The sequence below is a fragment of the Oratosquilla oratoria genome, chromosome 23, assembly GCF_046742065.1.
Source record: "Oratosquilla oratoria isolate Oo_2021 chromosome 23, ASM4674206v1, whole genome shotgun sequence".
NCBI lineage: Eukaryota > Metazoa > Arthropoda > Malacostraca > Stomatopoda > Squillidae > Oratosquilla > Oratosquilla oratoria.
In genome coordinates, this window is record NC_134799.1 from 48709523 (window position 1) to 48853701 (window position 144179).

The 144179-nt window shown below is 39.5% G+C and overlaps 3 protein-coding genes across 3 annotated transcripts; all 3 read right to left on the reverse strand.

Moving 5' to 3' along the window:
• Positions 1-407: 407 nt before the first annotated feature.
• U2af38 (U2 small nuclear riboprotein auxiliary factor 38) lies at positions 408-101112 on the reverse strand. The gene is made up of 7 exons (XM_076207107.1): positions 101000-101112; positions 81335-81422; positions 36498-36564; positions 35634-35782; positions 13758-13891; positions 5427-5522; positions 408-4753 (listed from the first exon to the last, which is right to left on the reverse strand). The coding sequence occupies exons 1-7, from the start codon at positions 101041-101043 to the stop codon at positions 4540-4542; spliced, it is 792 nt and encodes a 263-aa protein (XP_076063222.1). The 5' UTR covers positions 101044-101112; the 3' UTR covers positions 408-4539.
• LOC143038113 (uncharacterized) lies at positions 49328-70994 on the reverse strand. The gene is made up of 2 exons (XM_076207106.1): positions 69831-70994; positions 49328-49769 (listed from the first exon to the last, which is right to left on the reverse strand). Exons 1-2 carry the CDS (start codon positions 70957-70959, stop codon positions 49468-49470), a joined length of 1431 nt encoding a protein of 476 aa, XP_076063221.1. The 5' UTR covers positions 70960-70994; the 3' UTR covers positions 49328-49467.
• A 2959-nt stretch (positions 101113-104071) lies between the features above and the next one.
• On the reverse strand, positions 104072-105310 carry LOC143037803 (zinc finger MYM-type protein 1-like). Its single transcript, XM_076206358.1, has one exon. The coding sequence runs from the start codon at positions 105308-105310 to the stop codon at positions 104072-104074; it is 1239 nt and encodes a 412-aa protein (XP_076062473.1).
• Positions 105311-144179: the final 38869 nt, after the last annotated feature.

The window sequence follows — 144179 nt, forward strand, 5'->3', positions numbered from 1 at the left end:
CTTCCTATCCTCTCTGCTATGACTCCATTTGAATGTCCATCTTTGTGAAGATCAACAATCCTCTGTTTATCTTGAGAAGACACTGGACGTCGTTTATCAGCAGCCATGTTTACAAGTTTGAGGTTCCAATATTTTAAACGCTAATTTTATGTTGCGGTTCTGATTTGACAGTCTTGTAAAGCATAGAAAGTCCTTTTTTCTAAGAAACCCTTAACTTTTGACCTCAAGAAGTTACACACTCTTTTATTTATTAATCACTAACTTTCTTTGTATGAGTTGCATAAGCTTCAAATTTTCAAGTAATATAGATAAAATGTATATCTAATTGTATACAAAATATGAAGTTCTTGTGTAGGGTATTAATTTCAATATATGCATTTGAATAAATATGCTTTCACTTACCCTTATATTTTGGCCGCTACTGTATATATATATACATACATATATATATATATAAATAAATAAATAAAATAACAATATATACATACATATACTAAAGGCTTTTTCCCCCTTACAAGGGAGGTAGCCAAAAAACAAAAGCATAAAAAACCACTCCCAGCCATTCCATCCCCAACACACTCCACTCTCTTCCCTCCCTCTTATCTTGGCACCTCCTGGATAATGGGTCATCCCTGCATCTTGCCCGCTGCCCTGGGTCAGAAGCAGTGTTGCACGACACAGCACACCGACAGCAAGCCTCTTCATAAAATCGGTGAACCCCCTCTCCATCCCCTCGCGTAGAAAAGGAGAATATGGGGAGAAATCCCTTCGGGCTATGTCAATTCATTTCTCACACATACTCCCTCACCCCCCATCCCCCTTTCACAGATTGGTTACAAAATAGGATGAGGGAATTATGAGATGTACAAATAAAAGAGAAGAGAAGTAAAGTAGCATAAGATAAAAGAGACAAGGAGGAGAGCAGATGTGAAATGGGGTAAGAGTGTGACAGATTATTTTTAAATTAATAAGAAAAATGTTTTGGAAAGAATTAAGAGAGGAAGAGGAGGCAAATCAAGTGGAGAAGAAAAGGTAAAAGATACAGATGGAGAGATGATAATGGAAGAGAAGGCAGTAAGGGGAAGATGGGCAGAGTATTTTAGGGAGTTGCTAAATGTAAGGGAGGATGGGGAGGGAAAGGTGGTTGCAATGGGAAGCACTAATAAAATGACTGTGCTGAGTGAGGAAAATGGAGGAGAAATCAGGAATGATGAAGTGAAGGCAGATGTTAAGATGATGAGAGCAGGTAAGGCACCTGGGTTGAATGGATGTCATGCAGAATGTCTGAAAAAAGGTACAGTGATGGTGGACAGGCTGGTGAGGTTATTTAATGTTTGTTTAAGAGAGGGTAGAGTGCTGGAGGACAGGAGGAGTGTCTGTATATTTTTGCTTTACAAGGGAAAAGGGGACAAGTGTGAGTATAGTAGTTTCAACTTGTTAAGTGTAGTTGGGAAGGCTTATGGGAGGGTCTTGATTGACAGAATTAGGGAAGGAACAGGAGTAATTGGTGAGGAACAGTGTGGGTTTAGGACAGATAGGGGTTGCGTTGATCAGATTTTTGTGGTAAGACAGATATGTGAGAAAGCTATAGGAAAAGATAAGGATGTTTTTTGGGCTTTCATGGATCTGGAAAAGGCTTATGATAGGGTAGACAGGAAGGCACTCTAGGACGTATTGCTGATATAAGGGATAGGAGGAAAGCTGTTAAGAGCAGTCAAGAGTTTTTATGAGAATAGAAGAGCTTGTGTTAGGATTAGATATGGAGAGAGTGAGTGGTTTGAGGTAAAGGTGATACTTCATCAGGGATGCGTTATGTTACCCTGACTGTTCAATTTATACATGGATGGGGTGGTGCAAGAGGTAAATACAAGGGTAGTGGGTCAGGGACTGGAGATGGTTAAAGAAAATGGAGAAAAGTGGGAGATAAGCCAGCTGTTTTTTGCTAATGACACTGCATTTGTAGCAGGATCAGAAGAGGGATTAAGGAAGTTAGTGACAGAGTTTGGGAAGGTGTGCAAAAGAAAGAAGTTGAAGATGAATGTGGGTAAAAGTAAGGTGATGAGATGTACAAGGGGAGAAAGTGACAGCAGACTGGAAGTGAGTATTAAGGGAGAGAGACTGGAGGAAGTGGATAGTTTTAGATACTTGAGTGCAAATGTGGCGGGAAAGGGAGGAGTGGAGGTGGAGGTAGAATGTAGATTGAGAGAAGTGAGTAAATGCCTAGGGGGATTAAAAATTAAAAATGTAATGAGAAAAAAAAAATAATGATAAAAAAAAAAAATGGGAGGCATTACTTTTGGAATGCCTCTCCTACTTAGAGTAATCAGTGAGATATTGTACTAAATTTTTCTAACTTTCTATGAGACTAGCACTGGTGAATTATAAGTGACAAAATACAATTATATGAGACTAGTAACTTGTGACTAGATATACCTGTGAAGTACATAAATTTTGAGGCAATCTGTAACTTTGCTACAAAACATTAACATCACTGTTTCCATATGAGATCATATTCCTTATAGCTCTCTTTTTGAAACTTCAAAATAAAGGCATCTAAACAGCCAGGGTAGGTATCTCCCTGCAAATAACATACACACATCATTAAACCAAAAAACATTCAGACACAATTCAAGTATGATGACAGTTCTGCACCTATTTCTCTAACATTTCACACACTGGCGGTATTGGTATCTTTTTCATAACCTTGTTTATCCAACCCATAGAAGAGGGATGGAAAAGATATAAAATGAAACCTCTTCCTCACCAATTCAGTTTTGAAGTACAATGCCCAAAAATGGAATGTTGGGAAAATATACCAAGATGAACCAGGCTTGAATTAACAACAACAACCTTTTTGCCATGGTGACTCCTTTGGTTGAATAAAAAAATTCTACAACAAAACAACTGTACTAGATGTCACTGTGATAAAATAACCTGGTGTTAGTCACAATATATCTTTATATGACAGAACTACAGTACTACCTCTCATTAACAGACTAAAAGGGGGGTAACAGTGTCCATTGATGTGAATAATTCGTTGATTTGGAGTGATTTTTGGGTGGCATAATGATTGCACAGCACTAAACAACAGCACCAAAAAACACTGAAAACACAGCGAAAACACCGCAAACACAGCTAATTAACATCCGTTAATGAGAGGTAGTACTGTATAGCAAAGGAATTATACCCTTTGACCTAGGGTTACAATGTACATTGTTCTGGTTAATGCCAATGATTATATTTAGCAAAAGTTACCACTCAGGACAAAATGGGGTCTCAATCAACCATGCCCATATTCTCATCTAAGTCTGCCAGTTTCAGCAGAATAGAACCTACAAGAGGTGTCACTGAGGTAATCATGTTAAACTTGACTTTTGCAGGAAATCCATGGCTTCCAGGCAACCAGCAACATCCATCAGATTAGTCCATAAGTACTAACTTGTAAATATGTACAGATGGAGTTAATTGAAACTTGTTTTAGATCCTCTCTAACAAAGGGCATGCCACAGAATTGAATACAATAGCCTGAAAGCCACCAGAATAAAATTGAAAGTACCATATCTAGCAGTAGAGATTAAGTGAGCAAAGGTGCCCTTTCCTCCTCCTACCATGGAAAGTGAAACAAGAAAAGCTGTAGCTTTGAATAAGTCACCCCCTTACAATAGGAAAAGGGTCTTTGATATATATTCACAGTCCTAAGAACAATCATGTCCCCATTACCCATCATCAAAACCTGCCAACATCCTCACCTCTGTTTAGAGATGACAGCCCAAAATCTCTGTCAACTTCAACCTATTTCCTCCACTACAGGTCTGCGAGTCTCCAGTTAGTAAATATCAAGGAAACAAATATCATAACTCAGATTTCCCATCCTAGGGGGATTGATTGCATAGATTTATACATTCTTTACTTTAGGGGCTTTGGTGGCACCACTAAAGACCCACACAGCATGTTTGGTGACAAATCTCCTTTCAGAGGAATGCTGACCCAATTTTTATATAATTTCTTCCTGTTGTCTTTCTTAAATCTCTTCTGTACCACTCCTACAACACCATCTTTCCTTTACTATGTTCCTATGACAGAGGGATAAGAATGCTACCACTGTGCTCCCATGCACAGTGGCAGCTGAGTGAGTAGACTGGAAATCTTTCTGCATTTTACTCCTACAAAGAGTCAAGGCCTACTCTGACTTGGCTAACCCCCCCTTACAAGGAGGAAATGCCCTTTGGTATATACATGCATCCACATTATTGACAGTATAGTGTTAAGTTATGAATTCCAGTTAATTGGGTCAACAAAATATTTTGAAAGAAAGTTACAAGGCAGAGATAAATAAGATCGCACTGTAATGCAACAAAGGAAACAGTAGGAAACATTTAGACAGACAACATAAGCCTGCTACATGTCCATACTTTTGAGCTTGTTGCTCATTTTCTACTCAAATAAATATGAAAATCTTTATACCTTTTGTTTACTGCACCTTAATCTAATACACATTTCAAGTCACCCATGACCCTGCTAGTGGCTAATCACTGACTTTCAGAACCTCCCAAAGCGTCCTTCCCTTTCCTGTTTTTCTCCTGATCGTGAACGATGGTCCCTATCATTGGAAGGAGACCTTGCAAGAGAATGTGATCTTCCTCTTCCATATGAGCCTGAACGAGATCGCACCCTTCTCTCTTTGTGACGATTTCTTTCACTAGATCTGGATCTTTTTTTTCCCTTTGACCTACGAGATCTTGGTGATTTTGACCTGCAAGAAACAGAGTAATGCTACTGTAAATTGGAAAAGTCAATACATATATATATATATATATATATACATAAACCAAAAAAGCCCTTTCCTTTTTATAAAGGGTGGCTGGGTCACACTCCACCTACCCCATTCCCATTCAAAAACCCATTCATTGTCTCTCACTATCTTAGCTCCCCATGGATGTAAAATAAGAGATACATTAAGAGATCTTGTAACAAGAAATTACAAATATCATAACAAGTGGGAGAGATAAAAGAGTATGTACACTTGGGCATGTAAATTCCCCTTGGTTCCCTTTAATTTTCACAGTTGGCAAATGATCATCATAACCAGTTGGGCCCTGGGATCTCCAAGTAAAGTTCTGTTATACTGTTGTCTGAGTTAAATGTGTATTGCATTGGAGGATATCTTACATTGTCTGTGCTTCCTGACAATGGTGTATACTTTGATTCAGCCACCACCTTTAAAAAGGAGAAAAGGCCCTCTTGTGTGATGAAAGTCAAGTATTTCATGCATGTGTTGTCTGGGTTGAGCTTGCTACTGTTGATACTATTCTATTGACAGGTGGTTGAGTAGTATGTGAAAGAGAGTGGGAGACAGTAAGAGGAAAAGTGAGTGAATGAAAGAGTGAAAGAGAATAAATAAAAACAACTCTGTCGACATTTCTCACCTTGCTCTCCTCTCCCTACTGTACAGTTCTCTCCTTAATTCCCGAGAGATGGGTTTCAGGTGCATGAAGTTACAGAACCCACTACGTGTGCACTCCCTGGAAGAATATAAAGTTTTTTGATAAAAATATGCAACTAACTTGAGGTAGTGAAACTAACTCCTAACAGTAACATCTGTCCCTCATTTTGTGTAGTATTAGAAATTACTTCTTTTCTGTGTTAATGTCAGGAGATGCCAGATATAGCACTGGCATCACATCACTTGAGCACGAACCACAGGCAGGAATGGATGGCTAGAAACGAGCTCTGATGTACAGCATTTTTTCAATAAATTCGAAGGAAACACCTAGCTTGTATTTATTCAGGAAAGAGAGCTGTGTTTATTGAGTGACCAAAATGATAAAATAGAGGAAATTCAACATTATTGTTAAATATACAAAATAGAGAATGATGAAGGAGATAGACGAAATAGTGACCCAACGAAGTGAAGATTAGATATAAGCAGAGTGAAATCACTGTTGGGGGTCATACCTAAGAAGTCTTGCATGATTGAAAACCTGATATCAACTCGAAGGTTTGATAATAATGTATTTTCAGGGTTTATAAAAGAAAGTGGAATACGAGGTAGAGATTTAGAATTGGAAAGAAAGTCTAAGTATAAAAATGTCCTCAGAAATCGGGAGATTGCAGAATTGATAGAGGAACTAATGGATTTGGAAGCTGAATATAGGGCACTGTACAGAGAGGTGAACCAACTAAAAAGAGCTAATACCAAGACTAAGCGGGAGTTTAACCTCTTCACTCCGGGCCAAAATCTCGAGGGCAGCATTATCTGTCAGACGTACGATGTGCCGTAATAATACTCGCATCATAAAATATAGTCACCGCTTATATCGATCGTTCTCTCTTTCACCCGTGAATTTTGATAACCATAGAAAATGTGATGAAGACAGTTTAGAGAGTATGTCATTACGCAGGGGCAACTACAATAAATATAATCAAGACGCCGATATGGCAGCCTCGCATATCCACTTGCTCCTCATGCCACCTACGTATGCGGCACCGTATGGAAGGGGTTAGATATCTAAAAAAGGAATTAAACATGGTCAGAATGGGAAAAAAATAAAATAAAATAAATAAATAAAATAAATAAACATAAAAACAAAAATGAGGCTTTGAAAAGAGAAGTGAAAAAACAAATACAAGTGGTGACTGAGAAAGTTTGAGAAACAATTAAAGAGACAGATCTCCAAGAAATAAAAAATAAATGGAAAGTGGAAAAGATTTTTTTTTTTTTTTAAAGAAATAGTACAGCAACAAGTGGAAGAGAATGCTGAAGAAACGGTAATGAAAGTGCATAGTAGTTTATGGTATTAAGAAAAACATAATGTACCTTGTCCCTCCTCTTGTATCTCTTCCAGAATTTCTTTTGCAATTTCTTTCTTTTCTTTTTCTCTTTGATATCTAGGTACATATATGCATGTACCTAGATATCAAAGAGAAAAAGAAAAGAAATTGCAAAAGAAATTCTGAAAAAGATACAAGAGGAGGGACAAGTAATGGACAAATAGAAGTACATAGGATTGGACAATACTTTAAAGAAAAAATATATAGACCACTAAAAATCAAACTAAAGTCTCAAAGGATAGAAGTACTATTAAAAACAAAGCTGGCAATTAGCAAAAATTGCAAAAATGTATGGATAAAAAAGGAAATAAGTGACGAGGGAAAAAAAGAGGGAAGAGTCACTATGGAGAGAGAGAGAGAAAAAAAAAGAGGGAAAGAGAGAGAACAGAGACTGAAAAGATTTTTTTTTTTTTTTTTTTTTAGAATAATGGACCTGAGGCTCAAAATAGAAAAGAGAAACAGGGTGAAGGAGTCATGTTTTTAACTATGAAAGGCTTAAGTGTGACAAAGATAAGAGAAGGAAAAATAAAGTGAAACTGATTATGATAAAAGTTGAAAACAGTGACATGAAAAGTAGAAAATTTGTAGTAATATGTGTACCCCCTAAAACACAGTCTTGGACAGAGTGATCATTCCAAAATGTTGGAGGACACAAAGCATGCATTAACCACTTCCATACGGTGATGCCTACGTAGGCGGCATGAGGAGCAAGTGGGTACACGATGATGCCGACGTCGGCATCTTGATTATATTTATTGTAGTCGTACCTACGTAACTTCCATTCTCTCTAAACTGGCTTCATCATATTTTCTATGGTTATCAAAATTCATGGGTGAAAGAGAATGAACGATTGAGCACTGACTTTATTTTTTATAATGCGATTACTATGATGCAACATCGCACGTCGGGCAGCTAATGCTGCCAGATGTGTGATGTGTCCTGGAGTGAAGAGGTTAATTGAATTACTGAAAGAAGGAGGAGACATAGTAATTATGGGTGACTTTAACTCAAAAGAAATATGTTGGGAAGAAATGACAGTAAAAGGTGGAGAAGACCTTTGGGGAAATATACTACTGGATATGACCATTGAATACACAATGATTCAATAGGTAAAGGAAAATACCACACAAACAATGAAGAACCGTTGAGACCAGATTTAATATTCATGTCAGAGCCTGAAATTGTGGATAAAATGGTATACAAGACACTTATTGGGAAGTGACCACATACTAACAAGAGTTTAAACTAAAAGAACAAATTTATTTGAGAAGAAATGAGAAACACAGAAAAGACTAATGTACAATAAAATGGGTTTTGAGAAACTCAGAAAATTCTCTCAAAATGTAAATTGGGAAAACTTCTTAAATGAAGACACAAGTATGGAAGAGAAATAGAACATATTAAAAGAAATTTATGAAGAAGGAATAGACAAACATGTACCAAAGCAGAAGCAAGAAAGGGTGTACATTAAGTGCTGGTACAACAAAAAATGTAGTGAGGCTAAAGATAGAAGAGACAAAGCTTGGAGAGAAAAAAAAAAAAAAAAAAAAAAAAAAAAAAGTAAGAGGTAAATATATATCAAACTATGAAATGAATATATAAAAAATATGCAGGGAAGAACAGAGAAACTATGAAAAAGACATAATAGGCAAATGCAAAGTATGTGAATGGTAAACTAAAAGATAAACAAGAAATAATGAAACTGCATCAAAGGAATGATAAATATATAAAAGATGTTGAAATGGCTGAAATTAGGAACGAACATTTTAAATCTGTATTCACAACTGAAAGTACACAAAATTGGGATGAAGGACAGAAAGATCCCCCCACCCCAATGAAAGATATAACTGTGACACAGACATTAGAAAATCACATGGTCCAGATGGAATAGCAAATTGGATATCAAAAGGATGTGTAGATGAACTAATGGACAAAATATATAAGATAATTGATTACTCACTCAAAAAAGGAAAGGTACCACAAGATTGGAAAAATGCAAATATTGTACCAATATATAAAGGGGGGGGGGGCAAGCACAATAGCAAAAATATGTGAAAAATTTATCACAGGTAGATGGATTAAACATTTGAAAGAAAATAATACATTGAATCCAAAACAATTTGGCTTTAGACATGGAAGATCATGTGTCACTAACTTGATTTGATATTACTAATAGAAATAATGCAAGAAAGGGATGGATGGGCAGATTGCGCTTTTCTAAATTTACAAAAGAAATGGTATAGAAAATATTAGTTACACTGATAAGACCAAGATTGGAGTACACTGCGACACTGGACACCCAGTACTAAAAATAATATAAAGAAATTAGAAAGAACCCAAAGAGCAAAGACAAAGATGGCACCAACACTCTCTAAATTGACATATGAACAAAGATTGGCCGAATTGGAACTACCAACCCTGGAACAAAGAAGAGAAAGAGGAGATCTACTGGCCATTTGCAGAATTATGAAAGGGATGGAAGTCCTCAACAGAGAAGATTTATTAAAGTGGGATAAGAGAAAAACAAGAGGACATGAAAAGAAACTCAAAAAGGATAGTTATAGAAGAGATCTGAAAAAGAATAGTTTCCCACACAGTGGTAGATATCTGGAACAAATTGGATGAGGCAACAGTGTGTGCAAAAACTATACAAGAATTTAAGAACAAACTAGATGCTGAAAGATACAAAGATGGGTCACTATGAGCATAGCTCTCTTCCCATATAATACAACTAGGTAAATACACAAGCAAAACTCATGGGAGGCAACAAGAATCTGACCTTGGTAGCATACTACTTAAATACCTATAACAACCTGCTCCCCAGTACTTCACACAATATACATACAAAGGTCACAAAACAAACATTTCTAACTAGACCATTAAATTCAATACATATAAGAGTGACACTAGCATATTTGTGATCAAATCATCACCCAGCACTAAAACAATAACCAACACAGAACTGGCTTGCTAGCATCAGACACTACATGCCCCAGATGCATGCCATCACCACACACAAGACAATATCCTTTTATATACCAAAAGGCTTCTTCCCCTTACAAGGGAGGTAGCCAGCCAAGACATGCACCAACTCCCCACCCATCCAGTGTCCATTTGTTTCCTTTTTATACTACACTGCCCTACACTCACTCACTCTAGACAACTCCACAAAATCTATTCATTCTTGGTGGTTGTAGGTCTCCAGCAAATGAGATCTGAGGCAGCAGACTGATCCAATGTGGAGACTAATAACTTAGTTTTTTATTTCCTTGGAAATTCTAAAGAAATTAAATTGTTATTATTTTGGTATTTCTGAAAGTGAGCAACTAGCAATAGGTAACTGTGTTTGTAGGAGGCAAAAAGGAAGAATCTGTATATTTTTTAGAATGTATGTGAGAAAAATTTGACGCAGCCAGAACGGATTTCTCCGTCTTCTCTTTTTCTACATGAGGGGATGAAGAGGGGGGGGGGTCGCCGATTTAATGAAGCAGCCTTGCTGTGGATGTGCTGTGTCTTGCAACACTGCCTCTGACCCAGGGCAGTGGACAAGATGCAGGGATGACCCATCATCCAGGAGGTGTCACAATAAGAGGGAGGGTAGAGGGTGGAGGGGAGTGGAGTGTATTTAGGGAGGAAATGGGTGGAAATAGTTTTAATGCCTTTTTCTTTTTGGCTACCTCCCTTGTAAGGGGGAAAACACCTTTGGTATATGTTTGAGGAATATGGCATGTGTTAAAAAGATGAGAGAGCGAGAAATATGAAGCTGAAGGAGAGAACAGTTAACATCAAAGGGTGCTATGGTGCTTTGAACATGGAAAGATAGTGAATAAAGACTATGAAAAAGAGTGTGGAAAACAGTAGTGCATGGTGTGAACTTGAGAGGGAGACAAAAAAGGTAGATAGACAGGGTGAATGAGGAATGGAATTTCATACAAATAAACAATTGCCACAAACACATACATACATATACCCTTACAAGGGAGGTAGCCAAAAAACAAAGGCATAAAATCCATTCCCACCCATTCCATCCCCACATACTCCACGCCCATTCACCCCCTCCCTCCCTCTTGTCTTGGCTCCTCTTGGATGACAGGTCATCCCTGCATCTCACCCACTGCCCTGGGTCAGAAGCAGTGTAGCAAGATGCAGCACATCCATAGTAAGGCTGCTTCAGAGGAGAAGACAGGGAGACATCCCTTTGGGCTGCATCAAATTATTATTCACACATACTCCCTCACCCCCATCCCCCACCCATTACCTTCCATGCATCACAGTATCATCTATACACAACCATTCTCCATTCACCCCTATCTTTTGTCTTTTCCCATCCTTCCTCAACAGACATTCCCATCTTTCCCAATGCCCCTTTTACTCCATCCATCCATCTCATCCTTGGTCACTCCCTCATGTTTACTCCTTCTACACCTCTTTTACTAATCTTTCTTTATTCATTATTTCCATGTGTCCAAACCATATACTCTTTCATCAACCCTATCTCTCAACTCCCTTTCAACCCCCCATTCTCCTCTTCCCCTCCTCATTTCTCACTCTATCCAGCCTAGTAGCTCATATCATACTTCTCAGGCACCTCATCTCAAACACATTCAAACTCCTCTCTTATATTCCATGTTGGCACAATCACTCCTTCATACAATCTCATCTTAGCATCCATTCCCAAATGTCTATTGCTCATTACACTTTTTAATCCCCCTTCCTTCTCTCAATCTATATTCTATCTCCACCTCTACTCCTCCCTTTCCTGCTACATTCACACTAAAGTATTTGAAACTATAAACTTCCTCCAGTTTCTCTCAATTAATACTCACAGTCTACTGTCACATTCTCCCCTTGTACATCTCATCACCTTACTTTTACCCACATTTATCTTAAACTTCCTTCTTTTACACATTTTCCAAAACTGTCACAAACTTCCTTAATCTCTCCTCTGATCCTGCCACAAGAGCAGTGTCATCCACAAACAACTACAGTAAACTTCCACTTATCCGAACTCCAAGGGGGATTATAAATGTCCGATTAACCGAAATGTTCGGTTATTCCTATTTTGTATGTTTCATTCCCGTAGTTTTATGCGGTAATGTCAGCTGCAACATTCGTACCTGTAAACTTAACATACACATGGAAATGCTTATAATAGTTCATAAACATATTCTATAGAGTATAAAGAGAAAATGTTTAAGGAGAGCTTGTGATACTGTATCGTCACCGAGAGGACTCACGAATGTATGTACCGCCAAACAGCCGATCAGGTGTAAACATGGAGTGTGCTGCCACCGTGTGAGCACTTGGTGAAGCTTGCGGGTGGCGGAAGAGGCGGCGGGGTGTTTGAATGTTCGGTTGAGATCCAAATACGTTCGGTTAAAGCGATGGCTACCGTATTGAGAAAATGTTCGGTTAATGCGATTATTCGGTTAAAACGTGTTCGGATAAGCGCGAGTTTACTGTACTTATCTTCCACTTTTCTCCCCTTTCTTTAACCATCTCTAATCCCCCACCCAACCCTTGCATTTCCCTCTCACAGTCTATCTTTACCTAAAACCACTCACTCTCTCCATTTCTTATTCTAATACAGGCTCTACTACTCTCGTAAAAACTCTTGACTGCTCTCAACAACAAATACACCACAATGAATTTATATATATCACCTAAACACATCTACATTACACTTTAAGGGAGTGTCGCATTAACACATATTTGAAGAAGAAAAATTCACCTACTCTAGCAGGTGAATTTATCTTCTTCAAATATGTGTTAATTGAATATGGGTATAAATACCCCTTAAATTAGTGTGTAATTTCTTAGTGAATATCTAATGAAGATATAGTGAGCTCTAGGGAAGCTCTAATTACTTACAGGAAAATCCTTCCACATCATTCAGATTGGTATGAAATAAAAGCTTAGAGTCTAGGGAACAAATCTTATTCAATATATTTTTTCAAACTAATAACTCTGATTTTTTATTAATTTATTTCTCTAAATAATTCAAAAATGCTGCAAAATTCAGGTTTCATATATTTTTTAATTCAAATTTCTTTTATTTTTACAGTAGAAAATAAAGACCATGATGTTTTCTTTCAAATGAAACAAAAATGACAAAAATCCATAAAGAACAACCAAAGATATTACAACAGAAAGAACAAAAATATAGACTTTACAGGACGGGGGATTTAAATTTTTGCGACCGTTTGTTTGATGGTTGCAATGTATAGTAAATCTCCAATTTCCTTTTCTTTGCTGATGAGGTGTGAGGTGAGGGTGAGTGGTGTGGTGTGGGTGGTGTAAGGTGGGCGTGGCTAGTACATGCTTGCGGAGTGCTGGGTGTAGCTGTGCTGCTTTTCTCCTCTTTCTTTTTCCTTCTTGTTTCTATGTCATGCATTCATGGGCCCTCTCTATATTCTGCTGTTTCACTCTCTTGTTTCTTGTTAATTTTTCCATGATCACAGCAACAATATAGGGAGAGGAATCAAAATTGTTATGTACGGTGAGAGCGCCAGGAGCGACGTTACCTAACTTTGACTTTTTCAAGAGTACTGGTGCCCTGTCCACTGTCTTTGTGGGGTATGCTGGGGGGAGGAATTGCCAAATATCTCCATAAAGACAATTCTGTAGCAAAAAGTGATATAGCTATAGAAATGTTGATGCTATTTCAATATACAGAATGTTTTTTATGCAATGGGGTTGCCAGAAGTTGCCAGTATTTTATCTATCTTATGCTGTATAAAAAAATAGAAGTGAAATACAGCTGTATAACTTTGTATGAGTGTTGCCACCATCATATTCTTTTGAAATGTTTGCTTAAAATTCGCTCATGTACCAGAATTTTTCAAATGATCACTGGCAACACTCCCTTAATGAATGCCTTCACCTGTCTCACAACAGTAAACATTAATAACAATAAAAATACTTACCCCATCTCATACTGGCGACAACATGCTTCACGGAAATCTGTTACTGGACTAAGTTCTGCATATATGGCTCGACCGCCAAACCACCTGTTATTCAAATCTGCAACAGCTTTCTCAGCATCTTCTTCATACCGAAACTGTAATATGAAAAAGTGTTAAACAGCCTTTTCTACTTTTCACTTCAAGAAGTTTTAAATATTTGTATACTGCAAGTCTGCATATTGTGTTACATTCACAAGTACTATCCACAAATACTATATTGTCCGTAAATTGGGTTGGTTAAATCAAAGCAACAAACCCACTTCATACCTAAAGATAGAGGAGGACTAAACTCCCCAAAAATGTTGAGATACAGCTGGAGAACAATATATACACCAGGAGAAGAGACAAGATAAAAAGGGTGGAGGGTGTTTGTGGTGTGAAGTGACATAAAGATGGATGAAGCAAATCCAAGTGAAGGCAAGGCTGAAGCAATTCACTGAAAGATTAGTGCTAAAGGGCACAATAAAAGAAACTTCATTGTGGCATATGAAACTGAACATCAAGAAATGTTATTGGATACTGCTCTTTTCCTAAAGAAAAATATTGAACTAAGTATCAATTTAGTCCTTATTGGAAATTTTAATTGCTGTGAGGTGAACTGGGAAGAATGGGAAGCAAATGGCAAACCAGATTCCTGGGGAAGTACCCTGTTGAGTATAGCAATGGAGAACACAATAACCCAGTGGGTAAAGGAAGTGACCTGGTAAAAGGAGATGACAATCTCACAAGATTTATGTTGCCAACCAAAGAGTATCATCAGTGCCTTGAACTATCTTTGCTCAAATGGAAAAAGTGATCATATTACAATTGAATTTCAGCTGGAGGATGAGGAAATAGAGTCAAGGAATGAATCACACAGGCAAGGGAGACTCAATTCAAGGAAAGCAGATTACTTAGGGTTGAGAAAAATTCTTTGAAGTAACAAACTAGGAGGAATTCTTAAATTCTTGCATTGTGTTTGCACACACTATATTTTCATCTAATTTGTTCCATATATGTGGGAAGCTGTTCTTTTTTAGGTCTCTTCTGTAGTTATCCTTTTTGAGTTTCATTGCATGTCCTCTTGTTTTTCCTCTGTCCCACTTTAATAAGTCCTCTCTATCAAGGCGTTCTTTTCCTTTCATAATTCTGTAGATGGTTAGTAGATCCCCTCATTCTCTTTGTTCCAGGGTTGGCAATTCCAGTTCAGTCAGTCTTTGTTCATAGGTCAGGTTTGAGTGTTGGGGCCATCTTTGTCATTGCTCTTTGTATTCTTTCTAATTTTCTTATGTTCTTTTTTTTTGTACTGGGTGACCATATCAGCGCTGCATATTCCAGTTTTGACCTTATCAGTGTTTGTAATATTTTCTTAATTATTTCTTTATCCAGGTATTTAAAGGCCACCTTTACTGATCTCAACAAATTGTATGTTTCTCTGACTATTTTATTTATATGTTTATCTGGTCACATGTCTTTGATGATTACTCCTAGGTTCCTTTCAGAATTTACTTTCTTTACTTCTTTTCCGTCAATTTTATACTGTCCAGATATTCTCTTCTTGCTTTTTCAAAATTCAATTATACTGCACTTCTTGATGTTGAATTCTACCTCCCATCTCTTGCTCCACTCTAAGACTTTGTTCAGATCACTCTGTAATGAGTCACAGTCTATTTAGGAGTTTATTCTCTTTAATAACTTCGAGTCATCTGCAAAGAAGTTCATGAAACTTTCAATACCTTCATCCATGTCATTTAAATTTATTTACTTTATTCTATCTTTAATCTCGTCCAAATTTGTTCAGATATTAAATATTTAGCATATAAAAACAGGTGCAAGTATGTTATTCATCCCTCCTGAGGAAGTTGGTGACACAGTTTGGGAGAGTATGTGATAGAAGAAAGCTAAAGATAAATGTGGGTAAAAGTAAGGTGATGAGATGTACAAGGGGTGAAAGTGGCAGTAGACTGGAAGTGAGCATTAAGGGAGAGCAACCTGGAGGAAGTGGATAGTTTTAGATACTTGGGTGCAAATGTGGCAGGAAAAGGTAGAATGTAGATTGAGAGAAGTGAGTAAATGCCTTGGTGGATTGAAGAGTGTAATGAGGAATAGACATTTGGGAATGGATGCTAAGAGGAGACTGTATGAAGGAGTGATTGTGCCAACAGCATTGTATGGGGCAGAAACATGGAACATAAGAGAGGAAGAGAGAAGGAGTTTGAATGTGTTTGAGATGAGGTGTCTGAGAAGTATGATGGGGGTTACTAGGCTAGATAGCGTGAGAAATGAGGAGGTGAGGAGGAGAACGGGGGTGGAAAGGGAGTTGTTGTCGTTCCCTAGACTGTCTGTCTGAGCAGTCCCATCTCCCCAAGGAATGCCACAGCCGAAACTGGGTTTTCCCACAAATCCTTTATAGAGTGTATGTTGTGTTGTTTGCGTGCATGATTGTGTATAATGCAGTCTTCCATTATGTGTTGTATGGTATGGGGTGAAGTGTTACATCCTGGGCAGCTGTTCACAATGCGGTCATCCAGCCTCTTCTGATAGCTTAGAAGTGCTGGGTGGTGGCCGCACCGCAGTCTGGCCAGGTGGACTCTGTCCTTTCGTGGAAGAGAGGATTCAGAAGGGTGGATATCAGGGGGTCTGGCATGCAGCAGTGTGTTGTCTTTCTGTGTGTTAATGGAGCAGTGAGTGATATGATTATGAATATGTTTCCAGAGGCTGGTATTTGGTGGTTGTGGAGGAAGAGAAGAGAGTATTTGTGCGTAATAAAGGTCTTTGGGTGTTGTTTTAATGTTTCTTGGTGTGTGTGGGTGTTCTGCTATGTAGTGTAGCAGGTGTGATGTGTTTGTGGTGGCTGCGGCAAGTGTTTGTGCGCCTCTCATGTCGAGGTGGTCCTTGACTTTGAGGACTTTTGTTTCATGGTGTAAATGGTCTGTAGGTGTTGTATTTGTGCAGCCTGTAATTATTTTTAGGGCTTTGTTTTGTATGATTTGAAGGGTGTTGTGGTGTGTCTCACTTAGATTAGGAGCCCATGCAGGACTCGCATAATTCAACACTGAGCGTATGCATTGTTTGTATACTGTTATATTAGTTTCTTTGTTTTGTCCAAATGTTGTTCCAGTGATTGACTTAAGTGCGTTACGTCTAGGTGTGCATTTGTTTTTTATGTTTGTGATGTGTTGTTTGAAAGACATGGATGTATCATATGTTACACCAAGAATTTTCGGTGTGTTTGTGTGTGGTATTAGAGTGTTGTTGATGTAGAGATGAGGTATGTATTTGTGTTATATTGTCCAGTTGGTGAGAAGTGTTGCTGTAGATTTGGTTGGAGCTATTTTGAGTCTGTTTGTGATGAACCATGTGTTGAGCGTATCAAGGTATGGCTGGATTATTTCTGCAGCTTTGTCTGTGTTACGATGTGTGCATGTGATTCTTATGTCGTCTGCGTAGGAAGAGATTTGTATTTCTGAGTTGTTGTTGTTGTTGTTGTCGTTCCCTAGACTGTCTGTCCGAGCAGTCCCGTCTCTCCAAGGAAGGCCACAGCCGAAACTGGGTTTTCCCACAAATCCTTTATAGAGTGTATGTTGTGTTGTTTGCGTGCATGATTGTGTATAATGCAGTCTGAGTTGTCTGGTGTGGGTAAGTCATGCATGTATAGATTAAATAGTGTGGGGGATAGAACAGAGCCCTGTGGTACTCCATTCTTAATGTTTCTGATGTGCAATGATTGGCCATTATATGACACGTAAGCATTCCTACCTGCCAGATAATTGGCCAGCCATCTTTTGGTGTTATTGTGCATGTCTGTGTTATATTTATTATTTGTTAGGTTGTGGCGGGGGATAGCATCAAAAGCTTTACTAATGTCTAATGTTATGAGAAGTGTTCTGTGGTGGGGCCTATCTGAATTGATGCCATCTAAAATTCTTTGTGTGAGGTTTATCAGAAGAGTGTTTGTGGAGTGTAGTGGCCTAAAACCGTGTTGTGAGTCAGCAAGGGGAATATGTGGTGTGACAAGTTTAAGTATTAGGCATTCGATGACTTTAGAGGGGGTGCAGAGAAGTGTGATTGGGCGGTGCAATGTTGGGATTGTTGGGTCTTTGTTCGGTTTTGGAATGGTGATTATTTTACCATGCTTCCAGATGTCAGGTATAGTGTTGTGTGAATAGCTGTAGTTTGCAATGTTTGTGAGTGCGTGCATACCTTGTGGTCCAATGTGTTTTAGGTGGATGTTACTTATGTTATCAGGGCCACAGGCTGATGAGTGCTTGAGATTATGTATTATGAGTTTTGTCTGACTGTCTATGAAGGGTGTATAGTCTGAGTCTGTGGGGAAGTCTTTCTTACGTCGAATGGTGCGTCGGTCGTCAGGGTGAGAAGTGAGATGGCTTGTCTGTGCAAAATGACGTATGAGTGTGTTTGCTTGTTGTCTGTTTGAGGGTAGATTATCTGTTGTTGTGATTATTGCTGCGTGAGAGTGTGTAGTGTTACTGTTGGATAGTGTAATGCTGTTGAATGTTTTGTACAATTTGCTGGTGTTTGTTTTGTGATCAAGTGCACTGATAAAGTTTTGCCAAGTTTGTGTTTTTTGTTCGTGTATTTTATTAGCAATCACAGTGTTTAGTGTTTGTATTTGGTCTGCTATGTTTTGAGGGATAGGTGTGGGGGTATCGTGTTTAAGTGTGTCACGTTGTCTGATGAGGTCTTGGATTTCTGGTGTGAAGTTGGGGTTGTGTGATTTTCTGTTGCCTCTAGGGATGTATCTCTTGTCTGTGTTTTGTATGATTGTATTAAAAGTGTGCACAGCATTGTTCATGTTTGTAATTGGTGTACTGTTAAGTGTTTCAAAATGTTGTTCTGTCTCTTTAGTAAAAGCTTCCCAGTTAGCTCTCTTGTAATTGGTGTATGTGTGTCTGTGGCCAACTGGGGTGCATCTTGTATTGGTGGTGATGATGATTGGAAGGTCAGAACCAAGGGTTCCGGCCACTCTCCATGATGTTGTTGGAGTTAGGCAGGGGGAGCAGAAGGTGATATCAGGAGAGGAGGGAGTATAGAGGGCTTGGTGTGGGATATGTGTATGATTATGTGTGTTATTCATGATAATCAATGTGCCAAACTGAGTCTGTATATCAAGCCCTGTGTCTGTGTCAGGGTTGTCGACATACCAGGCAGACGACTTGGCGTTGAAGTCACCACCCATGATCAGGTTGGGGATTGAGGCTAGTTGGCTAAATTGAGGCCTGAAGGTGTTTGGAACTGTGGGGGATGATTTGGGGGAATGTACATGTTAACTATTGTCAGTGTTGATTTGTTGCCTGTGCGGATTCGAATGGATTGGATTTCTGTTCTGTTATCTGTGGTAGGGAGGAGAATTTTGGTTGTGGCACTTGTGTCCACAAAACAGATGGAGTGATGGATCAGGGTGATGAGTCCACCGCTATTGCCGTTGGTCCGTTCTTGTCTGATGGTGGTGTAATTATGAAATGATGGTGTTTTGTGTGAGTGTCTTAGTTTTGTTTCTTGTATAATCGCAATGTGTATGTTGTGTTGTTTAAGAAAGTGTTCAAGTTCATGTTTTTTCGTGTTAATACCGTCAATGTTGTGTTGTAATATGTTGATGTTGTGTGTTTTGTATGTGTTGTATGTTTCCGTTTGGGGTTGAGGTTGGGGTGGTAATGGGGAAGGTGTAGGATCTGGGTTAGAGGGGGGGAAAGGAGAGATTGGGGACAAAGGAAGGGGAGTACTGATCGGAAAGGGAGTTGGGAGATAGGGTTGATGAAAGAGTATTAGGATGGTTTGGACACATGGAAAGAATGAGTGAAGAAAGAGTAGTAAAAGAGGTATGGACGGCAGATGTGGAGGGAGTGAACATGAGGGGACGTCCTAGGATGAGGTGGATGGATGGGGTGAAGGGGGCTTTGGGGAAGAGGGGAATGTCTGTTGAGGAAGGACGGGAGAGGACAGAAGACGGGTGAATGGAGAATGGTTGTATATGGATGATGTTGTGATGCATGAGGTAGAATGGGTGGGGGGATGGGGGGGTGAGGTAGTATGTGTGAGCAAAATTTGACTCAGCCTGAAGGGATTTCTCCCCGTCTTCTCCTTTTATGCATGGGGGGACGGAGAGTGGAGGTCGCCGATTTAATGAAGCGGCCTTGCTGTGGATGCGCTGTGTCTTGTGACACTGCTTCTGACCCAGGGCATTGGACAAGGTGCAGGGATGACCCGTCATCCAGGAGGTGCTAAGATAAGAGGGAGGGTGGAGGGGTGTGGAGTGTATTCAGGGATGGAATGGGTGGGAATGATTTTATGCCTTTTCCTTTTTGGCTACCTCCCTTGTAAGGGGGAAAAAGCCTTGGTGTATGTATCTTATTCAAAGAGGCATTAGACAGAGTATAAAAATAAACAAGTACAGTCGAACCTCGAAAGCTCGGACCCCGAATGCCCGGACCCTCGTATGACCGGTCGAAATGAGTAAAGGGCGGACTTTTCAAGCAAAGTTCCCTATTGGTCCAGTAGGTGGCAGCGACGGCCGTACACGTGTACTCAAATCCGGCCCAGTCAAGCCGCCACCAGGGCTGCCGTTTCGTAGAATTTTGTACCAAAATGTAGTAAAATAGCGGCATGTGGCAACTGCACAAGGACATGAGGAAATTTTTTCTACATATCAGCGGGCTGTTAAAAATATTCAAAAACTCAAACTTTTTTTTAAAAATCATAGAACTAGTTATCAAATAATAAATGGTACATCAAAATATGACTTTTATTTGTAATTGTGTTACTTATAAAATATTATACCCCAAAAGATACGTTTTTACGGTGTAGAAAAAAATTCTACGCTAAAGTTTCAGCTTTATTTTACCGATAAAAAAAAAAAAAAAAAAAATTATATCTTACTGAATATGTTAGGGCATGGGGGCCTTATATACATTCAAGAATAAAAAACTAGAACCAACATTTTGTCAAAGTTTGACAAGTATATCTTGCTATGAAAGTCTGCACACGCCCGAGAAAAATGTATGCCATGGTATGGCAACACTCCCATTCTACACGGCAGTGTAGAAAATGCGGCAACCCTGGCCGCCACCACTGTCCGCGTGCATACCTTCCGATATTTACAGTGTAAGTAATAAAAAATACAGTACAGTACACTGCATATACAGTACATTTACATGCCTGTATTACAGTTATTATTACAGAATTATTAGTATTATAGCATTATTATTACAGTATTGTTATTATTACAGTGTTATGGTATTATTCTTATGTGTTTCTATGCCATATTATACATTACCTATACGTATACCGCTATGAAAAACTACAGGTGTTAGGGCGACATTTTCGATGACCGGACCTTTGGCATGACCAGACCACCCTTCCCCCCAATTAGTCTGGGCTTTCGAGGTTCGACTGTAATTGACCATTTTAGTCACTGTCAGATGCTGCAAGCCTGCAACAAGTGTACTCGTAGATGCTGTATATGGGCCAGTATGGCTGTTGGGTGGCTACCTTACAAAATTTACCTTTTATCTTAGCATACTCTTCAAAGATTAAACACTCCAATTTCCAATAATGACCCCGGACGTTGCCTAAACACAGATCTGTTGTACTCCCCCCCACCCATCAAGGCTCAGAGCTTACTTTCTACCTGACTTTTTGCTCGCTATCCATTAAATTTAACCTACAATCATACATAAGTCCTTGAGATGCAGCTCAGAAAAAAATGTGTTTTTTTTTTTTGCACAAAAAAAAAAAAAAAAAAAAAAAAAACGACAAAAAAAAATGGATATTTTCATTTTTTTTTTTAATATATTTTGTTTTCAAATAACTCAGCAATGAAAAGAACCATATTACAAAAAAAATTCTATGTTAGAATATCAAATAAATCAGTATACCCTTCACTTCAGGTTTTCTATGGTGTTAGGGCACTTCCATTTTCTGTGGTTTCATGTTTTGATGTGTTTTATTTATTTTACAATGTACAGTTGCCCCACTTAGTTTTGGCACAGTTTTAAAAATGTTTCAGACAAGAATAGCAACTCGCCCAGTATTCTTTTATATTACATTTTCGTGTCTGTTCATATACATGCTTTTTTTTTCCTCATTAGTAACTACCTTAAAAATGTGACAAACAGCGAAATACTCAAAATAGTGTGACAGACGACACATTTTTCTTGACTTACTAATGGCATCTATCACTATTATTTGACAAGTAATACAATTAATATACGTTGGAGAGGAGAGAGAGAACGCAGAAATCTGTTCACGTAGTGGTCGACGGTAGACTAACAACCAGCTTCAAGCTGTGAGTGGTGTTGAGTGCAGTGACAAACTAACCAAAACTAACTCGTATACTTATAAGTTATGTTATAACCCTATTATTAAATCAATTATTTTCATTTATGTATTCAACAGAGGGCTTGTGATCCAATTACGTTGTATGATTGTAGGTTAAAGTTAATGGATAGCGAGCAAAAAGTCAGGTAGAAAGTAAGCTCTGAGCCTTGATGGGTGGCAGGGAGTACAACAGTTTCCCCCCATTACTATGTTAACCCCTTTTCCACTGTCCAAGTGGCGGATCTATGTTTAGGCAAATTGGAGTGTTTAATCTTTGAAGAGTATGCTAAGATAAAAGGTAAATTTTGTAAGGTAGCCAGCCAATTGCCATACTGGCCCATATACAGTATCTACACTTGTTGCAGGCTTGCAGCATCTGACAGTGACTAAAATGGTCAATTACATGTTTATTTTTATACTCTGTCTAATGCCTCTTTGAATAAGATAGATGCACATATGTGGAGGGATGAATAACATACTTGCACCTGTTTTTATATACTAAATATTTAATATCTGAAAAAATTTGGACGATAAAAAAAAAAAAAAAAAAAAAAATCATAAGAAACAAGTTTATAAAAAAATAAAAAAAAATGCGATTATTTTTTTAATTTATTTTTTCTATCACAATTAACCACTTCCATACGGTGACGCCTACGTAGGCGTCATGAGGAGCAAATGGGTACGCGATGATGCCGACGTCAGCGTCTTATATTTATTGTAGTCATACCTAAGTAACCTTCATTCTCTCTAAACTGGCTTCATCATATTTTCTATGGTTATCAAAATTCACGGGTGAAAGAGAACGAATGATTGAGCACTGACTTTATTTTTTATAATGCGATTATTATGACGCAACATCGCACGTCGGGCAGCTAATGCTGCCAGACGTGCGATGTGCCACGGGGTGAAGAGGTTAACATAACATAATTGGATCACAAGTCCTCTGCTGAATAAATAAATGAAAATAATTTATTTCATAATAGGGTTATAACATAACTTATAAGTGTACGAGTTAGTTTTGGTTATTTTGTCACTGCACTCAACACCACTCACAGCTTGAAGCTGGTTGTTAGTCTACCATTGACCACTACATGAACGGATTCCTGCGTTCTCTCTCTCCTCTGCAACGTATATTAATCGTATTACTTGTCAAATAATAGTGATAGATGTCATTAGTAAGTTAAGAAAAATGTGTCGTCTGCTACACTATTTGGAGTATTTTGCTCTTTGTCACATTTTTTAAGGTAGTTACTATTTAGCAAAGAAAAGAAAAAAAAAATAGCATGTAAATGAACAGACACGAAAAGAGTTGGGGGCCAAACGGTGGCAACCAGCCCTGGCCACCAGCTCTACGCAGGTGGTACTGATCCCCAAGAGGAGCTACGACTGCCTTGGGGAGTACCACAATCCTTTTTCTCAACATGCAATGTTATGTTTTTTCTGCACCGAGGGGTGATTTTCCGGCGATCACCCCTCTTCTTCTACTTTTAGCCGGAGATGTAGAGAGCAATCCTGGGCCCACCACAAAATACACATGCCCAACATGCTCTAAACCCATTACTTCGAGCAAAGGGCTCAGTTCAGTGCAATATGTGCAAAAACTGGGCCCACCTCACTTGTACAACACTTGCTGACATAAACAAATACACAAACACTTGGACATGTTCTACCTGCCTCAATTTAGCCAACTAGCCTCTATCCCCAACCTGATCATGGGTGGTGACTTCAACGCCAAGTCGTCTGCCTGGTATGTCGACAACCCTGACACAGACACAGGGCTTGATATACAGACTCAGTTTCACACATTGACTATCATGAACAACACACATAATCATACACATATCCCACACCAAGCCCTCTACACTCCCTCCTCTCCTAATATCACCTTCTGCTCCCCCTGCCTAACCCCAACAACATCATGGAGAGTGGTCGGAACCCTTGGTTCTGACCACCTTCCAATCATCATCACCACCAATACAAGATGCACCCCAGTTGGCCACAGACACACATACAAAGGATTACAAAGGCAAAGCATGCCGACAGGAGACCTTTTGATCCATATCTAGGTCGGATGCAAAAAAAAAAAAAAAAAAAAAAAAAAAAAAAAAAAAAAAATCATATTAATAATAAATTAAAACTATAACAATGTAAATAACAATTAAAATACATAAATAAATGCATTGGTATAGTTGAATATCAAACAAACAGGTAAATAGTAAATGATAATAAATTGACATATAACTAATAATAAATGAAAATCAGACAGACAAATTATAACAAAACAAAAACAAATAATATAACATAAATTATAATAATTACAGCATCTTACTTAGGTATTTATCTAAATGATTCTTAAAGCTTCGAACTGAACTACATTGCACTACCTGTGCAGGAAGTTTATTCCATTCATTAACTACACGGTTGGCAAAGTTGTTTCTACCTACTTCCAAATTGAATCTATTTCCGGACAGTTTGAGACCATTGTTTCTTGTCTGATTCTCATTCAATGTGAAAATTTGGTCACTTTTGATGTTGTCAATTCCCTTTAAAATCTTAAAGACCTGTATCAAGTCACCTCTGAGTCTACGCTTTTTTAGGGAAAACAGATTCATGTGCTTAAGTCGATTTTCGTATGATTTATTTTTGATATTTGGAATCAGTTTTGTGGCTCGCCGTTGTACTTTTTCCAGTCTGTCAATGTCTTTAATGAGATTCGGTGACCATACGGAAACAGCATATTCCAAATGTGGACGAACTAACGATTTATATAGCTTGTTAATGAGTGATGGACTTTTGAAATCAAAAGATCGCGCAATCAATCCCAGAATCTTATTTGCTTTCTCAGAGGCTGAAATACACTGCTTGGATGATTTGAGGTCGTTACTGATAATTACGCCGAGATCTTTTTCACTATCCACTTTTGTTAACGAATTTCCAAATAACTTGTAATCGTACTTACTGTTATTTTTACCTATGTGCATTACCTTGCATTTACTTGTGTTAAATTTCATTAGCCACTTTTCAGACCATTGCTGTAATTGATCTAAATCTTCTTGAATATCTAATTGGTTTGAGTGATCATTTGCCACTCCGCACAGTTTTGTATCATCAGCAAATTTGGAAACAGTAGATTTTAGTCCATGGTCTATATCATTTATATATACTATGAATAGAAGTGGCCCAAGAACGGAACCCTGAGGAACTCCACTTGCAACACTTTTCCATCCAGAAGTTTTTCCATTTAAAACAACTCTCTGTTTTCGACCTTTCAACCAATTACTAGTCCAACCTAATAGGCTACCACTTATTCCATGCAAAGCTAATTTAGTAAGAAGTCTTTCGTGTGGGACGGTATCAAAAGCTTTTGCAAAGTCTAGATATATTAAATCTATATTGTTTCTTTTGTCATAATTCGAGATAACTGTGTTGTAGAATTCGAGTAAGTTAGTCACGCAAGAACGTTTCCGTCTGAAACCATGTTGGCTATCATTTATCAAACGGTTACTTTCTAAATGATATTCGATAGCATCTCTGATGATAGTTTCCATTATTTTTCCTACGATCGAAGTCAAACTGATAGGCCTATAGTTATTTGGTTTCTTTTTGTCACCTTTTTTGAATATGGGAGTAACGTTAGCTAGCTTCCATTCTCTTGGGACATCTCCGGATATGATGGATTTCTTGAAAATAATTTCTAATGGAACAACAATCTCATTTTTCATTTCCTTTAAGATTCTTGGATGCCAACCGTCAGGCCCTGGTGTTTTATTAACTTTGAGTTTGTCTATACACCTTTTAATTGTTTCTTTTGTTATATTTACCGTAGTGAGTAAGTTTACCCCAGACTTTTCACAGGTTTCAGTTTGGAATTCACTTTGAGGTGTTTCGTTTACGAATACCGAGCTAAAATAATTGTTTAAGAGATTACACATTCCTTCATTTGAATATTCAAGTTGACCGTCAGCAGATAATAGTGGACCAATGTGATTCCTAACAACCTTTTTATCTCTAATGTAACTATAGAATTCTTTGGGATTCTCTTTGGATTTCTCAGCGATGTTCATTTCGTATTGTCGTTTTCTTTTTCTTATTGTCTTTTTTAAATCTCTCTGTATTGATACATAACTTTCATAGTCATTAGATGCACCCGAGCACTTATATTTCTTATAAGCCTGTCTCTTTTGAGCAATACTTTTTTCAGTTTCTTTGTCGAGCCACTTTGGGCGAGCCTGATTTGGGGGACGTCTGTCCTTAAAAGGAATGTAAGTTTGAATCATCTTAGTGAGCGTATTTTGAAATATTTCCCACATCTGATCTACAGGCCTTTCGTTTAATTTTTCCTCCCAATCTGTAAGCTGAAGCTCCTGACGTAGTTCTATGAACTGAGCTTTACTGAAATCGGGTATTTTAGAAGCACAAGTATCTATTCTAAAATTGTTTAGGAGTTTGAATCTGACTAAGTTGTGATCGCTATTTGCAACAGATTCACCGACTTCTACATCAGTTGCCATGCTTTCGCGGCTAGTGATCAATAAATCGAGTAAGTTTCCATATCTTGTGGGCTCTTTTACATGCTGAATTAAGTAATTGTCACCAAGAAAATCAATTACAAGAGAGCTAACTGGGAAGCTTTTACTGAAGAGACAGAACAACATTTTGAAACACTTAACAGTACACCAATCACAAACATGAACAATGCTGTGCACACTTTTAATACAATCATACAAAATCCAGACAAGATATACATCCCTAGAGGCAACAGAAAATCACACAACCCCAACTTCACACCAGAAATACAAGGCCTCATCAGACAACGAGACACGCTTAAATACAATACCCCCACACCTATCCCTCAAAACATAGCAGACCAAATACAAACACTAAACACTGTGATTGCCAATGAAATACATGAACAAAAAACACAAACTTGGCAAAACTTTATCAACACACTTGATCACAAAACAAACACCGGCAAATTGTACAAAACACTCAACAGCATTACACTATCCAACAGTAACACAACATGCTCTCACGCAGCAATAATCACAACAACAGACAATCTACCCTCAAACAGACAACAAGCAAACACACTCATACGTCATTTTGCACAGACAAGCCATCTCACTTCTCACCCTGACGACCGACGCACTATTCGACATAAGAAAGACTTTCCCAGAGACTCAGACTATACACCCTTCATAGACAGTCAGACAAAACTCATAATACATAATCTCAAGCACTTATCTGCCTGTGGCCCTGATAACATAAGTAACATCCACCTAAAACACATTGGACCACAAGGTATACACGCACTCACAAACATTGCAAACTACAGCTATTCACACAACACTATACCTGACATCTGGAAGCATGGTAAAATAATCACCATTCCAAAACCGAACAAAGACTCAACAATCCCAACATCGCACCGCCCAATCACACTTCTCTGCACCCCCTCTAAAGTCATTGAATGCCTAATACTTAAACTTGTCACACCACATATTCCCCTTGCTGACTCACAACACGGTTTTAGGCCACTACACTCCACAAACACTCTTCTGATAAACCTCACACAAAGAATTTTAGATGGCATTAATTCAGATAGGCCCCACCACAGAACACTTCTTATAACATTAGACATTAGTAAAGCTTTTGATGCTATCCCCTGCCACAACCTAACAAATAAAATATATAACACAGACATGCACAATAACACCAAAAGATGGCTGGCCAATTATCTGGCAGGTAGGAATGCTTACGTGTCATATCATCGCACATCAGAAACATTAAGAATGGAGTACCACAGGGCTCTGTTCTATCCCCCACGCTCTTTAATCTATACATGCATGACTTACCCACACCAGACAACTCAGAAATACAAATCTCTTCCTACACAGATGACATAAGAATCACATGCACACATCGTAACACAGACAAAGCTGCAGAAATAATCCAGCCATACCTTGATACACTCAACACATGGTTCATCACAAACAGACTCAAAATAGCTCCAACCAAATCTACAGCAACACTTCTCACCAACTAGACAAAAGAACACAAATACATACCTCAATTCTACATCAACAACACTCTAATACCATACACAAACACACCGAAAATTCTTGGTGTAACATACGATACATCCATGTCTTTCAAATTACACATCACAAGCATAAAAAACAAATGCACACTTAGACTTAACACACTTAAGTCAATCGCTGGAACAACATTTGGACAAAACAAAGAAACTAATACAACAATATACAAACAATGCATATGCTCAGTGATGAATTATGCGAGTCCTGCATGGGCTCCTAATCTCAGTGAGACACACCACAACACCCTTCAAATCATACAAAACAAAGCCCTAAAAACAATTACAGGCTGCACAAATACAACACCTACAGACCATTTACACCATGAAACAAAAGTCCTCAAAGTCAAGGACCGCCTCGACATGAGAGGCACACAAACACTTGCCGCAGCCACCACAAACACATCACACCCGCTACACTACATAGCAGAACACCCACACACACCAAGAAACATTAAAACAACACCCAAAGACCTGTATCACACACAGATACTCTCTTCTCTTCCTCCACAACCACCAAATACTAGCCTCCGGAAACATATTCATAATCATATCACTCACTGCTCCATTAACACACCGAAAGACAACACACTGCTGCATGCCAGACCCCCTGATATCCACCCTTCTGAATCCTCTCTCCCACGAAAGGACAGAGTCCACCTGGCCAGACTGCGGTGCGGCCACCACCCAGCACTTCTAATCTACCAGAAGAGGCTGGATGACCGCATTGTGAACAGCTGCCCAGGATGTAATACTTCACCCCATCCGCAAACAACACAACATACACTCTATAAAGGATTTGTTGGAAAACCCAGTTTCGGCTGTAGCATTCCTTGGGGAGACGGGACTGCTCAGACAGACAGTCTAGGGAACGACAACAACAACAACAATGACAAGAACAGACATGAAAATGTAATATAACAGAATACTGAGCGACTTCTATTCTTGTCCAATTTTTTTTTTAAACTGTGCCAAAACTAAGTGGGGCAACTGTACATTGTAAAATAAATAAAACACATCAAAACATGAAACCACAGAAAATGGAAGTGCCCTAACACCATAGAAAACGTTAAGGGAGGGGTATACTGATCTATTTGATATTTTAACATAGAAAAATTATTGTAATATGGTTATTTTCCTTGCCGAGTTATTTTAAACAAAATATATATAAAAAAAGGAAAATATCCATGTTTTTTGGGTCCAGTTTTTTTTTTTTTTTTTTTTTTTCCAAAAAAAAAAAAAAAAAAAAAAAAAAAAAAAAAAAAATTAGTTGCATTTTTAGACTCATTAGTAAGTCAAGAAAAATGTGTCGTCTGCTACACCATTTTGAGTATTTCGCTGTCTGTCACATTTTTTAAGGTACATACATATACCAAGGCTTTTTCCCCCTTTCAAGGGAGGTAGCCAAAAAGGGAAAGGCATAAAAACACTCCCACCATTTCATCCCTAAATACACTCCACACCCCTCCCACCCTCCCTCTCATCTGAGCACCTCCTGGATGACGGGTCATCCCTGCACCTTGCCCACCGCCCTGGGTCAGAAGCAGTGTCGCAAGACACAGCACATCCACAGCAAGGCCGCTTCATTTAATCGGCGACCCCCCTCTCCGTCCCCCCTTGCATATAAGAAGAGGACGGGGAGAAATCCCTTCGGGCTGCATCAAAATTTACTCACACATACTACCCCACCCCCCCGCCCATTCCTCCTCATGCAATCACAACATCATCCATATACAACCATTCTCCACTCACCTCTGTCTTCCATCCTCTCCCTTCCTTCCTCAACAGACATTCCCCTCTTCCCCAAAGCCCCCTTCACCCCATCCATCCACCTCATCCTAGGACGTCCCCTCATGTTCACTCCCTCCACATCTGCCTTCCATACCTCTTTTACTAGTCTTTCTTCACTCATTCTTTCCATGTGTCCAAACCATCCTAATATTCTTTCATCAACCCTATCTCCCAGCTCCTTTTCCACCCCTGTTCTCCTCCTCACCTCCTCATTTCTCACTCTATCCAGCCTAGTAACCCCCACCATACTTCTCAGACACCTCATCTCAAACACATTCAAACTCCTTCTCTCTTATGTTCCACGTTTCTGCCCCATACAGTGCTGTTGGCACAATCACTCCTTCATACAGTCTCCTCTTCGCATCCATTCCTGTCTATTCCTCATTACACTCTTTAATCCACCAAGGCATTTACTCGCTTCTCTCAATCTACATTCTACCTCCACCTTTTCCTGCTACACTTGCACCCAAGTATCTAAAACTATCCACTTCCTCCAGTCACTCTCCCTTAATGTTCACTTCCAGTCTACTGCCACTTTCACCCCTTGTACATCTCATCACCTTACTTTTACCCACATTTATCTTTAGCATTCTTCTATCACATACTCTCCCAAACTCTGCCACCAGCTTCCTCAATCCCTCCTCCGACCCTGCCACAAGCGCAGTGTTGTCCGCAAACAACAGCTGGCTCACCTCCCACTTTTCTCCATTTTCTTTAACCATCTCCAATCCCTGACCCACTACCCTAGCATTCACCTCTCTCACCACCCCATCCATGTATAAGTTGAACAGCCAGGGCGACATAACGCATCCTTGACGAAGTCCCACCTTTACTTCAAACCACTCACTCTCTCCATTTCTAATCCTGACACAAGCTCTACTACTCTCATAAAAACTCTTGACAGCTCCCAAAAGCTTTCCTCCTATCCCATAAATCTGCATAACCTCCCACAGTGCCTTTCTGTCTACCCTATCATAAGCCTTTTCCAGATCCATAAAAGCCCAAAAAACATCCTTCCCCTTTCCTATAGCTTTCTCACATATCTGTCTTACCACAAAGATCTGATCTACACAACCTCTACCTGTCCTAAATCCACACTGTTCCTCACCAATTACTCCTTTTGTTCCTCTCCTAATCCTCTCAATCAAGATCCTCCCATAAGCCTTCCCTACTACACTTAACAGGCTAATCCCTCTGAAACTACTACATTCACACTTGTCCCCTTTTCCCTTGTAAAGAGGAACTATACAGGCACTTCTCCAGTCCTCCGGTACTCTACCCTCTCTCCAGCAAACATTAAATAACCTCACCAACCAGTCCACCATCACTGAACCTCCCTTTTTCAGACATTCTGCATGGCATCCATCCAGACCAGGTGCCTTACCTGCTTTCATCATCTTTACAACTGCCTTCACCTCATCCTTCCTTATTTCTCCTCCATTCTCCTCACTCATCACTCTCATTTCCTTCGCATTTCCCACTGCAGCTATCTTTCCTTCCCTATCCTCCTTCACATTTAGCAACTCCCTAAAATATTCTGCCCATCTTCCCCTTACTGTCTTCTCTTCCATTACCATCTCTCCATCTGCACCTCTTACCTTTTCTTCCCTACTTGATTTGCCTCCTCTTCCTCTCTTAATTTCTTTCCAAAACATCTTTTTATTACTTTCAAAATTTTCTGTCATACTCTTACCCCATTTCACATCTGCTCTCCTTTACCTTTTGCTTTACTTCTCTTTTCTTTTCTTTGTACGTCTCATATGACTCCCCCGTCCTCTTTTGTAACCAATCTGTGAATGCTCGCTTCTTCTCTTCTACAACCTTCTTTGTTTCCTCATCCCACCATTCACTACCCTTTCTTCTATTTCCCCCTGTCCTTCTTGTTCCACACACCATCCTTGCACACTTTAAGACTCCCTCCTTGAACCATCCCCATTCCTCCTCCACACCCATCTCTGCTCCATCCTTTACTCCCTCCCACTCCTTCAGTTTCTTTTTAGCCCCCCCGCCAAAAAAAAAAAAAAAAGCTTGTAGATGAACAGACACGCAAATGTAATAAAAAAGAATACTGGGCGAGTTGCTATTCTTGTCTGAAACAAAACATTTTTAAAACTGTGCCAAAACTAAGTGGGACAACTGTATATTGTAAAATAAATAAAACACATCAAAACATGACACCACAGAAAATGGAAGTGCCCTAACACCATAGAAAACATTAAGTGAGGGGTATACTGATTTATTTGATATTCTAACATAGAAAAATTATTGTAATATGGTTCTTTTCCTTGCTGAGTTATTTTAAAACAAAATATAAAAAAATGAAAATATTCATGTTTTTTTTTTGGTCAAGGTTTTTTTTTAACAGCACATTTTTTTTTAGTTGCATCTCTAGGGACACCACTACTCATTTCTTCCCATTCTGAATATTTGTCTCTAAGCACTACTCTCATTTTTCTTCCATGTAGGAAGTCCTCCATTCAATTCAATAGTTTTCCATGTATGCCTCCTATTGTTTCCAGTTTATATAGTAATTTTCTGCGTGGTACCTTATCAAATGCTTTTTGCAGGTCCAGGAAGGCAAAGTCTGCCCTGCCATCCCTTTCTTGCAATATATCTATCAATCTTGAATAGAAACAAATCAAATTGGTGATACATGATCATCCCTGTCTGAATCCAAACTGCCTCATGTTCAATATATTATTCTCCTCCAGATATTTTGTCCATCTATCTTTGATGACTCTCTCACAAATTTCAACTATTGTACTCGTTAGGGACACCGGTCTATAATATGTTGGGTCTTCCTTATTTCCCCCCTTATATATTGGCACTATATTGGCATTTTTCCAGTCTCCTGGTAGTTTTCCTTCTTTGAGTGAGCACTCAATTTTTTTGTATATTTTTCCTGTTAGTTCGTCTATACATTCCTTTAGTATCCAGTTTGCAACTCTGTCCGGGCTATGTGACTAGTTAACATCAAGCTTTAATATTTGATTCCTTATTTCCTTCTGAGTAATATTTGATTTCTTCATTGAGGGAAATTTTACTTCAATTCTTTGATCACAGTTTTGTAGATTTTTTTCCTCTTTGGTGAATACAGATTTGAAATGTTTGTTCATAATATCTGCCATTTCTATATCTTCTGTGTATTCTCTGTTACCTTGACGTAATTTAAGTATTTCCTTATTATTTTTTTAATTTGCCATTTACATATCTATGAAATAATTTGGGTTGATCTTTACATTTGTCTATTATGTCCTTTTCATAATTTCTTTTTTCTTCTGTACACATTTTTATATTTTATTTCTTAGTTTGGTGTATATTTTCCATTTCTCAGATTTTTTTTCCTTTTTCCATCTTTTCCAGGCTTTATCTCTTCTGTCTTTTGCCTCACTGTGGAATAGCTTAGGTGATATAGCCCAAGCTCAAACAGTAATGAATTCAATTCTAAACATGATAAATGGAAATAAAAAATATAGCTTAATTTGGAACGCATGAATTTTAGTATGTTAGAAAATTAGAGAATAGGAGACAGGACCCAACTAATGTCTTTGCTATATACTACAATTGGATAAATACAATTAAAACCCATTTGACATCCTTCCCATCTCAGCACCTCATGGATAAAAGGTCATCCATCCCCAGTCATATTGTTTGGGTCAAGGGTAATACAGTGAAGCACAGTTCTTGAACAGCTGGGCCCAACCTCTTCTGTTAAAAAGTAAATGATGATGATGATGATATGGTTTAATGTCACAAACTCCCCACCTTTCAGAAGGCTAGGATGGTGCCTCTCGCAGAGGGCTTTGTAGCATGGAATTTAATGAACTGTGCCCTTGGTTTAACTTTGCTGGTGGCAGGATTCAAACCACCATCCCCTCAACTTTTGCCGCAAGTAATGATGCCCTAACTCGCTCAGCCAGCGAGCTTCCAAAAAGTGAATAAATGAATAAATAAAAATAGAATTAAACAGAATTGCTGAAAATAAAAGAGATGAACACAATGGTATCTTGCGTAGAGGACTTCTGGCAGGGCCTATTTGGGTGACAAGTTCCCTCTACTACTCAGGTGCTCAATCTACAGTCTTGGATCTCTCCTGCAAGAGATTGTTGTACCCAGGAATCTGACCATTGTTTACTCAGAGAAAATATTCTGTAGTGTTGGTTCAACTGGGAAAGTGGTGGACTACGCAAGATACAATGCTCTGTGCTTTTTGTGTAGTGACTATATCTGGGATGGGATGGAAAGAATATTGGGATGGTTTAGGCACATGGAAAGAATAAGTAAAAACTAGCAAAAAGAGTGTGGAAAGTAGAGGTGGATAGAGTGAACTTGAGGGTAAGACCAAGAAAAATGGATGGATGGGGTGAAGGGGGCATTGAGTAAAAGATGAATTTCTGTTGAGAAGGGAGGGGAGATGGCAAGAGATAGGTATGAGTGGTGAAGGAATGTGAATGGAATATATACTGATGTGGCCCAAAGGGATTTCTCCTTTTCTTCTCTTTTTTCGCACAGGGTTACACAGAGAGAGGATCACTGTGTAAATGAAGTAGTTGGCTCTGCTGTGGATGTGCTGTGTCTTGTTGCATTGCTTCTGACCTGGGCTGTGGGGAAGGGACAGGGATGACTCTTCATCCACAAGGAGCTAAGATGAAAGGGAAATGGGTGACCAATTGGAATTGAAAGGGTAAGGGTGGGTGCATGCTTGACTGGCTACCTTCTTTATATGCAGGAAGAAGCCTATTGGCATTTAGATAGACAGACTCCATCTGGAGCATATTAAATCAGTTCCCAGGGCCTATTCTATGTTGAAGGGACCTATAAGTGTATCTGTGGTGGTCCTGTATGATGGACACAGGAGCTGCCCATTTCCAGAATCCCCCTCATCTACATCAGGAGGTGCAGCCCTAAGGGGCTGACAGTTTCTGGACTTGGCCCAAGATCCTTCTCTTTCAACTTCATATGCATCTTACATCTTTTAAAATAAGGAAAGCTGACAACCAGTAGCTACTCCTCTCTTCCTACTCAGCCAGTGACAAAGAATTCTGTGGATAGGCCTAAGAATTGTTGCCAGCCACTGTGGGGCTATAGGTTTGGCACTCACTAAAACCTGAAGCAACACCTATCATCATTTTGTGTTGATATTGTGATGACCTGAGCATAGGCCAGTGAGTGTTCTCTTGTTTGTCCTGGGGGCATTTTCTCATCTGTGATTATGATGGGGAGTATTTGGCTTAGTTTTGCATTTGTTGGTATTGAGATCAGTGTCTGCTCTGTGATCTATGTACATGTTCCTTTAAAGATGTGTTCTGAGGTATGGGGTGAATGTTGTGAAATATTTGTCAGTGGTAAACAATAATGCTACAGACAAATTAACAATAAAAACCAAGGACCATGAATCAAGATTAGATCTTTACCCTTAAACATTGGAGGACCTTACTGAATATTATAATAGATGGTTAAACATTTGGTATGAATGGCATAACATTTGGTATGAATGGCATCAAACTATCATTGATATCTGAGAACTTTTATAATTCTTTTTTTATGGCACCTTTTTTCTGCAATACTTGCTATACATTCATGAGTATCAGATGTATGAAGACACAGTACATCACCACTTGCCAGAGTTTACTAACCTTTATATAAACATTTCCAACTAAGTGGTCGCCAAGGTTATCACAAACATTCATTTCTTCAATTTCTCCATATTTGTCCTCACATTCCGTAAAGACATCTTCAAAGAAGTTGTCATAATGTTCCTGCATCTCTTCATCACTCACATTCGCTTTATGGGGCACAGTAGAATAATAGAGATTCATGAGAGCAAATGCAATGGGAAAGGATATAAAGATTTAACCCCTTCGATACGATGACGCCTACGTAGGCATCATGAGGAGCAAGTGGGTACGCGGGATGCCTATGTCAGCGTCTTGATTATACATATTGTAGTTGTACCTCTGTGACCCCCATACTCTGTAAACTGGCTTCATCATATTTTCTATGGTTATCAAAATTCATGGGTGAAAGAGAATGAGCAATACGGCAGTAACTTTATTTTTTATAATGCGAGTATTATGATGCAACATCACACATCTGGCAGCTAATGCTGCCTGCGAGATTTTGGCCCGTATTGAAGGGGTTAAACACAAAAAAAATATCAATACAATACAATTTACTTTATCAGAATAATATGCTAACCCCTTTACTATGATGCTGTTCCCAGGCTGAAAATGACATTATGAGACTAGCCAGAACAAAATTTGTGACAAATTTCATTATAGTGAACAAGTTAACTGAGTTGACTTTAAACCCTCTGCAAGTGCTATTTCTCCCACTGAACAAGATTGTCTTGTGTTTCAGCCAAAATGAAATTTGAAAAAGGGAGCCGTTATTATAATAAAGGAATAATCAAGGACAGAGGATATAAGCACAGCTCTTTTGACATCTTATCAAACCTTAAAATCTAGTTTGAAAGCTATGAAGAAAGAGAAAATACTTACAGTGGGACCCATCTGCTGATTTTGCTGAATTCTGAGGGTTGCAGTAGAGATTGAGCAGCAACACAGTCTGGAACATTCATTCCATGGTTGTGGCATGAGAACAAATAGGAAAAATATAGACAAAATAAAGCCATGATTACCATCACTTCCTTACAGCATGGCCTTCCAGTGTATATAAAATAATTGCATTTTCATATAAGTATAAATGCACACATTTTTTAATCAATAGTATCCCCCACCTTCCACCATTCTTGGGTGGGTAGAAGGGGCAGGTTGTCAATCCAATCAATACCAATAAGTTATTTTGCCTCTAAAACCAAAAGGAGAGGAAAGGTGGGGCCAATTTCCTTGCTTCAAATGCAGTAAAAACTGAAGCATAAAAACACTTCTTCCCATTTTCTTATGGTACCTCATCCTCTAATCTGTTGCTCTTCCTCATCTCCCACGTTTTTTTTCTTCTGCCAAACATCAGGATATTTACTTCTAGTTATCATCTCCCTACCCAAGCACCTCTGCATCTCTCGCTCTCTTTACTACTTTTGCCTTGTACACTTTTCTGATAGGTCACATTCCACTGTTTTAATGTGTACACACCATCTTTACAGGACCCTATTCATATTTTCCCTCAACTCACTTTATCTGCTATTCAAAATCTTGCCCTCTCTTTTATCACTACAGTCCTTACTACATTTCCACCATTTTGATTTTTCAATAAGCTATTTTTAACATCCTCAATGTATTCTCATACCAGTCTCAATTATATTGTCCACCTTGCCTGCCTTGTTTCATTTGATATTTCTGCATCCCTTATGTTTTCCTGATGTCCTTTTTTTCCACACTTTAATTGACTTTCAATACTACAGGGACAAGTGATGGGAGCCTATACAAGGTGTTCTTACAAGATGGGTGTCAGACTAAATCATGTCCCTGCTGCTCACCTTCAAACTCCATCAATACCCTTTCCTTTACATGGAAATGCAACCCTAAGACATCCTTTTATAAGCTTCGACTAGCTTTCCTCCACTTCATTTTTTTCACATACAGCCTGAAATCCAGCAAAGCTCTCATCCTTTTTCTCTTACCAGATGGTGACAAAGAAATGGACAAACACTAATACAACACACACAATGATGAATATTTTTTTTTCCTGGAAAGATATATGGGTAGACCTGAGGGCCATTACTGACCAATGGGCTTAAGGGTTTCTTGTCAGCAGGACTTTAAGCAACAATTATTATTACCATAATCACAATCACTTTCTTTCTCTCATAAACAGGCTCCAAAGATATGCCTTAAAGGATCTGTTACTGCAAGGAGTGAGGAGTGTCCCAGAAAGCATCACAATGAAGGGATCCTCCACTCCCATCACCAACTCCCCATTCATGTCTACACCTTCAGCCAAAATAAATTCTTCACCTCTTCTATACTACTGCCAAACTATTTTATTCAGCTATGCATGACTGATAATTCTGAACCTATTTTGATTAAACCCTCTTTTACATAATGAATGTCACTTATCCTATTATTCCAGCTACTGCCACCTGACTATTCTATTCAGCTGTGTGATCCTTTCTGCAGTAAAGGGCCACAACATTCCTCAGTGGTTGATTAAGTTTTTAATCCTTGTGTGGAAATTTCTCCCAGCAAAATAAAATTGTACAGTATCATTTCAAATAATAACTGTTGCCTTAGGTTTCAATGATTGGAAACCTGCAGCCTCACAGCTGCAATCAGTATGCCTTGGGCCTTCCCAAAGATTTCTCTGTGAGGAAAATCTGGAGCTTTTTCTATGATGCAAGGGGTGGTCTTGTATGACTGATGTCAGAGAGAATCATTTCCCTGCTGCCCATCCTCAAAACCTTGTGGGATTGGCACTTAGTTTCTTAACTGAGCCCAATCTCTCTCTCTCTTTTCAGTTTTTGACTGTATTTCCTCTACTTTTTCACATAAGGAGAGCTGACAACCAATGACTATTACCCTCCTCTCACTATTTCTTCAAGCCAATTATACAGAAATTGTCTCACACCAATACAACACAGGCAACAATACAAAGTTTCTTCTCAGAGATCTATGGGAGGGCCCAAAGAATGTTGCTAGCCATGCTGGGGGGCTGCAGGTTTCTAGTTAGCAAAATTAACGAAAACAACTACAATCATTATTAGTGTGGATGTATTTTAGTCACTGGCTAGCAGCGGGAGGAGGGGGAGAAGGAGGTAGAGGAGGAGGAGGAGGAGAACTCATTTGCAGCTACACCTGATGGGTGTTAATGGGATATAAAGATGAGCAGTGGGGAGATGATTCTCTCTGATGTCCATCTCCTAGGACCAAAGAGGTAGGGTCAAAATAGGCATACAGCTTGGTTGTTAAATATAAAAACAGATACCTTGTGAACATATCAGATAATGATAATAATAATGCATGTCAATACTCTAAACATCAAATATATTTAAACACTTAAAAAAATCCAACACTTCACACACAGAAAGCATGAATATGAACAAGTACAAAAAATATATGGTAAAATTTCTTAATAATCTAAGAAGTGGGATAAATGTGATTAATTGCTGGTTAGTAAAAAAAAAAGGCCAATACTTACACTTGTCCTGCAGAAATAGTTGGCTGAGGAGTACTTGTACTTTCATTGTTAAAACACTTAAAATTGCACTTAATACTATGATTTAAAAATATTAATAATAATGATAAATAAATAAACAACTTGATACTCTGGAAAATTATACTGAAGATTCTAAGTTTATTCAATCAAAAGCACATGTTTGGTACATCAATTGTAAAAATGATGACAATATATGCTCACTTACAGAGGTGAAATGTTAATAGCTGGTTGGTACAGTAGCATCCATAAAATCATTACAAAAGGATCATGATTTTGACGTGTTACTAAAAAAATGTAACCAAAATATACATACATAACATGAGCCTACCTTAATATGGGGTAGTGGCTGCATCAGAGCAGATATCTAACTCATCCAACTAAATCCATTGTCCCTCTGTGGTGATCTGGGCTTTATAAAACTAATTGTACTTGTTAACCTAGTTGAAATGGGCATAATTTTTTATATTACTTTCTGTTTTGTTTTTTGACTATGCTGATGTATTTTGGTTGAATAAAGTCAAAAGAAAGGTTTTGAGTACTCTTTGAAAATACCAGAATTTATTCAACCAAAAAGGCTGCATCTGATCTGAAGATGGGGAAGTTCCCGAGACCCAAATGCCTGGATGTATCTCCCAACTTGCGTACTGCTGTACAAGAATTAGAATATGCTGTATCAATGTGGGCACCTAGCACAAAAAAGAACATAAGAAAATTAGAAAGAATCCAAAGAGCAGTGACAAAAATGGCACCTACACTGTCAAATCTGCCATATGAGATTGGAGAAATTACAGCTGTCAACACTAGAATAGAGAAGGGAAAGAGGCGATTTATTGACCATTTTCAGAATTATGAAAGGGATGGAAGTTCTCAACAGAAACGACTTATAAAAGTGGGACAGAAGAGAAACAAAAGGACACAAAAAGAAATTAAAGACAATTACAGAAGAGACCCGAAATAAAAAAAAATAAAAAAAAAGCTTCCCACATAGAGTGATTGATGTCTGGAACAAACTGAACAGAGAAACAGTGAATGCCAGAACTATACACGATTTTAAGAACAAACTGGATGTGAAAAGATACGAAAACGGGTCACTACGCATAGCTCTCGTCCCGTAAAATACAACTTGAATTGTACTTTCTCTACATTCCTGGAATCCATCACAATCCTTAATCCTAACAAACTGGATACTTTAATAGATTTTGTCTCTCCAACTGTATATACACTGCAGAGTATACTACCTATGAATCAGCTATAAATCTTCTCAAAGACCTCTATGTCAAGCCCAAAAATGAAGTGTTCATTAGACATTTATTGGCTACTTGTAGGCAGCATGAAGGGGAGGCAAGAGATGAATATCTACAAGAGCTTTAGCTGCTCAGCAAGGATTGTAACTTTGAGGCTGTTATGGCTTCACAGAATCGGAATGACTACATACAGGATTCTTTCATCAATGGTTTGCTCTCTCATACAATCAGGCAATAACTGCTTGAAAACAAATCTTTGGACCTACGTACAGCTGTTGATCAAGCCAGGGCACTTGATGTTGCTCAGAAGACCTCGGAGTCTTATTCTTGTTTTACTGTCTCAGGTGCAAGTGCTGCTATGACATTCGTCCCTGTTTGCACTGCTGATGGGACCTGTGCTGCTGTAACATCTGAAACTGCTTATTCTACTGAAAGGACCTGTGCTATTACCAATTCAAAGTTCCAATGCTATTTCTGTGGTGGTCCCCATCATAATTGTGGACAGTGTCCTCCAAGAAACGTCACTTGCTATAAGTGTAATAACCAGTGACACTGCTAAAGTGTGCCAGTCTGCTACATTTCCTACTTCTGCATCCGCTCAGTCTTCTACACTGGCAGTCATCTCTGCTTCTTCCTGGGACTACTACAGCGAGCAACTGTGTATGTTTTGGTTGGTAATAATGAAGCAACCACTCTTATCACAGGGAGCTCTGAATCTTTCATTTCACATAGCTATGCCAAGAAGCACAAGTTGAAGGTTGTCCCAGCAACCGGAAGTGTATCTATGGCCTCTTCGTCACTCATGTCTTCTGTGAAGGGACACTGCGTGGTTGACATCAATTTGAAAGGTGAGTGCGACTATAATATGAAGCTTTCAATGCTGTCAGACTTGTGTTGTGATGTTATTCTTGGTCAAAATTTCATGAGCCAGCACTCTAATGTTACTGTGTACTTTGGCAGATCCAAAAAGGATCTAAATATCTCCAACCCTGCCACTTGCAGTGTACTGTCTGCTTTGGTGGATACACCTCGTCTTTTTCACGTCTTGCTCCTCATTGCAAACCCACTGCAATAAAATCTTGAAAGTTTGGGGATGAGAATAAGAAGTTCATAAGGTCTGAAATTAACAAGATGCTACATGATGGTGTAATTGAGGAGAGTACATCTCCATCAAGGGCACAAGTCTTTGTTGCGTCAAATGAATGCCACCAAAAAAGATTGGTTGTTGACTATGGACAAAATATTAATAAATTCACTTGTTTGGATGCATACCCTCTTCCAAGAATAGATGACCTTGTCATGGAATTGTCTCATTACAAGTATTGTAGTTTGCTGGACCAGAAAAGTGTTTATCACCAAATATCTATATGAGAAGAAGACAAGCCATATACTGCTTTTGAAGTGAATGGCAAGCTTTACCAGTTCTCCTAGAGTACCATTTGGAGTTACGAACAGCATTGCTTGCTTCCAAAAGACTACTGACATCATCATCAAGCATCACGATCTACATGGAACTTATGCTTATGTGGACAATAGTAAGGTGGTAGCAAATAAGGTCTTTTTTCAGGATTGTCTTATATTTATCTCATCTAAAGTGACTATAAACAACTTTCATGAAAGATTGTTGTAGTGAAAAGATGAATGATTCAAATACAAGTAGATCAACATCAGCAGGTTTCTGAGTGTAGATGTTCTAATGGTGTTCTTCTAGTACAGCTAGTTATCTTTTTTAAAGATTTATTTTGCATTGTTTGTAATTTTCATCTTTGTTTTCTTAATTGTTGGATATCACACTGTGAAAACATAGTTGAGTGTGGCTGTCATGAATTGTTTATAAAAAAAAAATTCTAGTGTCCAAGTCTTATGCTTGTAACTGATCAGTTTATGTTCAGTTTCTTAACTGCTTTCACTATGAGATATTTTTTCTAGAGTCCAAGTCTTAGGCCTGCAACTGATCAGTTTATGTTCAGTTTCTTATCTGCCTTCACTATGAGATCTTTTTTTGTGTGCCATGAAGATTGTGAGTACATCAAAGGTAAGTCCAAGTACTTTAATATTTTTGTCCAATGGGAGTAGTTGACCATTTAATTTGATCATTGGTTACTTCTTTGATTCATATTATTCACATACTATAATCTGAGGGGATGCAGACATCCTCTTTAGTGTCAACCGTTATGCCAGCTTTGTGAGATAAGTTTGATTTTTCTTACCTGCTACTTGCTGTTGCCAATTACCTGAAAGCCACAGGTCTTTTGCAAGAGACCAGGGGTGGCAACATATTGGTATTGATTTGTCTCCTATATCTCTTACCAGCATTCCTATTTCTTAAAACCTTCACCACTTTTTTCTCTACATTTTCCTGTTCTCTCTCCTTTTGTTATTCTGTAATCTCATATTTTTTCATAATTAGTTTCTTCCACCATCTTTGTTTCTTTATAATCAATATTTTCTTAATTTTATTATACTATGAGGTTTTTCCATGATTAATTTTCCATCTTAACTTTTTTCTCCTTTAATTTTCCATGAGGTGAAAGCCAGTATTAAAATGATGAAATGTCATGTGGAGTGTCTAAAAAAGGGAAATAAAGTGATGATGGACTGGCTGGTGAGGATTAATGTTTGTCAAAAAGAGGGCAGAGTAGCAGAGGACTTGAGAAGTACCTGTATAGTTCCATTTTACAATGGAAAAGGGAACAAATGTGAGTGTATTACTTTCAGGGGGATCAGTTTGTTGAATGTAGTTGGGAAGGCTTATGGGAGGGTTTTGATTGAGAGGAGAGGAACAGTGTGGGTTTAGGACAGATAGGGGTTGTGTGGAAAAGGTAAGGATGTTTTTGGGGCATTTATGGATTTGGAAAAGGCTTATGATAGGATAGATAGGAAGGCACTGTGAGAGGTATTGCAGATATATGGGATAGGAGGAAAGCTGTTAAGATCAGTCAAGAGTTTTTACAATAGTAAAGCCTCTGTTAGAATTAGAAATGGAGAGAGAGAGAGTGGTTTGAGGTACAGGTGGGACTTAGCCATGGGTGTGTTATGTTGCCTTGGCTGTTCAATTCGTACATGGATGAGGTGGTGTGAGAAGTAAATGCAAAGGTAATGGGCTTGGGATTGGAGATGGTTAAAGAAAATGGAGAAAAATGGGAGATAAGCCAGTTGTTGTTTGCTGATGACACTGTGCTTGTAGCAGGATCAGAGAAGGTATTAAAGAAGTTAATGACAGAGTTTGGGAAGGTGTGCAAAAGAAGGAAATTGAAGATATGGGTAAAAGCAAGGTGATGAGATGTACAAAGGGAGAATATGGCAACAAATTGGAAGTATTAAGGGAAACTAGAGGAAATGGATAGCTTTAGTTACTTGGGTGCGAATGTGGCAGGAAAGGGAGTGGAGATAGAGGTAGAATGTAGACTGAGAGAAGCAAATACCTTGGGGGATTAAAAAGTGTAATGAGAAATAGACATTTGGGAATGGATGGTAAGAGGAGATTGTATGAAGGAGCAATTTTGCCAACAACACTGTATGAGGCAGAAACATGTAACATAAGAGAGGAAGACAGGAAGAGTTTAAATGTATTTGTGATGAAATGCCTGTGAAGTATGGTAGGAGTTACTGGGCTGGATAGAGTGAGAAACAAGGAGGTTATGAGGAGGGCAGAGGTGGTAAAGGAGTTGGGGGATGGGGTTGATGAAAGAGTATTGGGATGGTTTGGACACATGGAAAGAATGAGCGATGAAAGATTAGTAAAAGAGGTGTGGAAGGCAGAGGTGGAAGGAGTGAACATGAGGGAGTGACCAAGGATAAGATGGATGGATAGGGTAAAAGGGGCACTGGGAAAGAGGAGAATGTCTGTTAAGGAAAGAAGAGAGAAGATAGAAGATAGGGGTGAGTGGAGAATGGTTGTGTATAGATGATGCTGTGATGCATGGAAGGCAGTAGGAGGGGGATGGGGGGTGAGGGAGTATGTGTGAATGTTTTGACGCAGCCAGAAGGGATTTCTCCCTGTCTTCTCTTTTTCTGCATAAGTGGATGGAGAGGAGGGTAATTGATTAAGTGAAGCGGCCTTGCTGTGGATGTACTGTGTCTTGCTGCATTGCTTCTGACCCAGGGCAGTGGGCAAGATGTAGGGATGACCCAAGTTAAGAGGGAGGGGTTGAATGGGAGTGAGGTATAGTGGGGATGGAATGGGTGGAAGTGGATTTTATAGCTTTGTTTTTGGTTACCTTCCTTGTAAGGGGGAAAAAGGTACTGGTATATGCATGTAATTTTCCATCTTAAGTTTTAAGCTGTTCATCTTTTTTCTTGGTTTACATAAAATCTGTTTCTATTTTCAATTTTACTATTTATACTCATGACCTCTTATTCTTGATCTGAATTCTATTCTTTCATACATACATACATATACCAAGGCTTCTTCCCCCTTACAAGGGAGGTAGCCAAAAAGGAAAAGGCATAAAATCATTCCCACCCATTCCATCCCTGAATACACTCCACACCCTTCCACCCTCCCTCATATCTTAGCACCTCCTGGATGACGGGTCATCCCTGCACCTTGTCCACTGCCCTGGGTCAGAAGCAGTGTCGCAAGACACAGCACATCCACAGCAAGGCCGCTTCATTAAATTGGTGACCCCCCCCCCTCTCCGTCCCCCCATGCGTGAAAGGAGAAGATGGGGAGAAATCCCTTCAGGCTGAGTCAAATTTTGCTCACACATACTACCTCACCCCCCATCCCTCTGCCCATTCCACCTCATGCATCACAACATCATCCATATACAACCATTCTCCATTCACCCCTGTCTTCTGTCCTCTCCCGTCCTTCCTCAACAGACATTCCCCTCTTCCCCAAAGCCCCCTTCACCCCATTCATCCACCTCATCCTAGGATGTCCCCTCATGTTCACTCCCTCCACATCTGCCTTCCATGTATCTTTTACTAGTCTTTCTTCACTCATTCTTTCCATGTGTCCAAACCATCCTAATACTCTTTCATCAACTCTATCTCCCAACTCCCTTTCCACCCCTGTTCTCCTCCTCACCTCCTCATTTTTCATTCTATCTAGCCTAGTAACCCCTATCATACTTCTCAGACATCTCATCTCAAACACATTCAAACTCCTTCTCTCTTCCTCTCTTATGTTCCATGTTTCTGCCCCATACAGTGCTGTTGGCACAATCACTCCTTCATACAGTCTCCTCTTAGCATCCATTCCCAAATGTCTATTCCTCATTACACTCTTCAATCCACCAAGGCATTTACTCGCTTCCCTCAATCTACATTCTACCTCCACCCCCACTCCTCCTTTTCCTGGCACTTTCGCACCCAAGTATCTAAAACTATCCACTTCCTCCAGTCTCTCTCACTTAATACTCACTTCCAGACTGCTGTCACTCTCTTCCCTTGTACATCTCATTACCTTACTTTTGTCCACATTTATCTTCAGTTTCCTTCTTTCACACACCTTCTCAAACTCTGTCACTAACTTCCTCAATCCCTCCTCTGATCCTGCTACAAGCGCAGTGTCATTAGCAAACAACAACTGGCTTACTCCCACTTTTGTCCATTTTCTTTAATAATCTCCAATCCCTGACCCACTACCCTTGCATTTACCTCTCGCACTACACCATCCATGTACAAGTTGAACAGCCAGGGCGACATAATGCATCCCTGATGAAGTCCCACCTTTACCTCGAACCACTCACTCTCTCCATTTCTAATCCTAACACAAGCTCTACTACTCTCATAAAAACTCTTGACAGCTCCTAGAAGCTTTCCTCCTATCCCATATATCCGCAAAACCTCCCACAGTGCCTTTCTGTCTACCCTGTCGTAAGCCTTTTCCAGATCCATAAAAGCCCAAAAAACATCCTTCCCCTTTCCTATAGCTTTCTCACATATCTGTCTTACCACAAAAATCTGATCTACACAACCTCTACCCGTCCTAAATCCACACTGTTCCTCACCAATTACTCCCTCTGTTCCTCTCCTAATGCTCTCAATCAAGATCCTCCCATAACCCTTCCCAACTACACTTAACAGGTCCTGGAGCCGCAGCGTCTATATCGTGGGACCACCCCCCAACCCCAAGAGTTGGGGGCGTTTGCAAACGGCGGCAACCAGCCCTGGCCACTGGCTCTACGCAGGTGGCACCGATCCCCAAGAGGAGCTACGACTGCCTTGGGGAGTACCACAATCCTTTTTCTCAACATGCAATGTTACGTTTTTTCTGCACCGAGGGGTGATTTTCCGGCGATCACCCCTCGTCTTCTACTTTTAGCCGGAGATGTAGAGAGCAATCCTGGGCCCACCACAAAATACACATGCCCAACATGCTCTAAACCCATTACTTCAAGCAGACAGACAAAGGGCTCAGTTCAGTGCAATATGTGCAAAAACTGGGCCCACCTCACTTGTACAACACTTGATGACATAAACCAATACACAAACACTTGGACATGTTCTACCTGCCCTCCAGTAACCCCACTCCCATCTCCCCAACCACAGCCAGCACCCTTACCCACTCCCAATTTCCCTTTGCCCTTATCCCCAATCAGTACTCCCCTTCCTTTGTCCCCAATCTCTCCTTTCCCCCCCTCTAACCCAGATCCTATACCTTCCCCATTAACACCCCAACCTCAACCCCAAATGGCAACATACAACACATACAGAACACACAACATCAACATATTACAACACAACATTGACGGTATTAACACGAAAAAACATGAACTTGAACACTTTCTTAAACAACACAACATACACATTGCAATTATACAAGAAACAAAACTAAGACACTCACACAAAACACCATCATTTCATAATTACACCACAATCAGACAAGACCAGACCGACGGCAATGGCAGTGGACTCATCACCCTGATCCACCACTCCATCTGTTTTGTGGACACAAGTGCCACAACCAAAATTCTCCTCCCTACCACAGATAACACTACAGAAATCCAATCCATTCGAATCCGCACAGGCAACAAATCAACACTGACAATAGTTAACATGTACATCCCCCCCCCCCAATCATCCCCCACAGTTCCAAACACCTTCAGGCCTCAATTTAGCCAACTAGCCTCAATCCCCAACCTGATCATGGGTGGTGACTTCAACACCAAGTCGTCTGCCTGGTATGTCGACAACCCTGACACAGAGGGCTTGATATACAGACTCAGTTTGACTCATTGACTATCATGAACAACACACATAATCATACACATATCCCACACCAAGCCCTCTACACTCCCTCCTCTCCTGATATCACCTTTTGCTCCCCCTGCCTAACCCCAACAACATCATGGAGAGTGGTCGGAACCCATGGTTCTGACCACATTCCAATCATCATCACCACCAAAACAAGATGCACCTCAGTTGGCCACAGACACACATACACCAATTACAAGAGAGCTAACTAGGAAGCTTTTACTGAAGAGACAGAACAACATTTTGAAACACTTAACAGTACACCAATCACAAACATAAACAATGCTGTGCACACTTTTAATACAATCATACAAAACGCAGACAAGAGATACATCCCTAGAGGCAACAGAAAATCACACAACCCCAACTTCACACCAGAAATCCAAGGCCTCATCAGACAACGAGACACGCTTAAACACAATACCCCCACACCTATCCCTCAAAATATAGCAGACCAAATACAAACACTAAACACTGTGATTGCCAATAAAATACATGAACAAAAAACACAAAATTGGCAAAACTTTATCAATACATTTGATCACAAAACAAACACCAGCAAATTTTACAAAACACTCAACAGCATTACACTATCCAACAGTAACACAACATGCTCTCATGCAGCAATAATCACAACAACAGACAATACCCTCAAACAGACAACAAGCAAACACACTCATAAATCATTTTGCACAGACAAGCCATCTCACTTCTCACTCTCACTAGGAATGCTTATGTGTCATATAATGGCCAATCATCGCACATCAGAAACATTAAGAATGGAGTACCACAGGGCTCTGTTCTATCCCCCACGCTCTTTAATCTATACATGCATGACTTACCCACACCAGACACCTCAGAAATACAAATCTCTTCCTACGCTGACGACATAACAATCACATGCACACATCGTAACACAGACAAAGCTGCAGAAATAATCCAGCCATACCTTGATACACTCAACACATGGTTCATCACAGACTCAAAATAGCTCCAACCAAATCTACAGCAACACTTCTCACCAACTGGACAAAAGAACACAAATACATACCTCATCTCTACATTGACAACACTCTAATACCACACACAAACACACTGAAAATTCTTGGTGTAACATACGATACATCCATGTCTTTCAAACAACACATCACAAACATAAAAAACAAATGCACACCTAGACTTAATGCACTTAAGTCAATTGCTGGAACAACATTTGGACAAAACAAAGAAACTAATACAACAATATACAAACAATGCATACGCTCAGTGATGAATTTTGCGAGTCCTGCATGGGCTCCTAATCTCAGTGAGACACACCACAACACCCTTTAAATCATACAAAACAAAGCCCTAAAAACAATTACAGGCTGCACAAATACAACACCTACAGACCATTTACACCATGAAACAAAAGTCCTCAAAGTCAAGGACCACCTCGACATGAGAGGCACACAAGCACTTGCCGCAGCCACCACAAACACATCACACCCGCTACACTACATAGCAGAACACCCACACACACCAAGAAACATTAAAACAACACCCAAAGACCTGTATCATACACAGATACTCTCTTCTCTTCCTCCACAACCACCAAATACCAGCCTCCAGAAACATATTCATAATCATATCACTCACTGCTCCATTAACACACTGAAAGACAACACACTGCTGCATGCCACCACCCAGCACTTCTAAGCTATCAGAAGAGGCTGGATGACCGCATTGTGAACAGCTGCCCAGGATGTAACACTTCACCTCATACCATACAACACATAATGGAAGACTGCATTATACACAATCATGCATGCAAACAACACAACATACACTCTATAAAGGATTTGTGGGAAAACCCAGTTTCGGCTGTGGCATTCCTTGGGGAGACGGGACTGCTCAGACAGACAGTCTAGGGAACGACAGCAACAACTACACTTAACAAGGTAATCCCTCTGAAACTACTACATTCACACTTGTCCCCTTTTCCCTTGTAAAATGGAACTATACAGGCACTCCTCCAGTCCTCCTGCACTCTACCCTCTCTCCAGCAAACATTAAATAACCTCACCAGCCAGTCCACCAACACTGTACCTCCTTTTTTTAGACATTCTGCATGGCATCCATCCAGACCAGGTGTCTTACCCGCTTTCATCATCTTAACAACTGCCTTCACTTCATCCTTCCTTATTTCTCCTCCATTTTCCTCACTCATCATGGTCATTTTCTTAGCATTTCCCACTGCAGCTATCTTTCCTTCCCTATCCTCCTTCACATTTAGCAACTCCCTAAAATATTCTGCCCATCTTCCCCTTACTGCCTTCTCTTCCATTATCATCTCTCCATCTGCACCTTTTACCTTTTCTTCTCAACTTGATTCTATTCTTTCATGTCTTTAAATATTTCATTACCCACTCCATGTCATCCACATGCATTCCAATCAATTCAATCATCATCATTTCTGATGTGTGTGGTTATTTACATTTATGCTTCTTCTTATGATACTGTTACATTAAAACCTGAAATTTACTTCCTAGTGAGATCAGCTGATCACACCAGTCTGCTACTGTTTACCTTTCAATCTTTTCATACCTGTATTTGCATTTCCACTTCCACTTGAATCCTCCTTCTACCCCCTCTTTTTTCCTCACACCCTCTACACATTGGGAGCCCTACTTACAGCCTCCACTTATTATAACAAAGTTCCAGATCAATAACTTCTTTGTTTCCCCCCAGGAGAGATTAGTTATGTATCTGTGTAAAAGCAAATACTGATATGAGTACAAAAAATTAATTCTGATTCATTCTGCAGACTAAAGATGATGTACCAAACATGTAGGCTATAACTCCTAACCTTGCACTCTAAAAATTACTGATCAGTAAATATTTTCTTGAAGTAGAAACTATGTACAAAAATTCTTCTTTCACTAATATTACAAGAAAAAAATTCATTCTTTTTGAGCCCACAGTTAGATGATGATGATAATAATAATAATAACAATAATAATGATAATAACAATAATGATAATAATTGCCTCAAATTTCACTGAAAGGAAGAACCAATGTGGATACCTGCTTGTGGGATGTCTGAAGCTCATCACCCTGCTGCCTGTCTTCAAAACCTGTCAACACCTTCACCTCCATCTGCAGGTGCTGCCCTTGAGGGGATGACACTGTCTCCAGACAGGATCCGGAATCTCTCTCAGCTTTACATTTCCTCTACCTTTTCATATGAAGACAACTGACATCTGATGACTGCTCCCCTCATACTACTACTTTAAACCAGTGACATAAAAATAATTCCACACTAGTATAACACAGACAAAAGTTCAATACTTCTTCCTAGAAGGTTCTATGGAACAGAATGAGGACTGTTGCAAACCATTGTGGGGGTCCATATTTCCACTCAGTAAAACTCAATGCAACAATCATTATTAGTGATTGGAAGTCCATGGACACAATGTCTTGCAATAGTCCCTGAGAAAAAACTCTGGACTGTTGTCTGCACTGTATTTACCTAGTTGTATTATGCGAGAAGGGAGCTATGCTTGTAGTGACCCGTCTTTGCATCTTTCAGCATCAAGTTTTTTCTTAAAATCTTGAATAGTGTTTGCACACACTATTTCTTTATCTAAATTATTCCAGGTATCCCACACTCTGTGTGGGAAGCTATTTTTTTCAGATCTCTTATATAGTTATCCTTTTCGAGTTTCTTTTTATGTCCTCTTGTTTTTCCATTGTCCCATTTTAGTAAATCATTCCTATCAAGATTTTCATTCCTATCATGATTCTATAGTCAGTAAATCTCCTTTTTCTCTTCTCTGCTCCATTGTTGGTAATTCCAATTTGGATAGTCTTTGTATGTTAACTTGGAAAGAGCTGGTGCCAACTTTGTTGATGCTTTCTGTATTCTTTCTAATTTCTTTATATTCTTTTTAGTACTGGGTGTCCATAGTGTGCAACTGTTTCTATACCACTGGTTTATAGTAATAAGAGGGAAGTAGTCACCAGCTGTCAGCTCTCCTAATGTGAAAAGGTAAAGGAAATACAGTTAAAGTTATGAGAATTCCTGCGTCCAGTCTGGAGACTGTAAGTAGTAAGAGGGGAGCAGTAGTCATCAGATTAAAGTCACAAAGGTACAGGAAACACATTTAAACTTGAGAGGGAGTAAGCTTTTGGGCCCAATCTGGAGACCACGTGGCAACCCCAGATGGAATTGAGGGAGTTCAAAGGTTCTGAAAATGGGCAGCAGGGAGACTAGTCTCTGTTCTCCATCTTGCAGGATCACCACTAGCTGGTATCCATCATTGGCTACAGCAAGAAATACAATAAAATTATCCTCTCAAAAAAATTGTCTTAATGTCCAAAATGATTAGTGTTTCATATTCTATATTGCAATTATGAAAATCTACTTCACATACTCAACTATGTAAACTTTATTGGTGTCAAAAAATTACTTTTACTCATTCTACACAGAAATATGAACATGTTTTTCTTTACATACACAAGAAACTTATGCTGTATAATTAATTTTGATTTAATAAATTGGGCTGAGCTTAAGGACGTCGGCAAACTAAAAATATAATTTTTTGACAAGCTTGCAAAAACTTGTGGAAAAATCATTTTAAATATGCACAATATAATGGTTAAGTAAAAGTGTCCTACAGCATCATCTACTATCTATAATTAATTCTTTTTAAAAAGTATCTCGAGCAGGCAATGTCCCTATTTAAAGGGACATGGCATAAGACTGGCTTTCTATTTGCTATTTACATTTAATATTTTTTTTATCTATATAAAACTTCAGAAGGGTATATCATATATCGGTCAACATATAGTGACAGCGAGATATGAAGGCAAGAAACACAGAGAAACAATTCATTGTATATTGTTCAAGTGTTGACGTTGCCACCCCTTTTTTTTCCTTTTTGGTATGGATCATTATATAACTAGGGACTGTGTTGAATGTTGGAAGTGGCTCATCCCTGGTGAAACAAAACTCCAACATGAATCACTGTTTCTGTAATGCCCCAGGGGTAATGCCACGATAAATGGCAATAAAAAATTTGGGATAATGTAAATGTGAAAAATACCACTTACAAAACACTGCACTTCATCTATGATGTCTAATTTATAAGTATCTATGCATTTTTTATCTATATTGCTAAAAAAAAATTCATACAGACGGTGAAAATTTGGTTTTATATTTGCAGCTCAATATTTTGGTAACAGTCTTTTTGTTACATTTATGCTCACAACTCAGAAACTTCTTTCTTTATATACATTTACCTAGTTGTATTTACCTAGTTGTATTTTGCGGGAAGGGGAGCTATGCTCGTGGTGTCCCGCCATTGTATCTCGCAGTGTCTAGTTTGCTTTTAAACTCATGAATGGTTTTTGCGCATACTATTTCATTATCCAGTTTGTTCCAAGTGTCCAAAACTCTATGTGGAAAACTGTTTTTCTTCAATTCTCTTCTATAGCTATGATTTTTTATTTTCTTTCCATGTCCTCTTGTGTTTCTCTTGTCCCAGTTAAATAAGTCCTCTCTATCAAGTATCTCTGTGCCTTTCATGATTCTGTAGATGGTCAATAGGTCACCTCTCTCTCTTCTTTGCTCCAGTGTCGGTAACTCCAGTTTAGCCAATCTCTCCTCATATGATAGGTTTGCAAGTGCAGGTGCCATTTTTGTAGCTGCTCTTTGGATTCTTTCTTTTTCTTTATATTCTTTTTGGTGCTGGGGGACCACAATGTTGCCTCATACTCTAGTCTAGGCCTTATCAATGTAACCAATATTTTTTTTATCATGTCTTCGTCCAAGTATGCAAATGCCACTTTTATTGATCTTAGCAAGTTGTAAGTCTCCCCGACAATTTTGTTAATCTGTTTATCATAGGACAAATCGTTTGTGATAATTACTCCCAAATCTTTTTCGGATCCTACTTTCTTTACTTCCTTGGTTCCAATTGTATATTTTCCTGATATTCTGTTTTTGCTTTTTCCAAACTCCATTATGCTACACTTCTTAGTATTAAAGTCCACTTCCCATTTCTGACTCCAGTTCCATACCCTATTCAGGTCTTCTTGCAGTGCTTCACAGTCCTTATCAGTTTCTACTTTCCTTAACAGTTTGGCGTCGTCAGCAAAGAAGCTCATGTAACAGTTCACGTCTTTGTCCATGTCATTCATATAGATAGCAAACATTATTGGTGCCAGTACAGATCCTTGCGGTACTCCACTGATCACCTCTTTCCAATCTGAATATTTTTCTCTGAGCACTACTCTCATCTTTCTACCAGTCAGGAAGTCCTCCATCCATTTCAGTAGGTTCCCTTGTATTCCTCCTATGTGTTCCAGTTTTTTTAGTAATTTTCTGTGTGGTACTTTGTCAAAGGCTTTTTGCAAGTCTAGGAATGCACAATCAGCCCATCCATTTCTTTCTTGCACTATGTCTATTAGCCTTGAGTAGAAGCATATTAAGTTTGTGGTGCATGATCTTCCTTGTCTGAACCTGAATTGTCTTGGGTTTAATATGTTATCTTCCAGATTTTACCCATCTATTCTTGATGATTTTCTCACAAATTTTAGCTATAGTCCTTGTTAGTGATACTAGCCTATCGTTGGTGGGTTCTTCCTTGTTTCCTCCTTTATATATTGGTACAATGTTAGCATTTTTCCAGTCATTAGGTATCTTTCCTTCTTTGAGTGAGCTATTTATTATGATGTATATTTTGTCTGTTAGTTCTTCTTTGCATTCCTTTAGAATCCAGTTTGCAATACCATCCAGGCCATGTGATTTTCTGACGTCCAGTTTTGATAGATGTTCTGATATTTCTTTTTGTGATGTTGTGAACTCACTCATGTGGGGAGATTGCTTGTTATTATCTACTTCCCAATTTTGTATTTTCTCTCTGGTGACTTCGGCCATCTCTAATTCTTCTGCGTATTCTATATTTCCTTGGCATAGTTTCACCATTTCCTGTTTGGTTTTAAGTTTACCATTCACATACCGATAGAATAGCTTGGGTTGATCTTTGCATTTATCTAGAATATCCTTCTCATGGTTCCTTTTTTCCTCTCTTCTCACATTAACATACTCATTTCTATAGTTTATACAAATATGCCATTTGCTTTGTTTTTTGTCTTTTCTCCACCTTTTCCAAGCTTTGTCCCTTCTGTCTTTTGCCTCACTGCATCTTTTGTTGAACCAACATTTAATGTACTCTATCGCTTTTGTCTTGGTACATGCCTGTTTACCCCTTCATTGTAATTATCCATCAATATATTCCATTTCTCTTCCACTGTTGTCTCTTCCATATAGAATTTTTCCCAGTTTGCATTCCGGAAGAATGTCTTTAGTTTTGCAAAGTCTATTTTGTTGTACATCAATCTTCCTTTCCTATGCTTTTCATTCCTCTCCATGTCTATTTCTTCCTTTAGTACAGTTTCGATGAGTACATGGTCACTCTTTCCAATTGGTGTCTTGTACTGGACTTTGTCCACTATTTCAGGTTCTGTTGTAAATATTAAATCTAGTTTCGATGGCTCTTCATTGTTTCTGTACCTTGTGTTTTCACTGACCCATTGGGTCATTGTGTACTCCATGGTCATGTCTAGCAGTACGTTGCCCCACAAGTCATCTCCTCCTCGCACTGTTATGTTGTCCCAACAAATTTCTTTACAATTGAAGTTCCCCATAATTACCAGATTACCCTTACCCATTAGTATCTCATTTAGTGATTTTCTTGTATCTTCTAGCATTTTTGTGTGTTCGTTCTCTTTCCAAGCATTCGTTTTTGGGGGCACATATGTCACCACAAACTTTCGACTTTTATCATGATCAGTTCAACATTACCTTTGCCCTCTGCAATTTTTGTCACGTTTAGGTCTTTCTTGGCCAAAAACATGATTCCCCCTCCCTGTTCCTTGTCCCTGTTTTTTATCCAGTAATTGTATAGGCCTTGTCCAATAACGATGGATGGTATTTCACCTCTTAGTTTAGTCTCTACAATTCCCATTATGTCTGGTTTTTCTTCTAACAGATAATCATTGAGTTCGTTCAGACCTGAAATTAATCCGTCAATGTTAGTATGGGCCACTTTTAATTTTCTTCCTTCTCCATTATTTTTTCTGTCCTTGGGTTTTTCGTTTTGATGCGCCATTGTCTCAATCTCATGCCGATTCCTCTCCAATGGAATTCTTTGCATTCTGTCTCCGTTCTCATCAAGTTTTTTTCCTTTGCTTCTTCTCTTAGTGACTTTTCTATTTCTAATTCCTAAGTATTCATTTATCTTTTTATCCATATCTTATTGTACTTTTCACTCTTTGTCAAGTTGCCTACTTTTTCAAATATGTCTTCTACTACCATCTGTGCCCTTAATTTTATCTTTAGAGGTCGATTTCTATCCTTAGAATAGCGACCAATTCTATATGTCTCTTCCAGGTCTATGCCTGCATCTCTTTCTCCCCCCTGAATTTCATTTAGGATTTCTACTGCTGTCTCTTTTTCTCTCATGTACCTTGCCAATCCCTGTTTTTCTTTTAGTCCATATACCACAATACATTTTTTTCCTATCTACTGTATCCCTGACCCAGTTAGCTTTTTTGTTAATCACTTGGATAATTGTGTCTTTTGCATCATCCTGCATTTGCTGCTTGACTATTTCTTTAAAAGCAATTTCCTTGTTTTCTATGTTTTTCTTCCACTTAATTTTCTGAATACTTTCCTCACCTCGGTTCTCTTTGATCTTTTGTGTCAATTCTTGTAATTTATTGTTCACCTCTATCTTTAAATTTTTGCTGTTGTTATCATCATTAGTTTTCTTCTTTTCGTTATCATTCTTCAACTCATTTATATCCCTTTTCATTTCTTTAATCTCGTTTGTAAGATCCAAGTTGGTTTTTCTTAGGTCAGTTTTTCGTGATTTGCCTGTGCTAAGCAGTCTATTAATCCTATGATATCTTTTCTCAAGTCCATAATTTCATTCTCCCACCGAATCCTGTTTTTGCTCATATCTCTCTCTATCTCTAATAATCGACTGAAGTTCCTGCTTTTATACTTACTAAATCCTGGAAAATCTTTCTCATCACACGTGTTAGTACAAGGTTTGTTTACATCGTGGTTCGATCGACTGACACCAGATGGCTCTGGTTCGTGACTGGCTTTCGAGTCGTTGTTTTCATTCATTTTTGCTAATTCCATGTTAATACAATTGACTAGCACTGCAGAGATATCATTTCGGACACTCACGATCACTCCCCACCCCTACAATACAAACCAGGTTTCCTTTTTCGTTGTAAATCCTCTTCTTCTTGGTCACGCGACGACGACGACGACGACGGAGGTGTTTGCGGCGTGGAGGAAAAGGATTTTTTGTTTATGGAATACATATCCTTTTCTCTAAATATTGTTAAAATTATAGCTTTTAAGAATATAATTACACAAACCTTTTATAAAATTTGGGTATTCACAAAGAAAACTCCAGTATGGTGTAACTTTTTGATATAGAGTAATAAGTTAACTAGACAATTTTTGACAAAGCTTCTAGTTTCTATATATATAAAAAAAAAAAAAAAAAAAAAAAAGAGCAGCCTCTATTAGTTACTAAGATATAAAGAAAAATAGAAGACATAAAAATTATTATATATATTTTTTCAATGGATTTTCATAAAATTTTGCACAGATCATTTTTATGCTCTACCAATTACAGAAAAAATTATCATTCTAGCTTAATTATTTTGATATATGCGCCTACCGACATCCTTAAGATTATTTGTAGAGAATATACATGTTCATGGATGAAATCTAATCCTTCATGAGAATTTTTCCATATCTAGGGCTGGCCATGGAGCTGGACTTACAACAATTACTTAGAGAGAGAGAGAGAAAAAAAAAAAAAAAAAAAAAAAAAAAAAAAAAAAAATACTTACCTAATCTCCATATACCTATGATACACCAAATCAACAGTAATGCCATATGTAGTTCAATTTCTATAAGTAGTTATGTTAGCACCAGTATTAGCAGAAGTGTTGTTAGACTTATTAGGTTAACAGTCCATAACCAGCCTAAGTGTTAAGAAAACAGGAACAAGAGGGGATACTAACCCATGGTGAGCCCTTTACCGACCATTTGTTCGTTTACCCAGTCAGTATGGCTCGAATGCCCTAACAACCTGCGACTCTGAGTGTGGTAGAGTGAGCATACATGGCTAGATAAAAAGATAAAAACCAGATTCAGTGTTGATCACCTATGGAAGGAAGGGGCAGTAAGAAATGGGTCACATGGAATGAAGACATTGCAATATCATCCTTCACTTGTACAACTGTGGTCTATCATGTATTTTGTCTTACAAGAATAAGAATCTTGTTTTCTTGTTTTGGCATATTGATGAATTTGGGAAAAAAATTGTGATACAACAGAAAAAAAAGTAAAAAAAAAAAAAAAAAAAAAAAAAAAAAAAATTCTAAGAAATAAAACCATATTGAAATAAAATGTATTATGTGTATCAAACAAGCTGGCAACTTCACTGTAGTATGTCCATCTTAAAAAAATATATATATATATATATACATGTATATAAAAGTCAAAAAGTAACAGGATTGGTATTTTACAGGAGCTACTCTTCAATCACATCTATCTGGGTAGAAACTTTGGACTATGTTCTATTGGGGTCTAAGACAAGTGCCCCTTGTACAACCCTAGGACAATTGCACCCCAAAATGTAATTTACAACAATTAGCCAGAAAAAATGCCCTCCTAATAAGAGGAAAAGGAGAGGAATAGAGGGAGTAATTGGGGAGGAACAGTGTGGGTTTAAAGAAAGGTAGGGGTTGCATAGACCAGATCTTATGGTAAGGCAGATATGTGAAAAAGCTTTGGCAAAATGTAAGTGTTCAAAGCTATGTTGCAAGCCCTGTTACAAAGGAGGGTTACAATGAAATGCATGTAGGGTGATTTATTTATGTGTTTATCAATGGGTTGTGCATACAGGAGGGCATGTGATGCACATAGGAAGGCTAACAGGTATTTGTTGACGTGGGCCCCAAAGGGGCGTGTACTATGCTCCACAGGGTGAAGATGCTGTCGACTTTCCATCTAGGTATGTTCGCAACTCTACCTAACAGCTCCACACTCTGGATGTGGTTATGTGCATGCGACATCAGCATGTGTCCAGATGTCTGCACTCCTACCTATGTCCCATCTTATTCCTATTAGGTAACTGTTTAAGTAGTCATTCATTTCTATGTGGCACCATGGTCATGCCTGGTATGTGGCCCTGTGTGACCCCTCTTCATAGCTATATGTATGCAAAGGGCCCTTTTTGGCCATATGAAAGAGCCCTGGTTAGTGCATCACCGTGTCGTGCTACACCAAGCTGTGCTATGTGTTCTGTGCTGTACAGCACACCACACTACAGTACATTATGCTACACCTCCCACGCCTCCAACCGTGCTTAGAGAACCACTGCAAGGAGTATGTCTATCCGTGAGCTGGGAAGAGTGACGGGGGGCCATGGGGGGATCCGCGCACGAAGACAATGGGTCCTCCACCAAGGGATGGGATGCAACAGGGGTTGTGATGTGGGTGGCAGTGTTGGGAGGGCATGGGGCCACCGGGCGGAGGTGGAGCCAATTGCGCCACCAGAGTCTTCGCTCGTGGCTGGGCATGCTTGTTGTACCAGCATTGCACCTGGTCAGTTTGAGTGGCAGTGCAGCGATTGCACTCCTCCAAGTGATCTTGACATTTCCCCAAAAAGGAGTCCAGGTGGGCCAGGACGCAAATGAGGAAAGAGTGATTGTACAGGATCTGGGTGGGGCAGTGGCCAACAGGGAATGGGGTGCTAATTCCTCACAGTCGATGTTGCTGGTGGGTGCTGTCTTGAGGATTAGGTGCTTAGGTTCTTTGACTGTGGCTTCAGTGTCCCCACTAGACTGGGGATAGTTCGGTTAGGTTACCATTTGGTGGACACTCCAGTGTTCTGTGAAACGGTTGAATTCTGCACCAGTAAAAGGGGGGGGGGCACTGTCAGTGCGAAGGGGGAGGGGGATGTCTACCTCTCAGTAGTAGCAGCAGAACTTCCAGATGACTCTGGTAGATATCATGTCCTGGCCGTAGGGCACGATGACGGCTAGCCTGAGAGCCTGTCTGCTATAACCAGGAGTGACTTTGCTGTGACATGAAAGGAGTCAGCAGACACAGATTCAAAGGGCTGGGTCATCGCACAAGAGGGGCTCCTGCTGTTAGCTAGGGTGCAGCACTTGGCAGGGCTCGCAGGCCTCCACTGTGCTCTTGATGCAGAGTTGATGCTGGGCCAGATGATGGTTTGTTTAGCCCGTCGCTTGGTGGCCTCCACACCATGGTGGCCTCCACACCATGGTGGCTATCATGGGGATGGGCCAGTGTGTACTTCTGTAGGGCAACTGGGACGACAATACACTGGCCATACAGCACCAGTTCCCCGTCAGAGGAGAGGGCACCCTGGAGCTTCCAATACAGGAAGACAGAGCTGGGTTGGGCGATGCGGTTGGACGGGAACACGGGGGTATGCAGGTAAACTGGTGGCTGTAGGTGGGGTCTATCCGCACCACAGCCCAGAGTTCCTCTAGGATCCTGTCAGTGTTGGCGGTGGGTGACGAATGGTCTCCGCGAGTGCAGGCATTGCAAGTGACAACACTCCTAATATGTGCAGCATCCTTGTCACAGTCGGTCTTGTCCTCCAGCATGGGGCGGGAGACTGGGGTTTGGGAGAGGGCATCTGGAATGCAGAGCTGCTTTCCGGTGCACCACTTTGCCATGAAGACAAAGGGAGAGTCTCTCTTTAAGCTGCTGGAGGTGGAGGTTCTTGATGACATCCAAGGTGTAGGAGTTGAGGATGGGGATGAGTGGACAATGGTCCGTCATCAATATGAAGTGGGGCAAACCAGATATAGTTTGCATTTGGATGTGGACCAGGTGACAGCATCTCCTGTTTGATGGAGGAGTTGTGGGTTTCGGTGTCTGTCAGGAACCACTAGCCACACTGAACGAGATGCAAGTGCCCCTCACTGTGGTCTTGGAGTAGGGCAGACCCAATGCTGTAGAGGCGTGATGCATCCGGCGTCTGCAGTACTATTGACAGGGCAGGGTCGAAAGGTGCCAGTATGGGCAGTGATGACAGAGCTTGCTTGATGTCGGCAAAAGCCTTGTTCAGGTGACGATGGGGGTGGCAACCATGAATTTCTCCTTGTAAAAGGTAATGCCATGGTTGTGACAGCTAGTGAGCATATGGTGGATCCTCCAGAAGTGGGAGGGGAGGTCGTCAAACAGGAAGATGTCATCCACTACTTACATGCTATTGGCAATGCCTTGCAGAGCTACATCCCCATGGAGGCAGTAGGTGTCGCCAGTGGCTGCAAAGCCCATCGGTCCCCAGCAGTGCTTATACCACCCATAAAGGCTGATGAATGTGGTGAGGTGCTGGTCCTCCTTGGCAAGATCTATCTGGTAGCAGCTGTAAAGGGCATCCACTGTTGTAAAGAACCTCGCGGAGGGGGTGATGCTACATCCCAATGCAGGGGGCATTTGAGATCCGTCGGCCACGAATGTCAGCGCAGAGAGTGCCAGCTGCAAGCTGGCCGTGGGTATCTCCAAGATGTCTAGGTGTTGAGTGTCTATCACTGTGACATCCACACCTGTGTCAGGTAACATAAGCAGACTTGAGGATGCTGACAGGTGGCAGAGAGCTATAAGGGCTGTCATGCACATGGTGGTAGATACCAGCTTTCCCGGTGGGAGGGGCAGTAGATCTTGGGTTTGGATGACTCGTGGTGGTCTTTGTTTCGATCCTTTGTCAACTTGCAATACTTCTCCCAGTGACTATTTTTCTTGTAGGGGTGGCAACGGATGTCCCTGGCATGGCACTTAGGGGTGTGAAAACTGTGTCCTTTGTTCCCACAACTGTGGCAGGTGCTGTTAGCTGCTCGGCATTTCCCGGGGTCGTGCCAATGGCTGCAGGATTGACAGGGGTCAGTGTGTCGCAGGGGGCTGCTGAGGTGGGGGTTATGTGCTTGGCGTTGGGCCTTTTTATATACTGAGACGGCGCATAAGCTCGGGTCATCCTGGATGACCGAGGCGGTTACCCTCGATGCCTTGTGTAAGCAGCAGCTGGTCACTACCTCCTGCAGTGACATATTTGCACCAAAGGAGCTGAGGCATATGAGTTCCTCATCCCTGACACCTATGAGTATCACCATTTTCAGCTGGGCCTCTGTGCAAGTGGTGGGGTTTCAGGCACACAGGTCTACTTTCTCAGTTTTAGCCCTTATGCAGCCATAGAAGTCATCAAAAGACTCACCTTGTGCCTGTCTGCCTCGGAGCAGGTCATGGTGGCAGAGGGCCTTAACTTATGCATTCCGGAAGTGAACTTGCAGTTGGTCAAGCACCTTGTCAGCCAAAAGCGAGGTGTCAAGAGGAATGTCCAGGGAGTTCCATAGTATCCCTTGAATGTTGAGAGACAAGCATGACCGGAGTTGTATGAGCTGTATGTTATGTGGTACCCTTTTAACAATGGCCATGACAGTATAGTCGACCCAGCCATGGCACCACAATTGGAATGACCAGAAGTGTGCATCTCCCTGCAGTGGTGGTGGATGTGGAACAGAGAGGTTGCCCGGCAGCAGAGGAGTGGGTAGCACTCCAGTGACAGGCAGGACAGGGGTGGAAGGTGGGGGAGGGGACAGGGAGGTCGATGACAGGCTCAATGGAGGGGGGTATTGTATTGCAGGGTCTCCGCTATTTTGTTGATTTTCTTGCAGTCCTCTCTCTGTTCCTCTTGCATCACTGCTACATGCTGTCTGATGTTACCGCCACCATCCTGCGAAGACGTCACATTTGGTGTGAAGGTAGTTGGGGTAGGTAAATTGACATCACTCACCTCTGAATCTGAAGAAATGTGTCTTTGTTTCATGTTTCCCTGGCTGGGTGGACATGGCCTGCATGGGTCGGCAGGTGGGCCGCATGATCTCAGCTTCACTCCGTATATAAGTCACAGTTGCGGCGGGTAGTGCTCTGCCAAGAGGCTTGGTATCCTGGCATGTGGGGTGAAAGGCCCCTTTGTCAGCACCGCTGTGCCTTCGAAAGTGTGTCACTAACTCCACATAACATGGTGTCCACTGTCTAGCATCACACTGTTGCAGAGCACAGGACTCAGTTCAGTATGCACAATATCACCTAGCACCATTGACATTTCTGTCAACACTTCATTCATGTACACGCCACTGAATCATGTATCGTCACATTACTGTCACTTGTTCATGTGCACACCACCAATTAATGTATTGTCAATTTTGTGTCACTGTCGCAAGGGCATCCTACTCACTGTGCCATGTTGCAAGCCCTATTGCAAAGGGGAGGTGACAGTGAAATGCACGTAGGGCAATTTACACATTAATCGATGTGGGTGCTGAAGGGGTGCGTCTTTCACTCTACAGGATGAAGACGCTGCAGACGTTCCATCTAGGTATGTTTGAAACTGCCTAGCAGCTCTGAACTCTGGGCATGCTTCTGAATGTCTGTATTCCTACCTACTTTCCATCCTATTCTTCCTGTTTAAGCAGTCATTCATGTCTATGTGGCACAGTGGTCATGCCTGGTATGCATAGCCCTGTGTGACCCTTTCGCACAATACGTATGAAAAGGGCCCTTGTTCAAGACATATCGCTGCTAGTTAGGGCATCACCATGTTGCACTACACTGAGCTGTGTTATGAGCTCTGTGCTGTACAGTACACCATGCTACAATACACTATGCCACAACACTATACCACAGTAAGGACATTTTTGGGCTTATGACAGAGTAGAAAGGAAGGCACTGTGGGAGGCATTGGATATATATGGGATTGGGGGAAAGCTGTTATGGGCAAATTAGTTAAAGTAGAGCCTGTGTTTGAATTTGAAATGGAGAGAGCAAGTAGTCTGAGGTAAAGGTGGATCAAGGATGTGTCATGTCACCATGGCTGTTCAATGTGTACATTGATGGGGTGGTGTAGGAGGTGAAGGAGAAGGTGATATGCAGGGGACTGGAGATAGTTAAGGATGTTACATATATATACCAAGGCTTTTTCCCCCTTACCAGGGGGGTAGCCAAAAAGGACAAGGCACAAAATCATTCCCACCCATTTCATCCCCGAAAACACTCCACACCCCTCCACCCATCTTAGCACCTCCTAGATGATGGGTCATCCCTGCACCCTGTCCACTGCCCTGGGTCAGAAGCAGTGTCACAGGACACAGCACATCCACAGCAAGGCCACTTCATTAAATCGGCGACCCCCCCTCTCCGTCCCCCCATATAAAGGAGAGGACGGGGAGAAATCCCTTCGGGCTGCGTCAAAATTTTTGCTCACACACACTACCTCACCCCCATTCCCCCGTCTAATTTTCTGACAGTTTTACAAAAACTTGTGGAAAATCATTTTGAAGTATGCACAACATATTGAACAAAGTGTCATACAGCATCATTTACTATTCCTAATTAATTTCTAAAAAAAATACATCTCAAGTGGATAATGTCCCTATTTAACCACTTCCATACGGTGATGCCTACGTAGGCGTCATGAGGAGCAAGTGGGTACGTGATGATGCCAACGTCGGCGTCTTGATTATATTTATTGTAGTCGTATCTACATAACCTCCATTCTCTCTAAACTGGCTTCATCATATTTTCTATGGTTATTAAAATTCACATGTGAAAGAGAACGAACGATTGAGCAGACTTTATTTTTTATAATGCGATTATTATGACGCAACATCGCACAATGGGCAGCTAATGCTGCCAGACGTGCGATGTGCCCCAGAGTGAAGAGGTTAAAGGGATATGGCATAAGACTAGCTTTTTCTTTGACATTTACATTAGGTATTTTTCTTATCTATATGAAATTTTAGAAGGGTATATCATATGTTTGTCAACATATATTGACAGTGAGATATTAAGGCAAGAAACCCAAAGTAACAAGTACTGTGTACTGGTCAATTGTTGCCATTTTTCTCTATTTTTTTTTTTTTTTTTTTTTGTGGATCATTATGTAACTAGGGACTGTGTTGAATGATGAGAAGTGGCTCATCCCTGGTGAAACAAAATTCCAACATGAATCACTGTTTCTGTAATGCCCTGGTAAAAGCCAATAATATTGGGGGGATAGTAATGTAAGTGAAAAATATCACTTGCAAAACACTGCACTTCATTTATGATATCTAATTTATCAGTATCTATGTATTTTTCTCCTATATTGCTAATAGTTTTTTCATACAAAGGGTGAAAATTTTTGTTTCATCTTCTCACCTTCTCACCATACTCCAGGTAGGGCAGTTGCCCTGTCAGTTGTGATGCCTCGCAAAGTTTCTCCATTGGGTTCGATCTCTGTACCTCTCTTCATCTTCTATCGTCTCCATTGTCTCTCCTCTCGTTTCTATTGCTTCCCTGATTCCATCCTTCCATCTTTTCCTGGGTCTCCCTCTTGGCCTTGTCCCTCTCGGTGCCCAGAGGTAATACCTTAGAGGGTACCTTTCTATGTCCATCCTCATCACGTGTCCATACCATCTCAATTGACTTCTCTCCACAGAAGTTAACCACTTCCATACGGTGATGCCTACATAGGCGGCATGAGGAGCAAGTGGGTACTCGATGATGCTGACGTCGCCATCTTGATTAAATCTATTGTAGTCGTACCTACGTAATTTTCATTCTCTCTAAACTGGCTTCATCAATTTTCTATGGTTATCAAAATACACGGGTGAAAGAGAACGAACGATTGAGCACTGACTTTATTTTTTATAATGTGATTATTATGACGCAACATCGCACGTCGGGCAGCTAATGCTGCCAGACGTGCGATGTGCCCCGGAGTGAAGAGGTTAACCACTTCACTACGGGACTTAAATCTCGCGGACAGCAGCCAATGCCAGCCGTACAACGTGTCGTAATAATACTCGCATCATAAAATATAGTCACGGCTTATGTCGATCGTTCTCTCTTTCACCCGTGAATTTTGAAAACCACAGAGAATGGGATTAAGAGCAGATAAGGGAGAATCTAAAAACACAGGGGTGACTACAATAAATATAATCAAGACGCCGATATGGCAGCGTCGCGAATCCACTTGCTCCTCATGACGCCTACGTGTGCGGCACCTTACGGAAGGGGTTAATAATAGTTCCACACCAAGCTTCTCCTGGACATCAACATTTCTCCTCCAGTCTCTTTTTGTTATTCCCTTAATGAGGCATAGGACTCGCATTTCTGCCGCTTCCATCTTACTCTTTGGCTTAGTTGTCAACGTCCATATTCTTGATCCATAAGTAAACAAAGGCCTTAGTATCGTTTTGTAAATCCAGACTTTAACCCTGGTTGCTATACTTTTTTCCTTTAGCAGTGGGTACAAAAGTCTTAGAGTTTTAGTGTAGTTGCCAATTCTGTTGTTTATTTCTGTTCCCAGGTCACATTTTTTGTTGACGTTTACTCCTAAATACTTGAAATTTTCTACTAAATTTAATGGGACCCCTTCAATTTTAGTTTCTATTTCCATATCGTATCTTTCTCTTGAAACCACCATGATTTCAATACGGGCCACATCGCACGTGCGATGTTGCGTCATAATACTCGCATTATAAGAAATAAAGTCACTGCTCTATTGCTTGTTCTCTTTCACCTGTGAATTTTGATAACCATAGAAAATATGATGAAGCCAGTTTACAGAATATGGGGGTTACGCAGGTACGACTACAATAAATATAATCAAGACGCCGACATCAGCATCCTCGCGTACCCACTTGCTCCTTATGACACCTACGTAGGCGTCACCATATGGAAGAGGTTAGTCTTGTTTATTTTCATGCCTATGGATTTTAATTTCTCATTTCAATTGTCCACTGTTCTTTGGAGTGCAATAGGGTTATTTGCTATGAGTGCAATATCACTGGCATATGCTAAGGTTATGATTTCATCTGCATCATTTTTAAGATTCTTCATGATTTTATCCATGTACAGGATAAAAAGCAGTGGTGAGATTACTCCATCATGTTGAACCCCAGTAGAAACACTAAACCTGTTATCTTCTCCTTGCTGCGTCCTTACTCCACTTTTACAATTTCTGTACACACTTGATTGCTCTAGCAAGTTTGGGTTCCACCCCATAATCAGGATCTGCTAATATGTCCCACAAATTGTTTCTTGGCACTCGATCAAAGGCCTTTTCTAGATCAATAAAAAACAGTGTAAATATCTTTAGCCCATTCCCATCTCTTCTCCATGATCATCCTCAGTGTGAAAATCAGTTCTGTCATTCTTCTCCATAGTCTAAATCCATACTGGCCTTCCTCCAGCTTTTCCTCTTTCTTGTCTCTTAGTCTTTCCTCTAAAATTCTTTTGTATATTTTTCCGATATGTGTTAATAAGGTAATACCTCTATAACTTTTGCATTCATTTTGATCACCTTTTTAAATGTCTTACAGATAACTGCTTTACACCAGTCATCGGGCACTGGGACATCGTGCCATGCTACTTTGAAAATTTGGTAAAGCCAGTCCATTATATCTTTATTAACTTTCAGCAGTTCAGCAGGTATCCCATCACAGCCAGGACTCTTTCCAATTTTCATTTTCTTTATTGCATCCCTAATCTCAACACATGTTATACCATCCCCCATTTCTCCTCTACTCAAAGCAACTTCTAGGTTTTCTTCCAAGAATTCCAAAAGTTCAGTATCATCTGATGGGTTTAGGAGTTCAGGAAAATACTCCTTCCATCTCTGGTCAACCTTACATGCATTTGTTAATAACTCGCCTTCTTTATCTTTAATTAAATTTTATCTTTAATTCATCTTCTTTATCTTTAATTTAATTTGTTTTATCTATGCAGCTCAACCCCTCATTAACAATATTTTTGTCACATTTATGTTTATTACTCAGAAACTTCTTTCTCTGTATAAATTATTTTTTTTTAGACAACACTTATCGCTTTTCTAAATTGTCTTGTAGAATTATGTCTCTAAGGGTATTCACAAAAGAAAAATCCAGTATGATGTAACTTTTACAAATAGAGTAATAAGTTAACAAGCTAATCTTTAGCTTCTAGTTTCCTATAAAAAAATAATTGATCATACATACATACATATACCAAGGCTTATTCCCCCTTACAAGGGAGGTAGCCAAAAAGGAAAAGGCATAAAATCATTCCCACCCATTCCATCCCTGAATACACTCCACACCCCTCCACCCTCCCTCTTATCTTAGCACCTCCTGGATGACGGGTCATCCCTGCACCTTGTCCACTGCCCTGGGTCAGAAGCAGTGTCGCCATACACAGCACATCCACAGCAAGGCTGCTTCATTAAATCGGCGACCCCCCTCTCCGTCCCCCCATGTATAATAGGAGAAGACGGGGAGAATTCCCTTCAGGCTGCGTCAAATTTTGCTCACACATTCCACCTCATGCATCACAACATCATCCATATACAACCATTCTCCATTCACCCCTGTCTTCTGTCCTCTCCCGTCCTTCCTCAACAGACATTCCCCTCTTCCCCAAAGCCCCCTTCACCCCATCCATCCACCTCATCCTAGGATGTCCCCTCATGTTCACTCCCTCCACATCTGCCTTCCATACCTCTTTTACTAGTCTTTCTTCACTCATTCTTTCCATGTGTCCAAACCATCCTAATACTCTTTCATCAACCCTATCTCCCAGCTCCCTTTCCACCCCTGTTCTTCTCCTCACCTCCTCATTTCTCACTCTATCTAGCCTAGTAACCCCCATCATACTTCTCAGACACCTCATCTCACCTCTCATGGCGCTGTGGTTAGAGCTCTGGCCTGCCACTACGGAGGTCCGGGTTCGACTCTCGCCCGGGGCTGAAATAATATTAGTATCGCAGCGCTGAGGGGTGTTACTCCAACTCTTGTGGGCGGGGAGTTGGGGGTGTGTGTGTGTGCAAGGTCATAGCATTACCCATAGATCGGACTTACGAGCTCTGAGCTCTCTTCCAGGAGGGAAATAGCTATCGATCACGAGTCCAACACGTGATCCAAAGACCAAGTGAATACATTCAAACTCCTTCTCTCTTCCTCTCTTATGTTCCATGTTTCTGCCCCATACAGTGCTGTTGGCACAATCACTCCTTCATACAGTCTCTTCTTAGCATCCATTCCCAAATGTCTATTCCTCATTACACTCTTCAATCCACCAAGGCACTTACTCGCTTCTCTCAATCTACATTCTACCTCCACCTTTACTCCACCTTTTCCTGCCACATTTGCACCCAAGTATCTAAAACTATCCACTTCCTCCAGTTGCTCTCCCTTAATGCTCACTTCCAGTCTACTGCCACTTTCACCCCTTGTACATCTCATCACCTTACTTTTACCCACATTTATCTTTAGCTTTCTTCTATCACATACTCTCCCAAACTCTGTCACCAATTTCCTCAGTCCCTCCTCCGATCCTGCCACAAGCGCAGTGTCGTCAGCAAACAACAGCTGGCTCACCTCACACTTTTCTCCATTTTCTTTAACCATCTCCAATCCCTGACCCACTACCCTTGCATTTACCTCTCGCACTACCCCATCCATGGAAAGTTGAACAGCCAGGGCGACATAACGCATCCTTGACGAAGTCCCACCTTTACCTCGAACCACTCACTCTCTCCATTTCTAATCCTGACACAAGCTTTACTACTCTCATAAAAACTCTTGACAGCTCTTAGAAGCTTTCCTCTTATCCCATATATCTGCATAACCTCCCACAGTGCCTTTCTGTCTACCCTATCATAAGCCTTTTCCAGATCCATAAAAGTAAAAAAAAAACATCCTTCCCCTTTCCTATAGCTTTCTCACATATTTGTCTTACCACAAAGATCTGATCTACACAACCTCTACCCGTCCTAAATCCACACTGTTCCTCACCAACTACTCCCTCTGTTCCTCTCCTAATCCTCTCAATCAAGATCCTCCCATAAGCCTTCCCAACTACACTTAACAAGCTAATCCCTCTGAAACTACTACATTCACACTTGTCACCTTTTCCCTTGTAAAGTGGAACTATACAGGCACTCCTCCAGTCCTTCGGCACTCTACCCTCTCTCCAGCAAACATTAAATAACCTCACCAGCCAGTCCACCATCACTGCACCTCCTTTTTTTAGACATTCTGCATGGCATCCATCCAGACCAGGTGCCTTACCTGCTTTCATCATCTTAACAACTGCCTTCACTTCATCTTTCCTTATTTCTCCTCCATTTTCCTCACTCATCATGGTAATTTTCTTAGCATTTCCCACTGCAACTATCTTTCCCTCCCTATCCTCCTTCACATTTAGCAACTCCCTAAAATATTCAGCCCACCTTCCCCTTACTGCCTTCTCTTCCATAATCATCTCTCCATCTGCACCTTTTACCTTTTTTTCTCTACTTGATTCGCCTCCTCTTCCTCTCTTAATTTCTTTCCAAAACATCTTTTTATTACTTTCAAAATTTTCTGTCATACTCTTACCCCACTTCACATCTGCTCTCCTCTTTCCCTCCTTTACCTTTTGCTTTATTTCTCTTTTCTTTTCTTTGTACCTCTCATATGACTCCCTCGTCCTATTTTGTAACCAATCTGTGAAAGCTGGCTTCTTCTCTTCTACAACCTTCTTTGTTTCCTCATCCCACCATTCACTACCCTTCCTTCTATTTCCTCCTGTCCTTCTTGTTCCACACACCATCCTTGCACACTTTGTAACTCCCTCCTTGAACCATCCCCATTCCTCCTCCACACCTAGCTCTACTCTATCCTTCACACCCTCCCACTCCTCCTTCAGCTTCTTCTTGTACTCCTTCACCTTTTCCTTTAAAGAGTTCACTCTAAGCACCTCCCTACCTTTTGTCCCTTTCCTCTTTCTCCATCTATCCTCCACTCTCAACTTACCTTCCACCAAAAAATGGTCTGATATTCCCCCACCCTCTCCCCTTAGCACATGTACATCCTTAACTCTTCCTATCATAGTCCTATTTACCATTACATAATCCATCAACGCTCTATCTACCACCCTTCCATCCACCACCCTCTCCCATGTGTACTTATGCTGGACTTTCTTCCGAAACACTGTATTTGCTATCATCAACTCTCTTTCTGGACACATTTCCACCATCAACTCTCCACTACGATTCTTTCCTGGAACTCCACATTTCCCAACCACTCCATCAATTGGACCATTTCCTACCCTAGCATTAAGGTCTCCCAGTACTATTACGTTGACATTTCTCCCTAAATCCTCTATGCTCTCATTTAAATCTATCCAAAAGGCCTCCCTTTCTTCTATACTCCTCTCACTGCCAGGCCCATATGCACTTACAAAGACCCATATCTCCTTTCCCAGTTTCACCTTCATCCACATTATCCTTGAGGAAACCTCCTTCCACTCCACTACACGTTTACCTATCTCTTCACTTACTAGAATAGCCACCCCTTCCCTCCCTCGCCCTCTCTTCACTCTTGATAACCTCCCACTTACACTCCCAAACTTACACTCACCCTTCCCTTTCAACTTAGTTTCACTCAAAGCCAACACATCCATCTTTCTTCTCACAAACATACTACCTATCTCTTCCCTTTTACTCTCATTTGTACCACATCCACGCACATTAAAAGACCCAAACCTTAGGGTGCTGGTCGAAAAACTCCCAGACCCTTTTATGCCTTTACTTTTTCGTTTAGGAATGTCCCCTGTGGGGCTACAAGAAGGATGCCTAGTCCCACTCCCCGTCCCTTTCTTCTCGCCTCTTAAGATCCAAATGGAAATACTTGGTGGCAGTATTCTTTCCCCCCACCACAGGGAATTCCCCCACAGCAGAAAATGAATACTCAGAGAAATGGTACAGGACAACAGCAAGGGGTTGGGGGACAGCATAACGGAGGGACAGTCGTAGTATAAAAGTGTCATCATTTCTCTATGAAGAGTTTTCCTCTATCATAGACAAAATGATGTGTGGCTCTGGTCCGTAGGGGCACCCCATATAGACCCTAAAGTATCAACTGCATGCTACTTTGCCACAATAACAAGCAGCCAATACCCCAGACGGGGTATAATTGATCATAGCTTATTAATTACAAAGATATGAGAAAAATAAGACATAAATTTTTTACTTATTTATTTATTTTTGTATTCTTAATTTTTTCAATGGATTTCCATAAAAATGGGCACAGATAACACAGATCTTTACGCTGTGTACCACAGGAAAAAAAAAAAAGTAAATGAATAAAAGTCTAGTTTAATTATTTCAATAAGTGTGTACCAACATCCTTAACCACTTCCATACGGTGCCGCCTACATAGGCGGCATGAGGAGCAAGTAGGTACTCACTGATGCCGAAGTCGCCATCTTGATTATATTTATTGTAGTTGTACCTACGTAATTTTCATTCTCTCTAAACTGGCTTCATCAGTTTTCTATGGTTATCAAAATACACGGGTGAAAGAGAACGGACAATTTAGCACTGACTTTATTTTTTATAATGCGATTATTATGACGAGACATCGCACGTTGGGCAGTTAATGCTGCCAGACGTGTGATGTGCCCTGGAGGAAGGAGGTTAAAGAAAATGGAAAGATGTGCGAGGTGAGCCAGTTCCTGTTTGCTGACAAAACTGCACTAGTGACAGGGTCAGAGATGGGGATTAAGGCAGTAAGTATTGGATTTTGGGAAGGTATGGGATATGAGAAAATTGAATGTAAACACTGTATGGGGCAAAGACTTGCAATTGAAGAGAGGCAAAATTTAAATGTGTTTGGTTTGAAATGTCTGAGAAGTATGGTAGGGGTTACATGGTTGGATAGAGTGAGAAATGGGGAAGTGAGAAGGAGAGCGGGGGTAGAAAAGGAGATGGCAGATAGGGCTAATGAAAGAGTATTGGGTGGTTTGGATACAAGGAAAGAATGAGTGAAGAAAGATTAGTAAAAGAAGTGTGGAAGGCAGAGGTGGATGGGGTGAACTTGAAGGGATGACCAAGGATGAGATGGTGGATAGGAGTGGAACTGGTGGGAGAGAAACAGTTAGGAGTGGGTACATGCCTTTTGATTTGGCTACCTATTATATAAGGGGGGAAAAGCCCTTGATATATAGATGGTGTCTAAATCTGGTTTATTTGTTAAATGATATTAGTCCATTTATGGCATTTTCATTTATAAATCATTGTATATTTAAGACTATTATTTAGATTGAACATCTATAAACTGATGAAACAATAAAAATTGCACTCAGTAATAAATGCAGCTCCCTTGTTTGACTGAAATAGCCATTCTTTGATTTATTGAAACCACTGGTATTATAGAATAAATGATGTAAATTAGTCTGTTGTTCTTTGAATGTTAATTTGCTTTTCAGCTTCTGTGTATAAATCTAGTTCATCAGTTAATTGACATTTAGTCAATTTATGGTATTTTTATTCATAAAAACTTCTAAAAACAGATGAAACAATGTAAAATGCACTTGTGAATGCAGCTCACATATTGTTGGACTGAATTAGCCATTCTTTGATTTATTGAATATACAATGGTAACACTGATTAAAGGAAGCAAATTAGTTTGTCATTCTTTAACTTTATAAAACTTTGTTGGAAAAATGGCAAAAGGACTTCAATTTCTCCAAGTGTAGTTTGTTAAATGTAGGTTTACACAATAGTGCCAAGAATAGATCTAACAGGGCATTAGAATTTATTGCTTGGATGGTTACAAGCAAAAGTGCCAAAGTAATTATTGAACTTGGATCTGGCAATAGTTACCCATCCTTCATTATGAGATGCAGTTTTAGTTTCTATCCAACGGAATGGATATTAATTCACTGGAATCAGTACAGAGGAGAATGACCAAAATTATGGTCATATATGTAAAAATAACATAGGAATAACAAAATGTCATTAGTAACAATATACTCTAAAACAAATTAAGAATTAAATATTGAGAAAATATGTTTTCTTAAATACAGTACATAGAATAATGATACAACAATTTAGGGTGCATTTAGGTTACAAGGGCAACTGTCCTGCTCCTATTGAATTATTGTGATATGCTTTCTATGTTACCCACTAAAAGTAGTAGGAAGGGGGAAGAATCACTGATTGTCAGCTCTTCATGTGTGAAAAGGTGTAAAAAATAGTTAACCTTGATAAGATCTTGGATCCAGTCTGGAGACCAAGTGGCAGCCTTCTGATGGAGGTGAGGGGGGTTGATTTCCAAACCATCTCAAGATATTTATCTTAAGAGAAAAGTGGGAGGTAAGCCAGTTGTTGTTTGCTGATAACCCTTCAATAGTGACAGGATAAGAGGGGGCGGATTAAGTATATGACAGTTTTGGAAGGTGTGTGAGAGGAGAAAGTTGAAGGTAAATGTAAGGTGATGAGTTGTACGAGGGGAGAGGGTGGCAGCAAATTGGAAGTGAGTATCAATGGGGAGAGGCTGGAGGAAGTGGATAGCTTTAGATACTTGGGGTCACAAGTGGCGGGAAAGGGAGGAGTGGAGTTGGAGGCAGATTGTTGATTGAAAGAAGCAAGCAACTTGGGGGATTAAAAAGTGTAATGAGAAATAGACATTTGGGAATGGATGCTAAGAGGAGATTGTATTTACCTAGTTGTATTATATGGGAAGGAGAGCTATGCTCGTGGTGACCTGTTTTTTGTATCTCACAAGATCAAGTTTGTTCTAAAATTCTTGTATTGTTTGCAAACACTATTTTTTCATCCAATTTGTTCCATATATCTATCACTCTGTGTGGGACACTGTTCTTTTTCAGGTCTCTTTTGTAGTTACCCTTTTTGAGTTTCATTGCATGTCCTCTTGTTTTCCTTTGTCCCATTTAAATAAGTTCTCTCCATCAAGGCATTCTTTTCCTTTCATAATTCTGTAGATGGTTAGTAGGCCCCCTTGTTCTCTTTTTGTTCCAGGGTTGGCAAATCCAGTTTGGCCGGTCTTTGTTTATATGTCAGGTTTGAAAGTGTTGGGACCATCTTTGTATTCTTTTTAATTTTCTTATATTCTTTTTTGTACTGGGTGACCATATCAGTGCTGCATATTCCAGTTTTGGCCTTGTCAGTGTTTGTAATATTTTCTTGATCATTTCCTTATCCAGGTATTTAAAGGCCACCTTTACTGATCTCAACAAATTGTATGTTTCTCCAACTATTTTATTTATATGTTTAACTGGTGACATGTCTTTGGTGATGATTACTCCTAGGTCCCTTTCAGAATTTACTTTCTTTACTTCCTTTTCATCAATTTTATACTGTCCTGATATTCTCTTCTTGCTTTTTCCAAATTCAATTATACTGCTCTTCTTAATGTTAAATTTTACCTTCCATCTCTTGCACTACTCTGAGACTTCGTTCAGATCCCTCTGCAATGAGTCACAGTCTATTTCGGAGTTTATTCTCTTTAATAATTTTGTGTCATCTGCAAAGCAGTTCATGTAACTTTCAATGCCTTCGTCCATGTCATTTACATATATAGCAAACATTATCAGAGCTAGTACTGACCCCTGTGGGATGCCACTACTCATTTCTTCCCATTTTGAATATTTGTCTCTGAGCACCACTCTCATTTTTCTTCCCTGTAGGAAGTCCTCCATCCAATTCAATAGTTTTCCATGTATGCCTCCTATTGTTTCCAGTCTATATAGTAATTTTCTGAGTAGTACCTTATCAAATGCCTCTTGTAAGTCCAGGAAGGCACAGTCTGCCCAGCCATCCCTTTCTTGCAATATGTCTATCAATCTTGAATAGAAACAAATTGAATTTAAAGGTACATGATCTTGTCTGAACCCAAACTGCCTCAGGTTCAGTATATTATTCTCCTCCAGATATTTTGTCCATCTATCTTTGATGATTCTCTCTCAAATCTTAACTATTGTACTCATTAGGGACACCTGTCTATAATTTGTTGGGTATTCCTTATTTCCCCCTTTATATATTGGCACTATATTGGCATTTTTCCAGTCTCCTGGTAGTTTTCCTTCTTTGAGTGAGCATTCAATTATTTTATATATTTTTCCTGTTAGTTTGTCTATACATTCCTTCAGTATCCAGCTTGCAACTCCGTCCAGGCCATGTGACTTGTTAACGTCAAGCTTTAATATTTGATTCCTTATTTCATTCTGAGTAATGTTTAATTTCTTCAATGGAGGAAATCTTACTTTGATTCTTTGATCACAGTTTTGTAGATTTTTTCCTCTTTGGTGAATACAAATTTGAAATATTTGTTCATAATATCTGACATAATTTAAGTATTTCCTGTTTATTTTTTAGCTTACCATTTACACATCTATAAAATAATTTGGGCTGATCTTTACGTTTATCTATTGTCCTTTTCATAATTTCTCTTTTCTTCTCTACGTACTTTTACATATTTATTTCTTAGTGTGTATATTTTCCATTTCTCATTTTTTTTCCTTTTTCCACCTTTTCCAGGCTTTATCTCTTCTGTATTTTCCCTCACTGCACTTTTTATTATACCAGGATTTTATATATACCCTTTCCTGTTTTTGTCTAGGTACATACTTATCCACACCTTCATTATAGATTTCCTTCCAAATTGTCCATTTCTCTTCCACCTTTGTTTCTTCATTATTAAATTTTTTCCAATTTGCTTCTCGAAAGAATTTTCTAAGTTTCTCAAAATCTGTTTTGTTGTACATTAGTCTTCCTTTTCTGTGTTTTCGTTAATTTCTATATTTGTTTCTTCATTTAATTCTAGTTCTATTAGTATGTGATCACTTTTTCCAATTGGTGTCTTGTATTCGATTTTATCCACAATTTCGGGTTCTGATGTGAATATCAAATCCAATCTTGAGGGTTCATTGTTATTTCTATATCTGGTGTTTTCCTTGACCCATTGCGTCAATGTGTAATTAATGGTCATTTCCAGTAATATGTTTCCCCAGTGATCTTCTCCACCTTTCACAGTCATTTCTTCCCAACATATTTCTTTCAAGTTAAAATCACCCATAATTACCAGATTTCCTTCTTTCTTTAGTATTTCATTTAATGTTTTTCTTGTGTCTTCCAGCATTTTGGAGTGTTCACTTTCATTCCATGTGTGCGTTTTAGGTGGGACATAAATCACTGCATACTTTCTATTTTCATATCTCTATCCTCAACTCTTATCATAATCAATTCCACATTGTTCTCTCCTTCTGTAATTTTTGTCACATTTAGGCCTTTCTTGGTTAGTAACATCACTCCTCCACCCTGCTTTGTTTCTCTATTTCTGTACCAACAATTATATAATCTTTGGCCTATACTATTTGGTGGTAATGATCCTCTTAATTTTGTCTCCAAAATCCCATTATATCTGTTTTTTCTTGTTCTAGACAGTCATTCAATTCATCGATTCCTGATATCAATCTGTCTATGTTGGTATATGTTATCTTTAATTTTTTTCCTTTTCTTGTTTCTCCTGCATTTCCTTTTCACTTATGTATAAGAAGAAGCTGAGAGAGAAGTGGAGGGGAAGTAAAGGATAGAGTAGAATTAGGAGTGGAGGAAGAATGGGGATGGTTCAAGGAGGGAGTCATATGGTGTGCAAAGATGGTGTGTGGAACAAGGAGGGCAGGAGGAAATAGAAGGAAGAGTAGTGAGTGGTGGGATGAGGAAGCAAAGAAGGGTGTAGAAGAGAAGAAGCAGGCATTCATAGATTGGCTAAAAATTAGGACGAGGTGATCATATGAGAGGTACAAAGTAAAGAGAAGGGAAGTTAAGCATAAGATAAAGGAAAGAAAGAGGAGAGTAGATGTGAAATGGGGTAAGAGTATGACAGAAAATTTTGAAAGTAACAAAAAGATGTATTGGAAAGAAAGAGGAAGAGGAGGTGAATCAAGTAGAGAAGAAAAGGTAAAAGGTACAGGTGGAGAGATGATAATGGAAGAGAAGGCAGTGAGAGGAAGGTGGGCAGAGTATTTTAGGGAGTTGCTAAATGTGTGAAGGAGGATAGGGAGGGAAAGATAGTTGCAGTGGGAAGCGCTAAGAAAATGAGAGTGATGAGTGAGGAAAATGGAGGAGAAATAGGGAAAGATGAAGTGAAGGCAGCTGTTAAGATGATGAGAGCAGGTAAGGCACCTGGGTTGGATGAATGCCATGCAGAATGTCTGAAAAAAGGAGGTACAGTTATGGTGGACTGGCTGGTGAGGTTATTTAATGTTTGTTTAAGAGAGGGTAGAGTGCCGGATGAATGGAGGAGTGCCCGTATAGTTCCACTTTACAAGGGAAAGGGGGACAAGTGTGAGTGTAGTAGTTTCAGAGGGATCAGCTTGTTGAGTGTAGTTGGGAAGACTTATGGGAGGGTCTTGATTGAGAGGATTAGGAGAGGAACAGAGGGAGTAATTGGTGAGGAACAGTGTGGTTTTAGGACAGGTAGGGGTTGTGTAGATCAGATTTTTGTGGTAAGACAGATATGTGAGAAGGCTATAGAAAAAGGTAAGGATGTTTTTTGGGCTTTTATGGATCTGGAAAAGGCTTACGACAGGGTAGACAGAAAGGTACTATGGGAGGTACTACAGATATATGGGATAGGAGGAAAGATGTTAAGAGCAGTCAAGAGTTTTTACGAGAGTAGTAGAGCTTGTGTTACGATTAGAAATGGAGAGAGTGAATGGTTGGAGGTAAAGGTGGGACTTCGTCAGGGATGTGTTATGTCGCCCTGGCTGTTCAATCTATACATGGATGGGGTGGTGCGAGAGGTGAATGCAAGGGTAGTGGGTCAGGGGTTGTAGATGGTTAAAAAAATGGAGAAAAGTGGGAAATAAGCCAGTTGTTGTTTGGTGATGACACTGTGCTTGTAGCAGGTTCAGAGAAGGGACTGAGGAAGTTAGTGACAGAGTTTGAGAAGGTGTGTGAAAGAAGGAAACTGAAGATAAATGTGGGTAAAAGTAAGGTGATGAGATGTACAAGGGGAGAGTGACAGCAGGCTGCAAGTGAGCATTAAGGGTGAGAGACTGGGGGAAGTGGATAGTTTTAGATACTTGGATGCAAATGTGGCAGGAAAGGGAGTGGGGGTGGAAGTACAATATAGATTGAGAGAAGCGAGTAAATGCCATGGTGGATTAAAAAGTGTAATGAGAAATAGACATCTGGGAATGGATGCTAAGAGGAGGTTATATGAAGGAGTGATTGTGCCAACAACACTGTAATGGGGCAGAAACATGGAACATAAGAGAGGAAGAGAGAAGGAGTTTGAATGTGTTTGAGATGAAATGTCTGAGAAGTATGATAGGAGTTACTGGCTAGATAGAGTGAGAAATGAGGAGGTGTGGAGGAGAAAAGGGTTGGAAAGGGAGCTGGGAGATAGGGTTGATGAAAGAGTATCAGGATAGTTTGGACACATGGAAGGAAGGGAGAGGACAGAAGATAGGGGTGAATGGAGAAGGGTTATGTATGGATGATGCTGTAATGCATGAGGGGGAGTGGATGGGGGATGGGGGGGTGAGGAAGAATGTACGAAAAAAAATTGATGCAGCCCGAAGTGATTTCTCCCCATCTTCTCCTTTTCTGCATGAGGGGATGGAGAAGGGGGGGTTGCCGAATTTATGAAGTGGCCTTGCTGTGGATGTGCTGTGTCTTGCAACACTGCCTCTGACCCAGGGCAGTGGACAGGATGCAGGGATGACCTGTCATCCAGGAAGTGCCAAGATAAGAGGGAGGGAGGAGGGTGGAGGGGAGTGGGATATGTAGGGAATGGATTGGGTGGGAGTGGTTTCTATGCCTTTTTCTTTTTGGCTACCCCCCGTGTAAGGGGGAAAATGCCTTTGGTATATGTATGTACCATTACTCTCCAAAAAAACTCCTTTCTTTTTCTGTTCTTTTCTCATTTTTTTTCCTAAGGGGTAATTGTGCTGACATCACTGTATGGGGTAGAGACATGGAAGAGTTTAAATGTGTTTGAAATTAAATATCTGAAAAGTATGGTAGGGGTTCCTAGGCTGGATATAGTGAGAAATAAGGAGGTGAGGAGGAGAGTGGGAGTGAAAAAGGATATGGCAGATGAGATCAATAAAAGAGTATTGGGACTGTTTGGACACATGAAAAGAATGAAGATTAGTATAAGAAGTGTGGAAGGCAGAGGTGGATGGAGCGAACATGAGGGGATGACCAAGGATGAGATGGAAAAAGGGGCATTGAGAACAAGGGGGATGTCTGTTGAGGAAGGAAGGGAGAAGGCAGAAGATAGGGATGAGTGGAGAATGACTGTGTATGGATGAAACTGTGATGTGGAAGGGAGTGGGTGGGGGATAGGGGGGATAGGGAGTGGTTATGTGTGAATGATATTTTTACACAGCACAATCAAGAAATGTGCCCTCATCCTGCTCCCTAATTTCTGATTCTCTTCCTGGCTACTCTAAAGCTTTTGTTGTAGAGCCACTATTCTTTTTCCTGCCTAATCTCTGGTGTCCTACTGGGCTCTGATCTATCTCCTAATTTTTCCTCTGTTCATAAATGACCTACTTGCCTGCACTTCTTCCCCCCATACACTATATTGGTGACATTATTATTTTCTGTGTTAATATCCAGTTGTCTCTCTCAATCCTTTATTATTCTAAAAGTTCCCTTCCAAACTCAGTTATCAAATGCTTTAATACCTCCTCAAATTCTATCATAAGCACCTTGCCATCTGCAAATAACAACTGGTTCAATTTCCATATCCTTCTATACTCAAGGAACCAATGATGGGTAACTGCTTCAGGTGGTCCTGCAAAATGGACAGTGAAAAGAATCATCACCTGCTGTCCATTTTCAAAACCTGTCAATCCCCTCACCTTCATCTACAGGTGAAGCCCCATGAGGCTGATGCAGTCTCTTGACTGGGCTCATCTTTTCACATAGGTTTAAGAAGGAAATAGGGAAGAACTGGTTTATCAACAGAGTTGTGAACAAATGGAATTGACTTAGTAATCATGTAGTCTTGAAAATACTGTTTTTTAAGAGAAGATTTAAGGATGGGGATGACAGAAGGTAATGGACATGGAACTGCCTACAGTCTCTTGTAGTCTCCTTCATTCTATATTCTTATGGACAGCTGACTTGTGACTGCTCCTCTTCTCCTATTGCTTTCAGCTGGTGATAGAGAAGCAGTCCCATTCGAATACAATACAGAAAAAAAGGCTGTGGTTACTTTCTTGAGGGATCTATAGATGGGCGAGGATTGTTGTTAGCTATAGTGGGGCCGCAGGTTTCTAGTTAGTGAAATACGAGTTAACGAATATCATCACCCCATTCTCAATCACCAATTCCGAATCTCTGCCTAGCACTGCTGCACCACAGTTGGCACAAACCACCATATCTAGGGTGAGATAAGATGAATAGCACTGGCAAGTACTCAGCAATCCATCTTATTAAAATCCACAAAGGAGACATTACTCAAAGTTCTTTGCCAACCAAATGCTACAATGAGTGGTGTCATGCTGATTAGTACAAATGAGCAATATGGTATATCAATTATATCTTGCACAGCATACTGCAGCTAAAATATCTATACCATCTGACTCCTGTTACTTTTTGAGCATCCCTAAATAGTATATTCAGAATTATTTGAGCTGTAGTCGAAAGTGATCTAGTCTTAACATTGACAGGAAAAAAATCCCAGTTATTCAAAGTATGACATGAATTACTACAACAGTGAAGCCAGCAATGAATATCAAATCAAAACAAAATTGAAATGAAATGGAAAAAAAAAAAGATGTCTTGAAAATAATTTTGTTGATGCATCTCAATATATGTAAAATGCTAACTCACCTGACTAAAGGTTGGTTTGTTATGAATACGAGAACAGCGGTCTCCATGGCGACATGCACCTATCTTGAAGTAGAAACTGCAGTTGACCCTGAATAAAGAAAATTGAATAATTAAGATATTTAACCTTTCAACTCCCACAGGAATCACAAATGACATAATGTGGCAGTAGCCAAAATAAAAGGATAAATACTACTCCAGACAGAAGGGAGTTAATCATAATAGGTCAAGCCCTTTCACTACCACTGAATACCTGTTAGTGATGGTCCTGCAAGACGGATATCAGAGAAAAATGATCTCACTGGCACTCATCTTCAGAAACCTGTCAACATCCTCATTTCCAACTGCAGCCTTGGGGGGCTGACATTCTTCAATTTCAACTATTTTCTCCATCTATTCATATAAGAGATAACAACTTGTGACTGCTCCTATAAAAGCAGCTGCGCACTGATACAATGCATATATAGTCTAAGTTTCTTCCCATACAAATCTATGTGTGGGTCCAAGGACCATTGCCAGCCACTGTGAGGCTGCAGGCTCCCAGTCAGTGAAACCCAAGGCAACAATTATTTTTATGAGGTTGAGCAAGTTAGAACACTGCTACTTGGGGCAGAGGTCAGGAGTTTACTTTTTTTGACCTCTTCTTCACCAATCTTATAATCTCTTGATATTCTGTTTTTACTTTTTTCCAAATTCCATTATACTGCATTTCTTGATATTGAATTTCACTTCCCACTTTTGAGTCCATTTCCAGATCTTGTCAAAGTCTTGTTGTAATGAGATGCAATCCTCCTCCATTCTTACTTTCTTTAGTATTTTTACATCGTCTGTAAATAAATTCATATAAGACTCTACTCTTTCATCCATGTCATTTATGTATATGGCAAACATGATCGGGGCCAGTACTGATCCCTGCGGGACACCACTTATCATTTCTTCCCAATTTGAGAATTTATCTCTAATTACTACTCTCATTTTCCTCCCAGTCAGGAAGTCTTTCATCCATTCCAATAATTTTCCTCTGATGCCACCTATCGACTCTATTTTCCTTATTAGTTTCTTGTGTGGTACCTTATCAAATGACTTTTGTAGGTCCAGAAAGGCACAGTCTGCCCGACCATCTCTCTCTTGTATTATATCTATTAATCTCGAGTAGAAGCTGATTAAGTTTGTTGTACATGATCTTCCTTGTTTGAATCCAAACTGATTTGGATTCAGTATAGTTTTTTTCTTTCAAATGTTTAACCCATCTATTTTTGATTACCTTTTCACAAATTTTTGTCACTTTGCTTGTCAGGGAGACCGGTCTGTAATTTGATGGATCTTCCTTGTTTCCTCCCTTATAAATTGGTACAATATTTGCATTCTTCCAGTCCTGTGGCACCTTTCCTTCTTGAAATGAGAATTTAATTATATTGTATATTTTATCTGTTAATTCCTCCATGTATTCTTTCAGTATCCAATTTGCAATTCTGTCTGGACCATGTTATTTTCTGACATCAAGACTTTTGATTTAGTCACTGATTTCCTTCTGTGTTACAATTATTTTTCATTGAGGGGGATATCTCTCTATTTCCTCACAGTTAGGTGAGTTTTCTATTGTAAATACTGATTTGAAGTGGTTGTTCATAATTTCAGCCATTTCCAGTTTTTCTGTATATGCATATTTAACCTGGCGCAGCTTTTCTATTTCTTATTTATTCTTCAGTTTGTCATTTACATACCTGTAAAATAGTTTGGGTTCTTCTTTGCATTTTTCTATATATATATATATATATATTTTTTTGTAGTTTCTCTTTTTTTAGTTTGATGTACATTAGCCATTTGCTTGTTTTCTTGTTTTTTTTTTCCCAAGCTTTGTCTCTTTTATCCTTAGCCTTATTACATTTTTGTTGTACCAGCTTTTTATGTTGTTTCCTTTTTTTTGTTGTGGTATGTATTCATTCACTCCCTCATTATAAATTTCCTTTAATATATTCCATTTCTCTTCAATCGCTGTTTCTTCATTTAAGAATTTTTCCCAGTTCATGTTGCGAAAGAATTTTTTGCATTCTGTACAAAGTTTTCTATTGCCTATTCTTAGGTCTGTTTGCGTTCCCTTACAGTTTCTTGCTTGCCATTTTCCAGGTTACTTTTGTTGTATCTGGGATTGCTTTTATGTGCAATTGCCTCTTGGGCATTGCTACTTTTACAGAGCATGGCATTGCTATTTCTCCTAGTTGCTGCATGGTGACTTTCCATAATTTTGTTATTCCTGCAACAGATAGGCCAGTTTCTGTTTGTGACTCCCTTCCTGTGCATGATCTGACTGCATGGTTGCCTTCAAAAGGTTTTAATCACTTTAACTCTCCTATTCATTCTTGTGCTGCTGTTGTTGTAATGTAACCAACACTAACCATCACCAACCACACACGTGATCCACACACATGCAACATGGTACTCGTCTTTGGCAAGACACCAAACCTTGCAGACATCACCGAATTAAGAATCTCAAAACACCTGACTCGATGCAAAGATAACAGGACGCCCCCTGCAGTGTCACAACACAAGATGCCAAATGTCACCAGACAGGCCCATCAAAACCCTTTCTCATACCTAACCCAATAACTTTATATATATACACCCAACAACCATACAACCCCCATATAACAAAACTAACACCCATAACTATATCTAACGAGTAACACATCTCGCATATGGCAACCCACAAAACCTACCTGTCCCCCTTTACTACGGTGGCTGTGCCGCCGAGAGATAGGACTGCCCAGGTCACATACCTGGCAGGAGTGCCAAGGTCAAGGCCCAGCACTAGGAGTGCCTTGGTCATGTACCTAGCACTAGGGCTGCCTAGGTCAAGGACCTAGTTAGTAGAGGTAGGGAGACCCTCTCCCTTACCTCTCATTGTATATAATCTTTGTACCTGAGAATAAATCCAAGGAAGTCCCCCCAAGGCTTTACATCACCTGCTAAATCACCATTTCATGTGGCAAAACATATTTGTTTTGTTACAGTAGGAGAGCATCATATTGGACCTTTAAATTCAGGAGTCCCAGTGCACATTTCAGGTGCTCCAATGGGGTCTAACATTTTATCTTGGCCTAGTTCTGTTTGTGTTTATTGCCTTGCTTTGGAAGGAACTCTCTTCACCATTTGTAAGGATCATGTTACCACAGCTATGGTAACCAACGTCATGGCTGCTCCTATTGCCCTCTCTCCTGGCAGTCACTTAGGCTCCTTTCAAGTCACTGATGTTGATGCTTTCCAGGATTCACCTCCTATCATGGCAGCTTCTGTGCTACAGTCTCCACAAGCAAGTGACAATGCTCACTTGGCCTCCAAGTTTGCATTATATATTGGTGAGCTTGATTTTCCTGATGAGATGCCTTATTTCATTGCACTCTTAGTTAACCACTGTCAAGCTTTGGCTTCACCTGGTGGATCCATTAGGTGTTACAAATCATGTGGTTCAGTGTGTTGATCTTCAGCCAGGTGTTCATCCTGTTTATGTTCCCTCTTACAGGATGCCTCAATCGTGTCAACTTACAGCACAGTCTTCAGTTGTCGACTTGTTACGTGAAAGCGTTGTGCAAGAGTCTCACTCAGAGTGGAACTTGCTGCTCCTCCTGGATTGTATGGAAGATGGGTCTTTTTGTCCTGTTATTGATTATAGGCAAGTAAACGAGGTCATTGTTCCAGACCATTACCCTTTGCCTGTATTAAGTGACTTTCTCCAGTCCATTGGAACTGGTAATATGGTGTTCACCACCCTAGACTTAAAAGCAGGCTTTTGGTAATGGCTTCGTTGCCCCATGGGGTTGTGGAATGCTCCCTTGAATTGACAACACTTGATTACCTCCATTTTTCATGACCTAGTCGGGGATGGACTTTTGTTTACCTGGATGATTTCCTCTTAGTTTCCAAGGATGTGGAAAGCCACTTCACTATGTTGTCCATGGTCTTGCAACATTTTGCTGAAGTGCCTGTGTTGGCATTCCTAATTGTACAGACACTTCTGGTACAAACTGTGCCTTCTGTATCTACCCCTCACAATTATTATCTCCGTTCAAGGGATCCTATGTCTTCATAATTGTACATGTGCATTGGTTATATTATTATTCATGATTGTCTTGATCTGTACTTTGCATTTTGTATTGTTTAACTATTAAGTTTATTTTCCTGAATTGCATTTTGTAATGTCCTTTCAAGTGTCATGTCCCACACATCCGGCAATTGCTACCTTTTGTCTCTTGTTTAAGTTGTATGCAATTATTAGGTATCTATATTGTATGCAATTATTAGATATCTTTCTATGTTGTATTTACCTAGTTGTATTATACGGGAAGGGGAATATGTTCTTGGTGACCAGTTTTTGTATCTCGCAAAATCAAGTTTGTTCTTAAATTCTTGTATTGTGTTTGCACACACTATTTCTTCATCCAGTTTGTTCCATATATCTATCACTCTGTGTGGGAAGCTGTTCTTTTTCAGGTCTCTTCTGCAGTTATCCTTTTTGAGTATGGCAGTTCATATGTTATATTTTGTATGCAGTTTGTATTTATCTTTATATTTTGTATGCAATTCATATGTATCTTTATATTTTATATGCAGTTCATATGTATCTTTATATTTTGTATGCAGCTCTTATGTATTCATATGTATAGTCCTTATATGTCATATATGTATGTTCATGTAATTTTTTCTCTTCACACTTTTGTAAAACTATTCTATAATGTGGTGTGTGTAGAGTATGTTATCTTGTGTGTTATGTTTATGTATTAGGGTGTGCTGATTTAATAATTCTTTTCCACACTTTTGTAATCACACTATTGTGTATGTGGAACATGCTATGTAAATTGTTTATTTTGTCTTGCTGCAGTCATTTCTTTTTCTCATTTGCTCGATGGGGTCACCAAGTGGTGGTAGTCAGTGGCGGACTTAGCCTACATGGCGCCCTGGGCGAACCTCACCTTCGGCGCCCCCCTTCCACAATGTACATAAAATGCTTGGCTTCTCCCCCTCCACAATGTAAATAAGTTTAAGATGACCAAAACTTTCACAAAACAACTTTTGATTGAAATATTTATTGCTACTACAGAATAAAAGTAAATCATTTGCAAATTTTACAAACCTTGCAAAAAATAAATAAATAAACAGAATTTCTCTCTCTCTTTCTCTTTGTTATGAGTATCATACGCGTCAAAGTCCGTCTCTCTTTCCTTTTATGGGACTTTTATATACATTTGGTATTGATAGACTCAGGCACTCATGATTTGATCTGCATTTGGAAGGGGGCAATGCCGCCCTGGGCGACCGCCCATAGGAAGAACTGCCACTGGTGGTAGTCAAGCAAAGTAATGGTGTAATTGTAGTATTGTATATTTGCTGTATATTGTATGTGCTTGCTTGTGACATTGTATGATTTGTAGTACACTGTATATACAGGGTGTTCAGGATTTGATAATTTTTTTATCTGTCATTTCAGAACCATTTGAAGGATTTAATAGCTAGAGAGCATGGATGACTGGAAAGCATCGGAATATTGGAAGAGAGTGACCTGCATCATGATGGTTCGTGCCGAATTAAAAAAAATTGAAAATCTTAGCTGCAGCTCAGTGCTCCTTGAATACCTTCTCAGACAAGAACTTCTGCCAGGGCCAGGTGCACAATGTGCTGAACAACTGGTGGCTAGCCTACAGTCCACATGAAGTCCCAGACTTCATGAAGACCAAGTTCCCTCAAACTGTGATGGTCTTTCCAGCGAAGGCCATGTCATGGCACCCCACATCTTTGAAGAGGGACTCAGACTTACTTCAGATGGCTATATTGAGTTGCTGTCCACTGTTGTCAAGCATTGGGTGGAAAGGGTGGCTGTGGGAAGACCATACATGTGGCAGCAGAACTCAGCTCCATCAATATTCACATGAGTGTGTGCACTACAGTGTAATGAGCTTTGCCAATAAATTTATCATACCAGATATTTCCAAGGCATCAATCCTTGTCTCATTCACCTCTAGAACACCCAGTAGGTACACTAACCTACAGTGGAAATCAGAATAAAGAGGTTCCTGTCTCTGGTTTTGTCTAAAGGAATTATCTGCACAATGACTTGGCCTTGAACAATAGTGACTTATGGGAATCTGTCTATGTCTATGGCAGGATGAACATGAAGGTAGTGTAGAGTGGTGTTTGAAACCAGAAGTTGAGCGTGACTGTCACTGGTGTGATAATACACCTGAACCTGAGACAGGGTAATTTGAGGTTGTAATTGGGACTAACTGGGCAGAAATATCTGTTGTAGTTTTGACTGAGTCTTCAAACTTATGGGCAAATCTAAGAGTGTGGTTCCTGGTGTGAATTTGTAGTATGTCACCTTCTCAAGGGTTGTTGGATAGAGTCAATATAACATGCTAAAAAAAAAAAAGGGGGGGGGGGATACTATGCTACTGTAACTTTTCTTTACTAACCCAGTGAGATTCATTGAAAAAATATTTGAGACCACTCTTAATGACAGAGACTTGTTTTACAGCTTCCTCCTTCCTAATATACAAGGGTGGGCTAAAAGTTCACAGGCTGACTTGGAAGGAGTTATGCCACAGCAATGAAATTTTTCATGCATTAAATTCAACATTTTCTGATACTAACACCATTGTTTCTTTTCAGATTAACTGGTGCTGATGCAGTAATTCAGGACTTTGAAAAGAACCAAAGACATTTTGTGAATGTGGATAAAACTTGGTACCATGGTGTTATCAAATATCTGCAGAAAAAGGGGTTATCCCTCAAGGATATTCAGACCCTTTTTGCCACTTGGCAAAGATATCACGAATTTCATGTGAAGTTAGGACCTCTTCCTGCTCGACCTCCTCCTCATTGCCGAGTTCCAGCATCACCTCTGAGTGGATCGTCTCCTGTAACTCCTTCAGCTCCTCTGTCGTGAGTTCTTCAGCATGCTCCTCAACAAGATCAGCAACATCTGCCTCGTCTACCTCCAGCCCCATGGAACAACCAATGGACACAATCTCCTCAACAGGTGGCTCTGGTGGATGTTCGAATCCCTCAAAGTCTTGCTCTGCAACAACTCCAGGCCATAGCTTTTTCCAAGCTGAGTTCAAGGCTCTCCTGGTAACCCCTTGCCAGGAAAGATCTATGAGTCTTAGATTACGATATTGTAATGGTCTTTCCAAAATTTATGTAATGTTAGGTTGGTGTTTTCATTAACTTTGAAGCAACATTTGAAGAGCTGCTTTGTGAACAGTTTCTTAAGTTTAGAGATGACTTGTTGTTCCATGGGCTGGAGGATAGACATATTTGCAGGCAGATACACAACGTTTATGAATTTGAATTCATCTAAGATGTCATCCCCAAGGCCTGGAGGATGACCAGGAACATTATCCAAGAGAGGGAGACACTTAAGTGAAAGACCATTCTCCGTTACGTATTTCTTGAGAGCAGGGACAAAAACTAAGTTCATCCACTCTATAAAAAACTGACAGGTCACCCATGCCTTACTATTTGATTGCCACATAACTTATAATTTGTCTTTCAAAACTTTATGAGCTTTAATAGCCCTGGGGTTTCCAGAGTGATACACAATTAGCAGCTTAACTTTACAGTCACCGCTAGCATTAGTGCAAAAGGCAAGAGTAAGCCTATCTTTCATAGGCTTGTGGCCAGGTAGGCTCTTTTCTTCTGCGGTGATAAATGTGTGCCTAGGCATTTTTTTCCAAAACTGCCCAGTTTCATCGCAGTTGGAAACTTGCTGTGGTATGTATCCTTCTTGAGCTACAATAGATTCAAAAGTCTTTATGAAGTCTTCAGCTACCTTAATAAAAATCAAAATAATAATACACAAAACAGGCACAAACACGACGAACAGACAGCAAAGATGTAAACACGAAGACAACACACAAACTGAAGCATTGGGAATCATTGGGAGCTAAGCGAACAGTCTGCCATCTACTGCTGGTGTTTCAAATTATCGCATATCACTAGATCATATCTCAGAATTTTTGTCATATGTTAGGGCGTAAATTTAATTCTTTTTTTTTTACATCATATCTCAAATTTTTCATATGTTAGGGCAATCATATTTCAAGGTATCATTGTATATGCCAGACATCATCATGGCAACTTTAATACCATTATATAAATCTGACTAATATCAACCCTTATTCTGATCCACCCAGCCATTACAAGAAAAATTGCAATCAAATCACAACTATAAGACCAACATTCCCTAAAATTGCCTGAAAAGCAATAACCAATAAGAGTTCTAAGCTGAAATTTCCAGTGATTCTTAGTTTTAATACACTTGTTGACTGTGCCAAAAATTAACAAAATCGGATGATAAACACTTACACATATGAAATTACCCCTGGATTTTTTTATTTTTTCACTGCAGGAACAACTCTTTTGAAAAAAAAAAAAAAAAAAAAAAAAAGTACACCATGGAATTTGTCTCCTCTTAAGCTATCTTTTCATACCAAATACCTTTATATTTTTTGTTTTCTTCATTGTGTAATTGTTGTTAGACTTTAAACATGTTTTTCTCGAAAATTGTTTTTTGGCGCATACGCACCTTGAGCACAGAGGTCCCCATTTATCTAATTGTAATATACAAGAAAGGAGTAATGCTTGTTGGGTACCATCTCCTATTCTCTAATTTTCTATCATGCCTAGCATGAAATTAATGTACAGTTCCATATTTAAATTTTAACTCATGTATTGTTTAAGCTTGGGCTATATTACTTCCTAAACTATTCCAAGTATTTACCTAGTTGTATTTACCTAGTTGTATTTTGCGGGAAGGGGAGCTATGCTCGTGATGTCCCGCCTTTGTATCTTGCAGTGTCTAGTTTGTTTTTAAACTCATGAATGGTTTTTGCGCATACTATTCCATTGTCCAGTTTGTTCCAAGTGTCCAAAACTCTATGAGGAAAACTGTTTTTCTTCAGTTCTCTTCTATAGCTATGTTTTTTTATTTTCTTTCCATGTCCTCTTGTGTTTCTTTTGTCCCAGTTAAGTAAGTTCTCACTATCGAGTACCTCTATGCCTTTCATGATTCTGTAGATGGTCAATAGGTCACCTCTCTCTCTTCTTTGCTCCAGTGTCGGTAACTCCAGTTTAGCCAATCTCTCTTCTATTTATGCTTCTATGCGGAAGGCTATTTCTTCACATCCTTTACATATGTGGTCTTCCTTAATTTGCTCCCATGACCTCTTAACCCCTTCCATACGGTGCCGCACACGTAGGCGTCATGGACTTAGATCTCGGTGGCAGCAGCCAATGCCAGCCGTACGACGTGTCGTAATAATACTCGCATCATAAAATATAGTCACCGCTTATATCGATCGTTCTCTCTTCACCCGTGAATTTTGATAACCATAGAAAATGCGATTACAAAAGAATTAGAAAGAATGTCATTATGGAGGGGCGACTACAATAAATATAATCAAGACGCCGATATGGCAGCCTCGCGAATACACTCGCTCCCCATGACGCCTACGTGTGCGGCACCGTATGGAAGGGGTTAAAGCCTTCCCATATGGAGGAAAGCCAATTTCATCTTTTGCAGCAGTCTACCTGTCTCTCCCATAATTCTGCTGATATGTCTGTCAGGTGACAGGTTGTCTTTTATCATCACTGCCGAATCTTTCTTTTCTTTTGTTTTTGTAATGGGTTCACTTTCCAAGGAATAGTTTAACCCCTTCCATACGGTGCCGCACACGTAGGCGTCATGAGGAGCAAGTGGATTCGCGATGCTGCCATATCGGCGTCTTGATTATATTTATTGTAGTCGCCCCTGTGTTTTTACATTCTCCCAAATGCGCCCTGAATCCCATTCTCTGTGGTTTTCAAAATTCGCGGGTGAAAGAGAGAACGATCGATATAAGCGGCGACTATATTTTATGATGCGAATATTATTTCGTTACGTCATACGGCTGGCATTGGCTGCTGCCCGCGAGATTTAAGTCCCGTATTGAAGTGGTTAAGGATGGTCTTTTGCTACTATTGCCCATTCCCAGTATTTTTCATTCCTTGGTATTGAACTTTATATATCATTCTTGGCTCCATGTAAAAGTAGTGTTTAGATCTTTTTGCAATAGTCTATCATCATCCTCATTTTTCATTCTTATGATTTTTATGTCATCTGCAAGCACGTTGGCATAGCTTATTGTTCCTTCCATTATGTCACTGACACAGACATGAAACATTGGTGCAAGCACTGAAGCTTGTGGAACTCTGCTCATTACTGCTCTCCAGCTTGATATCTTATCCTTTACTACTGTCCTCATGTATCTTTCCTTCAACTTTTTTTTCATCCATTCTAGTAATTTGCCTCTCAGTCCTCCAACACACTCCAATTTCCACAAACGTTGACTGCTAGGTACTTTATCAAATGCCTTCTCTAGGTCCAGGTACACACAGTCAACCCACTTTTCTCTTTCTTGCAGTACATCAATAACTCTCAAGTAAAATCTTAAAAGGTTCGACACACAAGACCTTCTAGATCTAAAGCCAAACTGTCTCTCAGAATGATCATCTTTTCAAGACATTTGGCCCATCAATTTTTCACAATCCTTTCACATAATTTCACTGTTGTGTTGGTTAGTGATATCTGCCTATAATTTATTGGTGTCTCCTTATTTCCACCTTTGTGTACTGACACCACATTTGCACTTTTCCAATCAAGTGGCACACTGCCTTCTAAGACTGTAAATTTTGTCCACTATGAGATCCTGTCAGGTCCTGATGCTTTTATCACATCTAATAATCCCCAGAGATTGAGCACATCCATCACTTCTACATTTATATCTTCTAAACCTGGTTTTTGCTTCCCTCACTTTCCTTAAAAAAAACTCTTGTGATGACTGGTTGTTAACTCATTTATTATTTCTACCTGAGCTGAGGCTTCTTCAGAGGCCTCACCACTCACTATTATCTTGGTGATTACTTCCCTGCATCTCAATTTACCATTCATAAATGTGTAAACCGTTTCGGTTCATCTTTGCATTAATCCACTACATCTCTTTCAAAATTGCTTTCTTCCTCCCTGTGAATTCTTATATGGTCATTCCTAGCTTGTTTGTGAGCTTCTTTTGTTTTATTACAAAGGATTACAAAGGCGGAGCATGCCGACAGGAGACCTTTTGATCCATATCTAGGTCGGATGCGAAAAAAAAATCATATTAATAATAGAATAATAAATAAAAACTATGATAATGTAAATAACAAATAAAATACATAAATAAATGCATAGGTATAGTTAAATAATAAACAAACAGGTAAATAGTAAATAATAATAAATTGACATATAACTAATAATAAATAAAAATCACAGACAAATGATAACAAAACAAAAACAAATAATATAAGATAAATTATAATCATTACAGCATCTTACTTAGGTATTTATCTAAATGATTCTTAAAACTTTGAACTGAACTACATTGCACTACCTGTGCAGGAAGTTTATTCCACTCAACTACACGGTTGGCAAAGTTGTTTCTACCTACTTCCAAATTGAATCTATTTCCGGACAGTTTGAGACCATTGTTTCTTGTCTGATTCTCATTCAATGTAAAAATTTGGTCACTTTTGATGTTGTCAATTCCCTTTAGAATTTTAAAGACCTGTATCAAGTCACCTCTGAGTCTACGCCTTTTTAGGGAAAACAGATTCATATGTTTTAGTCGATTTTCATATGATTTATTTTTGATATTTGGAATCAGTTTTGTGGCTCGCCGTTGTACTCTTTCCAATCTGTCAATGTCTTTAATGAGATTCGGTGACCATACGGAAACAGCATATTCCAAATGTGGACGAACTAACGATTTATATAGCTTGTTAATGAGTGATGGACTTTTGAAATCAAAAGATTGCGCAATCAATCCCAGAATCTTATTTGCTTTCTCAGAGGCTGAAATACACTGCTTGGATGATTTGAGGTCGTTACTGATAATTATGCCGAGATCTTTTTCACTATCCACTTTTGTTAACGAATTTCCAAATAACTTGTAATCGTACTTACTGGTATTTTTACCTATGTGCATTACCTTGCATTTACTTGTGTTAAATTTCATTAGCCACTTTTCAGACCATTGCTGTAATTGATCTAAATCTTCTTGAATATCTAATTGGTTTGAGTGATTATTTGCCACTCCGCACAGTTTTGTATCATCAGCAAATTTGGAAACAGTAGATTTTAGTCCATGGTCTATATCATTTATATATACTATGAATAGAAGTGGCCCAAGAACGGAACCCTGAGGAACTCCACTTGCAACACTTTTCCATCCAGAAGTTTTTCCATTTAAAACAACTCTCTGTTTTCGATCATTCAACCAATTACTAGTCCAACCTAATAGGCTACCACTTATTCCATGCAAAGCTAATTTAGTAAGTAGTCTTTCGTGTGGGACAGTATCAAAAGCTTTTGCAAAGTCTAGATATACTAAATCTATATTGTTTCTTTTGTCATAATTCGAGATAACTGTGTTGTAGATTTCGAGTAAGTTAGTCACGCAAGAACGTTTCCGTCTGAAACCATGCTGGCTATCATTTATCAAACGGTTACTTTCTAAATGATGTTCGATAGCATCTCTGATGATAGTTTCCATTATTTTTCCTATGATTGAAGTCAAACTTATAGGCCTATAGTTATTTGGTTTCTTTTTGTCACCTTTTTTGAATATGGGAGTAACGTTAGCTAGCTTCCATTCTCTTGGGACATCTCCGGATATGATGGATTTCTTGAAAATAATTTCTAATGGAACAACAATCTCATTTTTCATTTCCTTTAAGATTCTTGGATGCCAACCGTCAGGCCCTGGTGTTTTATTAACTTTGAGTTTGTCTATACACCTTTTAATTTTTTCTTTTGTTATATTTACCGTACCGAGTAAGTTTACACTAGACTTTTCACAGGTTTCAGTTTGGAATTCACTTTGAGGTGTTTTGTTTACGAATACCGAGCTAAAATAATTGTTTAAGATATTACACATTCCTTCATTTGAATATTCAAGTTGACCGTCAGCAGATACTAGTGGACCAATGTGATTCCTAACAACCTTTTTATCTCTAATGTAACTATAGAATTCTTTGGATTTCTCAGCGATGTTCATTTCGTATTGTCGTTTTCTTTTTCTTATTGTCTTTTTTAAATCTCTCTGTATTGATACATAACTTTCATAGTCATTAGATACACCCGAGTACTTATATTTCTTATAAGCCTGTCTCTTTTTAGCAATACTTTTTTCAGTTTCTTTGTCGAGCCACTTTGGGCGAGCCTGATTTGGGGGACGTCTGTCCTTAAAAGGAATGTAAGTTTGAATCATCTTAGTGAGCGTATTTTGAAATATTTCCCACATCTGATCTACAGGTCTTTCGTTTAATTTTGCCTCCCAATCTGTAAGCTGAAGCTCCTGACGTAGTTCTATGAACTTAGCTTTACTGAAATCGGGTATTTTAGAAACACAAGTATCTATTCTAAAATTGTTTAGGAGTTTGAATCTAACTAGGTTGTGATCGCTATTTGCAACAGATTCACCGACTTCTACATCAGTTACCATGCTTTCGCGGCTAGTGATCAAAAGATCGAGTAAGTTTCCATATCTTGTGGGCTCTTTTACATGCTGAGTTAAGTAATTGTCACCAAGAAAATCAAACAAGCGACTACCTATATGGCCATGTTCAAGGGTCATCCAATCAATGTCAGTAAAATTGAAATCACCCATTATCAATAAATCCCGGTCGCAGAAACTAGACAGTTCTTGAAATAACAGTTTGTCGTCTGCTAATGATAATGTCTTTGGCCTATATATTACACCTATATTAATTTTTTGTCCATTTGTTTGGGTTAACTTAACCCACAAACTATCATATGCATCCTGTTTCACTTTCTCTAAAACACAAGCATGAACATTGTTTTTAACGTACAATAGAACACCCCCACCTTTCTTGTGGTTTCTATCCTGATGAAAGTGTTTAAATCCCGCAATATTAAATTCAGCTTCGAACTCTGTACCATTTAACCATGTCTCAGTTATTCCTATCATATCGAGATTTTCGCTTTTGACATACACCTGTATTTCTTGAAATTTGTTTCTAATACTACGAGCATTAAAGTACATGGTTTTAAGAAACTCGTGATTATTTCTTTTTGACACATTTTGAATTTCAATATCATATCTTACATTATCATTTTGTTTTTCATTTATACCTTGCTCTATATTATTATTTGGTCCTTCATTGACGTTCAATGCCTCATTAACATTTCTCCTATCAAAATTAACATTTCCCCCATCACGGACATCTGGTCGATCACGGTCATCCGAACTATTTTGTACATTTTGTCCCCCTACGTTACCATGATTCACGCCGGCCTCCCGTCGTTCAGAGACATTATGTCCGGCATCCCTTTCTAAAGTTACATTTTGTCCTCCAGTGACATTATATCCTACCGTGATATTTTTTCCTCCATTATAATTACATCCCATCATGATCTTTTGTCCTCCACTGTCATTACATCCTATCATGATATTTTGGCCTTCATTGACATTCTGTCTGGTATCCCTTCCTAAAATTATATTTTGTCCTTCACTGACATTATATCCTACCATGATATTTTCTCCTCCATTATCATTACATCCTATCGTGATATTTAGTTCTCCACTATCATTACTTCCCATCGTGATCTTTTGTCCTCCACTGTCATTACATCCCATTGTGACATTTTGTCCTATTACATTACATCCTAATGTGACATTTCGTCCTCTAGCGACATTATATCCACTGTCATTACATCCTATCATGATATTTTGGCCTTCATGGACATTCTGTCCGGTATCCCTTCTTCTTTTCCTCCATTTTTCCCAAGCCACTTATGTCACTCCTCTTGTGAGGTGACCACAATTGGCTACAGTAGTTCAGTAAGGGCTGTATTAGGGCCTTCCATAGTGTCAGCATTACTTGTGACTTCCTTGTGGTTCTGAGGACCCACCCTGCCATCCTTTTGGCTCTTGTCACTGCCTCTGAGATATGTTTTTGGAAGCAGCAGTCTTCACTCAGGGTGATACCCAGGCATCTGACTTGTGGAGGTGGGGTAATTTCTTGTCCTCCCTCAGTGTGTAGTGAAGTTGTGTCCATTATAGTCTTATTAGAGCCATGCCTTAACATCTACAAATTTCCCTCATTGAAGGTTGTGTTGCTTCTCTTAGTCTAGGTTTATACCACATCAAGGTCTTGTTGTAGGCAGGACACTTCTCCTGTTACATGGCAGCTTATGCTTGTGTTGTCAGTGAAGGATGAGAGATGGGAACCTTACACTTGTGCTAATATCTCCCATGTGAATTTAAAGACCTGAGGACCCAGAATTGAGCCTTGTGGCATTCCACTGACATCTCTCTCATCTGACTTGTGACTGTCTACCATGAGTGCACATGTCCTGTTAGGAAGTTATATAGCCATTTCCCCAGTTTACCTGTCATGCTGAGGGATTTGACTTTGTGAAGCAAAACACCATGGTTGACTTTGTCAAATGCTTTTGCAAAATCAAGGATCACGACATCCATTTTCTTTCCCTCAACCAGGTTTTAAAGCACCCAGTCATAGTGTGGTAACAGTTTGGAGAAGTAGGACCTTCCTTGCCTGAAGCCATGTTGGTTAGCATTGAGGTGACTATTGTTCTTCAGATATTCAATAATTATGTTTCTGGCACATTTCTCAGTTGTTTATTATGTGTGATGTAAGGGTGATTGGTTTGTAATTTCTGTCATTTCTGGGTAGTGTCTTGTCTCCACCCTTGAAAATTGGGCTTACCGTGTCTTTCTTTAGTTGTTCTGATACTATGCCTGTGTCCACTGAGCATCTCCATAGTTTGTGCAGGGGATGGGCTAGTTCTCTACTGCATTTTCGGAGCTGAGTGGCTGGTTGAATGATGGTTATCAATAAAAAAAAATATTAAGGCTTAGATTTGTCTGCCCAGTGCTTTGAATGTCATTCATATGTAATATATATAAGGGATAGAAAACCTGGATGTGGTGGTGGTGTGGCAATACTTGTACAGAAGAACATATGTTATCAGAATGGACAAAGCCTGAAGAGACAACAAAAGTTGCACATGAAATAAAGATTGGGCAGAGTAGTACACTCTTAAGATATAGTTACTGACCATCCAATACTAAACAAGAGTACAATGCATTGAACCAAGACTTCTAGCAATGGGAAATGAAAAAGTTAACCAAGTACTAGTTTGTGGGGATTTTGATTTTAAAGAAATAAGATGGGAGCAGCACAAGATGGAGGGTGGATAGGAAAGTGAGCATGCCAAGTTTTATGATGCTAGTTAAGAAGTTAGATGCATTTTTGCACCAACATGTCAGAGAATTCACCTGAGCCAGGGAAAGTGATACCCCATCACTACTAAATCTCATATTTACCAAAGAAACACTATGAATAGAGAACATTGTGTACAAAGCTCCAATTAGGAATAGATATCATAGTGTGTAAACATTTCACTTCTTGGTGGAAGGAATGCTGGATGGAATCCAACATAGTCCTAAGAGATGCTATTACAAGGGTGACTATGAAATGGCCAACATGTTTAGTAGTGCTGATTGGGAAGAGGAGTTTAAGGAAAATTGTGTTGAAGACAAATGGCATTTTTTTTTTTACAACAGTACAATGCAGTGATAGAAACCTGTGTTCCACTACAGCAATCCTCTCTAAGTGAAACAACACTTAAACTCAAGTGAATGACTGGAAGAGTAATTACCAAACTTAAGGAAAAGGAGAAGGTCATGGACCAGATACAGTATATACTGTAGGAAGAGAAATGAAATGACAGAAGTCATAAGAGATGCAAAATATAGTTTTGAGAAGAAACTCTCCACTGAGGTATAAATAAATCCTAAGGCTTTTTTTTACTTAAGCCTGAAGCAAGAATAGCTCAAGGAGGATGTAGTACATCTCAAGTGCTCTGATGGCTCTCTTACCTCCACTTTACTTTCCTGAGATAGGTTCTGTACTTAGCAAATAATTCCAGTAGGTATTTATTAAGGAAGGAGGAAGTAATAATCAAATACCAGTACTGAATAATAGCATTTAGGGTGAGATTCTACAGAAGTGTAGATTCACTACAGAAGATGTAAAAACTATGATTGGAAGCCTTAGATCAGAATCAGCACCTGGACCTGATGAAATACATCTTAAAGTACTCTGGGAATGTGTATCTGAACTGGTACATCCGCTTATGATGTATAAAACTTCATCAGGGAACTGTTAAGAAAGGACAAAACAGATTACCTGGAAAGAAATCACCTGCTAAAGAATTACCAACACATGTTTAGAGCAAGGACATTTTGCCTGACCCAGTTGTTCGAATATCTAGAAAAATTAGAAAATATGGAGGATGATGGGGATAGTGCTGATGTTGTATATCTTGACTGCTGAAAGACATTTGATAATGTCCCTTACAGAAGACTTTTAGCTAAATTGGAAACTCTAGGAGTGAGAGGAGAAATATAAAGGTGGATACCATGTTTTCTTGGAAATAGCAAAGGGTCTGTATCAGGGGAACCTCCTTGGAATGGTTGCAGGTATAGAGTGGTGTCTCACAGGGGAGTGTATTAGACCTGGTACTGTTCCTAGTATTCATAAATGACCTGCTAAATAATATCCAGTCAAATGGAAAACTCTTACCTAATGATGCAAAAATTTACTATTGGATAAGAACTGCAGCAGACGACATTACCCTACAACAAGATTTGAATGTACTGAAGGAATGGAGCCAAAGTGGTTGCTCCAGTTTAATGAGGAGAAATGTATGGTTATACATATTGGCAGGAAGAACCCAGGCTGTCAGTACTATTTGGGACAGAAAGTACTGGAGGAAATAAAATAGGAAAAATATCTTGGAGTCATCATTACTAGTAATCTCAAGCCAGTCAGGCAGCTATGGCTGTAGCAAAGGATATTTCAAAACTGGGGTTAATATAAAAGATTATGACATGTCTTGATGTGGATATGCTGATTTTCCTATATAAGGCAATGATAAGGCCGTGTCTTGAGTATTGTGTCCAAGCATGGTCTCCATATATGAGAGGTGACCTAAAGAAGATGAAACAAATACAAAAAAAGGCCACCAAACTTGTCTTGGAACTGAAATACTGTCCATATGAAGAGCAACTAGCCAGGCTAAGACTCACTATACTTGAAGAACTAAGGGCCTAAGGAGACTTGATAGAAACATTCGAAATCATGAAATGTATGGATAAGGTTGGCAATGAAGAATATCGGTATTTTTTTTAGAAGTGCACATCTATGCACTGTAACATTAGAAAAATAAATATTAATTTTGTAAATAATAATACATAATTGTAATAAGTGTTTTTCTTGGCAGAAATCAATATCAGAAAATGCTGCTAAAACCTATGCAGAAACGTATAAAGTCACATAGACTCCAGATTCAGAGGTCTGAGATGACGACGACAGCCATGATGACCACTAGAATTACAGCTACAGCATTACTAAATGCAGGTTAGGTTCAGTAGGTAGGTAGATTAGGTTAGGTTAGAATAGACAAATTTCTTTGGCTTCTGCCTCTTCCAAAACCAAGATGGCATCTCAAGCAACCAAAGCAGCTATGTTTGTGTATTTATAGCCTTTAGCAACTTTTTCTATTGCTGATTCCTGCCAAGAATAACAAATATTACATTGATGTATTATAATTTACAAGATTATTATTTAATTTTCTATTGCTAAATTGCATAGGTGTACATTATTAAAAAAAACAGAATATCTACTGTTGTTTACAAGAGACTGCCACCCAGAAACAAGAGGTCATAACCTCAAGTTAATGAAACCACACAACCAAATGGTAAAGAGGAATAAATTTTTCCATTTAAGGGTGGTGAATAAGACATAAGTGGAACATCCTTACTGTTTAAAAACAGATATAACCAGTATGAGACTGAAAAACAACTGAGGAGAGGCATCCCCTTATGAGCTTTAAGCTCTCTTGCCTCATTTACTTTCACTAAGTTAAGCATCAACTTATAATACTAAAACGTGGGTAGCCACCTGAAGAACTGTCAACCCAAGATAGCTCACCTGAAGAACTGTCACCCTGTCATGGTCTGGGGTGACAATTATTTTTTGGTGTAGGGTCAACTTCGCCCCTCTATTTGACCAATTCGGCCCACCATAGTTAGGTTACATAGGTTAGAGTAGACGAATTTATCATACTTTAAATTCTTCGACCTCCGCATCTATTAAAAGAAATATTGCGTTTCAAGCAGCCGAAGGGCCGAGCTGGCCTGCAAGCCAATTCTTCAGAGGATCCAAAACAATTTTCAAATGTAAAAATAGAAAAGTGATAAATGTGTGCGCGTAATACTGGAACAGAACAGAGGACATTAGGGAGAAGATCCCCTTATTTTGCCCAAACAAGTTCGGAAAACATATGTGTCTTTCTACACAATAACACATTCACCCAAAAGCCTTCAAGCCTTGGCTTTGTCACGAGCTCTGGCGCTGTGCAAATTGGAAGACTATAATTTTGGAAAGCATTTATGCTTATTCCTGCGAAAAATAAAGAACGTCTTTTACTCATGAGCAACAATATATGTTTACTTTAGTCATCACTATTATAAAGTAATCAAATTGTACTTGTCTTTCTCCGTCCCAAAAATCGATGCAAGGTATTCCGCCATGTTTGTTATGTTTGTCAACCCGTTGGTTCTTGTTGTTTACATTTTGCGAGGTTGACAGTTCGATTTGTTTTTTCTTTTTTGTAAATAGTGATCACTAAAATGAAAAAAAAAATGGTATAATTTGAAATACCTTTTTACTTCTATGCTAGTCAACCTTATCTTAGATTAATGACAAATTAAAATTTTGGTGGCGTATAAATATTAGTTTTGTACTTGCAATAAATATTGACATGTTTATAAATTTGACTTTCACAGATTTCGTTGGGTGAGACCCTGGTGGTAGCACACTAGGCATTTCTCGTTAACTTACTACTTGCGTTTACTGACTCTTTCTGCCGGGAAAACTGAACAATTCGCTGGTAAGGACAACGGCGAGTGAACCAACATTCTTGGGGTTTATATTACCTTCTGTATGGCCAATACTCCGTCTCGGGTATTGTTTGCATATTGTTGTACGGTAAAAATCTACTCAGTAGCATGGAACTGATACTTTAGGGTCTAAATGGGGCGCCCCTACGGACCAGAGTCCCACATAATTTTGTGTTAGAGGAAATATCTACTCATAGAGAATTTATGTTACTTTATTATACTGCGACTGTCCCTCCGTTATGTTGCCCCACTACTCTTAATACTGCCCTGTATCACTTCTCTGAAATGTGCATTTCCATTTTTGCCGGGCCCTGTGGTATGGGAGAAAGAATACTGCAACCGCGTCTTCCCATTTGAGTCGTAAAAGGCGACTAACACGGGACGGAGGATAGGACTAGGCATCCTGCTCTCTGTAGCCCAAAGGGGGCATTCAGAAAAAAAAAAAAAAAAAAAACATAGGAGAGTTTGGGAGGAGTTTTCCAGCCAACCACCCGGATGGTGGTGGTGGCCAAGAAGTCTGGTCAACCCCGCCGCACCGTCGACTTTCAATGGCTCAACGCAGCATGCCTACGGGAGACTCACCCCCCCCCCCACCCCACCCTTCGACATGGTAACTGACATTCCCAAGTACTCTTACAAGTCGGTAGCGGATACACATTGGGGATACCACCAGGTGGAGCTCCACCCGGACAGCCGCAACCTCACTATGTTCATCACGCCATGGGGTAAGTACAGGTGTGGTAAGTGCCAAACACGCAGTATTTTGGTAGGAGTTTATTGCGGAGATCTACACACAAGTAAGACAGGAAGTGATCTGTCACAAGCGAATGCTTGGGGGGCCTAGCTGGGCATTAAGACGCGCCCGTGGCCTACTTTCTGTTACATTGTTGCTAGGCGGGAAAAAGATTGGGCAAAACAATACATACTAACATATCTAGGTATATACATAGAAATATACAGTAACAAGAGAACAATTACATATAATGATGAATATGCATGCAAAATGGTTAAGGGTAACATATATTTAGTTCCTTAATTCTACGACGTGTACAATTGGCATAGACGCATACGCGTTTAGCGTACGCCTAATGGCGTATATATATTCGGTTATATAATTATGTATAGGCACTTATATAATGTAATGACTACATAGGCTTACTTATACAATACATTTACAATAGATATATGTTGATATTAAGTACTCATGTATAATAAAGAAGTATGACATATACATTAAAGGAGATACATATACAATAAATATATACAATAATTAAGTAAGGAAGGGCTTGGCTACACAGGTATCGCCGCACCCCTATGGGCCACTGCTCTGCTGGTGATGTATACACGAAGCGGTTCGATGACGCCATACAAGAGATAATAAGGAAGCACAAATGCCTGGATGACACCCTGTTGTACGACAGCAGCATCGAGGACGCATTTTGGCATGTCTATGACTTCCTGGAAACCTGCGCGGCTATGGGCATCACACTAAAACCGGAGAAATTCCAATTCACCAGGAGAGAGGTGGACTTCGTAGGATTCAGAATCAGCTGGGAGGAGTACAAACCCATGGAAGATCGGCTGACAGCTATCAGAAACTTCCCTATGCCGCCCCAGCCCACCATCACCGACATCAGAGCTTGGTACGGATTCGTAAATCAGCTGGTACCATTCCTCGGCACTGCTCCCGTCATGAACGCATTCCGGGAGCTCCTGAAGAAGCCATCCGACAAGTACGTCTACTGGGACGAGCAACTCCTTACCAAGTTCCACCAGGCCCAGGACCATCATCTGCCAACTCGCCAGGGACGGCCTGGCACAGTGGCGGACTTAGCCTACATGGCGCCCTGGGCGAACCTCACCTTCGGCGCCCCCCTTCCACAATGCACATAAAATGCTTTGCTTCTCCCCCTCCACAATGTAAATAAGAAGTTTAAGACGACCAAAACTTTCACAAAACAACTTTTTATTGAAATATTTATTGCTACTACAGAATAAAAATAAATAATTTGCGAATTTCACAAACCTTGCAAAAAATAAATAAATAAATAGAATTTATTGGACCACAATACAACTCCCATCTAAACCCTTGCTTTTCTCACTTTCCTAGCTGCAAAGTCATCAACTAATTCATGATAAGAAATATTTTCAGCAACTGTGTGATTTATGCTGATGGTAGCCAGAGCAGTGAGGCGTTCCTGTGACATAGTTGACCTCAGGTAGGACTTTATGAGTTTCAATTTCGAAAAGCTCCTCTCTGCTTCAGCAGCAGTGACTGGAAGAGTAATAGCAATCCTGAGAGCAGTCCACAAATTTGGATATATTTCAGAGAGCTCCTTTTCGTGGATAAATGTTAATTGCTCAAGCAAGGACATAGTTTGTGATGGCATGTCTGGCAAGTTTTTCAGCTCATGTTCAAGCTCTCTACCATTCAAGTCAGAATGGCCCTAAACTGTAGTGTAGTGCAAAGATCCTCACATTTTTTGGTCAGCTCCTCAAATGTGAGATTATGAAAATTAGTCAGCACACCAAACTTCTCTCCCACATTTTCCAAGGTGGAAAATCTTTCCTGAATGGCTGACATTGCAGCATCAACGACTGCATTGAAGAATGTCACCTCCAACTTCTTCAAAGCATCATTTAAGGGATCATCACATGCTTAATAGGAGAAATGCCGCTTTGTAGACCTTAGCCGTTTCTGATTTAACACAGCGTCCATATTCATTTGTTCACAGATATCTTTGGCAGCCATCTGTGCCGCAACAAATCCTGTTGCCCTGTAACCACAGAGAACTCTCTCTGTCTTCTTTAGGAGATTTGTTGCAACATCAAATTGCATGCTAGGAGACTGCATCTGCTTGCCCACATGCTGAATTTGGCACAACAGATCGTACCACACAACTGAACAAATGGCGAGGCGGTATGATCCAACCCCCTCTGCAGGAGACTGGGCCTCAACCTTTATTGCAGAATCTTTGGTGTGATCTCTCACCTCGATCAGTGCATCTCTCACTGCAGCTGTTTGATATCTTAGGGGCTCCACACTCTTGATCTTGCTCTCCCATCTTGTATCAGACCACATCTTTAAGGTGATATTCACATGTTTTTTCAAAATAGCCCATCGTTGTGTGGAGGCTGTAAACAAGTAAAGCTTCTGCAAGATGCCAAAGTAACTTGTGGCATTAATAGATTCCTTGGCAGCATCGACCACTACCAGATTCAGAGAATGAGCCCCACATGGAACAAACAGAGCTCTGGGATTCATTTCAAGTAGCCTGGATTGAACACCCTTGTTTTTTCCTTTCATGTTTGCCCCATTGTCGTATGATCGCCCTCTACAGTCCATGAAAGGAATTTTTAACTCTTCCAGTCTCTTCAAAATCATAGAAGCCAAATGCTGACCAGTCGACTCTTCAGCCTCCAAGAACCCCATGAAACGTTCCATTATATGGGGTTTCCCCTCCAGTGATACAAACCGAACCACAACTGACAGCTGTTCATTGTGGCTGATTTCTGGAGTGCAATCTAGAATTATTGAGAAGAACTTAGATTGTTTGATGTCAGCCACCATTGCTGAAATGATCTCGCTACTCAACAAATCAATGAGCTCGTTATGTATGTGGTGGCTAAAGTAGCTGATGTGACTGGAGGTCTCCTTTTGGACACGGTTAATGTGCTCTTTCATTATAGGGTCAAATTGTGCCATCAGCTCAACTTCTTTCAAAAAATTGCCATTCGATGGTGAAAACAACTTTTCTCTGTGTCCCCTGAGTGCCAAATTCCTAACCGCCAAAGAATGCACAATAGCAGTAAGACGTGTTAGCACTGCTTTCCATCTTGATTTCTCAGCCTCCAGAAATGCCATTTCCTTCTTGTCAATAGTTTCCCCTCTTTTCATTCTCACTGCCAGCTCTTTCCACGTTTTCATAGATTTTAGGTGTTCTGGACTGTTTTCGTGTGATGTGAGCAATGAACCTACGTGCTTCCAGTCTGAAAGTCCCTGTCTTGTTAAATGTATCTTTCTCTTGGTAAATAACGTGCAACAGAAACAGAAGAGGCTGTTGTTTTTTGATGAATAGACTAGCCAACTTCTGGTCATATTCTCACCACTAATCAAAGACTTCCTGAAGTAATGATGGCGGCAACTTCTCCCATCACTCTCGTTTTTAGGAAATATGAAATCAGATGATAATTGGGTCGGTCCTCTCTCTCTCTCTCTCTCTCTCTCTCTCTCTCTCTCTCTCTCTCTCTCTCTCTCTCTCTCTCTCTCTCTCTCTCTCTCTCTCTCTTCGTTACGTGTATCGTACGCGTCAAAGTCCGTCTCTCTCTCTCTCTCTCTCCTTTTATGGGACTTTTATACATTCGGTATAGATAGACTCAGGCGCTCATGGTTTGATCTGCATTTGGAAGGGGGCAATGCCGCCCCCTCCCAAGTGCCGCCCTGGGCGACCGCCCATACCGCCCATAGGAAGAACCGCTACTGGCCTGGCATATAAGTCTCGCCTCACGGCCGCCGTCACCGACTGGAGCAAGGAGGGCATCGGATTCGTGCTCCTTCAGCAATACTGCGGGTGCTCATCCCCCGACACGCCCTTCTACTGCAAAAGGGGTTGGCGCCCCGCGTTGTGTGGCAGCAGCCATCTCACCCCCGCCGAGTCGGGCTACGCTGCGGTGGAGGGAGAGGCCCTCGCCGTTGCGTGGTGCCTACAGAAAGCGAGGCTGTTCCTCCTCGGGTTCCCCAACCTCATCATCGTCACAGACCACGCCCCCCTGACTAAGCTACTGGGGGATCGGGCCCTGGCGGACATAGCAAACCCTCGCCTCCTTAGGTTCAAGGAGAGGACCTTACACTTCAAGTTACAAGTAAAGTACCTACCCGGAAAGCGTAATTCCGCTGCGGATTGCCTATCACGCTACCCGCGACCTCAGGGCTGAGCCCAGCAGGACCGACATCGACCTCGACGAGGACCTAGCTGCAACAGTAGCTGCCGCAGTCTCAGCTGCAATCACGCAAGAAAGATTCGTAGTGGACGAGGAGTGCGTCAGAGAGGCCGCTGTTGCAGACCCAGTCTACCAGATGCTACTAGCGAAGGTCTCCGCTGGCGATTGGCACCCTAATAAATCACAAGAAGTGGCTTGCCTTCGCCCAATCTATGGGGTTAGAGAGAGGCTGGCCGTCGCGACAAGATGTCGTGACATACACGTTTGACCAAGGATGCATCCGCCTCGTCATCCCCGAAGCTCTCCGCCAACGAGTAGCAGCTAACCTGCACGTGGTCCACTAGGGCGTCGACTCCATGCTCCGCAGGACCAGGCAGGCGGTCTACTGGCCAGGGATAGAGGGCGACCTCCAGCATCACAGGCGGTCTTATGATGAGTGCTAGGCCCACACCCCACCCTTACCGGTGGAAACACTCATCGTAACCCATCCCCCTGAATACCCGTTCCAATGCACAGTGGCAGACATGTTCCAGCACTAGGGTCACATGTACATGGCGTACGCGGACAGGCTGACAGGCTGGCTGGAACTGGCCCACTTTCCCAGTGCTACCTCATCCAACCGAATCAAGACGCAACTGCGGAGGTAGTTCACCCGCTGGGGAGCCCCACAACAAATATCGACAGACGGTGGAACGAATCTGGTCAGTGAAGAAATGGCAGAGTTCTTCAAGAAATGGAGTGTCTCGGCAAGACTTTCGTCCGCCCATTATCCCCAATTCAATGGCAGGGTAGAAGCCGCGGTCAAGGTCGTGAAGCGTCTCATCATGGCCAAGACCGACGGCGGAGGCAGCCTCGACACAGATACAGCCTCACTGGCCCTACTTCAGTACCTAAACACACCACTTCGGGGAATCAACAAGTCGCCCGCGCAGCTAGGTTTGGATAGACAATTACGGGACGGGGTGTCCACCGCCGGCCGACACCTAGTCATTCAACTGGGGCTGGGCACTTCGCCAACGGGAGAAACAGATGGTTGACAACGGCGAATTCCTGGTCAACAATGGCCCAGCAAGAACCCTGCCACCCCTCCTCCCCGGTGCCCGCGTGCGAGTGCAGAACTAGGCTTCAAATGTCTGGGACTGGACCGGCACTGTTGTCGAGACACTCCCACATCGGCAGTATACCGTCAGGCTGGACGGCAGTGGTCGAGTATCCAGAAGGAATCGTCGCCACATGAGAACCATGATCACGACACCCGAGGGGCTATCTCCATCACCACCGACATCACACAGCACACCCTCGCCCGCCCCCCAGGGCCAACGCCTAAGTCGCTTACACAGGCAATCACGGCCACCCGCATGGTTAAAAGACTTTAGTCAGAAAGGATGCAACCACTACTCTCTGGAGTTCATTATACAGGGGTCGCGCACCCATGTTACGGCCACATTGTATACCTTTGTACACTTTTGCCAAAAATCATGTTATGTTCATGCTGTTCTGTATGTACTGTATTATAGTATAAGTTAACTCATGACAGTTATCATGGTTTATCTCGGAGGGTGTAGGATGTACGATAGTTTAGGCAGCCGAGCGCTGCCGACATACATCTGTATGCAAGCATGTAAGACAGTGTACGCCTAGAGATCTATGGTGTTTGATTAACGCCAAACAGGAGTGTAGTTAGGAGGGTGTCGGGAGTGAAGAGAGGGCGAGGGAGAGAAGGGGTGGCTATACTAGTAAGTGAAGAGATAAGTAAATGTGTGGTGGAGTGGAAAGAAGTTTCTTCAGGGTTAATATGGGTGAAGGTGAAACTGGGAAGGGAGATGTGGGTCTTTGTAAGTGCATATGGCCCTGGTAGTGAGAAGAGTGTAGAGGAGAGAGATTTTTTTTTATGGCTTTAAATGAGTGCATAGAGAGTTTAGGGAGAAAAGTCAATGTAGTGGTATTGGGAGATCTCAATGCTAGAGTAGGAGATGAACCAATAGACGGAGTGGTCGGGGAATGTGTAGTGCCAGAATAAAAATGGTAGTGGAGAGTTGATGGTGGAGATGTGTTTAGAAAGTTGATGATAGCTAACAGTGTTTAGGAAGAAAGTCAAGCATAAGTACACATGGGAGAGAGTGGTGGATGGAAAGGTGGTAGATAGGGCTTTAATGGACTATATAGTGATACCCAGGAGAAGAGTAGGAAATTTTTGGATGTATATGTTCTTTCTTGGAGAAAAGTAGGAGATAAGCCAGCTGATGTTTGCGGACGACACTGCGCTTGTAGCAGGATCAGAGGAGGGATTAAAGAAGTTAGTGACAGAGTTTGGGAAAGTGTGCGAAAAAAGGAAGTTGAAGATAAATGTGGGTAAAAGTAAGGTGATGAGATGTACAAGGGGAGAAAGTGGCAGCGGACTGGAAGTGAGTATTAAGGGAGACTGAAGGAAGTGGATAGCTTTAGATACTTGGGTGCAGTAGAGGTAGAATGTAGATTGAGAGAAGCGAGTAAATGCCTTGGTGGAATAAAAAGTGTAATGAGAAATAGACATCTGGGAATGGATGCTATGAGGAGATTGTATGAAGGAGTGATTGTGCCGACAGTACTGTATGGGGCAGAAACATGGAACATGAGAGAGGAAGAGAGAAAGAGTTTGAATGTGTTTGAGATGAGTTGTCAGAGAAGTATGATAGGGGTTAGTAGGCGGGATAGAGTGACAAATGAGGAGGTGAGGAGGAGAACGGGGGTGGAAAGGGAGTTGGGAGATAGGGTGGATGAAAGAGTATTGGGGTGGTTTAGACACATGGAAAGAATGAGTGAAAAAATATTAGTAAAAGAGGTGTGGAAGGAAGATGTGGAGGGAGTGAACATGAGTGGGTGACCTAGGATGAGGTGGATGGATAGGGTAAAAAGGGGTTTGGGAAAGAGAGGAATGTCTGCTGAGGAAGGACGGGAGAGGACAGAAGATAGGGGTGAATGGAGAAGGGTTGTATATGGATGATGTTGTAATGCATGAGATGGAATGGGTGGGGGATGGGGGGTGAGGGAGTATGTGTGAGATAGATTTGACGCAGCCCGAAGGAATTTCTCCCCGTCTTCTTTTCTGCATGAGGGGGACAGAGAGGGGGGTTGACCGATTTAATGAAGCGGCCATGCTGTGGATGTGCTGTGTCTTGCGACACTGCTTCTGACCCAGGGCAGTGGGAAAGATGCAGGGATGACCCGTTATCCAGGAGGTGCCAAGATAAGAGGGAGGGAAGAAGGTGGAGGGGAGTGTAGTGTGATAGGGATGGAATGGGTGGGAGTGGTTTTTACGCTTTTATTTTTTGGCTACTTCTCTTATAAGGAGGAAAAAAGCCCTTGGTATATGTATGTATGTACATGTTCTTAGGAGAGAGAGTGGGGAATATCAGATAATTTTTTGGTGGAAGGTAAGTTGAGAGTGGAAGATAGATGGGGAAAGAGGAAAAGGACAGAAAGTAAGCAGGTGTTTAGAGTAAACTACTTAAATGAGAAAGAAAAGGAGAAGTACAAGAAGAAGCTGAGAGAAGAGTGGGAGAAAATGAAAGATAGAGCTAAGAGTGGAGAAGGAATGGGGATTTTTGAAGAATAGAGTCACAAAATGTGCAAAGATGGTGTGTAGAACAAAGAGGTTGGGAGGAAATAGAAGGAAAGATAGTAAGTGGTGGGATGATGAAACAAAGAAGATTGTAGTAGAGATGAAACGAGCATTCATAGATTGGTTGCAAAATAGGACAAGAGGTATGAGAGGTATAGAGAAAAGAGAAGTAAAACATAAGATAAATGAGGCAAAAAAGGAGAGCGAATGTAAAATGGTGGAAGGGTGTGAGAGAACATTTTGAAAGTAATAAGATTATGTTTTAGGAGGAAATCAAGAGAGGAGGGGGAGGCGAATCAAGTATGTGCAGGTGGAGAGATGATAATAGAAGAAGCGGCGATAAGAGGAAAATGGGCAGACTATTTTAGGGAGTTGCTAAATGTAAAGGAGGATAGGGAGAAAAAGGTTGTTGCAGTGGGAGGCGTTAAGAAAATGAGTGATGGGTGAGGAAAATGGGAGAGAAATAAGAAAAGATGAAGTGAAAGCAGTTATTAAAGTAATGAGAGCAGGTAAGGCACCTGAGTCAGATGGGTGTTATGCAGAGTGTCTAAAAAGGGAGGTAAAGTGCTGGTGGACCGGCTGGTGAGGTTGTTTAATGTTTGTCTAAAGAGGGTAGAGTGCCGGAGGACTGGAGGACTGTATAGTTCCGCTTTACAAGGAAAAAGGGGACAAGGGTGAATGTAGTAGTTTCAGAGGGATCAGTTTGTTGAGTGTAGTTGGGAAGGCTTATGGGAATGTTTTGGTTGAGAGGATTAGAAGAGGAACAAATGGAGCAATTGGTAAGGAACAGTGTGGGTTTAGGACAGGCAGGGGTTGCGTGAATAATTTTTTTGTCTTAAGAAAAGGGTAAGGATGTTTTTGGAGCCTTTATAAATTTGGAAAAGGTTTATGGCAAGGTAGACAGGAAGGCATTATGGGAGGTTTTGCAGATATATGGGATAAGGGGAAAGCTGTTAGGAGCAGTCAAAATTTTTACAAGAGTAGTAGAGCCTGTGTTAGAATTAAGTATGGAGAGAACAAGTGGTTTGAGGTAAAGGTGGAACTTCGCTTGGGATGTGTCATGTCGCCATGGCTGTTCAATGTGTACATGGATGGGGTGGTGCGGGAGGTAAATGCAAGGGTATCGGTCAGGGGATTGGAGATGGCCAAAGAAAATGGAGAAAAGTGTGAGATAAGCCAATTGTTATTTGCTAACGACAATGCGCTTGTAGCAGGATCAGAAGAGGGATTAAGGAAGTTAGTGACGGAGTTTGGGAAGGTGTGCGAAAAGAGAAAGTTGAATATAAATGTGGGTAAAAGTAAGGTGATGAGATGTACAAGGGGAGAGGATGGAAGCAATTTGGAAGCGAGTTTTAAAGGAGAGAGGATTGAGGAAATGTATAGTTTTAGGTACTTGGGGTCGCATGTGACAGGAAAGGGAGGAGTGGAGGTGGGTGTCGAATGTAGATTAAAAAGTGTAGTGAGAAACAGACATTTGAGAATGGATGCTAAGAGGAGATTGTATGAAGGGGTGATTGTGTCGATAACACTGTGTGGGGCAGAAACATAGTACATAAGAGAAGGGAAGAAGAGCTTAAATGTGTTTGAGATTAAATGTTTGAGAAGTATGGTAGGGGTTTCTAGGCTGGATACAGTGAGAAACGAAGAGGTGAGGAGGAGAGCGGAGGTGGAAAAGGAATTGGAAGATAGAGTTGATGAAAGAATATTGGGATAGTTTGGACACATGGAAAGAATAAGTGAAGAAAGATTAGTAAGAGAGTTGTGGAAGGCAGAGGTGGATGGGACTAAACATATGGGGACGAAAGAAGATGAGATGGATGGATGATGTAAAAGGGGGCGTTGAGCAAGAGGAGGATGTCTGTTGAAGAAGGAAGGGATAAGACATTAGATAGGGATGAGTGGAGAATGGTTGTATATGGATGACGCAGTGATGCATGGAAGGGAGTGGGGTGGGGGAGGGGGTTCGGGAGTGGTTATGTGTGAAGGATTTTGACACAACCCGAAGGGATTTCTCCCCGTCTTCTCTTTTTCTGCCTGAGTGGACGGAAAGTGGGATTGCCGATTAAACGAAGTGACCTTGCTGTGGATGTGCTGTGTTTTGCTACATTGCTTCTGCAGAACCCAGGGTAATCGGAGAGATGCAGGGATGACCCGTCATCCAGGAGGAGCCAAGGAAAAAGGGAAGGAGGGAGGGTTGATGAATGGGAGTGGAGTGGGTGGGGATGAAATGGGTGGGAGTGGAATTATGCCTTTTGATTTTGGCTACCTCCCTTGTAAGGAGGAAAAGCCCTTATATATGTATGTACTGTATGTACGGTCAATAATCAACCCAGTGCAGGGTACTTTGGACGGGAGATTGGTGACTGAAATGACAATTTACAATGTTCTTTTCACGTATGTTGGGTTTGTCAGACGGTGATCAGATTAGGTTAATATGTGAACTGGTAATGATACAGGTCAATATGGTTCTTCCATTCTTCTTTTAATGCTGTTTTAAAATGATTAACCGAAGTGGCGTTCACTGTTGTCGACTTCAGATTGCCCCAAGCTCTTACAAAATTATAGTCAAGGAAAGTATCTCAGACTTTTGTAGCCTGGGCAAACCGAATTTTTAGATCATGACCTCAGGTATTCTGACCATGGACACGTTGCAGCATTTGATGGTTGGGGCATCTGGAACATCTCGTATCCATATTCACTAAATCGAAGCCATGCATGATTTTGTGTCTGAATAATGCCTACCCGCTGTCCTCTATTAAGTAAAGTTGGTGTTAGGCGTAATCATTACGACCGGTCCTCACCTCCTCACTCACCGGTCCTCACTCCTTCGCTTCACCTCTTCTCGGCGTCTCACGGCCCCCAAGTGGCCCTATGGGACACACTCGCATCTACTCAGCTGGGACAAAGCCTCCTTGAGGGAATCACTCGTGGGACCCCAGGATGACTAACCAGCGCTAGGGTCTGCCGTATGACCATCACACAAAGCCCCCTTCAGGAAATGTGCAGCCCATCAGCTTCAGCGATGACTACCTCGGCCAGCACATGACACTGGATTAATTGAGGAACGCCTACCCTTTGTCTTCGTGAGCCACCGGCGTCAGAACGTTCTGCTTCCGACTTCCCACGCAGCACACGTGACCTCACAGCAATTAGGAGCACAGGTCATGACCTGGCCGTGTATATAAGGAGCTGAACGGACGTCGAAGATGCAAATAGCCTCGGACAGTATACGTGAGCCTAGCTCGCTGCTCCTTGCTTTCTCGCCTCCTCCCACCCCACATTTTTAATCCCCGCAAGCAGATCGCCGGAGACACGACTTGGAATACAGTCGTCACCTCCCTCGTCGCCCCCACCCCCTGGCGCCCAACATTTATTGCTAAATAAACCAAGCTCTTTCTCCATCAGAATTTGCCTTCGACCAGCTTAATATTTGACGGCTCAACGTGGGACACAGACTACCGGCCTAACATTTGGTTGCCTAACGTGGGGCAGACTACCAGCCTAACAGTTGGCAAATTCAATTCCTTAACTGTTCCTCATATGAAAGTTCTTTCAGTTCTGGTACAAGTTTTTTTTTTCTTTCTTTTGTCTTCTGTGTTTTTTCCATTTTTATCCATATATATTTCAAACATGGGTGTCCACACACAGATGGCATATTCTGGATGGGGGGGAGCGTATCAGGGATTTGTACAGCATCAAAAGTCTCTCGCTGTTTATATACTGGAATACATGCCTTAGGCAACCTATGATTCTGTTGGCTTAGTTGACAATGTGATGATAGGGTCCGCCCTAAACTCAAGACCACTAGTCAGAAGGCCCAGTAGTATTTTTTAGAACTTTAGGTTAGGTTAGTATATTTCATGAAGTACATTTTACTTTTTCCAGGAGGTATTTGAAGTAAATGTTTACTTTTTCCAGGAGGTGCCAAGATAGGAGGGAGGGAGGAGGGTGGAGGGGAGTGGAATATATGGGAAATGAAATGGGTGGGAGTGATTTCTATGCCTTTTTCTTTTTGGCTACCCCCCCGTGTAAAGGGGAAAAGCCTTTGGTATATGTATGTATGTACATTTTACTTTTTTATTTAGTGTATTTAATTTCAAATTAGGTTAGGGCAGGTTAGGTTAAATTAGTATATTTTATGAAGTATATTTTCTATTTTCTATTTAGTATATTTCATGAAGTATGTTTATATGAATTTTGTTTTCTCATTCAAATGGCATTCAGGATATACCATAAGCTTGTACTTTATATTCATATATAGAAAATGGGTCAGTGTAGTCAGAGACCATCCATAATCTCTTTGGAATTTCAGCAACTATCCTTTCTCCTATATTTCTAGGGCTGATACTGTAAACATTTCCTCAGCACACACACACACACACACACACACACACACTTTCAACGAACGGACGGCTTGAAGAACGTTCTGAAGAAAAGTGAAGATTGTGGATCCCAACGCAAAGAGAAGTGCCTTTTTGTATTTACAGGGTGGGGGGAAATTGCTCGTGGGGTAGTGGGAAAGTAAGGAAAGAGGAGAAGGGGAGGGATTGCTGGGAAAATGGAAGGTAATGAGGAAGTAGAGGACTTGGTCCAAATAGACCGCCGTAAAGTAAACAAAAGACCACAAGACGAGCTGGAGGACGACGGAATGTCTAATAAGAATGTAAAGATTAGAAGTATAGATAGGAACAATACAGTAGAAAGTGATGAGAATATTTTCAAGGGATTTAAAGAGAGTGGGGGGGACACAAACCCCCCCCCCCGACTGACAAGACTAGAGAAGAAGGTTGATAAGGTGATCGAGGACTTGGAGAGTAGGTTAGGTCATATGAACACCATTTTACAAAGGGTTGAAAGATTGGAAGAACTGGAAAAGGCGAATAAAAACTTAACTGATGAAATAGAAGACCTAAAAAGACAGTTAAAAGAGGTAAAGGTGGAGAATGAGGAATTGAAGAAGAATAGTAAAGAAAACAGAGAAACGATAGCTAAAGAAAGTAAAAATTGGAAGAAAACCCAAGAAGGAAATAAGGTTTCATTCACTGACATAGTCAAACAGCAATTGAAAGAACATAATGAAGACTCAGTTATTAAAGTGATGAGACAAAAGAAGAATATAGTAAGGGATTTAGCAGACAAGAAGAAATGTATAATTATATTAGGAATGGAAGAGAAACACAACACAGATAGAACCACAAGAATCAAAGAGGAAAATGAAAAAGTAAGCCAATTACTAGAATCAGTTCAGGAAGATGAACCAGAAATTATGAAACAAATCGAAGAGAAATTTAGACTCGGAAAGTATAGCACAGACAAGACCAGACCAATTAAGATTAAATTCAAGTCACAAACAACGGCAGAGAATATCTTATCCAAAACAGGGAAACTAGCAACAAGTGAACAATACAAAAAGATATGGATAAAAAGAGAAATGAATAAAGAGGAAAGAGAGGAAGAAAAGCAGAAAAGACTGGAAGCTAAGGCAAAAAACGAGAACAGAACGGAGTCAGAGAAAGAGAGATTCTATTGGAGAGTAGTGAACATGAAACTAAGGAAGTTCGACATACAAAAGAAAAACATAAGGGAAACAGAGAACACAATGGAAGTGGCAGAAAACTAAGAGTGTCTTACACAAATATAGATGGATTAATAACAGGATTGAATGAGCTGAATGATTATTTGAAAGAAAAAGAACCGGACATAATGGGAATTGTAGAAACAAAATTAAAAGGCCCACTACCACCCAACAGTGTAGGACATGATGCATACAATTATTGGATTAGAAACAGAGAGAAAAAGGAAGGGGGTGGAGTTATGTTCCTGACTAAGAAGGATATAAACGTGAAAGGTGTCATATATGGAAAGAATACAGTAGAGATGATTATGATAGAAGTGGAAGACAGAGATAAGAAGAGCAGAAAATTTGTGATCAATTATGTGCCTCCGAAAACAGCCTCATGGGAGGAGAGTGAATATAAAAGTATGTTAGAGGACACAAAGATAGCATTAACTAAAATAATTGAAGACGGAGGAAGAATAGTTATGATGGGCGATTTTAATTGCAAAGAAATCTGCTGGGAAGAAATGACAGTAAAGAGTGGTGATGACTCATGGGGAAATGCTCTACTTGAGATGATTACTGACCATTCAATGACACAATGGATACAAGAGAACACTAGGTATAGAAATGAAGAAGAACCATCGAGGCTAGACTTAATAATTACATCTGAACCTAGAATAGTGGACAAGATTGAATATAAAACACCAATAGGTAAAAGTGACCACATATTGATTGAACTGGAACTTAATGAAGAAAAATATATGAAAAGAAATGAACAATATAGAAAAGGAAGAATGATGTATGAAAAAACAAACTTTGATAAAATAAGAGAATTCTTCCAACAAGAAAACTGGGAAGAAATATACAAAGAAGAAACATCAGTGGAAGAGAAATGGAATATTTTGACAAAAATTTACAAAAAAGGAGTGGAAAAGTATGTCCCAAGACAAAAACAAGAAAAAGAATATGTAAAATGCTGGTACAACAAAAGTTGTAGGGAGTTAAAAGACAAAAGAGACAAAGCCTGGACCAGATGGAAAAAAGACAGAAGACCTGAAAAATGGAAAATATATACTGGTTATAGAAATGAATATGTACAAAAGTGCAGAGAGGAAAAAAGAAAATATGAAAAAGATGTTATAGAAAAGTGTAAAGATCAACCAAAACTATTCTACAGATTTGTAAACAATAAACTGAAAAACAAACAAGACTTGGAGAAATTAAGACAAGGAGGAGTTGAATACACTGAGGAAATGGAAATGGCAGAAATTATGAACAAACATTTTAAATCAGTGTTTACAAGGGAAAATATACAACCTGAAGAGATTGAGTGGAAAGAAAAAGTCCCCCCTATGGAAGAAATAGAAGTAACAAAGAATGAAATATTGACACACTTGGGTAATTTTGATGTCAGAAAATCGCATGGGCCAGATGAAATAGCAAACTGGATTCTGAAAGAATGCAGGAATGAACTGGCAGACAAAATACATAGCATAATAAGCAGTTCCTTAAAAGAAGGAAAAGTTCCAGAAGATTGGAAAAAAGCAAATATAGTACCTATATATAAAGGAGGAAATAAAGAAGAACCTACCAACTATAGACCAGTCTCTCTAACAAGTACAATAGCAAAAATTTGTGAAAGAATTATCAAAAGTAGATGGGTAAAATACTTGGAAAAAAACAACGTACTAAATCCAAGGCAATTTGGATTCAGACAAGGACGATCATGCGTCACCAATTTAATATGTTTCTATTCAAGGCTAATAGATATAATACAAGAAAGAGATGGATGGGCTGATTGTGCATTTCTAGACCTAAAAAAAGCTTTTGACAAAGTACCACATAAGAAGTTGCTTAAGAAATTAGAATATGAAGGAGGAATACAAGGTAAATTGCTAAATTGGATGGAAGACTTTTTGCAAGAAAGAAAAATGAGAGTAGTGATAAGAGATCAGCACTCAAAATGGAATGAAGTAATAAGCGGTGTCCCGCAGGGAACAGTTCTGGCCCCAATAATGTTTGCTATATATATTAATGATATGGATGAAGGAATTGAAAGCTATATGAGCTTCTTTGCAGATGATGCAAAACTACTGAAAAGAGTGAAAACTGAAGAAGATTGTGAATCACTACAGAGAGATCTAAATAAAGTACAAGAATGGAGTAGGAAGTGGGAGATGGAGTTCAATACAAAAAAGTGTAGTATAATGGAATTTGGAAAAAGCAAAAACAGAATAACAGGATCATATAATTTGGGAGAAGAAGGAATAAAAAAAGTAGAAAATGAGAAGGACCTGGGAGTCATTGTTATGAATAATATGTCACCTGAGAAACATATAAATAAGATTTTTGGAGAAACTTATAATTTAATAAGAACAATCAAAGTGGCATTTACATACCTGGATGAAGAAATGGTGAGGAAAATCCTAATCACCCTGATAAGACCAAGATTGGAATATGCAGCAACGATATGGTCACCAAGTACAAAAAAATGTATAAAAAAACTTGAAAGAATACAAAGAGCAATCACAAAACTGGCACCAACACTCTCAAAACTATCATATGAAGAGAGACTACAAAAACTTAAACTACAGACACTAGAGCAAAGAAGAGAGAGAGGAGATTTGATAGCTATTTACAGAATCATGAAAGGCATAGAAATTACTGATAGAGAGAATCTGATAAAATGGGATGACAGAAATACAAGAGGACACGGAAAGAAAATAAAAAAAAGACAGCTATAGAAGAGATTTGAAAAAGAACAGCTTTCCTCACAGAGTAATAGACAGTTGGAACAAGTTAGATGAGAAAGTGGTGTGTGCAAAAACAATACATGAATTTAAAAATAGTTTAGATAAAATGAGATATGAAGACGGGACCCCACGAGCATAGCTCCCCTTCCCGTAAAATACAACTAGGTAAATACAACTAGGTAAATACACACACACACACACACACACACACACACACACACACACACACACACACACACACACACACACACACACACACACACACACACACACATATATATATATATATATATATATTTCTCTTTTTTTTGGCTATAGTATGACTCACCAATTTTCTGACTAGCGGGCTTTCTGACGAGTGGGTTTTCTGACTACTGGGCCTTCTGATTAGTGGGCTTCTGACTATAGGGCCTTCTGGCTACAGGAGCTCCTGATTATAGGAGTTTCTGTGATGATGGTGCTCTGCAAATTTCAGTTTGTTGTTGATGATGACGCCATGATCTCTTTCTGATGTGGTTTCCTCCAGAGTGTGTTGACTTCCATCAGCTTGGATCATCTGGTAATCATGTTTTGGATTTGCTAACCTTAAGTGCATGACCTTATATTTCTCTGGATATATCATTTGCATATGCAGTGACCAAGATTCCAAGTTCTTTAAACCTTGCTTCAGATTTCCTGAAGTCCCATTATTTAACTATCAATATCTATATACCAAGAGCTTTTCCCCTTTATAAGGGAGGTAGCCAAGTCAAAAGCATAGACCTACTCCCACCCATTCCACTCCCATCCACCACCCTTTCCTCCCTCTCATCTTAGCTCCTCGTGGATGATGGGTCATCTTTGAATCCCGTCGACTGCCCTGGGTCAGAAGTAATACAGCAAGACAGTACATCCACAGCAAGGCCACTTCACTTAATCTGCGACATCCCTTCGGGCTACGTCAAAATATATCTCAAACATAAGCACCCCCTACCTCCCATTCCCCGCCCCTCCTTTCCTTGCATAACAGTATCACCTATACAGAGTCACTTTCCACTTATCCCTATCTCCTGCCTTCTCCCTTGCTTGCTCATTCAATCACCCCTTCATACAATCTTCTCTTTACATCTATCCCCTCTTGTTCAATGCTCCCTTCACCTCATCCATCCATAGCATCCTCGGTCGTCCCCTCAAATTCACTCTATCTATCCCTGCCTTCCACACCTCTTTTACTATTTTTTCTTCACTCAGTCTTTCCACATATCCAGAAAACGAGATGACGGGGAGAAATCCCTTCGGGCTACGTCAAAATATATCTCAAACATAAGCACCCCCTACCTCCCATTCCCCGTCCCTCCTTTCCTTGCATAACAGTATCACCTATACAGAGTCACTTTCCACTTATCCCTATCTCCTGCCTTCTCCCTTGCTTGCTCATTCAATCACCCCTTCATACAATCTTCTCTTTACATCTATCCCCTCTTGTTCAATGCTCCCTTCACCTCATCCATCCATAGCATCCTCGGTCGTCCCCTCAAATTCACTCTATCTATCCCTGCCTTCCACACCTCTTTTACTATTTTTTCTTCACTCAGTCTTTCCACATATCCAGAACATTCCAGTACTATTTCATCAGCCTTATCTGTCACCTCTTTTCCCACTCCCGCTCTCTTCCTCACCTCCTCACTTCTCACTCTACCCAGCATAGTAACCCCTACCAAACTTCTTAGATATTTTATCTCAAACACATTCAAACTTTTCCTTTGCTTATCTTAAATTCCAAGTCTCTGCCCCATACAAAGCTGTCGACACAATCACCCCTTCATACAATCTTCTCTTTACATCTATTCCTAGCTGCCCATTTCTCTTGGCATTTTTTACCTCTACCTCCACTCTTCCCTTTCTTGCCACATGCGACCCCAAATATCTTAAGCTATCCACTTCCTCCAGACTCTCTCCTTTAAGATTTACCTCCAACTCACTGCCATCCTCTCCCCTTGTACATCTCATCACCTTACTAAAATGGGATGAAGGATGGAACTAGGCATCTTGCTCTCTGTAGTCCTCAAGGGTATATTCTTACAAGAAATCAAGATATAAAAGGCCCTGGGAGGAGTTTTCCAACCAGAATCCTAAGGTTTGGATCTCCTTATTTAACAAGGCAGTATATAATGTTGTGTCATCATTGAGACTAGTGAATTTACTTAATGTGGAACATCATTTACATAAAGGGCAAATAGGATGGGATCCAGAACTAATCCCTGGGGTGTGTCACTCAATACTGGTTTACAGGAAGATGCTGACCCATTAACATTAACTTGTTGCTTTAGACCTGTTAGGAAGGGTTTTATACATCCGAGGGCATTTCCTTCTATACCATAACTGGACACTTGCCTCAATAGCTTCTGATAAGGGAGGCTATCAAAAGCCTTTGAGTAGTCTGAGTAAATTACATCCACTGGAATACCGTGTATTAAAGCTTCAGTCCACATATTTAGTACTTCCAAGAGATTTGTAACTGTACTGCGTCCCCTAGTAAAATAAAACCATGATGATTTGGACATTCTTGCATAATAGCTTTTATATGATCTAACATCTGCTCCATCTTTCCAACATCTTAAGGTAGGGGTATGTTTGGCAACGGAATGCTCAAAGTCCAACCTTTGCATTCATCCATCCAATAACAAGTGGTTAGACGTAAGTATAACCTTACCGTAAGAGATGCTCCCACCAACCATATAAAAGGAGCTACACCAAGCCCCACTCCTATCCAGAATGAGGATCTTTCATTGGTAGAGCGTGCGCTATGCCCGTTTCTTAAAATTTTATTCAAAATAACTTTGAACGACTCGCGATCTAAAATTAATATTTAACGATCATTACATTTCTCTTACACACACACACACACACACACACACACACACACACACACACACACACACACACACACACACACACACACACACACACACACACACACACACACACTTCAACGAACGGACGGCGTAGAGGACGTTCTGAAGAAAAAGTGAAAATTCGAAGATACTAAAGCAAAAGAAGTACTGCTCGTGGGGTAGTGGGAAAGTAGGGAAAGAGGAGAAGGGGAGGGATTGCTGAGGGAAATGGAAGGAAATGAGGAAGGAGAAGACTTGGCCCAGGCAGACAGACGAAATGTAAACAAGAAATGGCCCTCCGACCAGCTGAGTGACGACGAAATGTCTAATAAAAATGTAAAGATCAGAAACATAGATAAAAGCAGTTCAATGGAAGGTGAGGATGATAATTTCCAAGGATTTAATGAAAGGGCGGCGGATACCAACCTCCCCCGACTGAAAAAAACTGGAGGAAAAACTTGAACAAATGTCTGACAACTGGGAAGTTAGGTTTGGCAAGATGACTAAAATTGCCGAGAGGTTTGAAAAATTGGAAAAACTAGAAAAGGCGAACAAAAACTTAACTGATGAAATAGCAGAACTAAAAAGACAGTTAAGAAAAGTAAAGGTGGAGAATGAGGAATTGAAGAGGAATAGTAAAGAAAACAGAGAAACCATAACTAAAGAAGCTAAAAATTGGAAGACAACCCAAGAAGAAAACAAAGTTTCATTCACTGACATAATCAAACAGCAATTCAAAGAACATACTGAAGACTCAGTTATTAAAGTGATGAGACAAAAGGAGAATATAGTAAGAGATGTAGCAGACAAGAAGAAATGTATAATTATATTAGGAATGGAAGAGAAACACAACACAGATAGAACCACAAGAATCAAAGAAGAAAACAAAAAGGTAAGCCAATTACTAGAATCAGTACAGGAAGATGAACCGGAAATTATGAAGCAAATCGAAGAGAAATTTAGACTTGGAAAGTATAGCACAGACAAGACCAGACCAATTAAGATTAAATTCAAGTCACAAACGACGGCAGAGAATATCTTATCCAAAACAGGGAAACTAGCAATAAGTGAACAATATAAAAAGGTATGGATAAAAAGGGAAATGAATAAAGAGGAAAGAGAGGAAGAAAAAAAGAAAAGACTTAAAGCTAAGGAAAAAAACGAGAACAGAACGGAGTCAGAAAAAGAGAGATTCTATTGGAGAGTAGTGAATATGAAACTAAAGAAAGTCGACATACAAGAGAAAAACAAAAGGGAAACAGAGAACACAATGGAAGTGGCAGAAAACTAAGAGTGTCTTACACAAATATAGATGGATTAATAACAGGATTAAATGAGCTGAATGATTATTTGAAGGAAAAAGAACCGGACATAATGGGAATTGCAGAAACAAAATTAAAAGGTCCACTACCACCCAACAGTGTAGGACATGATGCATATAATTATTGGATTAGAAACAGAGAGAAAAAGGAAGGGGGTGGAGTTATGTTCCTGACTAAGAAGGATATAAACGTGAAGTGTGTCACATATGGAAAGAATACAGTAGAGATGATAATGATGGAAGTAGAAGACAGAGATAAGAAGAGCAGAAAGTTTGTGATAAACTATGTGCCCCCGAAAACAGCCTCATGGGAAGAGAGTGAACATAAAAGTATGTTAGAGAACACAAAGATAGCATTAAACATGATAATGGAAGATGGAGGAAAAATAGTTATGATGGGCGACTTTAATTGCAAAGAAATCTGCTGGGAAGAAATGACAGTTAAGGGTGGAGACGGCTCATGGGGAAACGCTCTACTGGAGATGATTACTGACCATACAATGACACAATGGATACAGGAGAACACTAGGTATAGAAATGAAGAAGAGCCACCGAGACTAGACCTAATAATTACATCTGAACCTAGAATAGTGGACAAGATTGAATATAAAACACCAATAAGTAAAAGTGACCACATATTGATTGAACTGAAACTTAATGAAGAAAAATATATGAAAAGAAATGAACAATATAGAAAAGGAAGAATGATGTATGAAAAAACAAACTTTGATAAAATAAGAGAATTCTTTCAAAAAGAAAACTGGGAAGAAATATACAAAGAAGTAACAACAGTAGAAGAGAAATGGAATATTTTGACAAATATTTACAAAAAAGGAGTGGAAAAGTATGTCCCAAGACAAAAACAAGAAAAAAGAATATGTAAAATGCTGGTACAACAAAATTTGTAGGGAGTTAAAAGACAAAAGAGACAAAGCCTGGACCAGATAGAAAAAAGACAGAAGACCTGAAAAATGAAAAATATATACCTGTTATAGAAATGAATATGTAAAAACGTGCAGAGAGGAAAAGAGAAAATATGAAAAAGATGTCATAGAAAAGTATAAAGATCAACCAAAACTATTTTACAGATTTGTAAACAATAAACTGAAAAACAAACAAGACTTGGAGAAATTAAGACAAGGGGGAGTTGAATACACTGGGGAAATGGAAATGGCGGAAATTATGAACAAACATTTTAAATCAGTGTTTACAAGGGAGAACATACAACCTGAAGAGAAGAACGAATGTAAAGAGAAAGTCCCCCCTATGGAAGAAATAGAAGTAACAAAGAATGAAATATTGACACACTTGAGTAATCTTGATGTCAGAAAATCGCATGGACCAGATGAAATAGCAAACTGGATTCTGAAAGAATGCAGGAATGAACTGGCAGACAAAATACATAGCATAATAAACAGTTCCTTGAAAGAAGGAAAAGTTCCAGAAGATTGGAAAAAAGCAAATATGGTACCTATATATAAAGGAGGAAGTAAAGAAGACCCTACCAACTATATACCAGTCTCTCTAACAAGTACAATAGCAAAAATTTGTGAAAGAATCATCAAAAGTAGATGGGTAAAATATTTAGAAAAAAAAAAGTGTTAAATCCAAGGCAATTTGGATTCAGACAAGGACGATCATGCGTCACCAATTTAATATGTTTCTATTCAAGGCTAATAGATATAATACAAGAAAGAGATGGATGGGCTGATTGTGCATTTCTAGACCTAAAGAAAGCGTTTGACAAAGTACCACATAAGAAGTTGCTTAAGAAATTAGAAACTGAAGGAGGAATACAGGGCAAACTGCTAAATTGGATGGAAGACTTTTTGCAAGAAAGAAAAATGAGAGTAGTGATAAGAGACAAACACTCAAAATGGGATGAAGTAATAAGCGGTGTTCCGCAGGGAACAGTTCTGGCCCCAATAATGTTTGCTATATATATTAATGATATGGTTGAAGGAATTGAAAGCTATATGAGCTTCTTTGCAGATGATGCAAAACTACTGAATAGAGTGAAAACAGAAGAAGATTGTGAATCACTACAGAGAGATCTAAATAAAGTACAGGATGGAGTAGGAAGTGGGAGATGGAGTTCAATACAAAAAAGTGTAGTATAATGGAATTTGGAAAAAGCAAAAACAGAATAACAGGAGCATATAAATTGGGAGAAGAAGGAATAAAAAGGTAAAAAATGAGAAGGACCTGGGAGTCATTGTTAAGAATAATATGTCACCTGAGAAACATATAAACAAGATTTTTGGAGAAACTTATAATTTAATAAGAACAATCAAAGTTGCATTTACATACCTGGATGAAGAAATGGTGAAGAAAATCCTAATCACCCTGATAAGACCAAGATTGGAATATGCAGCAACGATATGGTCACCAAGTACAAAAATTGTATAATTTTTTTTTGAAAGAATACAAAGAGCAATTACAAAATTGGCACCAACACTCAAAACTATCATATGAAGAGAGACTAGAAAAACTTGAACTACAGACACTAGAGCAAAGAAGAGAGAGAGGAGATTTGATAGCTATTTACAGAATCATGAAAGGCATGGAAATTACTGATAGAGAGAATCTGATAAAATGGGATGACAGAAATACAAGAGGACACGGAAAGAAAATAAAAAAAGACAGCTATAGAAGAGATTTGAAAAAGAACAGCTTTCCTCACAGAGTAATAGACAGTTGGAACAAGTTAGATGAGAAAGTGGTGTGTGCAAAAACAATACATGAATTTAAAAATAGTTTAGATAAAATGAGATATGAAGACGGGACCCCACGAACATAGCTCCCCTTCCCGTAAAATACAACTAGGTAAATACAACTAGGTAAATACACACACACACACACACACACACACACACACACACACACACACACACACACACACACACACACGTCGGTCGAAGTGACAGGGAAGTTTGGAACTCCAGGAAAACTTCAAGTTTCATCAATCTCAACAACGAGGGAGTACCTTTGTTGTATTAGTTGGGAAGGGGGAAGCTCGCGTGGTGTAGTGGGAAGGTGAAGAAAAATGAGAAAGAGAGGTATTACTGAGGAAAATTGAGGGAAATAAGGAAGGGGACGAACGGGCCCCGTATGTTAGAAGGGGTGTAAACAAAAGGGGTGCAGAACACACAGACGAGGAAGAACAAGGAAGCGGAGGTGTCAAAAGCAGAAATATAGATAATAGCAGCTCAATGGAAAGAGAAGATAACTGCTTTCATGGATTTAATGAGAGAGGAGGTGACAACCTCCCCGACTAGTAAATCTTGAGGGAAAAAAAAAAAAAAAAAACGAAGCATGGGAGGTTAGGTTTAACCAATTAATACTAGTTACCCAAAGGGTTAATAAACTGGAAGAACTAAAGAAGGAGAATCAAAACCTAACAAATGAAATAGAATAATTAAAAAGACAGTAAAAATAAGTAAAAGATAAGAATGATGAATTAAAGAATAATAATAAAGAGAAAAAAGAGTCCATTGCAAAAGAAGCACAGGGTTGGGGAAAAGTCAAAGAGATCAACAAAATTGTATTTAGGGATATAGTGACACAACATATAAAAGAACAAAATAAAGACACAATTATTAAAGTGATGAGAGAAAAGGAGAATATAGTAAAAGACTTAGCGGACAAAAAGATATGTATAATTATATCAGGGATGGAAAAGAAGCATAATCTAAATAGGACCACAAGAGTAAATGAGAAGGAAAAGGTAAACAAGTTATTAGAAGTAGTTCAAGAGGATGGGCAAGAAACATGGAAAGAAATTAAAGAAATATATAGACTAGGGTTGGAGAAAAGTTCAAGAGAACAACAAAATTGTATTTAGAGATATAGTAACACAACAGATAAAAGAAAAACAAAAAACTAAGGACACAGTTATTAAAGTGATGAGAGAAAAGGAGAATATAGTAAGAGACTTAGCAGACAAAAAGAAATGTATAATTATATTAGGAATGGAAGAGAAGCATAATCCCAATAGGACCACAGGAGTAAAAGAGGAGAAGGAAAAGGTAAACAAGGTATTAGAAGTAGTTCAAGAGGATGGACAAGAAACAGGGAAAGAAATTGAAGAAATATATAAACTAGGGAAATACAATACAGATAAGACCAGACCAATTAAGATCAAATTCAGGTCACCAACGACAGCAGAGAATATCTTAGCAAAAACAGGGAAACTAGCAGACAGTAAGCAATATAAACAGGTATGGATAACAAGAGAAATGAATAAAGAGGAAAGAGAGGGTGAGAAAACAAAAAGACTAGAAGCTAAGAAAAAAAAACGAGAAAAGAACAGAGTCAGAAAAAGAGAAATTCTATTGGAGAGTAGTGGATATGAAAGTGAGAAAATGGTTCATAGCAGAGAAAAACGGAAAGGAAACAGAAAACACGATGGAAGTAGCAGAAAATTAAAAATGTCTTACACAAACATAGATGGCTTAATAACAGGGTTGAACGAACTGAATGATTATCTGAAGGAAAAAGAACCGGACATAATGGGAATTGTAGAGACAAAACTGAAAGGTCCACTACCACCCAACAGTGTAGGACATGGTGTATATAATTATTGGATTAGAAACAGAGAGGTAAAACAAGGGGGTAGAGTTATGTTCCTGATTATGAAGGATATAAATGTGAGGAATGTCACATATGGAAAGAATAGAATAGAGATGATTATGATGGAAGTGGAGGACAGGGATGGGAAGAGCAGGAAGTTTGTAGTAAGTTATGTGCCTCCTAAAACGGCTTCGTGGGAAGAGAGAGAACACAAAAGTATGTTAGAAGACACAAGGATAACACTAAATAAGATAATGGAGGTTAGAGGACGATTAATTATAATGAGTGACTTTAATTGTAAAGAAATCTGCTGGGAAGAGATGACAGTGAAGGGTGGAGACGACCTATGGGGAAATGAACTACTTGATATGATTACAGAACATACAATGACCCAATTAATACAAGAGAATACTAGGCATAGAAATGAGAAAGAACCATCAAGACTGGACCCAATAATCACATAAGAACCTGAAATAGTGGACAAGATTGAATATAAGACACCAATAAGTAAAAGTGACCACATATTGGTTGAACTGGAACTAAATGAGGAAAAATACATGGAAAAAAAACGAACAATATAGAAAGGGAAGATTGATGTATGGAAAAACAAATTTTGATGAAATAAGAGAATTCTTTCAAAAAGCAGACTGGGAAAGGATATACAAGGAGGAAACAACAACAGGAGAGAAATGGAATATTTTGACAAAATTTATAAAGGAGTGGAAAAGTATGTTCCAAGACAAAAACAAGAAAAAGTATATGTAAAGTGTTGGTACAACAAAAGATGTAGGGAGTTAAAAGACAAAAGGGACAAAGCTTGGATATAATTGAAGAAGGACAAAAACCTGAAAAATAGAAAATATATACTAGTTATAGAAATGAATATGTACAAGTGTGCAGAGAAGAAAAGAGAAAATACGAAAAAGATGTCATAGAAAAATGTAAAGATCAACCAAAACTATTTTACAGATTTGTAAACAACAAACTGAAAAACAAACAAGAATTAGAGAAACTACAACAAGGAGGAGTTGAATACACAGAGGAAATAGAAATGGCAGAAATTATGAACAAGCATTTTAAATCGGTGTTTACGAGGGAGAACATACAACCTAGAGATATCGAGTGGGAGGAGAAAGTCCCCCCTATGAAAGAGATAGAAGTAACAAGGAATGAAATAATGAATCACTTGAGTAATCTCGATGTCAGAAAATCGCATGGACCAGATGAAATGGCAAACTGGATTTTGAGAGAATGCAGGAATGAACTAACAGACAAAATACATAGTCTAATAAGCAGTTCATTGAAAGAAGGAAAAGTTCCAGAAGATTGGAAAAGAGCAAATATAGTACCAATATATAAAGGGGGAAACAAGGAAGACCCTACTAACTACAGACCGGTCTCTCTTACAAGTACGATAGCTAAAATTTGTGAAAGAATTATCAAAATTAGATGGGTAAGGCATTAAGAAAAAACAACGTACTAAATCCAAGGCAATTTGGATTCAGACAAGGACGATCCTGCGTCACAGACTTAATGTGTTTCTATTCAAGGCTAATATATGTAATACACGAAAGAGATCAATGGGCTGATTGTGCCTTTCTAGACCTAAAAAAAGCTTTTGATAAGGTGCCACATAAGAAATTGCTAAAGGAATTAGAAACTGCAGGAAGAATACAGGACAAACTGCTGAAGTGGATGGAAGACTTCTTGCATAAAAAAAAAAAAAAAAAGAGAGTGGTGATAAGATACAAACACTCTAATAGGAATGAAGTGATTAGTGGAGTTTCATAAGGAACAGTTCTGGCCCCAGTAATATTTGCTATATATATTAATGATGTGGATAAAGGAATTGAAAGTTATATGAGCTTCTTTGCGGACGATGCAAAATTGCTAAAAAAAAAAGTGAACACTGTAGAAGATATTGAGTCGCTACAGTGATCTCAATAAAGTATGGAAATGGAGTAGAAAGGGGAAGATGGAATTTAATATCAAGAAGTGTAGTATAATGGAATTTGGAAAAAGCAAAAAAAGAATAGTGGGATCATATAAGTTGGGAGAGGAAGAAATTAAAAAAGTAGAAAATGAGAAGGACCTGGGAGTCATTATTAAGAATAATATGTCACCTGAGAAACATATAAACAAGATTTTTGGAGAAACTTATAATTTAATAAGAAAAATCAAAGTGGCATTTACATACCTGGATGAAGAAATGGTGAAGAAAATACTAGTCACTTTGATAAGACCAAGATTCGAGTATTCAGTGACGACGTGGATACCAAGTACAAAAAAATGTGTAACAAAACTTGAGAGAATACAAAGAGCAATTACAAAATTGGCACCAACACTCTCAGAACTATCTTATGAGGAGAGACTAGCAAAACTTGAGCTACAGATATTAGAGCAAAGAAGAGAGAGAGGAGACCTGATAAATATTTATAGAATCATGAAAGGCATAGAAACTATTGATAGAGAGGATCTAATAAAATGGGATAGTAGAGATACAAGAGGGCATGGAAATAAAACCAAGAAAGACAGTTATAGAAAAGACCTAAAGAAGAACAGCTTTCCCCACAGGGTAATAGACGTTTGGAACAAGTTAGAAGAAAATGTGGTGTTTGCAAAAACGATACACGAACTTAAAAACAGTCTAGATAAAACGAGATATGAAGGCGGGACTCCACGAGGATAACTCCCCTTCCCGTAAAATACAACTACATAAATACAACTAGGTAAATACACACAGTCTAGACACCGAAGCGAAAGAAAGTGCTGCGTTTGAGCGCGGCTATCTAGCGGTTTAGTCGCCGATAACGAAGGAAACCAGTTGTTATTGTACGGGATGGGTAGGCTATGGTACTCGTGTGACCGGTAAAAGCTTTTCCAGTTCTTGAAATAAGTATAGTTCCTGGCAAAATGGAGAAAGAAATAGAGGAAAGAATAACAAATAAACCAACCTAAAGAGGACTAGATATAAGTATAGTGGAAAGTCCGAGAGGTGTCATCCCCAAACGACATTGTTTGATAGATACTCCAAGAAAAAACCAAAGGTGGGAATTTTTTTTTCAGGGTTTCAAAGAAACCCAGATGAAATAAATAAAAGCTTAGGTATAGATAGAGAAATCAGATATAGTAATGCATTAAGAAATCGCGAAGTAAACGACTTAATGGAAAAAACTATAGATTTGATATTGGATTACCGAGATGCACATAGGGAATTAATTACGTTGGGTAAGAGTAGTGAGCAAACGATGAAAGAATTAAGTGACCTAAAGAGCGAAATTAAAACCCTTAAAAGAGAAAACGAGAGAATGAAAAAGGACAAAAATAAAAATGATGAACTGAAAAAGGAGGTCAAAGAGCAATTACAAGTAGTGACCGGAAAGGTGGAAGAGTCAATCAAAGAAACAGACCTCATTGAAATAAAAATCAATGGAAACAAGAACAGAAAAAATGTATCTTTTAGAGAAATATTACATAAGGAGATGGAGGAAAATACAAAAGAAACAGTTATGAAATTAATCAAAGAAAAGGAAAATTGGGTGAGGGATACAGCTGACAAAGGTTAGTGCATTGTGGTCCATGGTATCCATGAAAAACATGATAGGGATAGATACCAGAGAGAAAAGGAGGAGAAAGAGATATTTAAGGAAATTCTGAAAGAGATACAGGATGAAGGATAACATTTCGATAAAGAAATCAACAAAATCCATAGGATAGGCAAATATTCAAAAGAAAAACAACATAGACCTCTGAAAATAAAACTAAGAACTCAAATGATAGCCGAGGAGGTATTATCGAAAGCGGTTAAACTGGCAAACAGCGAGAAATTCAAACATATATGGATACAAAAGGAAATGAGTGATGAGGAAAAAGAGAAAGACAAAGCTCTTAGAATTGAAGCCAATCATAGAAATGAGAAGAGAACATAGACGGAAAAAAATATTTTTTCTTGGAGAGTGCTGGACCTGAGACTGAAAAAATGGTAAAAAAAGAAAGAAAAAGAAAACTTAAACCAAGAAAGAAAAGAAAACATGAAACTAAAAGTGGCATACACAAATATTGACGGCATGATCTCTGGAATCAACGAACTAAATGACTATCTAGAAACAGAAAAACCTGACATCATGGGAATAGTAGAGACAAAATTGAAAGGACCTCCATCAACAAGAATAGTGGGACATGGTCTATACAGCCACTGTGTGAAAAATAGAACAGACAGGCAGGAGGAGGTGTCATGATATTGACCAAAAAGGGTCTAAATGTGACAAAAAATATTGAAGGCCAAGGCAACGTAGAATTAATTATGATCAAAATTGCAAACAAAAATATGACACGCAGAAAATTTGTAGCAGTGTATGTACCACCAAAAACACATGCGTGGTCGGACAGCGAACATTCAAAATTACTGGAAGACACAATGAATGTGCTAAACGAGTTACTGAAAGAGGGTGGTAACATAGTAATTATGGGCAATTCTAATGCAAAAGACATAATCTGGGAAGAAATGATAGTTAAAGGGGGGAGATGAACTTTAGAGCAACATTCTACTGGATATGACCATCGAATACACCCTAACACAATGTAGGTAGGAATGATAAACATAGAGTAGGAAGATTAATGTATAACAAAACGGATTTTGTAAAACTAAGAAACTTTTTCCAAAACACAAATTGGGATAAATTCTCTAAAGAGGAAACAAAGATGGAAGACAAATGGAACATATTCAAAGAAAAATACAAGGAAGGAATTAACAAACATGTACCAAAAAAAAAAAAAAAAAGAAGAGATTTATATAAAGTGTTGGTTTAACAAAAGGTGCAGTGAGGCTAGAGACAGAAGAGACGAAGCCTGGAAAAGATAGAAAAAAAATTCAAATGGCAAACATATTTAAAACTTAGGAACGAATATGTGAATATACGCAGGAAAGAAAAAATAAATTATGAAAAAGATGCTATAGACAAATGTAAGGATCAACCCAAACTCTTTTACATATATGTAAATGAAAAACTAAAGGATAAAAATGAGATAGTGAAGTTGCGTGAAGGAGATAAAGAATATATAGATGACAGAGATAGCAGAAGTTATGATCAGACATTTCAAGTCTGTTTTTACAATTGAGAGCTCACAATCTTGGGAAGATGAACAACAAGAAAGATCACCCATGATGAAAGAAATAGAGGTAACACAAAAAGAAATAAGAGACCAAATAAAAAGCCTAGATGTCAGGAAATAGCATGGACCAAATGGAATTACAAATTGGATACTGAAAGAGTGTATAGACGAACTGACAGATAAACTATACAAGATAATTGACTTCTCACTCAAAGAGGGAAAGGTGCCGTAAGATTGGAAAGATGCAAACATAGTACCAATATATAAAGGAGGAAATAGGGAAGATCCTACAAACTTCAGACCAGTATCCCTTACAAGCACTGTAGAAAAATATGCGAAAAGGTAATAAAAAAGACAAAAATCAAAAACAAAAACAAAACAAAACAATTGGACCAAACACTTGGAAGAAAATAAAATAGTAATCCCCAAACAATTTGGTTTTAGAAGGGGAAGATCGTGCACCACAAACCTAATCTGCTTTTACTCAAGATTAATTGAGATAATACAAGAAAGAGATGGCTGTGCAGATTGCGCCTTCTTGGATTTCCAGAAGGCATTTGACAAAGTACCACATAAAAAATTAATAAGAATAATTGAAATAATAGGAGGAATACAAGGTAAACTGCTGGAATGGATGAAGGATTTCTTAACTGGGAGAAATATGAGAGTGGTATTTAGAGACAAAAATTCGAACTGGAAAGATATGATAAGTGGCGTCCCACAAGGCTCTGTATTGGCTCCTTTAAAGTTTGCCATATATATAAATGATATGGATGAGGTAGTAAATTGTTACATGAACTTCATTGCTGACGATGCCAAATTACTTAAGAGAGTAAAAACAGAAGGAGATTGCAGATCGCTACAAGATGATCTAGACAAAATATGGGAATGGAGTCCGAGATATGAGATGATCTTCAACATTAAATAATGTAGCATAATGGAATTTGGAAAAAAGTAAAAATAGAGTATCAGGACAGTATAAAATTGGAAGCAAAGAAGTAAAAAAAGTCGATTTAGAAAGGGACCTGGGAGTAATCATCTCAAGTAACTTGACACCTGATAAACATGTCAATAAATTATTTGGAGAGACTTATAACTTAATAAGGTCAATGAAAGTGGCCTTCGACTACATAGATGAGGAGATGGTTGAAAAATAGTTGTTACACTGATAAGACCTAAACTAGAATATACTGCAACACTGTGGGCACCTAGCACAAAGAAGAACATAAGAAAATTAGAAAGAATCCAAAGAGCAGCGACAGAAATGGCACCTACACTGTCAAATCTGACATACAAACAAAGATTGGAGAAATTACATCTGTCAACACTGGAACAGACAAGAGAAAGAGGCGATTTGCTGACCATTTTCAGAATTATGAAAGGGATGGAAATTCTCGATAGAGACGACTTATTAAAGTGGGACAGAAGAGAAGCAATAGGGCACGAAAAGAAACTAAAGAAAGACAGTTACAGAAGAGACCTGAAAGAAAAATATAGCTTCCCACATAGAGCGATTGATGTCTGGAACAAACTGATCGGAGAAACAGTGAATGCCAGAACTATACACGAGTTTAAGAATAAACTGGATGTAGAGAGATACAAAAACAAGTCACTACGAACATAGCTCTCGTCCCGTAAAATACAACTAGGTAAATAGAACTACACACACACACACACACACACACACACACACACACACACACACACACACACACACACACACACACACACACACACACACACACACACACACACACACACACACACACACTCGGTGGCGGATTGGTAAAGCACTGGCCTCACAAGCCAGATAACCGGGGTTCGATTCCCCGGCTGGGCGGAGATAAGTTGGGTTTGTCTCCTTTCACGTGTAACCCCTGTTCACCTAGCAGTGAGTAGGTACGGGACGTTAGTCAAGGAGTTGCGACCTTGCTGTCCCGGTGTGTGGTGTGTGAGTGGTCTCAGACCTACCCAGAGATCGGCAAATAATGAGCTCTGAGCTCACTGCCGTAGGGTGGTGTCTGGCTGTCTCGACAGAGACTGCAGCAGATCCGAGGTGAATACACACACACACACACACACACACACACACACACACACACACACACACACACACACACACACACACACACACACACACACACACACACACACACGGTGGCGCAGTTGGTAGAACGCTGAGCTGCCACGAAAGTGGCCCGCAGCTCCTGGTTCGAATCCTGCCCAGGGCCGAAATTATTTCGGTACTGCTGCGCTTCGGGTCGTTACTCTGACTCTCGTGGGCGGGGAGTTGGGTGTGTGTGTGTGTGTGAAAGGTCATAGCATTACCCATAGATCGGACCTACGAGCTCTGAGCTCTCTTTCGGGAGGGAAATAGCTGTCGATCACGAGTCCAACACGTGATTCAAAGACCAAGTGAATACACACTCCACCGAACGGACGGCGTAGAGGACGTTCTGAAGAAAAAGTTAAATTTTCGTGGATCCCAAAGCAAAGGAAGTACCTATTGTATTTACAGGGTGGGGGAATTGCTCGTGGTGTAGTGGGAAAGTGAGGAAAAAGGAGAAGGGGAGGGATTACTGAGGGAAATGGAAGGAAATGAGGAAGGAGAGGATTTGGCCCAGGCAGGCAGACGCCATGTAAACAAAAGAGGTCCCGACCAATTTAGTGACGACGAAATGTCTAACAAAAATGTAAAGATTAGAAACATAGATAAGAACATTCAATGGAAAGTGAGGATAATAATTTCCAAGGATTTAAAGAGGGGGAGGCGAATACCAACCTCCCCCGACTAGCAAAACTGGAGGAAAGGCTTGAACAAATGACTGAACATTGGGAGATTAGATTCGGTAAAATGTCAAAACTTGCAGAAAAGGTTGAAAGATTGGAAGAACTAGAGAAGGCGAACAAAAACTTAACTGATGAAATAGCAGAACTAAAAAGACAGTTAAGAGAAGTAAAAGAGGAGAATAAAGAATGAAAAAGAAACAATAAAGACAATAAAGAAACAATAGCAAAATAGGCACAGGGGTGGAGAGAGATACAGGAAAATAGTTAAGTTGCATTTACTGATATAATTAAACAGCAAATGAAAGAATAAACCGAAGACTCAGTTATCAAAGTGATGAGACAGAAGGAGAATATTGTAAGAGACTTAGCAGACAAAAAGAAATGTATAATTATATTAGGAATGGAAGAGAAACATAACCCAGATAGAACCTCAAGAATCAAAGAGGAAAATCAAAAAGTAAGCAGTTTACTACAATTAGTTCAGGAAGATGAACCAGAAATAATGAAACAAATCGAAGAGAAGTTCAGACTCAAAAAGTATAGTACAGATAAGACCAGACCAATTAAGATTAAATTCAGGTCACAAACGACGGCAGAGAATATCTTATCCAAAACAGGGAAACTAGCAACAAGTGAACAATATAGAAAGGTATGGATAAAAAGGGAAATGAATAAAGAGTAAAGAGAAGAAGAAAAAAAGAAAAGACTTGAAGCTAAGGAAAAAAACGAGAACAGAACAGAGTCAGAAAAAGAGAGATTCTATTGGAGAGTAGTGAATATGAAACTAAGGAAATTCGACATACAAGAGAAAAACAAAAGGGAAATAGAGAACACAATGGAAGTGGCAGAAAACTAAGAGTGTCTTACACAAATATAGATGGATTAATAACAGGATTAAATGAGCTGAATGATTATTTGAAGGAAAAAGAACCGGACATAATGGGAATTGTAGAAACAAATTTAAAAGGTCCACTACCACCCAACAGTGTAGGACATGATGCATATAATTATTGGATTAGAAACAGAGAGACAAAGCAAGGGGGTGGAGTTATGTTCCTGACTAAGAAGGACATAAACGTGAGGTGTGTTACATATGGAAAGAATACAGTAGAGATGATTATGATAGAAGTGGAAGACAGAGATAAGAAGAGCAGAAAGTTTGTGATAAATTATGTGCCTCCAAAAACAGCCTCGTGGGAAGAGAGTGAACATAAAAGTATGTTAGAGGACACAAAGATAACATTAAATAAGATAATGGAAGAGGGAGGAAGGATATTTATGATGGGCGACTTTAATTGCAAAGAAATCTGCTGGGAAGAGATGGCAGTAAAGGGTGGAGACGGCTCATGGGGAAACGCTCTACTTGAGATGATTACTGACAATACAATGACACAGTGGATACAGGAGAACACTAGGTATAGAAATGAGGAAGAACCATCGAGACTAGACCTAATAATTACATCTGAACCTAGAATAGTGGACAAGATTGAATATTAAACACCAATAAGTAAAAGTGACCACATATTGATTGAACTGGAACTAAATGAAGAAAAATATATGAAAAGAAATAAACAATATAGAAAAGGAAGAATGATGTATGAAAAAACAAACTTTAATAAAATAAGAAAATTCTTTCAAAAAGAAAACTGGGAAGAAATATACAAAGAAGAAACAACAGTGGAAGAGAAATGGAATATTTTGACAAAAATTTACAAAAAAAGGAGTGGAAAAGTATGTCCTAAGACAAAAACAAGAAAAAGAATATGTAAAATGCTGGTACAATAAAAGTTGTAGGGAGTTAAAAGACAAAAGAGACAAAGCTTGGACCAGATGGAAAAAAGACAGAAGGCCTGAAAAATGGTAAATATATACTTGTTATAGAAATGAAAATGTACAAACGTGCAGAGAGGAAAAGAGAAAATATGAAAAAGATGTCATAGAAAAGTGTAAAGATAAACCAAAACTATTTCACAGATTTGTAAACAATAAACTGAAAAACAAACAAGACTTGGAGAAACTAAGACAAGGAGGAGTTGAAAACACAGAGGAAATTGAAATGGTGGAAATTATGAACAAACATTTTAAATCAGTGTTTACAAGGGAGAACATACAACCTGAAGAGATCGAATGGAAAGAGAAAGTCCCTCCCCTGAAAGAAATAGAAGTAACAAAGAACGAAATATTGAAACACTTGAGTAATCTTGATGTTAGAAAATCGCATGGACCGGATGAAATAGCAAACTGGATTTTGAAAGAATGCAGGAATGAACTGGCAGACAAAATACATAGCATAATAAACAGTTCCTTGAAAGAAGGAAAAGTTCCAGAAGATTGGAAAAAAGCAAATATAGTACCTATATATATAAAGGAGGAAATAAAGAAGACCCTACCAACTATAGACCAGTCTAACAAGTACAATAGCAAAAATTTGTGAAAGAATTGTCAAAAGTAGACGGGTAAAATAAAAAAAAATAATAATAAAAAAACGTGTTAAATCCAAGGCAATTTGGATTCAGACAAGGACGATCATGCGTCACCAATTTAATATGTTTCTATTCAAGACTAATAGATATAATACAAGAAAGAGATGGATGGGCTGATTGTGCATTGCTAGACCTAAAAAAAAAAGCTTTTGACAAAGTACCACATAAGAAGTTGCTTAAGAAATTAGAAACTGAAGGAGGAATACAGGGCAAACTGCTTAATTGGATGGAAGACTTTTTGCAAGAAAGGAAAATGAGAGTAGTGATAAGAGACAAACACTCAAAATGGGATGAAGTAATAAGCGGTGTTCCGCAAGGAACAGTTCTGGCCCCAATAATGTTTGCTATATATATTAATTATATGGATGAAGAAATTGAAAGCTATATGAGCTTCTTTGCAGATGATGCAAAACTACTGAATAGAGTGAACACGGAAGAAGATTGTGAATCACTACAGAGTGATCTAAATAAAGTACAGGAATGGAGTAGGAAGTGGGAGATGGAGTTCAATACAAAAAAGTGTAGTATAATGGAATTTGGAAAAAGCAAAAACAGAATAACAGGAGCATATAAATTGGGAGAAGAAGGAATAAAAAAGTAGAAAATGAGAAGGACCTGGGAGTCATTGTTAAGAATAATATATCACCTGAGAAACATATAAACAAGATTTTTGGAGAAACTTATAATTTAATAAGAACAATCAAAGTTGCATTTACATACCTGGATGAAGAAATGGTGAAGAAAATCCTAATCACCCTGATAAGACCAAGATTGGAATATGCAGCAACGATATGGTCACCAAGTACAAAAAAATGTATAAAAAACTTGAAAGAATACAAAGAGCAATTACAAAATTGGCACCAACACTCTCAAAACTATCATATGAAGAGAGACTAGCAAAACTTGAACTACAGACACTAGAGCAAAGAAGAGAGAGAAGAGATTTGATAGCTATTTACAGAATCATGAAAGGCATAGAAATTACCTATAGAGAGAATCTGATAAAATGGGATGATAGAAATACAAGAGGACACGGAAAGAAAATAAAAAAAGACAGCTATAGAAGAGATCTGAAAAAGAACAGCTTTCCTCACAGAGTAATAGACAGTTGGAACAAGTTAGATGAGAAAGTGGTGTGTGCAAAAACAATACATGAATTTAAAAATAGTTTAGATAAAATGAGATATGAAGACGGTACCCCACGAGCATAGCTCCCCTTCCCGTAAAATACAACTAGGTAAATACACACACACACACACACACACACACACACACACACACACACACACACACACACACACACACACACACACACACACACACACACACACACGATCGGCAGAGAGACGGTGACAATTGGAACTCCGGATAAAATGAAATTTTCGTAGATTTCAACGACGAGGGTGCCTGTGTTGTATTAATAGGGAAGGGGAAAGCTCGTGGTGTAGTGGGCAGGTGAAGAAAAAGGAGAAGGGGAGGGATTAGTGGAGAAAATGGAAGAAAATGAGGAAGGAGACGAACGGGCTCCCCCGGACGTCAGAAGGAATGCAAATAAAAGGGCTGCAGACATACACCCCTTAAATAGAAGGACTGGTAAGTCCCCTGCTCGGCATCTGTAACTTGGGTCCCAAATCATAGATTGGGTCCCACCATTTTTCACTACAAAATGCATGGTAAGATATTATTTTTAGTGTCTAATAGGGGGTTTTAAAGGGCAAAGAATTCATTTTTTATAATTTCAACTTTCTTCAATGTTATCTAAAAGTGTAGGAAGTTCAAATCACATTAAAAAAGCCTATATCGGCCAAAATATTGTATATTTTCTCACTTAAAATAATGAAGTACACACTGTATGTTGCAGTATGTAACATAATATAAGATAATACACAAAAATGCATGTACAACACTATGAAACAGCTTGGTATAAAACTACTTATTGATATAAAAAACTGTGTTAGTTTTTTCCCATAAGTTTCTCCTTCCTTCTGAGGCAGCCGAACTGTCTTTCTTTGTCACTTTTATCAAGTACAAATGCTTTTAAAAGAATATTCGCTTAAGTAACACAAGCTCCTTTAAGTCCGGCCATTGGGCTGTCAATACAAGATAAAGATTTACTCAGATGATATCGGCAGTAATACAAGTTTGTAAGCTGAGAATACGAAAGGTACTGTTGAAAGCAGAGGTACAGTTAGTCCGACTCTACTTAGATTCATGAGAAATTGTGAATTAATATGATCTTCATCGTCATACTCAGTTTCAGCACTTACAACATGAGCTTGAAATTTGTGTTTCAAATGTCCAGCTAGAAAAATAACTTTATGTTTGACAGTATCACTAGTATCAGAGTCAGATATAGAGATGTCAATGTAAATGTCAGAGGTGCAAGGCACATCATAAAACTGGTGTGGAGTACACTCGTATTTCGAAAGTGCATGGAGGTTCTTGGAATCTGCAGTTGCCTTAATATCAACAACGTCAATATAGAAATTACCCCCACTGCATTGTCTGGCTTGGCCAAAAGACTTTTCGAGAGCATCATCTACAAAGACACCAGGTAGAATATATTTGAAGTTGTGATGTGCCAGTAACAACTCTGCAGCTTCAAGGTTGGCTCTTGTAGACATCATAAAGGCCTCTGCTTGTAAGCTTTGTAAGCTTTTGCGTCCGACCCCGCCCACCTGACCATGCACAAGTAGATATAACTTCACAAGTATCATTAAGTTTCTTGAAGCTGGTGCAGTTCTTGGTCCACGGTTGACGACACTCATCACGCATGTTGATACCAGAATACCGACCTTTCACATTCATCATGTGAAACCAATTAGTGATAAGTTCAACAAAAATGATGGTGCCCTCACTAATGTCAAGTTTATCCCTTAGAGTTGAAAGAGCAGCAACAGTCTTATTGTGGAAGATCTGGCAAACAAAAGGCATGCTATGTCTTTGTAAAGGAGTTGGGTAAACAGCTGTGTATGTGATCTTGGTAAGACGGATTTTGTTTTTCCGGTCTTCATTGTACAGTGCTTCAATGTCTTTCCATCGTGCAACATATGCTTTTCCATCTGTTGTGAATGAAAGTTCCTTATTATGCACAGTTATCCAGTTATTTCTTATATTTTTAAAGGAATGAACATAGTCAAACACAAGAAAGGCATAAGAATTGATAGTCTCTATAAATACTTTACTAGGGTCACCCAATTTAACATAACATGCAACATTTGCATTGCAGTTATCACATACACAAGAAATTATAGTTCCACCAGCTTTGTTAACCACTACAAAAGCTTCTAGTAGAAGTTCCTTGAGTTGATCCGAATCAAGTTTTGCTGGGTAATTAATATCCTCTGTGTTGGCGCCACTGTCACTGGAATCACCCCAGGTAATGTCATCCACGTGAGTAACTGCCTCTTGTTCTGCTGCAGCTGCAAAATAATACAATGTGGTAAGCATGTAAAACTTCCAACTTGTTGTGATATTCAAAAGTATGATTAGTAAAAGTATGAAAGTATGATTACTTTACTTTGTTTTTGCCTGTGCAGTTGCCTCTCAGTCCGGCCTATTTGTTGCTGGGATCTTATCTCAAAGATCTTGTTATGACCCGACATGCGACCTTTCCTCTCAGTCTTCTGGTCCTGGTAGAACCTGATGTCCTTATCTTTCTTCTCCTTGGATTGCTCTCTATATCCTGGAAAGCATCTGGAGCTCCTATGTCAAACAGGTTGTCCGGTTCCAAGACAAATATATTCCTCTTTCCTCCAGGGTCACTTGCTCTTCCTTTGCTCTTCATCAGTGCACTGTGTTTGTCATGGAGTTTCACGAAAAGCTTCATGCAGTTCTGTCTGGTCATCGTCTTAATCCTAGCCATCTGCCAGAATGGGATGATGGCTTCAACCGTTTCATAGGCGAGGTCTTGAACCATGGGTTTCCCTGTATTTTCTGGTAAATTTTGGGGATGAAGGAAGTATTGGAATGCTTGTCTGTTGGTGAGAAGCCGGGAACTATTGATGCAAGCGTAAGTGTATCCGACCATGAAGGTATCAATGAGAGATCTGGTGGACGGCTGACTTGATGCTTGCTTATGGACTGTAGGTGGAGGTTCTGAAACATCAACTGTGCGTCCTCATGGCTCCTTGTTTAATGCCATTGTGAAGTATATTGTGGATAGTTTGCTGGATTTGGATCGAGTTTATGTGCTGGCCTTGATTTTGTACTGTTCAGTGTTGCCTAATAGGTTTCTGTGAATATGATATATGAAATTAAATGCTGGAATCATGCGTGAGTTTTGGTCTAAATTCACTTAAAATTCAAACATCCATACAAAAACCATGTCTCCAGGTTAACAAAATGTCAGGATTTTCAACAATTTCATATCTTTTAAAATTCACGGGGAAAATTCATCAATTCTAACGGTTGCCATATATAAAGTAAATCCTGCTCATTTATTTGGTACCTAATTTGTTGCTCTATAATGGATGGCTAAGAAAATTGTATCACATAATATGCTTAGCAATGCCTCAAAATTGGTCCTTTTGGTACATACTACATACAGATACCAAAGGCCCCCTTACACGGTGGGTAGCCAAAAAGGAAAAGGGATAGAAACCACTCCTACCCTTTCCATCCCCTACATACTCCTATCCCCTCCTCCCTCTTCCCTCCCTCTCATCTTGGCACCTCCTGGATGAGGAGTTATCCCTGCATCCTGTCCATTGCCCTGGGTCAGAAGCAGTGTCGCAAGACACAGCACATCCACAGCAAGGCCGCTTCATTAATTCGGCGACCCTCCCTCTCCGTCCCCTCATGAAGAAAAGAAGAAGACGGGGAGAAATCCCTTCGGGCTGCGTCAAATTATTTCTCATACATACTTCCTCACCCCCCATCCCCCACCCACTCCCCCTCATGCATCACAACATCATCCATACACAACCCCTCTCCATTCTCCCCTGTCTTCTGTCCTCTCCCGTCCTTCCTCCACAGACATTCCTCTCTTTTGTAATGCCCCTTTCACCCCATCCATCCATCTCATCCTAGGACGCCCCCTCATATTCACTCCTTCCGCCTCTGCCTTCCACACCTCTTTTACTAATCTTTCTTCACTCATTCTTCCCATGTGTCCAAACCATCCTAATTCTCTTTCATCAACCCTATCTCCCAACTCCCTTTCCACCCCTGTCTCCTCCTCACCTCCTCAGTTCTCACTCTATCCATCCTAGTAACCCCTATCGTACTTCTCAGGTATTTCATCTCAAACACATTCAAACTCCTTCTCTCTTCCTCTCTTATGTACCATGTCTCTGCCCCATACATTGCTGTCGGCACAATCATTCCTTCATGTAACCTCCTCTTAGCATCCATTCCCAGATGTCTATTTCTCATTACACTTTTTAATCCACCCAGACATTTACTCGCTTCTCTCAATCTACATTCTACCTCCACCCCCCACTCCTCCCTTTCCTGCCACACTCGCACCCAAGTATCTAAAACTATCCACTTCCTCCAGTCTCTCTCCCTTAATGCTCACTTGCAGCCTGCTGTCACTCTCTCCCCTTGTACATCTCATCACCTTACTTTTGCCCACATTTATCTTCAGCTTCCTTCTTTCACACACCTTCTCAAACTCTGTCACTAACTTCCTCAATCCCTCCTCTGATCCTGCTACAAACGCAGTGTCGTCAGCAAACAACAACTGGCTTATTTCCCACTTTTCTCCATTTTCTTTAATCATCTCCAACCCCTGACCCACTACCCTTGCATTCACCTCTCGCACCACCCCATCCATGTAAAGATTGAACACCCAGGGCGACATATCACATCCCTGACGAAGTCTCACCTTTACCTCCAACCATTCACTCTCTCCATTTCTAATCCTAAAGAGTGTTTATGAAACAATATAACCGAGCGAGCTTCCTTAGTCCGTTTTCCGCCTTGTGTAGGCGATAAAATTATTATTTATAAACAATAGCTGGGAGCTCGAGTGTATTGCTGACATGACATTCCTTTGTAACCTAAGTGAGAATTATGAAGAGACTCGAGATTATTCTAAGTAAACAATGTTACCACATAGAACTGTAACAACGAATCTGATTGGTGAAAGGGTAGAGAAGATTCAATTGGTACACGATTATGAGATCACGCCCTTTGGGGAGTATATTATATATAAAGTTAAAGACCATTGGGATATATATATATATATATATATATATATATATATATATATATATATATATATATATATATATATTAGGTAATAAAACTAATTCAAAATATTCCATATACAGATTTGCTAATACTGGAGAAAGATTTGATGGTCTCCCAAAAATTCACAAAGAAATTATCCCTCTTAGACCAATAATATCAAATAGGAACTCCTGCACTAACAAGACCTCAAAATGGCTCACGGAAATTTTGTCACCGTTTGTAGGACGTTTTTCTAAGTCACATATTAAGCACTCTGAAGATTTCATAAGTAAAATCAAAAGCCATAACTTACCAGCCAATAGTAAAATTTTAAGTCTCGACGTAGTTTCCTTATTCACAAAAATCGATACAGGAGAAGTTTCAAGTTTTTAAAGAATAAGTTACAACAATTTCAAAATCAACGCCCACTCTCAGTAAATAAAATCATAAAATTAACAGAGCTATGTATCAGAACTAATGTTTTCTCTTTCAAAGATCATTTCTATAAACAAAAATATGGTTGTTCGATGGGATCATATATATATATTGTGAGTGCCGATTGCACTATGTATAAGAATATTTGA

Bases quoted from the DNA above. Each gene is read 5' to 3' on its own strand.
- U2af38 (XM_076207107.1), bottom strand. From the start codon at position 101,043: ATGGCGGAATACCTTGCATCGATTTTTGGGACGGAGAAAGACAA. The intron at 81,423-100,999 runs GTACAATTTGAT...TTCTTTATTCAG, and splicing joins TTTGGGACGGAGAAAGACAA to GGTCAACTGCAGTTTCTACT. The intron at 5,523-13,757 runs GTAAGTATTTTT...ATATTCTTCCAG, and splicing joins TGTCGCCAGTATGAGATGGG to GGAGTGCACACGTAGTGGGT.
- LOC143037803 (XM_076206358.1), bottom strand. From the start codon at position 105,310: ATGAAAAGAGGGGAAACTATTGACAAGAAGGAAATGGCATTTCTGGAG.
- LOC143038113 (XM_076207106.1), bottom strand. From the start codon at position 70,959: ATGTGGATGAAGGTGAAACTGGGAAAGGAGATATGGGTCTTTGTAAGT. The intron at 49,770-69,830 runs GTGAGGAAAATG...AAATGACCATGA, and splicing joins TAAGAAAATTACCATGATGA to TGAGTGAGGAAAATGGAGGA.